Genomic DNA, 121896 nt, shown 5'->3' on the forward strand with positions numbered 1-121896 from the left:
ATTCCACTGCCCTCATACCCAGGATGTGAGGTATGGAGGAGTAGAGAGCCTCAACATCAATTGAGGCCAGAGATGTTCCTTCCTCCAAACTTATCCCCTCTAGGCGACCAAGAAGGTCACTGGTATCCCTCAGGTATGAGGGCAGTGTCCTGACAAAGGGCGCTAGAACATGATCCAAATAGATCCCCAGGTTTTGAGTCAAGCTATTAACACCTGAAACAATTGGTCTTCCCTTTACAGGGGTGCCACCCTTGTGAACTTTAGGTAAGCTATAAAAGGTGGCTATGGTGGGATGTTTTTTATACAGATATTCAAATTCCTCCCCTGAGATAAGATTTTCAATTTTAGCCTGTCGCAGTATTTCAATCAAATCCTTTTGATATAATGCTGTGGGATCATTATCCAGTCTCTCATAGGTGTCACTATCGTTGAGTAAGGTCTGACACATATTTTTATAGTCAGTAGTGTTCATCAAAACGATATTGCCCCCTTTGTCCGAGGGCTTAATCGTTAAATCTTTCTTTTTTTCCAGCTCCAGTAGTGCTTTATATTCGCTCTTACTGCAATTAAAGCCACTATGGTACGAAGTGAGACTGGATAGGTCCCTGCAGGTTTGATTAACAAAAACGTCAATACATGTAGGGTCCCCCATAGGTGGCATTTTGACACTCTTATTTTTGAGTGTAGTAAAGGGGCCCTTGCCCTCTTGTGGGACACTGTCACTCAAGCTGTATAACAAACGAACATCCTGGAGAATCTCAGGTGGGACACCCATCTCTTTGCTTTCTCGCTTCGTCAATAGCGCAAAGTGTTTTCGCCACCTTAACTTTCTGGCAAAGAGATGGATGTCCCTGACCCAATTAAAGAGGTTAAAGCTATATGTGGGAACAAATGAGAGGCCTTTACTAAGAAGGCACATTTCTGTGTCTTGAAGTTGCTGGTTAGAGAGGTTTATTATTTGGTTGCGTTGCCCGCCGGCCTGTTGGTCTGGGGTGGTGATTTCTGAGATCCTCGACTGCGTAGGGGGTAAGGTATATCTAAAAAATCTGACCCACCCCTCTCCTGTCTACCTCTTTGATAATTTCTCTCCCCTCTACCTCTAGAGTTTCGCGTTCTCCTTTGGCCCCTTCCTCTTCCTCTATAGATCTGGCCTGTTTCCCTTTCTATCTCTGAAGTCTCAGTGTCGCTAGATGAGATGTCCGTATCAGGGTGTTTTATCTGTAGTTTATTGCGATCCAATATGGTGTATACACGGTTATCCCGAAAATCCTGCAGGTCTCTATTAAATTGGCGATGTTTTCGCTCCTTCAGGTGAAACTGAAATTTGTCAATGGTATTTTTGAGTTGAAGCTCCTTATTGGCAAATTCTGTTTCTCCCCCAAATTTTTGTGTTAGTTCGATCTGATCTTTCAAATTACCTTCCAACTTCACCAGATTGACCTTTTCTTCTTCAAGCAATAAGTGCATGAATCTTAGTGAACTTTTGGTGGCCTCATCCTCCCACTTATTAATTAAAGAGGTAGATCTACATCTAGCTGCGGGAGCTAGAGTGATTCTTAACCCTCTAGGCACAATTTTATGCTTTAGATAGTTTTCTATGGATTGAATCTCCCACCAAGAGGATATTTGTTCCTTATATATTTTTGTAAGATCCTTAAAAGCAGTTTTGAATGAAGGTGCGTACTTGCTTTGTATCAAGGTTTTCTCTGAAAAAACCTCACTGGCTTCAGAGAGCAACTGTGTTTTGTCAACGCCAATGGTGAGAAATCCAGCCATACTCCAAATTACAAAATATAACGATAACAAAACCGATTCTAGTCGGTCAAACTAAGGTAACGTTTATAGTACTAAACCCCAAGGATCAAGAATAATTTAACAAATGACGGGTAGTTTGTTTAGATTAAAGCTTAACATTTAATAATGTAAAAATAAAATTATAGGCCCTATCGTATTGCACACTTGATTTTGTAACCATTGGTTACACTACTCTCCTAATAGATGGCGGAGAGGGGAGAGGACCATACATAGGGATAGCAAAGGAATAAAGAGACAGAATGAGTGGTACAAATTGTACCTAGGCAGACAGATACACTGCTGGGTCTAAACCCTATAGAGCCCTATCACTACCTCTCCTTAACCCCAGCTAAAGTATTCACCCTAATGTCACCCTCCCTAAGCATGGACTGCCCAGCTTTGCCCAAAAGACAGAAGTAGGTCCTGTTGATGATATAACAATTGGGTTAAAGCGGGACATAAAGACTGGTACATAAACACATGTGTAACAAGTGACATCCGGTGTAGGCGTCTAATTAAGAGACCACCCACAGTACGGCAGGTCAATCTTACACAAACAGAAAATCAAAATATATGTATTTCAATAGATGCCACCGGATGGTTAATCCTGGTGGTACAGATTAATATACATATAAGATGATCATACTGTCCCGACGCGTTTCCTCGATGGTGTCTGATTCATCAGGGGACAAAATTGTATCCCGGAGGTCCCTTATCGTTGGACAGTTTCTCCGGTAACAAGATTTTAAAGGGATATCTGCGTTTGAAATAGATATCTCTTAATCACACAGTTGGAGTCACAAGGCATATATTGATATATTCAAGCCAAATATCTCAATGGTACAGGTACAAAAATCAATCGATCCCTAAATCACACAACCAGTGGGTTGTTATTATGTGGGGTCAGGATGAACTAGACCTTAAAGAAAGCCCAAAAGTGTGTTTCAAGCAGCCTCCTAGTCGCAGGTCAAAGGATGATTCCTGGTAATTGATGTCTACTTAAGTAGAGAAATTCCAATGTAAAAAATAAATAAATGGCATTGGAGTTATTGTCCAGGTAAAAGTATCTGGTGACCTGAACAATTACCCAGGAATAACCCTGTACCTTAATGCCTATGTGGAGCTCCAATCCACATTAGTAGTGTTCAAACCTCAGATAAGGTCGCAAAACAAATCACAACGATTTACAAGTATCTACTTGCTATACATTGTAGCAGACCTCCCAATGGTGCTGATAACATTGTCGATAAAAGGAAGGTCTCTACAGTGTGTCAAACTTAATAGTAAGGAGGCATCTTAATGTCAAAGCTTCCCAGTACTATTGACTTATCTGTCCAGTCCCAGATGACAACTGTTTCCAGATAAAGGTGAATGGAGGGTGGTCCTCGGCGTCCCGCGTGTAGCAATGGCAATGAAGCAGTATTCGCGGGTCATTTAAATAGCCGTGTAGCCCCGCCCCCATCACACACCCCTTCTCGCTTTCATGCTGCGTCATCACCGCGTCATGTGTCAGCTGTCTGTTCCCTGATCACATGACCGATCTTCTTACCGAGACGCTTGTTGTAGAGGCAGATTTGATTATATCGGATCACCTTCGGTGTGTTTGATCTTTACAAAAACACCGCAATCAGAACAATTCAGGTCATCAGAAGATCAGCCGTTTTCACCTGGTGTGTGTTAGACGGCCAGCGTTCTCTACTGCGCATGCGTGAGCAGGATGCATAGCGGTATGGAGAACTGAATCAGTGGGCAAAACTGATCCTCTCCTACTACCACTAGTATTGGATTTTGAATCCCATGGTCTGCCAGATCATGCAAACTCAATGGGATGTCGAAGTTTATAAGGTGATTCCTTAGATAACAGAGGCGTTAATGCACAGTTAATCAAAAGCGCCTTTCAAAATGACACCAATTCTCTATAGATGTTCTGGTCAGGTTTGAAAAGTGGGACAGAGCATTGCTTCGCTCCGTGGGTGTGTAGAAGTCCAACAGAGACCTTGGGTGGCGACAGGGACCGGTCCCCCCTTCACATGGGTTAGAAGATGCATTAGGGTTCAATGTAGCAGTTGAATGACAACTGCTCATTGAGACCCATAGGAGACACAGTTTGAAGATGAAATATCCACCATGTCTCTCTTTGCAAAATCTTCCGGTCCCAGTCACCTCCCCTTCTTGGTCTTGTAACAACCTCAATTCCCATAAACCTCAAATCTGACCCATCTCCACCGTGTACCGAATTGACATGTTTTGCCAGGGGCGTGTCTCTGTCATTTCTAATGTCGCCCAGGTGCTCACCCACCCGTCGGCGTAGTTCACGGGTAGTTTTCCCTATATATTCAAGGCCGCATTTACAGTTGGCCCTGTAGATGACCCCCTTTGTGCGGCAATTGATGAACTGTCTAATATGATAGGTTTATACCCGTGACCGTGGCACAGAATGACCGTCCCTGTGTGATGTGTCGACAGGCCACACAACCACTACAGCGAAAACAACCGATCGGACGTTGAAGCCATGTCCCTTTTTGATCATGTGTCCCGCTGTAGTGGCTGTGTACTAGGCGGTCCTTTAGACTCAAACCCCTTCGATAGGTGACCTGGACTGTCTCGGACACCACCTCTTTGATGTCCGGATCAATGAGGAGAATATCCCAATGTTTTCTTAGGATCCGTTTGACTTCCTCCGAAGCATCATCAAAGGTGCCTATGAGGCGTATCTGACTGGTCTCAATTTTTTTAGGTTTGGGGAAGAGTAGATCATCCCTCTTAGTTTCACACGCCCTCTTAAAGGCCAGTCTCAGAACTGTATCCGGATAGCCCCTTTCCCGGAAGCGACTCCTCAAATCATCCGCCTGTTGTTTAAAGGTCTCCCAAGTGGAGCAGTTCCTCCTGATACGCAGGTACTGCCCCACTGGGATTCCCCTTTTAAGGGGAAAAGGATGATGGCTAGTCCAATGGAGGAGTGCATTCGTGGACGTGGGCTTCCTGAAGATATCCGTTTGTATCATATCATCCTTGCCTCTTGAGATCAGAACATCAAGAAAAGGCAGATCATTCATTTCAAAGACTGAGGTGAATTTCATATTGATGGAGTTGATGTTTAACTCTTTAACAAAGTCATGGAAGTCCCTTTCTCCCCCTTTCCAAACAACAAAGACATCGTCGATAAATCTCGCCCATGTTATAACACACGGGACATGTCTGCTAGGTACATCACTGAAGACCAGTGTCCTCTCCCACCAGCCCAGGAACAAATTAGCATACGATGGGGCACAAGAGCTCCCCATCGCAGTGCCCCTGAGCTGGTGGTAGAGGACCCCGTCAAACAAGAAATAATTTCTTGTGAGAACAAAATTAAGCAGTCGCAGGACAAAAACATTATGGGGGTTGAATTGTTGTCCTCTAGTCAAGAGGAACGATTCCACTGCCCTCATACCCAGGATATGAGGTATGGAGGAGTAGAGAGCCTCAACATCAATTGAGGCCAGAGATGTTCCTTCCTCCAAACTTATCCCCTCTAGGCGACCAAGAAGGTCACTGGTATCCCTCAGGTATGAGGGCAGTGTCCTGACAAAGGGCGCTAGAACATGATCCAAATAGATCCCCAGGTTTTGAGTCAAGCTATTAACACCTGAAACAATTGGTCTTCCCTTTACAGGGGTGCCACCCTTGTGAACTTTAGGTAAGCTATAAAAGGTGGCTATGGTGGGATATTTTTTATACAGATATTCAAATTCCTCCCCTGAGATAAGATTTTCAATTTTAGCCTGTCGCAGTATTTCAATCAAATCCTTTTGATATAATGCTGTGGGATCATTATCCAGTCTCTCATAGGTATCACTATCGTTGAGTAAGGTCTGACACATATTTTTATAGTCAGTAGTGTTCATCAAAACGATATTGCCCCCTTTGTCCGAGGGCTTGATCGTTAAATCTTTCTTTTTTTCCAGCTCCAATAGTGCTTTATATTCGCTCTTACTGCAATTAAAGCCACTATGGTACGAAGTGAGACTGGATAGGTCCCTGCAGGTTTGATTAACAAAAACGTCAATACATGTAGGGTCCCCCATAGGTGGCATTTTGACACTCTTATTTTTGAGTGTAGTAAAGGGGCCCTTGCCCTCTTGTGGGACACTGTCACTCAAGCTGTATAACAAACGAACATCCTGGAGAATCTCAGGTGGGACACCCATCTCTTTGCTTTCTCGCTTCGTCAACAGCGCAAAGTGTTTTCGCCACCTTAACTTTCTGGCAAAGAGATGGATGTCCCTGACCCAATTAAAGAGGTTAAAGCTATATGTGGGAACAAATGAGAGGCCTTTACTAAGAAGGCACATTTCTGTGTCTTGAAGTTGCTGGTTAGAGAGGTTTATTATTTGGTTGCGTTGCCCGCCGGCCTGTTGGTCTGGGGTGGTGATTTCTGAGATCCTCGACTGCGTAGGGGGTAAGGTATATCTAAAAAATCTGACCCACCCCTCTCCTGTCTACCTCTTTGATAATTTCTCTCCCCTCTACCTCTAGAGTTTCGCGTTCTCCTTTGGCCCCTTCCTCTTCCTCTATAGATCTGGCCTGTTTCCCTTTCTATCTCTGAAGTCTCAGTGTCGCTAGATGAGATGTCCGTATCAGGGTGTTTTATCTGTAGTTTATTGCGATCCAATATGGTGTATACACGGTTATCCCGAAAATCCTGCAGGTCTCTATTAAATTGGCGATGTTTTCGCTCCTTCAGGTGGAACTGAAATTTGTCAATGGTATTTTTGAGTTGAAGCTCCTTATTGGCAAATTCTGTTTCTCCCCCAAATTTTTGTGTTAGTTCGATCTGATCTTTCAAATTACCTTCCAACTTCACCAGATTGACCTTTTCTTCTTCAAGCAATAAGTGCATGAATCTTAGTGAACTTTTGGTGGCCTCATCCTCCCACTTATTAATTAAAGAGGTAGATCTACATCTAGCTGCGGGAGCTAGAGTGATTCTTAACCCTCTAGGCACAATTTTATGCTTTAGATAGTTTTCTATGGATTGAATCTCCCACCAAGAGGATATTTGTTCCTTATATATTTTTGTAAGATCCTTAAAAGCAGTTTTGAATGAAGGTGCGTACTTGCTTTGTATCAAGGTTTTCTCTGAAAAAACCTCACTGGCTTCAGAGAGCAACTGTGTTTTGTCAACGCCAATGGTGAGAAATCCAGCCATACTCCAAGTTACAAAATATAACGATAACAAAACCGATTCTAGTCGGTCAAACTAAGGTAACGTTTATAGTACTAAACCCTAAGGATCAAGAATAATTTAACAAATGACGGGTAGTTTGTTTAGATTAAAGCTTAACATTTAATAATGTAAAAATAAAATTATAGGCCCTATCGTATTGCACACTTGATTTTGTAACCATTGGTTACACTACTCTCCTAATAGATGGCGGAGAGGGGAGAGGACCATACATAGGGATAGCAAAGGGATAAAAAGACAGAATGAATGGTACAAATTGTACCTAGGCAGACAGATACACTGCTGGGTCTAAACCCTATAGAGCCCTATCACTACCTCTCCTTGACCCCAGCTAATGTATTCACCCTAATGTCACCCTCCCTAAGCATGGACTGCCCAGCTTTGCCCAAAAGACAGAAGTAGGTCCTGTTGATGATATAACAATTGGGTTAAAGCGGGACATAAAGACTGGTACATAAACACATGTGTAACAAGTGACATCCGGTGTAGGCGTCTAAATAAAGACCACCCACAGTACGGCAGGTCAATCTTACACAAAGAAAATCAAAATATATGTATTTCAATAGATGCCACCGGATGGTTAATCCTGGTGGTGCAGATTAACATACATATAAGATGATCATACTGTCCCGACGCGTTTCCTCGATGGTGTCTGATTCATCAGGGGACAAAATTGTATCCCGGAGGTCCCTTATCGTTGGACAGTTTCTCCGGTAACAAGATTTTAAAGGGATATCTGCGTTTGAAATAGATATCTCTTAATCACACAGTTGGAGTCACAAGGCATATATTGATATATTCAAGCCAAATATCTCAATGGTACAGGTACAAAAATCAATCGATCCCTAAATCACACAACCAGTGGGTTGTTATTATGTGGGGTCAGATGAACTAGACCTTAAAGAAAGCCCAAAAGTGTGTTTCAAGCAGCCTCCTAGTCGCAGGTCAAAGAATGATTCCTGGTAATTGATGTCTACTTAAGTAGAGAAATTCCAATGTAAAAAATAAATAAAATGGCATTGGAGTTATTGTCCAGGTAAAAGTATCTGGTGACCTGAACAATTACCCAGGAATAACCCTGTACCTAATGCCTATGTGGAGCTCCAATCCACATTAGTAGTGTTCAAACCTCAGATAAGGTCGCAAAACAAATCACAACGATTTACAAGTATCTACTTGCTATACATTGTAGCAGACCTCCCAATGGTGCTGATAACATTGTCGATAAAAGGAAGGTCTCTACAGTGTATCAAACTTAATAGTAAGGAGGCATCTTAATGTCAAAACTTCCCAGTACTATTGACTTATCTGTCCAGTCCCAGATGACAACTGTTTCCAGATAAAGGTGAATGGAGGGTGGTCCTCGGCGTCCCGCGTGTAGCAATGGCAATGAAGCAGTATTCGCGGGTCATTTAAATAGCCGTGTAGCCCCGCCCCCATCACACACCCCTTCTCGCTTTCATGCTGCGTCATCACCGCGTCATGTGTCAGCTGTCTGTTCCCTGATCACATGACCGATCTTCTTACCGAGACGCTTGTTGTAGAGGCTTTGATTATATCGGATCACCTTCGGTGTGTTTGATCTTTACAAAAACACCGCAATCAGAACAATTCAGGTCATCAGAAGGTCAGCCGTTTTCACCTGGTGTGTGTTAGACGGCCAGCGTTCTCTACTGCGCATGCGTGAGCAGGATGCATAGCGGTATGGAGAATGAATCAGTGGGCAAAACTGATCCTCTCCTACTACCACTAGTATTGGATTTTGAATCCCATGGTCTGCCAGATCATGCAAACTCAATGGGATGTCGAAGTTTATAAGGTGATTCCTTAGATAACAGAGGCGTTAATACACAGTTAATCAAAAGCGCCTTTCAAAATGACACCAATTCTCTATAGATGTTTTGGTCAGGTTTGAAAAGTGGGACAGAGCATTGCTTCGCTCCGTGGGTGTGTAGAAGTCCAACAGAGACCTTGGGTGGCGACAGGGACCGGTCCCCCCTTCACATGGGTTAGAAGATGCATTAGGGTTCAATGTAGCAGTTGAATGACAACTGCTCATTGAGACCCATAGGAGACACAGTTTGAAGATGAAATATCCACCATGTCTCTCTTTGCAAAATCTTCCGGTCCCAGTCACCTCCCCTTCTTGGTCTTGTAACAACCTCAATTCCCATAAACCTCAAATCTGACCCATCTCCACCGTGTACCGAATTGACATGTTTTGCCAGGGGCGTGTCTCTGTCATTTCTAATGTCGCCCAGGTGCTCACCCACCCGTCGGCGTAGTTCACGGGTAGTTTTCCCTATATATTCAAGGCCGCATTTACAGTTGGCCCTGTAGATGACCCCCTTTGTGCGGCAATTGATGAACTGTCTAATATGATAGGTTATACCCGTGACCGTGGCACAGAATGACCGTCCCTGTGTGATGTGTCGACAGGCCACACAGCCACTACAGCGAAAACAACCGATCGGACGTTGAAGCCATGTCCCTTTTTGATCATGTGTCCCGCTGTAGTGGCTGTGTACTAGGCGGTCCTTTAGACTCAAACCCCTTCGATAGGTGACCTGGACTGTCTCGGACACCACCTCTTTGATGTCCGGATCAATGAGGAGAATATCCCAATGTTTTCTTAGGATCCGTTTGACTTCCTCCGAAGCATCATCAAAGGTGCCTATGAGGCGTATCTGACTGGTCTCAATTTTTTTAGGTTTGGGGAAGAGTAGATCATCCCTCTTCGACACTTCGACATCCCATTGAGTTTGCATGATCTGGCAGACCATGGGATTCAAAATCCAATACTAGTGGTAGTAGGAGAGGATCAGTTTTGCCCACTGATTCATTCTCCATACCGCTATGCATCCTGCTCACGCATGCGCAGTAGAGAACGCTGGCCGTCTAACACACACCAGGTGAAAACGGCTGACCTTCTGATGACCTGAATTGTTCTGATTGCGGTGTTTTTGTAAAGATCAAACACACCGAAGGTGATCCGATATAATCAAAGCCTCTACAACAAGCGTCTCGGTAAGAAGATCGGTCATGTGATCAGGGAACAGACAGCTGACACATGACGCGGTGATGACGCAGCATGAAAGCGAGAAGGGGTGTGTGATGGGGGCGGGGCTACACGGCTATTTAAATGACCCGCGAATACTGCTTCATTGCCATTGCTACACGCGGGACGCCGAGGACCACCCTCCATTCACCTTTATCTGGAAACAGTTGTCATCTGGGACTGGACAGATAAGTCAATAGTACTGGGAAGTTTTGACATTAAGATGCCTCCTTACTATTAAGTTTGATACACTGTAGAGACCTTCCTTTTATCGACAATGTTATCAGCACCATTGGGAGGTCTGCTACAATGTATAGCAAGTAGATACTTGTAAATCGTTGTGATTTGTTTTGCGACCTTATCTGAGGTTTGAACACTACTAATGTGGATTGGAGCTCCACATAGGCATTAGGTACAGGGTTATTCCTGGGTAATTGTTCAGGTCACCAGATACTTTTACCTGGACAATAACTCCAATGCCATTTTATTTATTTTTTACATTGGAATTTCTCTACTTAAGTAGACATCAATTACCAGGAATCATTCTTTGACCTGCGACTAGGAGGCTGCTTGAAACACACTTTTGGGCTTTCTTTAAGGTCTAGTTCATCTGACCCCACATAATAACAACCCACTGGTTGTGTGATTTAGGGATCGATTGATTTTTGTACCTGTACCATTGAGATATTTGGCTTGAATATATCAATATATGCCTTGTGACTCCAACTGTGTGATTAAGAGATATCTATTTCAAACGCAGATATCCCTTTAAAATCTTGTTACCGGAGAAACTGTCCAACGATAAGGGACCTCCGGGATACAATTTTGTCCCCTGATGAATCAGACACCATCGAGGAAACGCGTCGGGACAGTATGATCATCTTATATGTTTGTTAATCTGCACCACCAGGATTAACCATCCGGTGGCATCTATTGAAATACATATATTTTGATTTTCTTTGTGTAAGATTGACCTGCCGTACTGTGGGTGGTCTTTTATTTAGACGCCTACACCGGATGTCACTTGTTACACATGTGTTTATGTACCAGTCTTTATGTCCCGCTTTAACCCAATTGTTATATCATCAACAGGACCTACTTCTGTCTTTTGGGCAAAGCTGGGCAGTCCATGCTTAGGGAGGGTGACATTAGGGTGAATACATTAGCTGGGGTCAAGGAGAGGTAGTGATAGGGCTCTATAGGGTTTAGACCCAGCAGTGTATCTGTCTGCCTAGGTACAATTTGTACCATTCATTCTGTCTTTTTATCCCTTTGCTATCCCTATGTATGGTCCTCTCCCCTCTCCGCCATCTATTAGGAGAGTAGTGTAACCAATGGTTACAAAATCAAGTGTGCAATACGATAGGGCCTATAATTTTATTTTTACATTATTAAATGTTAAGCTTTAATCTAAACAAACTACCCGTCATTTGTTAAATTATCATTTACAAACTATGGTACAAAAATGTGAATTTCCGCTTTTTGAAGCAGCTCTGACTTTCTTAGCACCTGTCATGTTTCCTGAGGTTCTACAATGCCCAGACAGTACAAACACCCCGCAAATGACCCCATTTCGGAAAGTAGACACCCTAAGGTATTCACTGATGGGCATAGTGAGTTCATAGAACTTTTTATTTTTTGTCACAAGTTAGCGGAAAATTATGATTTTTTTTTTTTTCTTACAAAGTCTCATATTCCACTAACTTGTGACAAAAAATAAAAACTTCCGTGAACTCACTATGCCCATCACAAAATACCTTGGGGTGTCTTCTTTCCAAAATGTGGACGTCTGAATGGAGCCTTACAGGGGGGTGATCAGGGAGTCTATATGGGTGATCACCCCCCTGTAAGGCTCCATTCAGACGTCCGTATGTGTTTTGCGGATCCGATCCATGTATTAGTGGATCCGTAAAAAATCATACGGACGTCTGAATGGAGCCTTACAGGGGGGTGATCAATGACAGGGGGGTGATCAGGGAGTCTAAATGGGGTGATCACCCCCCTGTCATTGATCACCCCCCTGTAAGGCTCCATTCAGACGTCTGTATGAATTTTACGGATCCACGGATACATGGATCGGATCCGCAAAACGCATATGGACGTCTGAATGGAGCCTTACAGGGGGGTGATCAATGACAGGGGGGTGATCAGGGAGTCTATATGGGTGATCACCCCCCTGTCATTGTTCACCCCCCTGTAAGGCTCCATTCAGACGTCTGTATGAAGTTTACGGATCCACGGATACATGGATCGGATCCGCAAAACGCATACGGACGTCTGAATGGAGCCTGACAGGGGGGTGATCACCCATATAGATTCCCTGATCACCCCCTGTCATTGATCACCCCCCTGTCATTGATCACCCCCCTGTAAGGCTCCATTCAGACGTCCGTATGATTTTTACGGATCCACGGATACATGGATCGGATCCGCAAAACACATACGGACGTCTGAATGGAGCCTTACAGGTGGGTGATCAATGACAAGGGGGTGATCACCCATAAAGACTTCCTGATCACCCCCCTGTCATTGATCACCCCCCTGTAAGGCTCCATTCAGACGTCCGTATGATTTTTTACGGATCCACGGATACATGGATCGGATCCGCAAAACACATACGGACGTCTGAATGGAGCCTTACAGGGGGGTGATCAATGACAGGGGGGTGATCACCCATATAGACTCCCTGATCACCCCCCCTGTCATTGATCATCCCCCTGTAAGGCTCCATTCAGACGTCCGTATGTGTTTTGCGGATCCGATCCATGTATCCGTGGATCCGTAAAAAATCATACGGACGTCTGAATGGAGCCTTACAGGGGGGTGATCAATGACAGGGGGGTGATCAGGAAGTCTATATGGGTGATCACCCCCTTGTCATTGATCACCCACCTGTAAGGCTCCATTCAGACGTCCGTATGTGTTTTGCGGATCCGATCCATGTATCCGTGGATCCGTAAAAATCATACGGACGTCTGAATGGAGCCTTACAGGGGAGTGATCAATGACAGGGGGGTGATCAGGGAATCTATATGGGTGATCACCCCCCTGTCATTGATCACCCCCCTGTAAGGCTCCATTTAGACGTCCGTATGTGTTTTGCGGATCCGATCCATGTATCCATGGATCCGTAAAAATCATACGGACGTCTGAATGGAGCCTTACAGGGGGGTGATCAATGACAGGGGGGTGATCAATGACAGGGAAGTGATCAGGAAGTCTATATGGGTGATCACCCCCCTGTCATTGATCACCCCCCTGTAAGGCTCCATTCAGACGTCCGTTTGTGTTTTGCGGATCCGATCCATGTATCCGTAAAAATCATACGGACGTCTGAATGGAGCCTTACAGGGGGGTGATCAATGACAGGGGGGTGATCAATGACAGGGAAGTGATCAGGGAGTCTATATGCGTGATCACCCCCTTGTCATTGATCACCCCCCTGTAAGGCTCCATTTAGACGTCCGTATGTGTTTTGCGGATCCGATCCATGTATCCGTAAAAATCATACGGACGTCTGAATGGAGCCTTACAGGGGGGTGATCAATGACGGGGGTGATCAGGGAGTCTATATGGGTGATCACCCCCTTGTCATTGATCACCCCCCTGTAAGGCTCTATTCAGACGTCCGCATGTGTTTTGCGGATCCGATCCATGTATCTGTAAAAATCATACCGACATCTGAATGGAGCCTTACAGGGGGGTGATCAATGACAGGGGGGTGATCAATGACAGGGGGGTGATCATGGGTTCATAAGGGGTTAATAGGTGACAGGGGGGGTGTAGTGTAGTGGTGTTTTCTGGTACTTTACACAGCTACCTGTGTCCTCTGGTGGTCGATCCAAACAAAAGGGACCACCAGAGGACCAGGTAGCAGGTATATTAGATGCTGTTATCAAAACAGCGTCTAATATACCTGTTAGGGGTTAAAAAAATCACATCTCCAGCCTGCCAGCGAGCGATCGTCGCTGGCAGGCTGGAGATCCACTCGCTTACCTTCTGTTCCTGTGAACGCGCGCGCCACAATGGACCTTTTACTTAGCATTCCGAATTAAAGAATGCTATTATTTTCTATTATAACCATGCTATAATGGAAAATAATAAAGTAAATGGGGTCAAGGGTAACTCATCCCTCGTCTCCTAGCAACCATGCATGAAAATCAAATCCCATCCGCATTTGCTTGCGGATGCTTGCTATTTTCACACATCCCCATTCATTTCTATAGGGCCTGCTTTGCGTGAAAAATGCAGAATATAGATAGAACATGCTACGTTTTCAAGCAACGCTCATCTGAACAGCCCCATTGACGTGAATGGGTTAGGATTCAGTGCGGGTGCAATGCGTTCACATCACGCATTGCACCCGCGCGGAATTCTCGCCTGTATGAAAGGGGCCTTACAATAACAGATTATCTGACAGATTTTCTGACCAGTCATTGGTCAGATGGCCAATTACACACACAGATCTTTTGTTATACACCTCAACTATTGGTCTGATTGAACAGATATTGGTTAGATAATTTGTTGGTGTAAGGCCTCTTGCACACAAACGTTTTCTTTTCCATTTACGTACGTTATTTTTGCGTTCCGTATATGGACCTTATACGGAACCATTTTTTTCAATGGATCCGCAAAAAAAACTCTGTATGCCTTCCATTTCCATATTTCCGTTCCATTCATAAATAGAACATGTCCAATTATTGTCCGCATAACAGACAAGGATAGTACTGTTCTATCAGGGGCCAGCTGTTCTGTTCCGCAAAATACAGAATGCACACGGACGTCATCCGTATTTTTTGCGGATCCGTTTTATGCGACCACAAATTACTAAAAAGCCATACGGTCGTGTGCAAGAGGCCTAATACAGGCCTTAGAGCCTACATAAATGCTTTACAGAGATCAAGCACCAGACAGATCTCAGAGAAGACTGCAAGAATCAGTCCTTTATGATATAATTGCCATGAAGAAGCCACTACTGAGGAACAAGAGAACTGCTTGGACCAAGAAACACAAGAAATGGACATCAGACCAGTGGAAATATGTACTTTGGTCTGATGAGTCAAAATTCCAACCGCCTTTATGAAAAGCAGAAAAAGTGAGAGGATGATTCCTACATGTGTGGTTTTCCCGTGACGCAGGGAGGATGAGGGGTGAAGGTTTGGCAGTAGTTTGCAGGTGACACTATTGATGATTTATTCAAAATTCAAGGCACTGATAACGACCATGGCTACCACAGCTTTCTGCAGCGACAGGTCATCCCACATCTAGCTTGTGCTTAGAGGGACCATCATTTATTTTCAAACAACACAATTTTCCCGTGGTATATATAAATAAATAATTAAATAAATGACAGAATATTTCTGACCAGACGTTTTGGTCAGCGATCATATTATCTGTAGAGTGGGTAGTGGTATTCCTGGGGCGCCCATGAAACGTCTGGTCAGAAATATTCTGTCATTTATTTATTTATATATACCACGGGCAAATGGATGATGCAGAAAGTATGAAATAAAACCATACTTGAATTGCAAAAACTTTCAACCTGAGTGCCTCAATATTTCATTACTTGGATAACGGCCTAACAGCCCTTGATTGGCAACGGTGACACCTTTTTGAACAGAGTGCGGTTCCTCATTTTACTACAGACAGCATTCAGTATGTTGTCCGCATCCGTGTTTCTGCATTTCTCGTCCGTAAAAATATGAAGCTTGTACTAGCATTGTCCGCACAGATCGGTCCGCAGCCCCATTCAAGTCAATAGATCCGTAAATTGCGGAACACATATTCCATATGTCATCTGTTTTTTTGCGGATCTGTTTCCGTGTAATTGAAGTCCCTGCTCTGATATTACTATTGCAAAATGCGGACACACGGAACAGATGCAGAAAAACAACAGAAACAAATTATGGACACACAGTTCCGTTATTTGCAGACCGCAAAATGGAAAAGGATTACACACGGTCGTGTGAATGTACTCTAATGGGTACTTTATACATTTAAATTCCTGCTCATTCTGGTCTTTGAAGTCCAGGAGACGTCCTATCAGTGACTGACAGCCCCCCCCTATGACTGTGTATACAGAGAGAGCTGTCAGTCACTGATAGGACGTCTCCTTGTCTTCAAAGCTGAGAATGAGCAGCAATGTAAATGAATGAAATACAAGTTATACTGAATCTTTCCCCATAAAACTATATATCAATCTGCTGAGCTCCTCCTGCTCTATAACATACTGCAGCTCAGACAACATGTTCACTATGACAGGTTCCCTTTAACCCCTTAAGGACCCATGACGTATATGTAAGTCATCTCTGGACATGACTTAAGGACCAGAGAAGTACATGTACGTCATGGTGATCGAGCGGGTGCAGGAGATGTGCCCACCCGATAAGCGGCAGGGGTCCGGCAGTCACTGATAGCCGGACCCCTGCTGTATGCGCCGGCATCAGTGAAATCACTGATGCTGGCGCATTAACCCCTGCACGGCCGCGGTCAGCGCTGACCGCGGCACGTGCGTGCTACAGACATGTGCGGGGTGGCTACCGGGTCCCCGTCACATCAGCGCGGGAACCCGATGGCAGGGAAGGCAGCCAGATGCCTTCCTTAGGCATTGTGGCTGCCTTCCGGGAGAGCCTGTGAGATCCAGCCCCCTGGATCTCACAGGAAATCAGGCCATAAGCGTATTACATTCAGTAATACACTTGTAGCCAATGCATTACAATACAGAAGTATTGTAATGCATTGTAAATGGGATAAGACCCCCAAAAGTTGAAGTCCCAGAGTGGGACAAAAAATAAAGTAAAAAAAAAAATGAAGTTAAAAAAATAAAGTTTTCCCCCAAAAAATTAAAAGATTTAATTAAAAAAAGAGTCCTTTTTCCAGAATAAAGTTAAAAAAATAGGGAAAAATAGGAAAAAATAAGAAAAGTAGACATATTAGGTATTGCCGCGTCCGTATAGACCGTATTTATAAGAATATCACATGATCTAACCCCTCAGGTTAACACCGTTAAAACAAAACTGTGTTAAATAAATTATAAAAGTGCAACACCAAGCGATCAAAAAGGCATATGAGGCCTGCGTTGCGTGAAAAACACAGAATATAGAACATGCTGTGATTTTCACTTAACGCAGAAGTGATGTGTGAAAAACAACGCTAATGTACACAGACCCATTGAAGTGAATGGCTCTCAGACTATGAAGACACTAAAACATGATTTTTTTGGTATTAAAAATGCTGTTATTGTGTAAAACTTAAATAAAAAAAGTATACATATTAGGCTACTTTCACACTTGCGTTTGGGGTTCCGCTTATGAGATTCATTTGAGGCTCTCACAAGCTGCCCCGAACGGATCAGTTTAGTCCCAATGCATTCTGAATGGATGTGGATCCATTCAGAATGCATCAGTTTGGCTCCGTTCCGCCTCCATTTCGCTTGCAGCGTTTTGGTGTCCGCCTGGCTGTGCGGAGCCGAACGGATCCGTCCTGACTTACAATGTAAGTCAATGGGGACGGATCCGTTTGAGGTTAACACAATATGCACCAATCGAACCATCATCTCATACCGAAAAGAATGAACCGCTATATAAGATAGTCGCACAAAAAAATATGGTTATGGAGACACTGAAAAATATTTTTTTTCTCACAAATGCTTTATTATGTCATATTTGGTATTGTCGCGTCCATAACAACCTGCTCTATAAAAATACCACATCATTTCTAACCTGTCAGATGAACATTGTAAATAACAAAAAATAAAAACGGTGCCAAAACAGCTATTTTTGTTTCCTTGCCTCACAAAAAGTGTAATATAGAGCAACCAAAAATCATATGTACCCTAAATAGTACCAACAAAACTGCCACCTTATCCCGTAGTTTCCAAAATGGGGTCACTTTTTTGAGTTTCTACTTTAGGGGGTCTTCAAATGTGACATGGCAGCTTAAAATTATCCCAGTGAAATCTGCCCTCCAAAAACCATATGGCGTTCCTTTCCTTCTGCGCTCTGCCGTCTGCCTGTACAGCAGTTTACGACCACATATAGGGTGTTTCTGTAAACTACAGAATCAGAGCAATAAATATAGAGTTTTGTTTGGCTGTTAACCCTTTCTTTGTTAGCAGAAAAAAATGGATTAAAATGGAAAATCTGCCCAAAAAGTGAAATTCTGAAATTTCATCTCCATTTTCCATTAATTCTTGTGGAACACCTAAAGGGTTAACAAAGTTTGTAAAATCAGTTTTGAATACGTTGAGGGGTGTAGTTTCTAAAATGGGGTCATTTTCGGTGGTTTCTATTATGTAAGCCCCACAAAGTGACTTCAGACCTGAACTGGTCCTTAAAAAGTAGGTTTTGAAAATTTCTGAAAAATTTCAAGATTTGCTTCTAAACTTCGAAGCCTTCTAACATCCCCAAAAAATAAAATGGCATTCACAAAATTATCCATACATGAAGTAGACATATAGGGAAAATAAAGTAATAACTATTTTTGGAGGTATCACTATCCATTATAAAAGTTGAGAAATAGAAATTTAGAAATTTACAAATTTTTCAAAATTTTGGGTAAAAGTTGGTATTTTTTTATAAATAATAATGACATTTTTTTACTCAGTTTTACTAATATCATGAAGTACAATATGTGACAAGAAAACAATCTCAGAATGGCCTGGATAAGTGAAATCGTTTTAAAGTTATTACCACATAAAGTGACACTGGTCAGATTTGCAAAAAATGGCCTGGTCCTTAAGGTGAAAAATGGCAGGGTCATTAAGGGGTTAGCTCTGTTCACATCATGTCTCGAGTCCTCAGTTGGAGGTATACATCAGGAGGATTCCCAACGTATACAGTGCACAAAAAAGTATTCATACCATTTGAATTTTTCTACTTAAATTAAATGTATTTTATTGGGATTTTATGTGATAAACAAACACAAAGTGGCAAGGATGTGTGAAGTGAAAAGAAAATGATATTGATACATTTTATATCTGAACAGTTATGTCACTGGAGCTTCTCTAACGCACCAAATGTGGACACTGTAGTAAGGAAATATGAATAAATAAGTTTTCATATTTCCCAGTACTGGCCACAAGAGGGCGCTAATACCAAAATGTGGTCAGGTCAAGCAACCTGTAAGGCTGGGTTCACATCATTAAACGGATGCCTCAGACAGATGCCATACAGTGGCATCTGTCACCATAGAGTTCCATCATACAAAAAAATGTAAAAAGTATACGTTAACACTTTTTTGCTGGACTCTGCACTAGTTATAACGATTTACAGTTAGGGTGCCTTCACACATGGCAGATTTTGTGGCAGAAAATGCTGCCAATAAAAATCAGTTCCATTCATTTAAATGGTGCAGCAAGCGCATGGATTTCTGAAAACCCCATTAAGGTGAATGTAACAGGTTTTCAGTCGCAGAATTCTGCCGCATGTGAAGGCGTGCCTACAAAGAGGCTCAGTGTGAGGAACGGCTCAGCTGCGGGTGCTAATCCCTGTATGACTGATATAATAGCAATATCTTTACACCAGTGCTCCAAGCCTTTCCTTCCATCTCCTCTACTCCTGCTAGGACCCTTTCACACGAGCGAGCTTTCCGTGCAGGTGCAATGCCTAGCACCCGCACTGAATCCTGACCCACTCACTTCAATGGGTCTATGCACATGAGCGTTGTTTTTCACGCATCAGTTCTGCGTTGCGTGAAAATCGCAGCGTGTTCTATATTCTGCGTTTTTAACGCAACGCAGGCCCCATAGAAGTGAATAGGGCTGCGTTAAAAACGCATTGCATCCGGATGCACTGCGTTGCATTTTAAACGCAAGTAACTTATTATCCATAGATACACAATATAACAAAACGTGTGTGGGATCATATCAGAAAACCTAAAAGCAATCCAAGCCTCACATAGATAAATACAAAAATAACATCTTTATTAATCAATACAACGAGTAAAAAATGCAGGGAGTGTTGGAAAAACAGGCAAACCCCAAAGCCGAGGTAATATGTGGTAATATTTCATAGGCTTGAGACATATTGTATCACCAGTTAATCCGACACAGAAAGTGCTGATCAATGAGGTAAAATGCAGTAGTGTGGGGATACCAGGTATTGATAGTAGGGGGACAATGAACATAAATCATCTACCCCATAAGTGGATCATCCCTTATCCCAGGAAAAATTTCCCTCTGCAGCTCAATATGAACAGCAAATTCACTGTGTGAAACACTGGGTATAGCAGGGTATATGTGGTGGCATGGCCGACACCCAAAGAGGCAAAATACCTGTAATGATAAATACCAACCAGTCTGGGGAGAGCCGAAAGCCCGACGTACGTTTCACAAAGTTGTATTGATTAATAAAGATGTTATTTTTGTATTTATTTGATTACTTTTAGGTTTTCTGACGCAAGTAACTTAGCAACAGTGAAGGGATTTAGGACAGGAGCTTCTGTTTCACAGCTGTGGCTCCAGCCAGTGCAGTGAGAACCTTGTATTTGAGTCTCCTGCCCTTGCGGAGCCAATTGAGCAATTGAAACATGTCCAAAGCTACACACTCATCAATGGATGTGGAGAGGCTGATAGTCCTCGTGCAGGAGAGGTCATGCATTTCGGACAGCAGGTCGGGGGACTATCACGACCGCTCAAAGAAGGTTGCTGCATGGGTGGAAGTAGCCCAATAGGTATTTTCGGCAATAACATAGTACAAAAGGCCGAAAAAAGACATTTGTCCATCCAGTTCGGCCTGTCATCCTGCAAGTTCATACAGAGGAAGGCAAAAAAAAAAAAATGTGAGGTAGAAGTCAATTTTTCCCACTTTAGGGGAATAAAAAATTCCTTCCCGACTCCAATCAGGCAATCAGAATAAATCCCTGGATCCACGACCCCTCTCTAGTAGCTATAGCCTGTAATATTATTACACCCCAGAAATACATCCAGGTCCCTCTTGAATTCCTTTAGTGAAGTCACCATCACCACCTCCTCAGGCAGAGAGTTCCATAGTCTCACTGCTCTTACCATAAAGAATCCTCTTCTATGTTTGTGTACAAACCTTCTTTCCTCCAGACGCAGAGGATGTCCCCTCGTCACAGTCACAGTCCTGGGGATAAATAGATGGGAGAGATCTCTGTACTGACCCCTGATATATTTATACATAGTAATTAGATCTCCCCTCAGTCATCTTTTTTCTAACGTGAATAACCCTAATTTTGATAATCTTTCAGGGTACTGTAGTTGCCCCATTCTAGTTATTACTTTAGTTGCTCTCCTCTGAACCCTCTCCAGCTCTGCTATGTCTGCCTTGTTTACAGGAGCCCAGAACTGTACACAGTACTCCATGTGTGGTCTGACTAGCGATTTGTAAAGTGGTAGGACTATGTTCTCATCACGGGCATCTATGCCCCTTTTGATGCAACCAAATATCTTATTGGCCTTGGCAGCAGCTGCCTGACACTGGTTTTCCTAGATCCTTTTCCATGTTAGTGTTACAGTGTTTTACCATTTAGTATGTACGGGTGACTTGCATTATTCCTTCACATGTGCATAAACTTACATTTGTCAGTGTTAAACCTCATCTGCCATTTATCTGCCCAAGCCTCCAATCTATCCAGATCCCTCTGTAGCAGTATACTGTCCTCTTCAGTGTTAATTACTTTACACAGTTTAGTGTCATCTGCAAAAATTGATACTTTACTATGCAAGCCTTCTACAAGATCATTAATAAATATACTGAAGAGAATAGGGCCCAATACTGACCCCTGGGGTATTCCACTAGTGACAGTGACCCAATCTGAGTGTGTACCGTTAATAACCACCCTCTGTTTTCTATCATTGAGGCTGTATGGGAGCTGTGAGACGCCAGAAGTTGGGTAAGTGGCCAATCTATACATGTCTGATCATAACTGTCCTCCCTAGCATAGCACATGTCATACGCTGTCCTCCCTAGCATAGCACATGTCATACTCTGTCCTCCCTAGTATAGCACATGGCATACGCTGTCCTCCCTAGCATAGCACATGTCATATGCTGTCCTCCCTAGTATAGCGCATGGCACACGCTGTCCTCCCTAGTATAGCACATGGCACACGCTGTCCTCCTGTCACGGATGGTGTTGCAGAAAACTAGAAGATACAAATAAAGATCCAACTGACTTGATCCCAAACTAAGGAACATAAGGGTGAGCCCTATAAAAGCCCTAGAGCTCTCCCTGACTGCTCAGCCCATGCAAAAATCTTTATGATAGATAATTGCATGCCCTCGTACCTACACTGTGTGACACCTGAAAACCCTATAATAGTGAGGGAACACGACCACCGGCTCCCTACACTTAATACGGAGGGAGTCAGGGTCACCTAGGATCAAGCCAACAGGAGAACACAAATAAAGGAACAGACTTAACTGAGGAACCAGCAGTTGTAGCATCTAGCAGTGAGCACAATCCAGGAAGTTGTATAAACCGCAAAGTGATGCAGTATGGGAGGGGATATAAGGGGATGAAATCAGTGCAACTAGATGACAGCTGAGAGAGGGAAACGAGATGACAAACTAAACCAAAACAAAAAAAGCTCAAGCAAGAGGTACTGAAGAATGTCTGTCAGAGCTTCTCAGAGATCTGGCGGTGACACCTCCCTAGTATAGCGCATGGCATACGCTGTCCTCCCTAGCATAGCACATGGCATACGCGGTCCTCCCTAGCATAGCACATGGCATACGCTGTCCTCCCTAGCATAGCACATCACATATGCTGTCCTCCCTAGCATAGCACATGGCATACGCTGTCCTCCCTAGCATAGCACATGGCATAGGCTGTCCTCCCTAGTATAGCACATGGCATACGCTGTCCTCCCTAGTATAGCACATGACATACGCTGTCCTCCCTAGTATAGCATCTGGCATACGCTGTCCTCCCTAGTATAGCACATGGCATACGCTGTCCTCCCTAGTATAGCACATGACATACGCTGTCCTCCCTAGTATAGCATCTGGCATACGCTGTCCTCCCTAGTATAGCACATGGCATACGCTGTCCTCCCTAGTATAGCACATGGCATACGCTGTCCTCCCTAGTATAGCACATGGCATACGCTGTCCTCCCTAGTATAGCACATGACATACGCTGTCCTCCCTAATATAGCACATGACATACGCTGTCCTCCCTAATATAGCACATGACATACGCTGTCCTCCCTAGTATAGCACATGGCATACTCTGTCCTCCCTAGTATAGCACATGATATGGTTCTGGATCTGACTCCAATATAGTCAGTGAAGATTGATGTATTGCTCCGAATGGTATAAAATGATTGGCATACGTACGCCTTGAAAGAGATCACACACAGACTGTCACAGAGAAGTCAGTCAATGCAAGATGCTGCGTTTATTGAGATTACATGATTTTTTTATAGCAAAAAAGAGGAACTTTATGACTCGGCTAATTTGATGATCTAATTGTCACATTACTAAGTCCCATGACAAGGTATCACATTATCACTCCATACTTTAGCAATGTCAGCACTATGTCAGCAATTTCAATATCATAAAGTGTTTAGTAAGAGATTATTAAGGGAGCTGGCTGCTACTTCAGGGGCCATTTTGTTTGTTAAGCAAACTGTTAGATATAATACAAGCAAGTATACATTTGATACTAGATATATAGATATATGATTCCACAACAGTCCCCCCTTGTAGACTTGATTGTAGACTTGATTGTAGACTTGATTGTAGACTTTCCCTAAACCTAGCGAATCCCCTGGCATACCATTCGTATCCTCTTCACCCACAGTGGCGACAACTTATCCCTTGTGAATAAGTTCCCGATTGAGCGGACTTCTGGTAATACCCTGGGATTCATTTGTCCCTAATTTTCATCATCTCTTGGATCTTCAGGCCTGGGTGGAGGAGCTTCATCCGCGGGAGTTGGAGAAGGCGGGGGTGTCGGGAATGTAGGGGGTGTCGGGAATGCAGGGACGACATCCACATCTATTGCGGTGCTAGCCATTTGTTCATAGAGAAGTAGTATGGCTTCCTCAGCAGGCTTCTTTCTGTTGGTGATACGGTTAATGCAGGAAACAACAAATTTGATAAATATGTAGATTACCATCAATATTAGGGCTATCTGTAATATTCCCTGAATTATTCCCATCGTCCATCCACTAATTCCCTTGAACCAGTTACTGGGATTAAGGAATGAGAAAGTGTCAGACCACCATGTTGACTTATCTGCACTGTGAGCCTCTAGCCATTCATCACGTATCTCACTCATCTTTTCCAAACCAGCTTTTACTTGTAGATTACCTTGTGGATCGATATAATGGCAGCATGCAGTACCTACTACCTGACACATACCTCCATCCTTTGCAGTCAAGTAGTCTAATACTAAAGTGTGTTGATTAGTGACTATGATGAGCTGATTCTGGACAACATTAGATGTATTCATCAGTTTCATAATTTCCCAAATCTGATCATCCAAGTAGTCGGTAGCCATTACTAGCTTGTCATATGTTTGTGTAAGCATAGGATAGATTAATAGAGTACTAAAGAACTTGTTGGCACCACTCATTTCCACAAGATGGGGTTTTCCATTTGGTCTAGGAATGTTATCTGCGGCTCTTTTATATAAGGTGTGTTTGGGGATAGCATTGACATTTAATTTTCCATGAGGCAGTGTAAAAGTGGCTGGTGTGAGCCTAGCAATTGTACATAAACCTTTGAAATCCGAAGGGAGCCATTTATATGCCCTGTGTCCACATACTAGGTATATATTTTTTGGGACCGAAACCACTGTACTATTGAACAAACGAGTGATTAAGTGGGCTAGTTTGATACCTTCTGCCAGTTTTTGACCCTTTCCTTGACCCTCTGTGGTGTTACTAGTTATCCCTATTGTCAAGTCCCTTACACTGCGCCGGGCGCAGGCCAGATCACCACTTGCTTCAGCATATATACCAATGCACTGTACTGGACTGTCTGGGTTGGAATCATTACAGCCTGATCTGTTATGGGAACTGAAAACCATACCATGGGTTTGTACCTGTAGGCAGTAACAGTGGGTCCAATTTGGGAAGCAGGATACATTGCTCCACATATAGTCATTCCAGGGCATATTGCTATTCTGAGCTGAGGGTCCTGTTCTGTTTATCATTAGCCATGGGGACCCATCCCATGCTACTACTATTAGGGAAGCTTTTCTGTTGCCATTTTTGGTATTAACCTCTTTTATGCTAGAAAGGAAAACAGCTGATCCTGCCAAATCTTTTATCTCTTGGAAGGTTAGGGGCACAGCTAAATAAGGCATAGCTCTAGCATTTACTGGGCCATGTGTACATATCCAACAATCTTTTAGTGAAGAGGTGGTGGTGTCAGAATCACCTTCCTTCAGACTTTTATACAACACTTGATGATGTTTGACAAACTTATTGTCCCACCCGTCATCATCCATTTCCGCCGGGGGAGGAATGTATGCACTGGTGAGTGTCACCAGTGCTAGCAGATAAAAGAAAATCATTTTGTTATTTCTGAATCTGGCGGGTTCTTTATCCTTTTGCAGTGAGAGGCGTGGATCCAGGTGGATCTCCCTTCGAGCTTTACAGAAGTTGGAGTGGTCAGTAGTACTTGGTAAGGCCCCTCGAAGCGTGGTTCTAGGGTACTTCTGACGTGTTTCTTGACCACTACCCACTCTCCTGGTTTCAGAGTGTGGCTGCCTTCTAGGGAGTCAGGATCTGGAATGGAAGAAAAGACTTGTACATGGATGTTAGACAACTGTTTGCTCAAAGCTATCACATACTTTGCAACAGATTCATAATGCATTTGCAACTGTTGAGGGAAGTACAGCCCCATCCGGGGTCCCGACCCAAACAATATCTCATGTGGAGTCAGCTTATGGGGAGGTTTGGGAGTGTGTCTGACTGCAAAGAGTGCTATTGGTAAACACTGAACCCAATTGAGCCCTGTCTCCCTAGTCATTTTCAGCATTTTTGACTTTAATACCCCATTCAGTCTCTCGACTTTGCCGCTACTTTGGGGTCTGTAAGGGGTGTGGAATGCCAGGTGTGACCCTACCATCTTCCAGACCTCTTGGGTTAGGTTAGCAGTGAATGCTGGGCCCTGATCACTCTCAATGACCTCAGGTACCCCGTACCTACAGACAGTTTCCTGTATCAATTTTTTAGCAGTAGTTGTTGCTGTCTGATTCCTGACGGGGTAGGCTTCTGGCCACCCAGAGAACATGTCTACCACTACTAACACGTATTGAAACCCTTGGCACATTGGCATCTGGATATGATCAATCTGGATCCTCTGGAAGGGGTATAAGGCTTTTGGGAGACATTTTTTTTGGCGTGGGCTCAGTCCTACCTGGATTGCATTGGGCACAGATTAAACATGACTGGACATATTTCACTAGTACAGGAGTGATTCCTGGGGCTACCCATATTTTATCGATGAGCTCTTTCATTATCGTCTTAGATTGATGAGTGGGCCCATGGGCCACAGAGGCTATTACAGGATAGAGTGCTCTAGGCAAGCACACTTTCTTCCCTTGTGTCCAAAGTCCGGATTCTTCTTCCAGGGCTGACTCCTTTAGCCAGGTTTCCTTTTCTGAGCGGGTGGCTTGCTTCTGCATCTGTTTCAGTAGATCCCATGATATTTCTTGTTGCTTGACATCCGGTTGTGCTAACATGATTTTATCTGGCTGTGCTCTTTCCTCTTCCATTGCTGCCTGTTTGGCTGCTTGGTCCGCCAATGCATTTCCTTTGGCTTCTGGTGTGTCAGCACGGGTATGTGCCTTTACTTTGATTACTGCTACTTTGGTGGGCAGGAGTACTGCAGTCATCAAAGCCTCCACTGCTAAAGCATGTTTAATTGGGGTTCCTGCTGCTGTAATGTAATCTCTGGCCTTCCATATTATTCCGAAATCATGAACTACTCCAAAAGCATATCTGGAGTCTGTGTAGATGTTAGCAGTGGAGTCTTTTGCTATGAGGCAGGCCTCAGTAAGAGCTATGAGTTCAGCCTCTTGTGCTGACTGGTCTGGGCGCAATTGCCTTGCACACAGTACTTCATACTCACTAGTAACTGCCATGCCTGTATGGAATTTCCCTTTGTCATCGGCATACCTTGAACCGTCTACAAAGAGTGTCCAGTGTGGGTTTTGCAAAGGAGTATCCTGTATTGATGGTGGAGTTCCTACTTCAGCTTCCATCATTGTAATGCAATCATGTTCTTGTTCTTTGTAAAGAGAGTCGGTTGAGGCCCATAGTTCTTCTTCCTGAAGATCTTCTTCAGCACGTAGATCAATAAAATCTGCAGAATCTCCATCTGCAGTACACTCCCCCCTTGGGAGAGGAAGGAGTGCAGCAGGATTGAGGATGTGGCATCTCTGGATGGTGACATTATCTGGCAGAAGCAGACTACACTGGAGCCTGAGGTGGCGTTGTGCAGTGAGGTGTTTAGGTTGTGTTTGTTGCAGGATAGCTGAGATGTCATGGGGAGCCATGATGGTGAGTGGGTGTCCCAGGACGATGTCAGCGGTAGCGTTCAGGAGAGAACTAGCAGCATGAACGGCCCTGACACAGGAAGGGGTGGCTCTGGCTACAGGGTCTAGACGTTTTGAGAAGTAGCCTAGAGGTCTACTACGACCTCCATGGCTCTGGGTGAGAACTCCAGTGGCATGGCCCTGACGTTCCATGACATAAAGGCGAAAGGGAAGCTGATAGTTAGGGATGCCAAGAGCTGGGGCAGTGACAATGATTTGTTTGAGGGATTGGAATGCTTTTATGGCTTCTGCAGTCATTTGGAAAGGGACAGTAGCAATACGGGGTATGCAATCAAATAGTGGCTGCATCAGAACGGATGCATCAGGGATCCATGGTCTACAGTATGAAATGAGTCCCAGAAAGGTTTGCAGTTGGTGAGGGGTATCTGGCAGTGGGATGTCTGAGACTGCTTTCTTTCTGGCATCCGTAAGATGCTTACTGCCTTGTGAGATGCAGTGACCTAGGAAAACAACTTTTGGAAGACACAACTGTAATTTAGAACGTGAGACTCTGCACCCAGCATCCGCCAGGTAGGCAAGAAGTGAGGCAGATGAGTTCAGGCAGACGGGGTGTGAGTCAGCACAGAGGAGTAAATCATCCACATATTGTAAGAGTTCCACCTCTGGGTGATCTGCTTGCCATGGTTGTAAGATGGATGCCATTGCTTTGCTAAAGCAGGAAGGACTATTATGAGCTCCTTGAGGCAACACCGTCCAGGTGTATTGTTTTCCATCATGTGTAAAAGCAAAGAGAAATTGGGAGTCTTCATGTAATGGGACAGAGAAAAAGGCATTTGCTAGATCAATGACAGTAAAGATAGCAGCCACAGGAGGAATGCTAGCAAGCAAAGTGTGGGGATTTGGTACAATGGGGGTTTCAAAGACTGTAGCCTCATTAACTGCTCTGAGGTCTTGTACCATGCGATATACAGGAGGCTGTCCCTTCACACTCTTCTTTTTAATTGGGTATAAGGGAGTGTTACATGGTGAGGTGGTAATTTTAATAGCTCCATTTGCAAGAAGAGCCTGTATCTGGAGGGTGATAGCATCTCTCTGGGAAATGGAGAGAGGGTATTGTGCTTTATAAGGCAGTAAGTTAGGATTCTTCAAGGTTACAGTGACTGGCGGGACTTTGAGACGCCCAATGTCTTGGGGACCTTTGGTCCAAAGGGTATCAGGGATGAGGTGCAAAATGCTTTGCAGCGAATCCCCTTGTTCATGTGATTCAAGTGACTGGGATTTTAATGCCATTAGGAGGCAGGTTTCTTCAGGACTCAATGCCGTACCTAAAACAACTGTACCATTTTCCTTGAACTGGATGTTGGCACGTATTTTCTGAAGAAAATCTGAGCCTAATAGGTTATAAGGACATGTCTGGCTTACAACAAATTGTGACATTACTCCAGTGGGCAGATGTAACTGTGGAGATTGGCTTTGGGATTTAGTAGAGGGAGTAATCAAGAGAGGCTTAGTAACAGGGTTGTGCTGGGTGACCCCTTCTAAACCAGAGCAGGGTAAATGCATATCTGTGAGCCAGGAAGGGAGTATGGCGTTCTCACATAACACACTGCGGGCTGCACCAGTGTCTACAAGGAATGAGAGTTCCTTCCCTGCCACATCGAGGGTGATTCGAGGGGCGGGGCCTGCAGGAGGGGCAGAGACTGCCATACACGGGGTGTCCCCTCCCAGCAACACTGGTTTGCCAACGTCCTAGTGGGATGGAGCTGGCCATGGAGGAGGAGTTCCTCTTTGGCTCTGATCTGCTGGCCACAGATGTTTGGAGCGACAGTTTCTCTTAATGTGCCCTGGTTTGCCGCACCCATAACAGACACGGGGGGGCGGGGGTCTTTCCTCTCTTTCTTCTCCCGTCATGACTGCCATGACTGATATGCGGGATTTCTTTGTACTACTCTCCAGCCCTTTTGCAACTTGTTCTAAAATTTCCAATGTTAATGATTTCCATTCTGGGCGACAGGTTACAAGAGCTTTGTTCAGATCTGGCCTAAGGCCATCTACAAATGACCGTGCTAGGAGTCTTAAGTGCACAGGTTCATTTGGACTGAATCCCATATCTTTATAGTTTTGTTTAACTCTTTGTACAAACTTTTCTACTGACTCTGCTTTATCCTGCACCATGTCTTGCAGGGTCGTGGACTGCTCTGCTAGTCTGTCTTTCGCCCACTTATATAATTGCTGAATGAAATCACGGCCAGATTCTGAATCACGAGTGTCATAATTTGCTCCAGGGAGTTCTGGTTGGCGTATGTGATCCATTATAAGTGAAGAAAATTCACCAGTTTTATTTTGCACAATACTTTGCAAGTCTGACCAAGTACACCCGTAGGTTTGATAAACTTGTGCCAATTTTCTATAAAAGGGCATAGGGTGTGTATCTGGGTCAGGCATGAGGTTCACTATGGTGAACAACTGCTGGGGGGTAAAGGACACATACTTAGGTGGCCCGACTGGGCGAGTGTTCAAGTATATTTCCCTTAAGGCTTCAAGATTTCCTTGTCCTATGTTATGGATCTCTCTTTGCAGCTCTGTAATTTGGTTTTGAAAAGACTCATTCATTGCTCTTGCTGCACCCTGCTGGCTACTTAGGGTAATATCAGAAAATTGTCCAAGGTGCGGTGGGGGGCTGCGATATCCCAGGGTTTGTGCTGCAGCACCTGGTGCATAGTCCACTGTCTGCTGTGAGTCTTCCCCTGCATCTTCCTTTTGTTTCTCCCCATCCTCATCTTCCTGATCTACAGCACCACTTCCTCCTACCATTATATGAGCTGGAGCTATGGGCTGACTGGGTAGCATGTAGGTGCCGTCAGGATTTACAAGTGGGTATATAGTAGTGACTTGTGGCATGACAGAAAGAGCAGGGTTTGGGGAGATTACAAGTCCAGCCTTGGGCGTTGGCGGAGGACAAGATGGCGTCATTGCTGGGACTGGTGAGACGTGCTGGGGGGCTAAAAGAGCATGATTATGTGGGCGTGGAGCACCACAGGCTAAGCACGTATCACGGGGGGCAGGGTTCTGCTGACCACAATGTGTACAAGTCCAACTTCCCCTTTTTCTTTCAGCTGCGCCATTGTTATAGGGCGGTGGCTGTTCCTGTACTAAGACTGGGCCAGGCCGATAGTAATGGAGTCCTGATTTTTCATCAAACATTGCTTCTCCTTTTGTCTGTTCAAATTCTTTGCTACAGTCCAGCCATACCCTGACTGTATCTATCAACTTATCATCATTCAATTTGCCTCTTTTCTCAGTCAACAATGTCTGCCACATAGCAGAACACAATACACCTCCTTTTGCAATACCATAATTCTTTTCTAACTTGCTTAATCCTTTAACATAACCTTTTCCTCTCCGGTCCGCCACGTACTGTTCAGGTGAACAATAGCCCTTCGGGACACTATTTCGGTTACCCATTTTTTTCAAAACAACACGTTCTGGAGCCTTCAACACGTTCTGGAGCCTTCACTTACTGACTGTCTCTGGCATACGCTGCCCTCCCTAGCATAGCACATGGCATACGCTGTCTTCGCTAGCATAGCACATGACATACACTGTCCTCCCTAGCATAGCACATGGCATACGCTGTCCTCTGTAGTATTGTATTGTTTGGCAAATGTTCCTTTCTTGGATTTTTATTACAAAGTTGATGAAGCTAAAAACCGGTGGGGGCGCTTCCAATTCAGGAAGGAGATGATTCATCAAGGCCGCAGTGGGTCCACTGCGCTTCCAAGAAAAGGCCCTATATGTTTAGGGAACAGCTCATGTTCCTGCGTCCGATCATCGACCTGCTTCCGTAAGTTATTACTAAACAATGACCACTACATGTTTATCTATACACGCTGTATGTTGACTATGGGGGTAATGTAACGTTTAACTATGTGAAATTAGAAATGTTATAATTGGCGAAAGCAACCAGGTCGAATTCTCCTTTATTTTGCAAAAGTACGTGAACAACCTTCCAAGGGGGTGGTGGGGGGGGGGGGGGCCTGCACACATAAACATGGTAGCAGTGATTGTATCTAATGAGCCTGTGCAGGTACCCCCCCCCCCCCAACCTGTTACCACCCCTCTCTACCCTTATTGAAGGCTAATAGCAAATCAATTATACCTTCTAGCAGGAATAATAAAGGAACGCCACTACATTGATTAATAAGAATAGATGCTCCTGAATTGTTATTAAATGGGGAATGCATGCAGCTATTCAGACAGGCCTGTCAGGAGAGGTGAGAGGTCCTCTTTAATGTAGTACATGTGGTGAATGTATTTGACCGATAATAGTAAGATGTGACGTGACAATTTTTTTTACTACATTGAGGTCATATATTAATGTTTTTATTTTTTTTAAAGAATGGAGGACAACCTTGAAGAGGAAGCTAATGAATCTCTACCACAGCACTCGACCACATGTGAGGAGGAGACTACCTCTGGCACACCTGCAGAGTGCAGAGACCCACCACATCAGCAGCCGCACGTCCCGCGTCCTCGAGACAGGATTCCCCCCCCACTTTGCCCATATCCAGCAGGCCAAGAAGATGGCCTATGCCTCCTGCCGAGACTCTAGTTAATAGCCAGGTCCTGGAGTACTTCGCTAGAGTCCAGCAGGAGGACCACATTGACCATTTTGGTCAAAGTCTGACGCATCATTTGGCAAGTGTGCCGCCAGAACGATTGCTGAGAATTCAAGCAGCTCTCGGCATCTTTCTGGAGGCAGCCACTCCTCCTTATGATCTGTCAGAAATATTTTTGGCCCTGGAAAATTGGTGCACCAATAGGCACATGTCTGGCCCCCTGCCAATTTCCCAGGTTCCACAGGGGCTGGCCCCAAACCCTACAATTAGGGAACATTATGGGCCACAAAGTAGGCCATACAGCCCAACCGTATGGCGAGCCTGTATATGGCCAGCCTGGCCCCTTCTCCTCCTCCCAGGCTGCCCCATCCCAGCACTGTCCCTCCTTCCCAAAGCACCTACCATGGGTCACATTTTCAGCCCCCGCCAGGCTCGAACAGACGTTTTTTGAATGTTTAATTTTTTATTTCTATTTATTGTTTATTTTTTTACAACTAAAATCCGTTGAGTACTCTGTGCCAAAATAAACGGTTTTGTTTTCATTGATTTGATTGTTTGCGGTCTTTATTCTACACAATAAATAATATTTATGTAGAACAAACACATAGAACACATTAATAATTGTACACGTTTCCTATAAATTAATAGAACCTAAATACACGTAACTATGTAAACATGATTTATGATTCATTTACACACATACATATTAATTTAGTTAAAAACAATATTAACCAATTGAATGACTTTAGTCAAAATTTGGGATTTTTTTTTACACATATCTTCAAAACATATTAATGTACATTATGCTCAAGATAGTCTAGACCAGGGGTCAGCAACCTTTGGCACTCCAGGTGTTGTGAAACTACATCTCCCATCATGCACACTTGCTTGGCTGCTCTCTAAACTCCCACACAAGTGGAAAGAGCATGCTGAGAGTTGTAGTTTCACAACAGCTGGAGTGCCGAAGTTTGCTGATCCCTGGTCTAGACAATACAGATGGAGTTTAGTGACATGACACATGTAATGATAGTTGTTAGTAATTGATAATGAGGTCAACTACAACATTATTAATTATGATGGTGATACTGGCATACATTTAAAATAGTGCTAACATTTAATCTTTAGAGTATTAGGTATTAGTACATATTTCACATACCGTGTTAAAATAAAAATGTATTCTTATAAAATAAAAACCTAATTACCCAACACACAAACCAGTCACACAACAAAAACTACCACAGAAAATGGAGCTTTCCACATATATAATGTACAAGCAGAAGGACACAGCTTCGCTTGGGTATATTTAACCCCTTCAACCCCGGGCCTGTTTTCACCTTCCTGCCCAGGCCATTTTTTGCAAATCTGACATTAAAACGCTTTTACTTATACATGCCATTCTGAGAATGTTTTCTCGTCACATATTGTACTTCATGACACTGGTAAAAATAAGTTTAAAAAAAATCATTTTTATTCATAAAACAAATACCAAATTTACCAAAATTTTAGAAAAATTAGCAAATTTCAATTTCTCTACTTTTATAATAGATAGTAATACCTTCAAAAATAGTAATTACTTTACATTCCCCATATGTCTACTTCATGTTTGGATCATTTTGAAAATGAAATTTTATTTTTTGGGGCCGTTAGAAGGCTTGGAAGTATGGAAGCAAATCTTGAAATTTTTCAGAAAATTTCCAAAACCCACTTTTTAAGGACCGGGTTAGGTCTGAAGTCACTTTGTGAGGCTTACATAATAGAAACCACCCAAAAATGACCCCATTTTAGAAACAACACCCCTAAAGGTATACAAAACTGATTTTACAAACTTTATTAACCCTTTAGGTGTTCCACAAGAATTGATGGAAAATGGAGATGAAATTTCACTTTTTTGGCAGATTTTACATTTTAGTCCATTTTTTCCAGTAGCAAAGCAAGGGTTAACAGCCAAGTAAAACTCAATATTTATTACCCTGATTCTGCGGTTTACAGAAACACCCCACATGTGATCGTAAACTGCTGTACGGGCACACGGCAGGGCGCAGAAGGAAAGGAAAGCCATATGGTTTTTGGAAGGCAAATTTAGCTGAACTAGTTTTTAGATGCCATGTCCCATTTGAAGCCCCCCTGATGCACCCCTACAGTAGAAACTCCAAAAAGTGACCACATTTTGGAAACTATGGGATTTTTATTTTTTTTTAAATATAAATTTTTATTGGTCATTCAAAATCAGTAGTACATATTCAAGCAATGAGTTCAAGTACATACTTAATACTGCCATAGATGATACTCAGTTTCAATGACTCACAGATATAATAGCATGATACACTTACAACTGAGATTTATAGGGTATCTTGATTTTTCATCTTTTACCCCCTCCCCCCGAACAAAACAGTAGGGTGTCCCACCTTCATCACAGATAATATCATCAATCTAATCGACCAATAGCCTCCCCAAGGTGCCAGTTTTATTGGTACTATTTTGGGGTACATATGATTTTTTATTGCTCTATATTAAGTTTTTTGTGAGGCAAGGTAACAAAAAAATTGATGTTTTGGCACGGTTTTTATTTTTTATTTTTACAGCGTTTAACTGAGGGATTAGATCATGTGACTTTTTATAGAGCAGATCGTTACGCACGTGGCAATACCTAATATGTATACTTTTTTTTATTTTTTTCACTTTAGCACAAAAAGAGCTGTCTTGAAGCAAAAAATAATCATATTTTTGTGTCTCATAGTCTGAGAGCCATAGCTTTTTTTAAATTTTTGACCGATTCTCTCAGGTAGGGTCTCATTTTTTCGGGATGAGGTGACGGTCTGACTGGTACTGTTTTGGGGGGCATACACCTTTTTGATCACTTGCTGTTGCAATTTTTGTGATGTAATGTACCAAAAATGCCTTTTTTTCCTTTTTTTTTTTTTACGGTGTTCCCCTGAGTACCTGAGTGGTTAGGTCATGTGATATTTTTATAGAGTTGTTTGTTACGGACATGGCGATACTTAATATGTATACTTTTTTTTTTTTTTTCACTTTAGCACAATAATAGCAGTTTTGACACAAAAAAATGATGTTTTAATGTCTCCATGTTCTGAGAGCTAGAGTTTTTTTAATTTTTGGGGCGATTGTCTTAGGTAGGGGCTCATTTTTTGCAGGAGGAGGTGACTGTTTTATTGATACCATTTTAGGGGGCATACGCCTTTTTGATCACTTGGTGTTGCACTTTTTGTGATGTAAGGTGACAAAAATGGCTTTTTTTTTGCACTGTTTTTTTTTTTTTACATTTTTATGGCGTTTATCAGACAGGGTGGATCATGTGATATATTTATAGAGCCGGTCATTACGGACGCGTCAATACCTAATATGTGTGGGTTTTGCTTTTTTTATTTTTTATTATAAAATAAGGGGAAGGGGCTTTTTTTCTTTTTTACTTTATTAATTTTATTACTTTATTAATTTTATTAAAAACACTTTTTTTAAAAACTTTTTTTACTTTACTCTATTTATGACATTCACTTTTGTGGGTCTGATCCCCTCTGCAATGCATTACAATCCATCTGTATTGTAATGCATTGCCTGTTAGTGTATGACACTGAGTCATACACTAACAGGTTGTCTAGGAGATGGGCCTGAGGCTGGATCTCCTCGGCTCCCGTAGAAGGCAGTCCCCGATGCCGTGCAAGGCATTAAGCAGCCTCTGCACGGCATCGGGCTGCCTTGTGTCGCATCGGGTCCCCGCCACAGCAGCGTGGGGACTCGATGCTCTCCCTCACCCGACACAAACCTCTTCTATGTCGCGGTCAGTGCGGACCGCGGCATAGAAGGGGTTAATCCGCCGGCATCGGACTGCCGGGCCCCTGCAGTGATCACGCGTGCACCGCTCCGGTGCCCGCGCGATCGCTATGACGTACTATTACGTCAAATTGCAGGAACTCAGTGGTTCCCATGACGTAACAGTACGTCAAAGGTCGGGAGGGGTTAATCTATTTAATTTAATGTTTGTATGTGTCGTTAAAAGATATCAACACTATCCACTATAACAGTGACATCTACAGCACCCTACCCCCAAAACAGTGACCTCCACAGCCCCCTACTCCTTAACACTGACCCCCCACAGAGCCCCGTCCCTTAAAATTGGACCTCCACAGCAGCCCTCCCCTTCACTTTGACCTTTACATCAGCCTTCCCCTTTAACAGTGACTTTCACAGCATACCACCCCCTTGACAGTGACCTCCACAGGGGCCCGCCCCTTAACAGTGGCCTTTACTGGATCGGGGGTGTGTCCTTTTGAACAGCTCACTCTAAGACAGCAGCACTGTACTGTCTAAGTGTGATCTGCAGGGAGAAAGTCACCCTCCCTCCCACATCTGTAGCTGACAGAAGTTGATTTTTACCTTCATTTTTAAAATCCCTGTCGGCTAAGGAGCGGAGGGGGCGTGGACTAACCGGATATGGGCGTGGCTTAGCTGGACCTAGAAGTTGATTTTTAACTTCATTTTTTCAATCTCAGTCAGCTGAGGAGTGGGGGGCATGGCCTAACGGGATTGGGGGCGTGTCCTTTTGAAAAGCTCACTCTAAGGGTCCCTTCACATGTCCGTAGAATGGGTCCGCATCCATTACGCAATTACGCGGAACAGGTGTGGACCCATTCATTCTCTATGGGTCCGGAAGAGATTTCTAAGGGGGTGCCGGATCAGGGGCGTGGCTTAGTGGGACCTGAGGGCGGGGTTTTAAGTCTTTTGAGGGTGGACACATTGTGGCAGGGGACGTGTCTGGGCTCCTTCCTGGAAAAGTGACGCCCATCTGGGCACCATACTGGCTCATTTGCATACCAAATAAACTAGATTTTCAGAGGATAAAAACATCTATTGCTGGAACAAAGGCACATCTTTAAATAAGGTACTAAGTGCTATTAGGCCATGGCTTTTCTTCAATAGCGATTATCCTGGAGATAGATTTCCTTTAAAACGCATCTACAGCAGTAAAAATAAATGGCTGGGTTGTTATGGAAACCTGAGGTAAAACTATTTATGTGGAGGCTGGAGGACCTGCGAGCTTCTATTGGCTGATAAGGGTCATGTGACCAAGCTTCTGTTGGCTAATGCATTTTTGGGAATATCTCATGAACGGTACGTCCTAGAGAGCTGAGACCTTCTCTAAAACCTTCCCGGACACCTGATGTACCTGTGTCAAATTTCGTGATTGTAAATTCGACGGTGCGGATTCCTTTAGCGGATATACACACACACATACACTCAGCTTTATATATTAGATGCTAGGGGTTTTGATATATGTTGGCATTAAAGGTGAGTCTAGAGAATTTAGAGGGTTTTTTTCAAGCTTGTTAAAAACGCATGCAATCCGCATGTCACACGTGTGGAAAAACGCAATAACGCAAAGCAATCGCAAGCACAATCGCACGATTTTCCCTGAACGCATCCGGACCTAATCCGTGACGCTTGTGTGAAAGAGGCCTTAGGGCACTTTCACACTAGCGTTATTCTTTTCCGGCATTTTGAGTTCCGTCCTAGGATCTCAATACCGGTAAAGAACTGATCAGGCATATCCCCATGTATTCTGAATGGAGAGCAATCCGTTCAGGATGCATCAGGATGTCTTCAGTTCTGTCTTTTTGACCTTTCAGGACGGAGATAATACCGCAGCATGCTGCGGTTTTCTCTACGGCCGAAATTCCGGAACACTTGCCGGAATGCAAGATTCAGCATTTTTTTCCATTGAAAAGCATTAAAGGGAACCTGTCACCCAAAAATCGCCTATTAAGCTGTTTACAGTACCTTATAGTGCTGTATAGTCGTTTCCTGATGCACTTTTTGTTAGTTTTGCAGCATGTATGCTCAGTCAGAAATCGATGTTATATTCAGCTGCTGCCCCGTGCTTCAAGTCAGGCTTGAAGTCACGGGGGCAGCGGCCTCGGCGTCTTACATGGCCCTCTCCCCGCCCCCTGCCTCTGTGACTGACAGCCGAAATCCGATTCCGGGACCGCGCTCAACGGCCGCATGCGCAGTAAAGGGCGGCAGGAGCGCGGTCCCGGCTGCCGCGCGTACTACGCGCCGTCTTACTTTCGCCGCACTGCGCATGCGCCCGACATCCTGTATCAAACGCGCCCGCGCCCAGATGCCGGGCGCGGGCGCGTTTGATACAGGATGTCGGGCGCCTGCGCAGTGCGGCGAAAGTAAGACGGCGCGTAGTACGCGCGGCAGCCGGGACCGCGCTCCTGCCGCCCTTTACTGCGCATGCGGCCGTTGAGCGCGGTCCCGGAATCGGATTTCGGCTGTCAGTCACAGAGGCAGGGGGCGGAGAGAGGGCCATGTAAGACGCCGAGGCCGCTGCCCCCGTGACTTCAAGCCTGACTTGAAGCACGGGGCAGCAGCTGAATATAACATCGATTTCTGACTGAGCATACATGCTGCAAAACTAACAAAAAGTGCATCAGGAAACGACTATACAGCACTATAAGGTACTGTAAACAGCTTAATAGGCGATTTTTGGGTGACAGGTTCCCTTTAATGCCGGGCCGGCCCCGAGTGTTCCGGCAAAACGGATCCGGCACAGACCGCAAAAAATTTGAAAAAAAAGAAATGCTGGATCCGTCTTTCCGGATGACACCAGAGAGACGGATCCGCATTTCAATAAATTTGTCAGACGCATCAGGATCCTGATCCGTCTGACAAATGCCATCAGTTTGCATACGTTTTGTCGGATCCTGACGGAATCCTCTGCCGCAAGTGTGAAAGTACCCTTAGACTTCTTTCACACATCCATGCAGGGGTTATGATCATGACAAGACGGTCAGTGTTTAATCCATGAAGATGTCCGTGAAGCATCCATGTTAGCATCATGAACCAAAGTAATGCACGTCTTCATTGTTTGTCCACAGATGTGTGAAAGCATTAGTCAATGGATCCGTGTGCTGTCCGTGAAGGATACATACATGTCCTTGATTTATCAACATGTGAAAGAGACCTAAGGGCTTATGCACATGGCCACTGCCCATCTGTGCCCGCAAACAGTGGGTCCGCAATATCCGGGCACCGGCCATGTGCACCCTGCATCACGAATGCGGATTCGTTCACTTGAATGGGTCCGCAATCCGGAGTGCTTACATGGGTTTTATCTCCGTGCCTCCGCACCGCCAAAAAATAGTGCATGCATTACTTTTTTGCATTGCAGACGGATCACGGACCCATTCAAGTTGGATCCATCTGCAGAATCCACACAGATGTTGCCCAAACCCGCCCTTATGCAGAGCTCAAGCGCACCTCCTCCTCGCTCAGATATAAAGCCCCTGCTGCCCTGTGTCTGCCCACCCCGCCACTCATAATTAGACCACAACCCCACCCGCCACCTCCAGGATCAGCGCATGACCAGTTCCATTGTTGAGGCAGATGCCCTCAGTGGGAGATGAAGAGTGCAGGCGGAGGCAGTGTTCGCCACTGCATATGCACAGAAGCGAAGATGCAAGGAGATGGTGGGTGGTCTGATTGTGATGGGCGGACACGGTGCAGCAGGGGTGTCATTCCTCCACTATGGCTGCTACTGTTATGATCTGGGTCAAGTGGGTGAGCACGTACTGTATATGGTTAAAGATAATGGGGAGACATAGTCTCCATATCTTCTGTTATGGCGGAATAGTAGTTTTCAAGAATTATTTTTCCTAACAAGATTTTTAATTTTGGCCTCAGAGGGGCTTGCGTTACCTTACTCAACTTTGTTTGCTTTTTAGGTCCTTCAATAGTCTGAAGCAGGAATTTAATTTGCCCCAGCACTGTCTATAGATATTTTATAGTTATATTTTACTTTATAGATACATGCCTGCAATGCTGAATTCAGTGAGGGTCCGTTGATGCTGGAATGTGTTCCTGTCGAGTCGGTGGTGAGGAGGGTTCGGCTATCTTCAATCTTGTATGCGACACTAATGGCTGAACAGGACTCCCCTTTTGACAAATCTCTTGGCAGGATGATATAGATACTTTGCAGGTCGCCCATATGAATGAACTAAGTTACACTTGGAGATCCACAGTTATTAGTGCCAGAGATCAACTTATACAGCTCAAGTGTATATTATACCCCTGGTAGATTGTTTAACCTCTTCAGGACACATGACATACCAGTACGTCATGTATAGTTCCGATCACTGCCGCCCGGTGATCGGAACCCGGTGCCTGCTCAAATCATTAAGCAGGCACCTTGGCTAAATGCGCGGGGGGGGGGGGGGGTCCCATGATCCCCCCTTGTCAGCAATCGCCGCAAACCACAGGTCAATTCAGACCTGCGGTTTGCGGCTGTTACCTGTGGTTGCGGCGGCTGGCGGCGGTACCATCGGGTCCCGCATTGCGCTGCCTTCCGGTGACGAACCTGTGAGATCCAGCCCCCTGGATCTCACAGGCCGGAAGCTGTATGAGTAATACTCACTGTATTACTCATAAAGCCAATGCATTCCAATACAGAAGTATTGGAATGCATTGTAAAGGATTAGACCCCCAAAAGTTGAAGTCCCAAAGTGGGACAAAAAATAAAGTTTTCCCCCCAAAAATTAAAAGTTTCAAGTAAAAATAAACAAAAACGTCATTTTCTCCAAATAAAGTAAAAAATTGGTAAAAAATAGGAGGAAAAAAAAGTAAACATATTAGGTATCGCCGCGTCCGTATCGACCGGCTCTATAAACATATCACATGACCTAACCCTTCAGATGAACACCGTAAAAAAATGATTTTTTTTTTACTTCATTTTACCAGTGTCATGAAGTACAATATGTGACGAAAAAACCATCTCAGAATAGCCGGGATAAGTCAAAACGTTTTAAAGTTATCAGCACTTAAAGTGACACTGGTCAGATTTGCAAAAAATGGCCTGGTGCTTAAGGTGAAATAAGGCTGTGTCCTTAAAGGGGTTCTGCACTTTCATTTAACTGATGATCTATCCTCTGGACACCCGGGACCCCCGCCGATCAGCTGTTTGAGAAGGCAGCGGCGCTCCAGCAACACCGCGACTTTCTCACTGTTTACCACCGGCCCACTGACGTCACGACTAGTATAAACCTGCGTGAGCAGGGCTATGCTCCATTTTAGTGAACAGAGCTTAGCCCCACTCACGCTAGTGCTGGAGTGCCGCTGCCTTGTGCCGTCCGCTTAAAAATCATCTTCTGAGCGGAAACATAACGGACCCCATTATAGTCTATGGGGTCCTAAGAGCCCCGTTTGACGTCAGTTATGTGCTTATCCGTCCTCCTGCCCCTAAACGGAGCAGGAGAACAGAAAGGCTGAACGGTGATGTGAATGAAGCCTTAAATGAAAGTGCAGAACCTCTTTAAGGAGTTAAAATGCATAAATTACCTAACACTCATTGTACGCGTTGCGGGCATGATGGTGGTTATTTCTTTCATATGAAGTGGCAGTGCCCGGTCATTCAAACCTTCTGGACGGAGGTTCATATAAATGCTAAAATTGGTTTTCCAGATGTATGCACACCTATGATGAGTCTTTTGGGTCTTGTTAATGATGTCCTCCCCACTAAGTATACAGACTACTTATGTACTATGCAAGTAAAACTATCCTTCTGAACTGGAAGACCCCCAAAATTCCCAGTATGCAGCATTGGATACAACTGTTAACTCTAAGCTAAAAATATATAATTTAGTGTATGAACATAGGGAGATCAGTGACCGATTCCTAAAAGGGAGTCTTTCACCTAAAATCACCATTATCGAACACTAACTTCAGGATCTCCATCACATTCCCCATTAGAACGCTACCTTCCATATTGCTGTCCATCGCCGATTTTCTCAGAAAAACACTTTGATTCAATATGTTAATTAGCTTCTATAGGTGCCCAGGGGCGGCGTTCATGCGGCTGGTGCCCATGCCCCTCGGCGCTTTTCATACCAAACCCCTCCCCTCTCACCCCTCTGGCCCGCCCTAGGTTCTTCTGATTACCTCCTCCCTTCAGTGATAAATCCCGCGCCTGCGCCGTTCAACAGAATCTCTGCGCCTGCGCACAGCATTACCCAGAGAGTTTAATGCGCCAGCCTGTACATCCCGATCTAGCCGGCCTTGTGCCTCTGCCCATAATGGGGAATGAAGTGCGCAGCCATGACGAATCTGTTGAACGGCGCTGGATTTCTCACTAAGAGGAGGACGTAATCAGAAGATCCTAGGGCGGGCCAGAGGGGTGAAAGGGGAGGGTTTCGTATGAAAAGCGATGAGGGGCATGGGAACCAGCCACAGGAACGCCGCCCCTGGGCACCTTCAGAAGCTATTTAACATATTGAATAAAAGTGTTTTTCTGAGAAAATTGGCGATATGGAAGGTAGCGTTCTAATATGGGGAATGTGATGGAGATCCTAATGTTAGTGTTCTATAATGGTGATTTGAGGTGGAAGACTCCCTTTAAGATATGGGATCCTTGGATCATGCCCAAATGGTGATACCTTGAATGCATAGGTCTTTCCTTCCGGGCCTGTGGAGCAGTGAGTGCATGGTGTGTGGGGGTTGGGTACATATTGTGTATTTTTCCTTCAGTACCAGTGTTATTTTTTGCTGTTGTGGTATTTGCAGTCATAATGCACTGCTGTCCCAATACTTTGTCTGTATCGTGTAACTAGTTGCACCTAGTGTGATCTTCTGTGTCCTGGGTAATTGTAACCACCAAGCCTTGTGTGCCACTGTTTAAACCAACATGGGCTGAACCCTCTTATCCACAGATCCATGTACTTTATTGATCCATTTACAACAATGTCTCTTCTGGCAGTTGTGTCAAAATCACACAATACAGCACAACATAGTGATAACTAGATTTTCACCTGCAGACCCGGATGTGCTTCTACAGAACTCCTGCCGCTGGGGCAGCTACTCCAGTAATGGGATTGTTACTTCAGCAACTCCCTCACATTCACACCTGCGTTTCATTCCTCCTCAGAGACAATACAATGCTTCCATGCTGTATGTTTTAATAACTGAGCGGTGTGGTGAAAAATAACGACACCTTCCTTCATTCCCCTTGCAGGAAAAGCTTAGTTGTGCCCACAGTAAAGATGGCGTCCGTCGTTTTTCCTACGTCTTCCACAAGATGGCTGCTCTTACACTGCTTCCCACCCACCACCTGTCAATATGGCTTCTCTGCTTCCAATGTAATATTTCTAAACCGAACATCTAGAAAAAGTCCAACAGCTCCCAAACAACACCTACCTCAGACTCACATGACCTCGTCATGTGACCTAAACCTCTCAGGCGCCCGTACATTCTAGGCTTTACCCTAACATTACAACCAACTGTGTCTGAACTGAAGTGTGTTGTCGCAGCAAACCTGGCTACTGTGATGTCACCGTCCATTGGCCCGCGTCTTGAAAAGTCCCGCCCTCTCAGACCGTTGATTGGTTAGCAGTTTCCTGAAGGAGATACAGGAGAGCCAGGATTGGCTAAGACGCTTCTGAACTGTGAATCTGCGCGGAAGCGTGTGACAGCCGGTGGATTGTGGCGGCTTGTCGGGAAGGACCGCATCACGTGAGTGACTGCAGGGAATGGCGCCTGTGCCCAGTGTAAATAGATGCTGGCGCTGCTGCTGGGCTTTTCTAGGTTATTCTGTGGTCATTATATAATACAGTTCTTTATTATACTCCATTGATGCTGAAGGGGCCAGAACTCAAATAAATAGTAAAATAAATTGGGCTCCACTGCTAGAGCACAGTATGTCCATAGCAGGGAGGTAATGTGACCGGTACAAAATGTCTATATTTATATCCTGCCTCTTAAAATATTGGTCACCCCCAACGTAACATGCCAAGCACAGTGCCCCGCAATACATGAGTGACAGGACCTTATCAGGGGTGACAGCGGGCATCGGCGTCAGTCCCTGCGGCTTGCACAGTGGCAGGTGTGTACCTGCGCATGCACACAAGACCTGACACCATAGACACCTGTGCAATTTTATGTCTGGGGACCCCCATTGCACTGCACTCTAAGCTTCACATCCATCACATTGCTGGTCACTTTTGCTTCTTTGAATACCGCCTGTGCAGACGATCCAGCTGCACACGTGGTATGTCAGCGCCAAGCATTTACTTGGTGGTAAAGTCCGCCTTTGTACATTGCACCGCTGGGCAGGGACAGACGCCTGTCCCCACTACTGTCATTGAACCTGGTAGGATAGCCAACTCCTCTAGGAGTCCTGGTGGACTACCCCTTTTTTTGGTAATTTAAAGTGACCCTGGAAAAAAACTAAATGTGGGTCCAGATTGACAGAAAGGCAACACAAGTACTCAGGGCCAATGTAGGTAGGTGGTGTCAGCAGTACCATAGTGCAGAACCAAATACACAGTGCAGCACATAATACCTCTGTGGTGGCCATCAATAGCTGCCACGTTGTGTCCTCCTCCTCATTTGTCACTAATTCAGACATAAAGCAGAGATGTGGGCCACAGCGCCAAGCCAACACTACGTTCAGCATGATGTCTGGACTTCCCAAAGTAATGACTCCTATTCTCCTAACCCCCTGTCGCTGTCTCCAGTGCCAACCACAGGTCTTTGGCAGTCTGAGACGCCTGTGTCCCTGCGCCATTTCAGCACTGCCTGATTATAGTGTCTTGCAAGGGTGAACAGCAGGTAACCATGGGCTGCCATGCCCCACCACAGTAGGTCTCTTGCTCACCACCGTATTTTCGGTCCGCATCTTTTGTGGATGAGATATGGACCCATTCATTTCAGTGGAGCTGCAAAAGATGTGGACAGCACACCATGTGCTATCTGCATCCATATGTCTATTCCGCGGTCCCGGAAAAAAAAAATAGACCCACCCTTTTTGAAAAAAAAAAAAAAAAGCCCCTTTGGCTACTCTTTTAAATAATATCTCTATAAAATTTACACTGCTTAAAATATCTCAAGACCATCAAGAGTAATGCTTCTTGTATGTTTTAATCTGTTTGACCTGCTTTTTTGGACTCTGCAGTGCTTAAAAAGGACCTTTCACCACAAAATTGAACGCAATCAGAAAGCACCATGTTATAGAGCAGGAGAAGCAGAGCAGATTAATATATATATTTTTTTTTTTTTTGTGAAAAGCTTCAGTAAAACCTGTAATTTTTACATTTATAACTTTGCATTTTCCACCTCCTGTGAACACCTATTGGTACAGGGAGGAGGGGTTATCAGTGACTGATCAATCACTGATAACTCCTCCCTCCTGTACCAATAGCTGTTTACAGGAGGTGGAAAAGTGCTAAGATATAAATGTAAAAATTATATGAATCTGTTCGGCTTCTCCTGCTCTATAACATGGTGCTTTCAGATTGCGTTCAATTTTGTGGTGACAGGTCCTTTTTAATGTTAGTATCTGAGGGATTTGTCCTCAAAGTGTTATTGGGTGATGAACACCATTTCAAATAAAACCACATGCTATGCGGAGGAGGGGAATGTCCTTATAATTGGCTTGAAATTGCCTCCTCTGACTATTTGAGGTGTGCCTCTCTTTTATTATTAGCCACTTACCTCTGATGTTTCTTTGCAGTGACTTTTTCATGGACCTCTTTGGAAGAATCTTCAATACTGTGAGTGCTGTGAGCAACCTCTTTACCAATCCTTATCGTGTGCGGGAGGTGCCACTTTTGGACTATGCTGGCTGCCAAAGACTTAAGGAAGATGGGCGAATCTTACTTTACAAGAGCAAGACATCAAAAGTGTGGGACTGTCTCCTAGTAAACCCAATGACGCCACAAAATGCCTTTCGGTTAGTATCTGCTTGACCTTCTTCAGAGCAGGTCACTAAACTGTTAAGTTAAGGGCGGTTGTCTGGGATACAGATAGTGATGACCCGTCTGAGGATTGTTCTTCAATATCATATCGATGTGGGTCCAACACTCAACCGTTTCGGATAGCGGAAACTATGCAGTGTACGGGGCTGGGAGCAGACGGCACCATACAGTGTGTAGTGGCCGTGCTGTGATACTGCAGCTCAGCTCCTATTCGGTTCAAAGGGAGCGAGCTGCAGTATTCTAGCGTCAGAAACTACACATTGTACAGAGCCTTCTGCTTCTGCTCCGTAAACGCTATAGTTTCTGGTGTCACGGCTGCTTGAAGCAGCTGATCATGGGGGCGCTGGTGTCGGACCCTCATCAATCTGATATAGCTTGATTACAGTTGTATCCAGTCTAGGTAATCCTCTATTAGCTGTATTAATCAGCTGGCGCATAAATCTCTCCTATCCTGCTAGTTCACTATACTAATAATAATCTAAAATATATATGAATTAAAGAGGACCTTTCATCGGTCCAAACATTGTGAACTAAGTATCATGACATCTACAGCGGCGCCCAGGGATCTCACTGCACTTACTATTCTCCCTGGGCGCCACTCCGTTCTCCCGTTATGTCCTCCGGTATGTTCGGGGACTTGGTTATCGTAGGAGGAGACTGCCCTTGTTCTGATGGGCGTCTCCTTCTCCTAGGCTGTAGTGCCGGCCAATTGCAGCGCAGAGTTCACAGCCTGGGAGAAAAAACCTATTATGGCACCGGACGGGGTTAAAAGCAGAGTGTGCTTGGCGTGCATGCTGTACCTGCGCTCCCTGGACTTTGTGTGGCTGTCATGGCCCATAACAGGTAGGAACTAGTGTTAGGGACCACTCCATAGAGGAGACCTTGACGTGGTGAGTGGCTTATTACGCTTTGGCCAAAATGTACACCAATGCCTTATTCAACATCCAGCATAGAGGCAGGGCAGGGTGCTGGTTGCAGAGTGCGATTGCATTTGTGTTTTTGCATTTATATGCATTGTTATACTTCTGTTTATACATTGGCCTGATGCAAGGTACCAGTGTAGATACAAGATCAGCCTAGAGTTAATCGCATAGGATTGCTTAAAGAGACCTCCTGGGACTAAAATATTGATAGACTATCCGTATTGTAATGCTGCCGGCAGATTACACTGCATTTGAGGGTGGCAGGTTATCTTTACCTATTACTTTACTCTATTAGATCTTGGAAACAAAATAATTTTTTTAAAATGGTCATTGAAAATAATGCCTCTGGGTCTAGATATTACTGTTAGATAGTTATTAGGGTTGTTGCGGGTATCGAAATTTCGATACCCAATCGATACTTTTGTTCTGGTATCGTATCGGATTTCAGTTTTTTCGATACTGGGTTGCGCTTCTGCGCAGCCTAGTATCTCTGAACATGAGCGTGCTGCTGTCGGCGCGCTCATGTTCTCTCAGCAGCACGGGGAGAAGGAAGCTGTCCTCCCTCCCCCCCCTGTGCTGCTGCCGCCAATAAGGAGAGAGGGGCGGAGGAGGGGCGGGCGCACTGCGCCACCAATGATAGGACTATTCCCACACAGAACGGCGCCCAGCGATGTCTCAGCACTCGCCATTAGTCCTGGGCGCCGCTCCGTTCGCCCGCAGTGCCCCATTACTGTCTCCTCTCCTGCTCCACATGCTGCTGATTACTATTGGAGCGATGGGAGGAGACATCAGCTTTACTAGTGGGCGTTCCTTCTCCCTGCGCTGCGATTGGCAAATATAATGAAAGGGACGTTTAAAAGGGAGCAAAATAACAAATATTTTATTGTGCTCATGTAGGAAGGAGTGAAACCTTTATAAATCAAATCGGACTAAAACCATCTATCCCAGTATAACAAGCATCGTATAGGGAAGGTATCAATAACCACTAGGAGGGCTTGTTATCAATATTATAGGGGGGATAGACAGACTAATAATCTAAAATCCACCGCACTAAATACACGGATAAAGTGCTCCGTAGGCAATTGTAGCCTGATATGTTAAAGTGCATGCGGAGATAGATGCGGTGTGCGCTGACCCTGTGAGGATTAACAATGTGTATGTTGATTCAACACAGGAATCACAGTAAGTCACAGGGAACTACACATCTACACATAGAGACTATCCATCTCTTTCTTTACCATCCATTTCCTTCTTTACTATCAATGGCGGCATAGAGTTAGTTTTACTAAATGCCGAGCGCAGCGAAGCGAGCTCGCGAGGGTACAAATGTAGATTAATGGAGATGACTGTCACTTTAAGAAATCTATACCCTTAAGTGTGCGCACGCGCGGTGTGCGAACTACTGCAGTGGAGGCTGCAGGAATGCTTCGCTGAAGTACGCTTGTGCGCTTGCGCAGCGCACCACGTCACTTCCGCTATAGACTTTCGGCAAGCTATAGAGATTTGGCAGAACACCGGAACAGAAAAAAATAAATAAAAACTGCGCGATTCGCCATTTTTAAAAATGCGTAATGCACGTGGCTTTTTTGGTTTATTTTTTTTCGCGTGGTATAGAGTATCGCAATACTTTTTCATGGTATCGAAACCGAATCAAAAATTTGGTATCGCAACAACTCTAGTTCTTATGGTGCCCCGGTGTTCTTTTGATGCCTCTCATAATATCCATCCTGGTGGTCACATATGCTCAGTATTTTAATACCACTGGCCAGCTCTTTTCTGTAGTGTTGTTCAAACGATAAGAATCTGCGCGCTAGAAGCAGCGACCTTCCGCCGGCACTGGACGTAGAAGTGACAATTTATCATAGCAATCATGTGCCATCACTTGTAACAGTGAGAATACCCCTTTAGGAGTGGCTCCCTCTCTTGCAGACCCAGTGCATCGATATGTTTATATGGATAACTGTTAATTTGAATAGCCAATATGTAATAAATAGTCTCTGCATCAGCTTCCTCCACGGATAAGGGTAATCACAGGGGTTTGAAAAAGACCTGTCCTCGTTTTAAAGGGAATCTGTCTGCAGATTAGTTGGTTGTCATTATTTTATATATATTTTTTTTTTTCTGATTTTCTCCTTTCAGTCTATTTCAGTTGGATTCAGAAACAGAAGCATTGCATCAGTTCCAAGAATATGCAACCAAAATGCGTCCATTCTATGAGAGCTCCAGACAGGGCCTCCAGCTGAACACTGTCCAGCTACTTACAGACTGTCTGCGTGGGCACCCCAACTGGTCTTTGGCGCACGTGGCAGTAGAGATGGGTCTTCGGGACAGTTTTAAACACAACGGTATTCTGAGGTGGGCAGAAGACAATGCACAGTGTGCTCAGTGACTGTGTTCACAAATAAGTCATTTTTTGTATTGCTTATTAGTAAGTGTGTACAGAGATGGCATGAGACCATAGAGCTTTCTACATTGTGTGCTTATTTCTTTCTAATTAAAGAGAATCTGCGAGCTCCGAAGCACCTCGCAAACTAGAGAAAGTGATGCATAGCCTAAGTGACGCAGGTCTGGGTATGTCATTTTTATCCTGATACATTTTGATGCTGTGTCCCTCAAACCAAGAGAAAAATGCATTAAAGGGGGTTATCTGACCCCTAAAATTCCCCCCCCCCCCCCATATGAGCGTGCCTCTCACACACAATATACTTGCCTAACTCCCCAGCACCCACGACGCTCCTGGTCCCTGCACGGCTGCAGCTGCTTCTACCCGTGCGCGGATGAAAACCTCCAGTGTTGGCGGGGGCAGGCAGTGACGGGGACGTAACGGCCCCCCCCCCCCCCCCCCCCCCCCGGCCATCCGTGATTCTGGGGAGGCTCGTCCTCGTCACCGCCTTCCATTGGCTGCCTTACTCCACCCTACTCAGGATGATTTCATCTGCACACTGGGAGAAGCGGCGGCACCAGGAGCGACACGGGTGCCAGGGAGCCAGGTAAGTACATTGTGTGTGAGGGGCTCAGGCATTTCAGGGGGTCTGATAACCGCTTTAAGAGGACTCCTGTGCTAATGCACATAATGTAGAGGACTCAGAGGAGTCTTCGCAATGCATTTTTCTGTTGGTTTGTTGGAGCACAGTGTTAGAATGCAAGTAAGTATGAAGATAAAAATTACATAATTGGACTCTGCACCACGTACACTATACACTGCTTATTCTAGTTTTGGAGCTGACAGATCTCCTCCTTCAAAGGGATATGTGAGTAGCATAATAGATAACTATTAGACCGGTGGGGATTAAGAGACCACTAATGATCACGAGAACAAGGGCCTCGTACCCCACAGGACCCAAGAAATGAATAGAATGGCAGGTCCAGCATGTGCACTGCCTCATTTATCTTTGTTCAACCGCTCCACTGTTTCCACCATTTCCTTAAAGTTGAATGGAGTGACAGTACTCATGCGCGACCTGCCACTCCATTCATTTCAGAGGTCACTACATGGCTCCCGGTTTCCTGATTGGTGGGGGTCCCAGCAGTCGTACCCCCACCAGTCTAATAGTTTTCCCCTATCCTGGCGGTGCTTCACATTAAAGAGGTATCCTCTAACATGGAGTATGGAAAAAGCATTTGTCAAATCTTCATCACATTTATTTCATATACTATATAGGCCATAACTAGATGATTGCTTGCATTCGCTTGACTCCATCTCTTCCTTTACCTCTAAAGAGGGACAGCTCTCCAGCTGAGACATCCTCCTTCTTCAAGTGGCAATTAAATGACTGCAAGATCTTTAAAGCTGTGAGGAATTGATACAGAGAGTTGGAAAACTAATTTTAACCCTTTTATGTTTTATGACCATTTTAGTTTTTTTTCCTTCTTGCCGTACAAGAGCCATAACTTTTTTATTTTTTTTTGTTTAATTTTTGGTCGAGATAGCCGTATGAGGGCTTTGCTCCTTGCGAGACTAGTTGTATTTTTTAAATGTTTGTTTTAAAGACCTCCAGAGCCTTGAATGTGATGATACTCACCTGGTCCCTTGTGACCCCCGGACTGGCACTCACTACCTTCTGCGCCCATATGAACTTCCGATGACGGGTGGAAACATGACTGCGTCAGCCACTCACAAGCTGCAGCCATGACCTGTCCCCATTGGATCTCGTGTGACATTACACGTGCCATTGTGTTTTCTGTTTAGTTTTTGAAAGATTCAGTTTTACATAGGAGACATGATGTTGGAGGCAGCAGGTAGACAACCACCGTGAGGTAGAGCAGCAGGGACAGTGATGTCAGACTGGGGAAAGTCCTTGTGGCAGGTAAAGAAGTTGAAGTTAGCAGTAAAAGAAGGTGGACCAGGGTTAGGAGAGAGATCCTGTGCAGCCAATATCAGGAGAGTAGAGAGATTACAGATGGACAACCGGTTTATGAGCCTGACTTTTGTGTTGCACCGTGGGAGGTGATAGTAGTTGAGATCTAGACTTCATGTAATCATACCTGTCTGTTGCCTCATCTAAAAGTCCTTTTACACTGACCAAAGATTGAACAAATGTTTGTTCAACCGATCATCCAGAGCAAACACCTTTTATACAGCTGTAACACTCATTCATTCCCCACACAATTTGCATTAGCCAGGGTAAAATTAAATGGGTTTTCCGGTATATTTATATTGAAGACCTATCCTGGGGATGAGCCACCAATATCGTATGGGGGTCCGCCGGTAGAGACAGGTGTTCCACTAGATATCCCTACCTCGTGAGATTTCCTTACCCTTGTCACTTTTGGCCGCAACGGACATGACGTGAGGAGGTAGGGAAATTTCACAGCAGAGTTAGCTGGACACTGGCCGGCACTGTGCATGCGCCGGGAGCCTCACCAGCGGTTAGGGTAAGGAAAAATTACGGGCCAGTGTGCAGGCGCGGTGATCGGATGGATGTTCTCAGCTGGACACTGGCCGACACTGAGCATGCTCTGGGGGCCTGTAATTTTTCCCTACCCTAACCGCTGGTGAGGCTCCCGGCGCATGCGCAGTGTCAGCCGGTGTCCAGCTAACTGTGCTGTGAAATTTTCCTACCCCATTGTTGTGCACCTGCGCGGCGCGGCACACCTCCTCACGTCATGTCCGGTGCGGCCGGAAATAACGAGGGTAGGGAAATCTAATGGAACACTGGTGCTCCATGAGCACTGTGGCAACTACCAGGCCATGTGACGTCACTGTACATCGGTCACGTGGCCTATGTGCAGCTCAGCCCCATTCAAATCCATGGGGGTGAGATGTAATATCAAGGATGGCCCCTTCAAACAATCAATTTTTTATGTCGTTGATTGAAACTCATTATTGTCCTTCATCAGGCTGGGTAAAAGGACCCTGCCATGTGTAACTGTGGTTACACTTCTTCCATACAACACTTAAAGGGTTTGTTAGAAAATTTAATATTGATGGCCTGTCCTCTGGATATGTCATCAATATCTGGTCGGTGGGGGTCCAACTCCCTGCACCCCCATTGATCAGCTGTTTGAAGAGTTTCACAGCTCACCAAGCACACCGCCGTGCATTGTATAGCAGCTATGTTTGGTATCACAGTCCAGCCACATTCACTTAAATGGGACTGAGCTGCGCTTAGGTCATGTGACATCACTGGCCTAGAAAGAGGCTGCAGTGCTTACTGGAGCTTCTGTTTCTATCTAATCGGTGCGGGTGCCAGGAGTCGGACCCCTACCGATCAGATATTGATGACCTTTCCTGAAGATAAGCCATCAATTTCAAATTGTTTAAAAGCTTCTTCAAACAAGTTGACTTCTGCCTTTGTGCCACCTGTGACATGAGTCACTATACACTTAAAGGGGTATTCCCATCTCAGACAATGGGGTCATATTGCTAGGATATGCCCCCATTGTCTGATAGGTGCGGGTCCCACCTCTGGAACCAACACCTACACCGAGAATGGAGTGGGGAAGATGGTGGCCGGAGGACTCTGGGTTTTCCGGGGTCCGGCCACCGCCAAGCGCTCTTTCCATAGAAGTTAATGGGAGCGCACCGCGTTGGCACGGCCTCTGCTCTCATTCATTTCTATGGGGCCGACAGAAATAGCCAAGCCAGTGCTTGGCTATTTTCGGCGACCCCATAGAAATGTATAGAGGGTGGCTGCGCGTGCGTAGTGCGCCCTCCACAACCTTTAGGGATCCGTTCCAGCGATATGCCCCCATTGCCTGAGATGGGAATACCCCTTCAGGGCTGAACTCTGATATAAACTCCCCTTCACTCCTTTACCATGTACAAGTGATACCTGCCTCTAAAACCGCCCAGAACACTGCCCATTTGTGCCGGTGATGGCACTGGGCTCCCTGCTAGGTGGAAGTCTCCGCCTAACATAGAGATGTGAAGCCCGGTACGTCACTGGTTCACAACAAACAGACCTTGCGTGGTGCAGCACATGGCAAGCGGAGCATCTGAGCAAGGAAATGGTCTGATGCTGCACTCGTACATGGTAAAGGAGTGAAGGGGAACTTGTATTCGCATTCAGCCCTGATCACGGACAACCCCTTTAATGGGCTTTTTTTGCTGAAGCCATAGGACTCCTTTAATAATTTACATTATAAACGGACAGTAGGTACACAGAAAATGTTGCCTTTCCAAGATTTTAAGTCAAAGGGATTTGTTGGAAGCTCACTTATATGTAATACAAATATTTTTATGTGTTTTCTAGAAGTGTGAATAGTACAGAATGTGACGTGGGCTGTACCCCACTGCACCTGGCCTGCAAGAAAGGGGACATCGAATGCATTCAGGAGTTGGTAGAAGACTGCCAGGCTCGGGCGGATATTTCTGACTTCAATGGAGAGACCGTGTACCACTATGCTGCCCGTCAAAACAACCCTCGTGTTATTGAGGTTATTACTCTTGCACTGTATTGTCTTTCCCTTAGCACATCATTAGTACATAAATGTGGCTACAGCAAACCTTTGTAGGGTTCCTCATCATTAAGTTTTGCTCACACAGTGCAGATTTGGTGCGTTATGATAAAGTTTAAAGAAAATGATCAAATTACCCAATAATGGCTTTGGCTGAATCTGCACTATGTGAACAAGGTTTTACACCTGTAAATGTACTGCAATTTACAAAAGAATGTGGGTCCTGAGCCCCCAATTCCTTCTTCTTGCATGGCCGCAATGAGGGAAATGAAGCGGGGGACTTGGGACTAGCGGTTGGGCCCTCAGCTCCCATGTCAGTTATTAGAAAACTAGTTTGTGTATGTATCAGCCTCTGTGTACATCCATGTATCATCATGTCTTACAGATGTTCTGGTTTATGTATTTTTACGTGTCTAGATCCTGTGTTCTGTACCTTCTATTGGTATTAACCACCTGAGCAACTCTGGAGAGACTCCATTGCATGTGGCTTGTCGCATGGGCAAAACCGATGCAGTTCTAGCCTTTTTGCGCTGTCATGCGCACTGTGATATCCTTGGAAGGGATGGATACCCCATTCACACGTCTATGAAATACTCAATGAAAGGGTGAGGCAGTCACAATTTTCTTCATATCAGTATAGAGGGTTGATTGTCCACAGTATCACAAGCCCCAGTCTGTTACATATAAACTATTCACTGTTTTCATTGGTAAACCGGTCACTGCAAATTTAATGGCCATTTGGTTGCAAGCTTCTCGCAATATATAGTTGTATAAACCCCAAATTGTCTGTTATTACTATTTTGAGTCCTTTCTGAGTTATCTTGGATGCTGGATTTCTAAAAGTGACAACCACTGTTGAAGCTTGTAGACCACATTAGTCTTCATCCAGATAATCATACAGTATGGTATATAAAATTGTTTTACAAATTTGAAACTGTAAAAATATATTTATCATAGAGCTTTTAAGAGCAGTCATAGCTTTACTGACATCAGACTGCAAATAAAAAAATAAACAATTTACTTGTTTTTTGCCTAGATGTGCTGAAGCAATACTGGATGTTTCTGCAAACCAGGTACATGTTGAAGATCCTAAATATCAGGCAATCCCTTTGCATTGGGCAAAGACCGCTGAGGTATGACATTATTGAACATTAAGAAATTAAAAAGGTTTTATATTATTTATCACTTTAGACATATCAGGCTGAGCGAAGATTGCATAATTATAGGAAGGGTGTGGAAATAGCTGTCTGCTGACAGCTATGTTGTGTGTATGGCTAGCTTAAAGGAGTTGTCCACTCCTTTTTAATATTGATGGCTTAGGGGGCATGGCCTAAGCCAGGGACGGGGCCGGACGTATGGTGGCAGAGCTCCTGGAGTAGAAGTTATATCCGCTGCCACAGAGCCATTATAACGGCCCCTTTCATCAATTTTAAGAGTCCTCAGCCCAAGAGGATCGCCCAGAGGGGTGAATATAGAATTTTGGCCCCGATTTAGTATTTGCGGCCTACTCGCCAACCGGAGCACCGGCCTTTCCTGCTACACGAGGCTGACTGGAAGTGCAAGCGGAGCGCACAAGACCACCTGTGCTCATTGCAGGACATTAGAGGTACCCTCCTCTCCCCTCCTGCCTTCCTATATTTATACCCCAAACTGAGGTCGAACACTTTGGGGACTGCCTGTGGACACTGTACTATATGGGGCATCGCTCTAACATCTCCCCACCAGCGCCCATCCACAGGTACCTGTACACTGTCATATATTTCAGCCTGGGCGAGCCCCTATATGCTCCTGAGGATTGCTGCCACCCTATGTATGTACCTTTTGTTTCCTATAGCAACCACCCATTAACTAGGTAACTACTATTGAGACTACTCCTCCACCCCAGAGGCTCATGTGCTTGTAATTGGTAGATGTGCTCCCGTTACGCCTCGCTCCAACAGTGACATGTGACAAACGGAATCCTATCCGCAAAGCAATTTACAGTAATCTTCAGCACTCTGCTCCTCTCTAAATATGTCAAAATACCGAAAGCATCCTAAGTCGAATACTTCAACCACATTGTCGCAGTCCCTTCCCGCACATGGCTGGCACAAATTGCCAGCCCTCATCCCTGCCTTACTTGCGGGGGACACGAGCAATACAACAGCCCCAGAAATCCACACCGCCCAGGGGTTTAACTCTACTGAACTGTATGAAAACATAAAACAATTGTTCAGACAAGAACTCCAAGATGTATCAGAAACCTCCAAACAAATGCATGATCTTGGTCAAAGGGTGGATGAGATGGAGACCAAAATAGATGAAATAATAGGTACTCTTGATGCTGATAAAACACGTCTGGATGATCATGAGATGAAACTAGCACAACTAGAACTGAAATTGGAAGACCTAGAAAATCGCTCAAGACCGGCCAATCTCTGTATTAGAGGCCTCCCAGAGAGACACAGCTCTAAACTTGTTTCAACCCCTATTATCACAAACTGACCCTCAGAATTTCCATATAGATTGCATACATAGAGCGCTGACTACGGCAAGAAATTGCCTCATGACGTCATTCTCGAACTGCACTACCCTGAGGCTAGGGACATGCTCCTTGCGGCATCGCGGAATATCTCGCCTTTACCGGGAATTAACTGTAGTGTTCAATTGTTTGCCGACCTTGCACCCTCCACGCTAGAGCGCAGGCGACAACTACGACCACGTTAGGCTACTTTCACACTAGCGGCAGGATGGATCCGACAGGCAGTTCACCCTGTCGGATCCGTCCTGCTGCTATTTCACCAGACTGTAGCTCAGTCCCCATTGACTATAATGGGGACGGGGGCGGAGCTCCGGCGCAGCACAGTGAGACGCCGCCGGGCTAAAAAGTCAGACATGAAGTACTTTTAGTCCGGCGGCCTCTCGCCGTGCGGCGCCGGAGCTCTGTCCCCGTCCCCATTATAGTCAATAGGGACGGAGCGGCAGTCCGGCGGCAGGATGGATCCGACAGGGTGAACAGCCTGTTGGATCCGTCCTGCCGCTAGTGTGAAAGTACCCTTAGTCTTTCAGAAGGCACAGATCCAGTATCAATGGGGCTCCCTATTCAGCTGTCATTCCAAGTTGAAGGCAAAGACCACAGTATTCTCTCCTTGGAAGAGGGACAAGAAGCACTGTGGCTAGCAAACATACTGATGGACTCTCATCCACAGTCCAGCTGGCAGCTCCACTTCCTCAACGCCCTGCAAGACTCTGGGAGAACAACCGACAACCACAGCGCCCAGCTTTTACCAGACCAATGTTGGGGCAATTACGCCTTTCTCTTTGATTGTCAGGGTCCAAATCCAGTGAGGTTTTTCATGCACATGAGAAAATCCAGATGTTTCTACATTGCATTCACTGTATACAATCATGAAATATTGTGTGGCATGAGAAGTGCACATTGGAGTCTGAGTTGTCTAGCCATAGAAATATGTTTTGGTTGCACCTGTGTGAGAATGTGCAAACCCACCCATGACATACAGGGCAATCACCGGGTAGTCCAACACTATCTCTGAGGCTTTTTCAATCATTGCCTGCACTGCCGCGACTGCTCTAACTCAGGAGGTGGTGCCTAGAGCGACAGGATCCAGTCTGGCTGAAAAGTATACCACTGGGCGTTGACGATCTCCATGTTTCTGAGTAAGCACAGCAGTACTGTGATCCTGCATTTTAGAACAGAACAAGTTAAATTCATCATCACACTTTGGAATGCCTAATGCAGGGGCTGACAGGATACAGAGTTTGAGTGTATGAAAATTGTTCTTCTGTAAGATGGAATGGTTCAGATGACAAGCAATCATACAAAGGTTGAACAGATAGGGCAATCTGTCACAAAGACCGTGATCGCTGAAAAGTGTGCTGTCTTCCTGGCGCTAGAGTTCGACACATCACGGTAGTAGTTTCTAACACTACATCGCGGTAGAATTTTCCGAAATACTGGCTGTACCAAGGGCCACACAAGAAAGGCAGTGGGAGATTAGGGCGATTAATATGTGGCTCAAGAACTGGTGTAGGAAGGAGGGGTTTGGGTTCCTGGAGAACTGGGCCGACTTCTCTATCGGCTACAGGCTCTATCGTAGGGATGGGCTGCACCTGAATGGGGAAGGGGCAGCTGTGTTGGGGAGAAAGATGGCTAGAAGGTTAGAGGAGTGTTTAAACTAGGGACCTGGGGGGGAGCTAAATTACATTATAGGAGGGGAAGATAGTGCAGATAGAGACCGGGGGCAAGGTAGTGGGACTGGGGGAGGAATGAAAGGAGGGACTAGAACAGTTCAGAAGGAAAGATGTAGGGTAAAAAATATACATAAACCTCTCAATTGTATGTATACTAATGCCAGAGGCCTGACTAATAAAACTGGTGAACTGGAATTTGTGATGTGTGAGGAGGACTATGACCTAGTCAGAATAACGGAAACATGGCTGGATGATAGCTATGACTGGGCAGTTAATGTACAAGGTTACAGTCTGTTTAGAAAGGATCGCCAAAACCGGAGAGGGGGGAGTGTTTGCCTTTATGTAAAGTCTTGTCTAAAGCCCACACTCCGTTAAGATATAAATGAGGGACATGAACATGTGGAGTCACTGTGGGTAGAGATACAGTCCTGATCAAAAGTTTAAGTCCACTTGAAAAATTGCAAAAAATCCTATTTAGCATGGCTAGAACTTAACAAGGTTCCAAGTAGAGCTTCAACATGCAACAACAAGAAATGGGAGTGAGACAAAACATTTTTTGAGCATTCAATTTAATGAAAACAACGAATAAACTGAAACAGGCTGTTTTTCAGCTGATCAAAAGTTTAGGACCACACCTCCAAAAAATATAAAAAATAACCCCCCTCCCCCCCCCCCCCCAAAAACAGAAATCCAACTTCCAAACATGAACTCAGTAATGAGTAGCTCCGCCATTATTGTTTCACGTCCAAAATTTGTTTTGGCATGCTTGATGCAAGCGTTTCCATGAGGTGAGTGGGAACATTTCTCCAAGTGGTGAAGACGGCCACACGAAGGCCATCTACTGTCTGGAACTGTCCATTTTTGTAAACTTCCCTTGCCATCCATCCCCCAAAGGTTCTCAATTGGATTTAGATCAGGGGAACAAGCAGGATGGGCTAAAAGAGTGATGTTATTCTCCTGGAAGAAGTCCCTTGTCCTGCGGGCATTGTGTACTGTAGCGTTGTCCTGTTGAAAAACCCAGTTGTTACCACACAGACGAGGGCCCTCCGTCATGAGGAATGCTCTCTGCAACATCTGGACATAGCCAGCGGCCGTTTGACGCCCCTGCACTTCCTGAAGCTCCATTGTTCCGCTGAAGAAAAAAACACCCCAGACCATTATGGCACCCCCTCCACTGTGGCGCGTAGAAAACATCTCGGGTGGGATCTGCTTGTCATGCCAGTAATGTTGGAAACAATCAGGCCTATCAAGGTTAAAAAAAAATTCTCATGAGCGAATAAAACTTTCTTCCACCTTTTGAATGTCCCATGTTTGGTGCTCTCTTGCAAAGTCCAAACGAGCAGTTCTGTGGCGTTCAAGGAGATGAGGTCTTTGAAGATGTTTTTTTGTTTTTTGAAGTTCTTCAGTGTTAGATGCTGTCCTGATTGTTATGGGGCTGCAGTCAGGGCCTTAATTTGGGTCGAGGATTGTCCAGTGTCTTGACAGACAGCCAATTGGATCCTCCGGCTCAGTGCTTATTACATTTTTTTGGGTCTTTCACGTGACTTTTTTGTTCCTTAACCCTCAGGATCATTTAAGAAATTCCAAATGACTGTCTTACTGCGTCCCACCTCAGCAGCGATGGCGTGCTGTGAGAGACCCTGCTTATGCAGTTTTTTTGCCTTTGCCATCACAACGTGTGACTGACTACCTGACAGAAAATGACAATGAATCCAGATCTTTGCACAGATTTGGCCTTTTAAAGGCATGTGGTCCTAAAATTTGGATCAGCTGAAAAACAGCCTGTTTCAGTTTAATTGTTATTTTCAATTAATTGAATGCTCAAAAAAATGTTTTGTCTCACTCTCATTTCTCCTTGTTGCATGTTGAAGCTCTACATGGAACCTTGTCAAGATCCAACAATGTAAAATATATTTATTTTTTTGCCATTTTTCAAGTGGTCTTAAACTTTTGATCAGGACTGTACATGGAGCTAAAAACAATAATAAATTACTAATAGGAGTTTACTATAACCCACCTAATATACCAGAGTCAACAGAAAATCTAGTACTAAACGAGATAGACAAGGCGGCAAATCATAATGAGGTGGTTATTATGGGGGGCTTCAAATACCCATAAATAGACTGGGAAACTGAAACTTGTATATCTCATAAAGGAAACGGGTTCTTGGCAAAAACCAAAGACAATTACCTCTCCCAAGTGGTTCAGGACCCGACTAGAGGGACGTCCATACTGGACTTAGTATTAACCAATAGGCCTGACAGAACAACAGACGTGCAGGTTGGGGGACACCTGGGAAATAGTGACCATAAAGTAATAACCTTCCAATTATCATTCAAGAGCGTTTCCACAGGGAGGAACAAAAATACCAAACTTCAAAAAAGCTAAATTTAGCCAACTAAGAGAGGCCATAGGCTTAACTAACTGGGACAAAGTCCTCAAAAATAAAAAATACAGCCACAAAATGTGATATCTTTAAAAGCATCCTAAAATCTCATTGTGAGAGCTACATACCGTATGGGAATAAAAGGTTAAGGAACAAAAATAAACCAATGTGGATAAATAGAACTGTAAAGAAAGCAATAAATCACTAAAACAGGAGGGTAGCACGGAAGCACTGAAAAACTATAAGGAAAAAAATAGAACATGTAAAAAACTAATAAAAGCGGCCAAACTAGAGACAAGAGATTAATTGCCAAAGAGTAGAATTAACCCTAAAATGTTCTTCAATTATATAAATGTTAAAAAGTATAAATCTGACGGTGTCAGCCCTTTAAAGAGTAATGAGGGGGGAGTCGCAGAGAGCGATGAGAAGAAAGCAAAGCTGTTAAATATTTTTTTTTCTCCAATGTTTTCACTGAGGAAAATAAACTGTCAGATGAAATGCTGAATGTAAAAATTCCCCATTCAAAGTGCCCTGTCTGACCCAGGAAGTACAACAGGGACTTAATTAACAAGATTAAAATGGACAAATCGCCAGGACCAGATGGCATACACCTCCGTATCCTAAGGGAATTAAGTAATGTCATAGCCAGACTTATTTCTGATATTTGCGGACTCTATACTGACAGGGAATGTCCCACAGGATTGGCGCATGGCAAATGTGGTGCCAATATTCAAAAAGGGTTGAAAAACAGAGCCTGGAAACTGTAGGCCGGGAAGTTTAACATCTGTTGTGGGTAAACTGAAGGTTTTCTAAGAGATGATATCTTGGAGCATCTCAACGGAAATAAGCAAATAACGCCATATCAGCATGGCTTCGTGAGGGATTGTAAAAAAGGAGAGAGACAGGAGGCAGCGCCTCGTGTGTAGAACCGTATGATAGTATTAAAAACAAACAATGCACTGATTGTGCTTACCGTATTAGGTTGTGATGGGTCACAACTCCTATGAATCGCTTGTGCTGGCAAAAAGCCCGTCCAGCTTGCGGGGGTGACTGCTGCTGCTGCCCAGGTTCTTACCCGTTTTCGTGGAGCACGATATACGGGGTATGGAGAATAGTGGATAGGTTTAAAAAAGTGAACCTTATGAAAAACGGCGCTGCTGCAGAAAACAGGACTCAAGTAGATAAAATAAAGTGGGTCTTTATTTATATTGGTCTTTTTGTGGATGAGAAAGTTGTATTTCTATGTGTAATAATATTGCAACAGAGGCATCGTCTTTTGCCACATTTATAACTGCCTATTTTGTTCTGTATTGTGCCCTTTTTCTCTCCCATGTTTTGTTTTGGTTTGTTTGGGGCCACAGTGCTCTTGATTGTGTAACGGAGAATCCCTTCCCTAACATAATAAAAAAACTAACCACCCTTATAAAAAGTGCCCACGATAATCAATACATAAACAAAAAAGAAAAGAATTTTCTCATTCCGAATTTTCTCATTCCGAAATCACCCAATTAGCTTGGATTGGTCATGCCAAGCTAATTTAATTAGTTTCTATGAGGAGGTAAGTTCTAGACTTGACAGCAGCGAATCAATGGATGTCGTATATCTGGACTTCTTCAAACCATTTGACACTGTACCACATAAAAGGTTAGTATATAAAATGAGAATGCTCGGACTGGGAGAAAACGTCTAAGTGGGTAAGTAACTGGCTCAATGATAGAAAACAGAGGGTGGTTATTAATGGTACATACTCAGATTGGGTCACTGTCACTAGTGGGGTACCTTAGGGGTCAGTATTGGGCCCTATTCTCTTCAGTATATTTATTAATGATCTTGTAGAAGGCTTGCATAGTAAAATATCAATTTTCGCAGATGACACTAAACTGTGTAAAGTAATTAACACTGAAGAGGACAGTATACTACTACAGAGTGATCTGGATAGATTGGAGGCTTGGGCAGATGAGTGGCAGATGAGGTTTAACACTGACTAATGTAAAGTTATGCACATGGGAAGGAGTAATGCAAGTCACCCGTACATACCAAATGGTAAAACACTTGGTAACGCCGACATGGAAAAGGATCTAGGGATTTTAATAAATGGCAAACTAAGCTGCAAAGACCAGTGTCAGGCAGCTGCTGCCAAGTCCAATAAGATAATGGGTTGCATCAAAAGGGGCATAGATGCCCGTGATAAGAACATAGTCCTACCACTTTACAAATCGCTAGTCAGACCACACATGGAGTACTGTGTACAGTTCTGGGCTCCTATGAACAAGGCAGACATAGCAGAGCTGGAGAGGGTCCAGAGGAGGGCAACTAAAGTAATAACTGGAATGGGGCAACTACAGTATCCTGAAAGATTATCAAAATTAGGGTTATTCACTTTAGAGAAAAGACGACTGAGAGGAGATCTAATTACTATGTATAAATATATCAGGGGCCAGTACAGAGATCTATCCCATCATCTATTTATCCCCAGGACTGTGACGAGGGGACATCCTCTGCGTCTGGAGGAAAGAAGGTTTGTACACAAACAGAAGAGGATTATTTACGGTAAGATCAGTGAGACTATGGAACTCTCTGCCTAAGGAGGTGGTGATGGTGAGTTCACTAAAAGATCAAGAGGGTGTATTTCTGGAGTGTAATAATATTACAGGCTATAGCTGCTAGAGAGGGTTCAGTTGATCCATGGAATTATTCTGATTGCCTGATTGGAGTCGGGAAGGAATTTTTATTTATTTTTTCATTCCCATAAAGTGGGGAAAATTGGCTTCGACCTCCTTTTTTTTTTTTTTTTTTTTTTTTTTGCCTTCCTCTGGATCAACTTGCAGGATGACAGGCGGAACTGGATGGACAAATGTCTTTTTTCGGCCTTATGTACTATGTTATTAACAGAGGCATATCTGATCCATGGGCGACAATATGACACAAGACCCAAAAAGACTTGCAAAGACTGTGCTCCCTTGGGTACCTGTATTTTTTTCTACTGCCTCCTTTCTGGTGTTAAACGCCGGGCACCATGGGAGAGGCAGTGCCCTAAAAAGACAACCTTGTCCTTGCAAAATTGTAGTTTGTCTTTTAAGGCTTTGCAACCATTCTGATAAAGGAAAATCAACAGTGACAGTGAAGCCACCTTACAGATATTTAGATTCTCCGCACATAAAAGCAGATCATCTACATACTGAAGGAGTACTACCGATCCAGGAGGTGTCCAGTTAGTGAGAACAGATTGCAAAGCCTGTGTATACATAATAGGTGAATTCTGTGCACCTTGGGGTAAAGCAGTCCAGGTATATTGGTTGCCTTCTAATGTGAATGCGAACAAATACGGGCAGTCAGGATGTAAAGGAACACTGAAGAAGGCATTTGCAAAATCAACAACAGTAAAACGGGTAGCAGTGGAAAGGACCTGTGACAGCAAAGTGTGTGGATTTGGGACTACAGGTCTCTGCAAGACTGTTACCTTGTTCACCTCTGGGAAGTCATGAACCATTCTGTAGCTAACAGGTTGTCTCTTTACTGACTTCTTAACTGGGAATAGGGGACTGTTGGCTGGAGACGCAGTTTTACTTAACCCATCCTGCCTAAAGAAATGCATTTATCTGACTAGCCACTGCCATCTCTTGTGCATAACTAAGAGGCTATTGTTTAACCCGGGGAGGCTGGCAACCAGGCTTAAGATGAACTGCTACAGGGGTCACTGTCATCCTCCCTATATCTGTTTTAGAAGTTGCCCACAGCTCCTGAGAGACTGCTTTGAGTGCCTCTACGTCTGGAGCATCATGCTCGGGAATCTGAGAGTCCTGTAGGAACACAGAAGCTATCAATGGACATAGGATCTCTTCAGGAGTGTCCAAAATCTACCCGAGTAGTACCATCAGTGTAGAAATGTATGTGGGCCCCCAAGGCTTGAAGGACATCAGTCCCCAGGAGAGGTTCGGGCAAATCCTATTTCACCAGGAGTTACGTAACCACTGTACTATGTTTAATTTTTAGTTTTACAGGTTCAGATTAACAAATGTATATGGTTTCCCTGGTGAATCCCACTGCAGGTACATGCCAGCGGGACAATTGGTGAGGTTGAAGGAAAGATTGGTCCATCACTGTCTTGGCTGCCCCCATGTTGACCAAAAAGGGTACTGCTTTCTTCTCATTCAAGATTTTATTAAGTTTTCCAAGGTAAATGGGACAAGAGCAAAAAAGCGTATCTGAACATACAGCATGTGGTAATCAATCAGAAACAGTGAATATCAGTTTCCAAAGTAGAAAACATCAGGGGAACCCACCCTGTATCAAGAACATGTACAGTAAAGAAAAGGTATTGGAGAAAGGGGCATACAATGGAGACAACAGGGGGGACACACAAGGGAAAAAGGGGAAGGTGAGGAAGAGACAAGAGCGCTGGTTACAAGTGTGCAGCCCGGTACTCACTGGAGGTGCGAAACGTCTCCCAAGGGCTCCACGTCTTCACAAAACGGGCGACGGCCAGCGGAGAAACGCAGATGAGGTCCGCCATCCTTTTGGTGGAGAGCAATTTCCTCAAACCACTCCATTAGTTGGGGGGGGGGGGGGGTGACTTCCAGTGGCGAGGAATGACCGTTTTGGCAGCTTGGAGCATATATTTCAAGAGGGAGGCCTTATAGGCTGGGATGGTGAAGTCAAAGGCGAAGAGCAAGAGGGATTCGGGGGTATTGGGAATAGGAATCCCTGTCACTTTTCTCACAATAGAATGCACCGAGTCCCAGAAAGGGCGTAGGGCAGAGCATTGCCACCATATATGAATCATGGTGCCCTCCTCTGATAAACATCTCCAGCATCTGTCCGACACAGATGGAAACCACTTGTGGAGAAGAGTGGGCACTCTATACCACCTGGAGAGGACCTTGTAGTTTGTTTCCTGCGCTTTCGTGGAGATCAGCGCCTTGTGAGTCAGAAGGAAGGCTCTCTGCCATTGGGAGGGGGTGAGTTGGACACCTAAATCATGCTCCCACGCGGAACAAAATGGAGGGGGACTGGAGGAGTGCTGCTGAATGAGCAAATTATATATAGTGGAAATGTCCCTGAATACTGCCGATGGAGCCAGGCACATTTGCTCAAACTTAGTGAGGGTTCTGGATAGGTCATGAGTTTTGCGCAAGGTCGAATTTTTTTTTTTGACGTTGGAGGTGTTCAAAGGTATGCCTGGGGCAGATGGCGGAGGGTTCTAACATCTGATCGAGGGGTTTCAGCAAAGACCCGCGTAAAACATGGTAAAATTGGAGAGGGTGCGTGCTAGTACTTGACAAGAAGGTACGCGAGCGCCCCGGTGGAAAGTCAGGATGGTCCGTAATTGGGGTCAGGGGACCTTTAGTATCGATGAGCGAGTGATGATTATGTGTGGAGCCGAGTATTGCGAGGGTGTGGTTAACTGTAAAAGAGGGGGTTGGGGCGGGGGCGCTGGACGATCCTATCAACCAAGGGAGCGTCGAGGGTGGGATAGATGAGGAGTCCCTAGCCATATGGACCCACGCCTTGGTGGAGTCTACTCTCAACAGGTCCAGTAGCCTGGCATACGCCGCGGAGAAGTAATACAATTTACAGTCCGGCAGACCCACCCCGCCCGTCTCCTTTGATCTGGTCAGTAGTTCATACCTTATCCGCGGTCTGCCCGGAGCCCATACAAATCGAGTGAAGGAGCGCTTCAGTTGCAACCAATAGGCCGCCGGTATTCGGATAGGGACGGTCTGCAGGAGGTAGAGCAATTTCGGCAACAGGTTCATCTTAAGGATATTGACCCTGCCGAACCAGGAAAAGTCGCGGCGATGCCAAGACTCGAGATCCGCCTAGAACCGCCGGAGAAGCGGGGAGAAATTCAGCTGGAAGAGTTGAGAGAGATCCGCCGAAACTTTCATGCCTAGATATTTTATACCTGAAGGCGGCCAGGCGAACGGGAACGAAGTATGGAGGGAGGGGAGGAGCTCTCTGGGCAAGGAGACGTTTAGTGCTTCTGATTTTGACATATTTACTTTAAAGTTCGTCCAATTGCCGAAACGCGCGAGTTCGCGGAGTAGGGACGGGAGTGCGATACGCGGGTTAGTTATGGACAATAGAAGATCATCCGCAAAGGCGGCGCACTTGTGTTCCGTCTTACCTATCCTGACTCCGGAGATATCCGGGTTCCTACGGATAGAAGCGAGAAGGTGCTCCATCACTATAACATATAGGAGAGGGGATAGCGGGCAGCCCTGGCGCGTGCCATTGCGGATGAGGAAGGGGTGGGAAAGCGTGCCGTTTATCTTAACGCGGGCTGATGGGTGCTGATACAAACTAAAGATTTTCCCCAGAAAATCCGGGCCAATCCCCAATCCCGAAAGGGTCGATCGTATCGCTTGCCAAGAGACACGGTCGAAATCTTTTTCAGCGTCGAGGGATAAGATCATGAGGGGGGTATTGGCCATTTTTGCGTGGTGGATTATATCTAGAGTCCTGAGGGTATTGTTGCGGGCTTCCCTCCCAGGGGTAAAACCCACCTGGTCGGGGTGTATTAAGTGAGTTAAAAACGCATTCAGACGGTTAGCGAGAAGCTTGGCAAATAACTTAAGGTCCACGTTCAACAGGGAAATGGGCCGATAACTGGGGCAGAGATGTGGATCTTTGTCAGGCTTAGGAATAACCGTGATATGGGCCATGGTCGTTTGCGCCGGGAAGGGGCACCCAGAGGACACATTGTTGTAAACCTTCGACAGAAAAGGAGTGAGGGAGGCCGAAAGAGATTTGTAAAAACTGGCCGTGAATCCATCGGGACCTGGGCTCTTGCCACTCGGCATGGACTTAATCGCCTCCTGCAGCTCCATCTCTGTGAAAGGGGTTTCCAAGCTGGCAGGGTACTGCTTTCTTATTCCCTACAGACACAGGCACATGTAGTTGAATCCCTACCTCTTTGGTATGCAGTACCGGCACGGGGTTGCCTATCTCCTAGCGGGTATCACCTGGCATGGTCAGTGTCTGTTTCTCCAGGATTGATATTTTGTTGCCTTCTGGTGGCACAGCAATTTCTATTTACATGTCCAGGTTTACCACAATAATAGCACTTAAATTCCTTTTTATTCGGTCTGTAACTGGGCTCCTGGCCAACACATTTTACAGGGATTTTCTTCATGTCCAGCTTCAGACCCTTTGCAGCAGCAATTAACTAAGGTAATGGTGTGACCCTCCATTAAGGCTTGTATGTTTTTAGCTTAGCCTGGAGGGCGGGTTGCAGACTTTCCATGAAGGCAGATGTCAACAGTTTCTCCCCCATGGGACCCGCTTGGTCCCAGCCCATATCGGTCCAAATGGTTCTCAGGCTGGCAGCATATGTCTCTACTGTTTCCTGTGGAACCAGAACCACATCCTTCAAACTTCTTGCACTCTCATTCTCTTTATTTTGAGCCCAGTCTGTGAACTGATGGCAATATTCCAATCCAGACTGATGGGTCTTCTCCCAGTCATCTACTGCTAGACCATCTACTGTCATACCACCAAGCCTTCACATACCAGCGCCATATCCTTCAGTGTGGTCAGTCGGCTGTTCTGTGAGTCACATCAGTTTTGTCAGTCCTTTTTGTTTCTGCATATACAACAATCTTCCCTTAACAACTTCTCCTCTCCATTCCTCAGTCTCTGCTTCACATGCAACTTTAATCCAAATATCAACTACTTCTTCACATCCATGATCCTTAATCCAACCACTGTTAAATTTATTAAATAAACTAATATGGTAAATCCAACCACTGTCTTAAATTTCTTCCAGATTCAAGTTACCATGTTTCATACCTGCCTTTTCCAACACCTTAACATTCTTCAATCCATCTTTCCCTCCCCTTTCTTTAAGTCTTTACTGTCTTCTAACTTTCTGGGACACTAAGGTTGTTCCCCATTGTTACTTTATGTCAAAATAATATCAACAACAATGCCAGAAAATTAGTTCAGACGTCTATTTTCCCTTCAGTTTCCCTAGAGTTTCCTCACTATATCTACCTAGTGTACTCTAGACTGAAATTAATATTATAATCAAAATTCGACACCCTAACATGGGGTTCCAAGGTTCTTGGCATTGACAGTAATTCTCCATAAGACATAAAGAACGAAACAGACATATATCAGTACTCCAAGAGTTAAACCAACAACATTCCAATCGTCATGGACGTCCATTATGTCCTTACCCTATATATATATATATATATATATATATATATATATATATATATATATATATATAAACCCCTGTTAAAATGTCAGGTTTCTGTGATGTAATTTTTTTTTTTTGACAAAGATAAATCATTTTCCACCTTTTAATGTGACCTATAAACTGTACAACTCAATTGAAAAACAAACTGAAATCTTTTAGGTGGAGGGAAGAAAACAAAAAAAATCTAAAATAATGTGGTTGCAAAAGTGTGCACACCCTCTTATAACTGTGGATGTAGCTGTGTTCAGAATTAAGCAATCACATTCAATATCATGTTAAAGTATAACTGTCATATATATATTTTTTTGGGAGTATTTGATTATTTCACTGTGTACTCAATTACCCTTAATTCCACAGTTTTGCTCCCTGTACTGCCTACTTTTACCTATGCTTAAAATCAGGTTGCTCTGCAGGGTCCGTCTATGTGTTGGAGGACGCAAAAGCACGCAGCGTGTAAGGTCACATTACTGACAGCCAGGGACTGTAAGTAAATGATTAAAGCCAGGTCCTCCCCAGAAGCTGACAACAGTGCCTGAGCTGTGTGCACTTCTCCCTGTCCCTGCGCTTGGCAGACGCTCCCTCACTCAGCAGAGCTGGAGAATGCAGAGCTGAAGCAGCGCAGACCAGGGAAGGGAGATCTGCCGTCTGCTCAGTGTATAAATAAAAGCAACATGTGGTAAGAGGATCCCTTTGTGCTGCAGGAGATCAACCCTTTAGGGGGAGGGCTGTAGTTACTGACCCTTTTGGGGTGCTATTGTTACTGGCTAGTGAGGGCAGGCGGGATTAACCTCAGGGTGAGGGCAGTGGCGGCCATCTTAACTGAATAGTGAAATTGCAGTTTTATGCAGACTGGTTGCTAAGGACTGAATCTTATTAAATATGGGGTAAGTCAGTCTAATAGTAACTGATTCTGGAATATCATGTTATTAGTAACTACATATATGAAAATTGAAATTAGGGTCTAAGTGTGACAGTTATCCTTTAAATAGGAGACGGCATACACCTGCCATCATTTAAAGTGCCTCTGATTAACCCCAAATAAAGTTCAGCTGCTAGTTGGTCTTTCCTGAAATTTTCTTCGTCGCATCCCACAGCAAAAGCCATGGTCCACATTAGATATACCATGGAACACAGTGAAGACAGTCATCATCAAGTGGAGAAAATATGGCACAACCGTGACATTACCAAGAACTGGACGTCCCTCCAAAATTGATGAAAAGACGAGAAGAAAACTGGTCTGGGAGGCGACCAAGAGGCCTACAGCAACAGTAAAGGAGCTGCAGGAATATCTGGCAAGTACTGGCTGTGTGGTACACCTGACAACAATCTCCCGTATTCTTCATATGTCTGGGCTATGGGGTAGAGTGGCAAGACGAAAGCCTTTTCTTACGAAGAAATACATCCAAGCCAGGCTACATTTTGCTAAACCACATCTAAAGTCTCCAAAACGCATGTGGGAAAAGGTGTTCTGGTCTGATGAAACCAGGGTTGAACTTTTTGGCCATAATTCCAAAAGATATGTTTGGCGCAAAAACAACACTGCACATCACCAAAAGAACACCATGCCCACAGTGAAGCATGGTGGTGGCAGCATCATGCTTTGGGGCAGTTTTTCTTCAGTTGGAATTGGGGCCTTAGTTAAAGGGGTTGTCCAGGTTCAGAGCTGAACCTGGACATCCCTCCATTTTCACCCCGGCAGCCCCCCTGACATGAGCATCGGAGCAGTTCATGCTCCGATGCTCTCCTTTGCCCTGCGCTAAATCGCGCAGGGCAAAGGCATTTTTCTGAGTTCCGGTGACATACCGGGCTCTCTATGGGGCTGACAGGCAGCCCGGTGACGTCACCGGCACTGATGGGCGGGATTTGGCTCTGCCCTAGCCAGTAAAACGGCTAGGGCAGAGCTAAAGCCCGCCCCTCAGAGCCGGTGACGTCACCGAACACACTGCTGGGCGGAAGTTACCGCCCGGCAGTGTGTTATTGAAAACACAAGAGCCTGTGCCCTGCGCGATCTAGCGCAGGGCACGGGAGCGCATCGGAGCATGAGATGCTCCGATGCCAGGCTCAGGAGGGTTGCCGGGGTGAAAATAAGGGTATGTCCGGGTTCAGCTCTGAACCCGGACAACCCCTTTAAGCTATAGGGAATTATGAACAGTTCCAAATGCCAGTCAATATTGGCACAAAACCTTCAGGCTTCTGCTGGAAACCTGAACATGAAGAGAAACTTCATCTTTCAGCATGACAACGACCCAAAGCATACATCCAAATCGACAAAGGAATGGCTTCACCAGAAGAAGATTAAAGTTTTGGAATGGCCCAGGCAGAGCCCAGACCTGAATCCTATTGAAAATCTGTGGGCTGAGGGCTGTGCACAGGAGATGCCATGGCAATCTGACAGATTTGGAGTGTTTTTGCAAAGAAGAGTGGGCAAATCTTGCCTAGTCAAAATGTGCCATGCTGATAGACTTGTACCCAAAAATACTTGAGTGCTGTAATAAAATAAAAAGGTGCTTCAACAAAGTATTAGTTTAAGGGTGTGCACACTTATGCAACCATATTTTTTTTTATTTTTTTATTCCCTTTACCTAAAAGATTTCAGTTTGTTTATCAATTGAGTGGTACAGTTTATAGGTGGAAGAAGTTCTGTACAGTTATTATCTTTTTCACATTTTTTACATCACAGAAACTGACATTTTAACAGGGGTGTGTAGACTTTTTGTATCCACTGTGTGTGTGTGTGTGTGTGTGTGTGTGTGTAAGGCACAGAGTGGAAGTAAGATAAATTTACCTTGCAGCGCTGTCTTTGAAAGTCTGTACGTCCTCTTAGTGTTTGTCCGGGTTTATCGTGACATCGATGAAGAGTCCATTAGTCGAGCCCCACGTTGGGTGCCAAATTTTGTTGGGGCAATTATCCCTTCCTCTGTGATTATCGGGGTCCAAATCCAGTGAGGTTTTATGTGCGCACAGAGACAACTGACAGACAAAATGGCTGAATCAAGTAGTCCGTTTATTGTTTCAAAACACACACTTCTTAAAGCTTGCGTACGTTGCCAGCAAAACCAAACTCTGGAAAAGTTATTATACAAGGTCATGAAACTGAAACAAAATGTTATTTTAAGGGAACAGGACACAGATAGTGGGAGCATGTGAGTGTCATGTCAGCATTCTGTATTTTTCCACCAAGACCCTTTTTACTCAGAGACAAAATGGATTCCCATCTCTCACACCAACTACCTGAAATCACTGGTCTGATAAGTATAATTTGCACTAAATGTTCACTAGGGCTGTTTATAGCTAATTTTTACTTACAGCTATCAAGAAAGGCTGCCTAGTGTAGTCGACGTGGGCAAATAATGTGTGATTTCCACTCTTCCTTTTCAGAATGTTCTGTCTGCTGACATTCGTCTACACTTACTGTTTTATAATGTTAGAAATTCTGCTAGTTTTGCATAGTTGGTGGACTCTGTTCAGCTTCTTTTCTGTGGGGTGACAGGAGGAGGGGGGAGCAAGGTCACTAGTAGGTAGACAGGAGGAGGGGGGAGCAGGGTCACTAGTGGGGTGGGGGGGATTCTATTAGATTTTGTGTCTCCCCTTCTTGTATTTCTGTAAGTCATGTCCTCATCGTAAGGCCTCTTTCCCACGACCGTATGCCCTCCGAGATATACAGGCCGTGAGCGTGCCATATGTTCCGGAGAGGCATTGATCATGCACACGGAAGTCTGGGACAATAGTCCCGCGGGTGGCTCGATGTCCACAGCATCATTGTAATCTATAACTCTATAAAACTATGTGTGCTCCCATGCGCACGATCAATGCCTCTCCGGGAAATATGGCCCACTCACGGACCGTATATCTCGGAGAGGGCATATGGTCGTGGGCAAGAGGCCTTACTATTCTGCACACCTAGCACCTAGAGACTACACTCCTCATTATCATGCAGCTGGAGGGGGGTGGTAGTTATTGGGTGATAGCAAGGTGGACAGAATAACAACTCTCCCACCCCCCCAGCCCGCTCTACACGGTGGCCAGAGGGAACACATGCCTGGGGGAAGCTCTTCTCTCAGACTGGGGACCAGTCGCATGAGTCCGCAGCTTCTTACCTCTCCAGCGGCCCTATCATGTTTCCCGGGGTCCTCGGGAAGCGAGCCCCGCTCTCCTTACAACAGCCACCCCCGGAGCCAACCCCTCCTCCTTCCAGCTCCCACCGGCTTCCCTTGCTGCAGGACCTGTATAGCTCCAGCGCACGCCTAAACCAACCAATAACAAAGCTCCTTGCTATAAGGAGCTTTGCTATTGGTTATTTCAAGCACAGGCAACATCGCTGCGCTGCCCACGGCGTTCACAGTGCTCATTGCATTGATGAATGTGGGGGAAAAGTCTAAGGCATATTGGTACGCCTTAGACTTTTTTGAGGGAGTAAAATGGCCTGAACAGACGTCAATGACGCTAGTACGGGCCATTATTGCGACCTCTGTTAGCATATGTTTTGTTTTTATTTTTTACAATGGAACTCTATGGTGATGGATGCCACAGTATCACAGTATGGCATCTGTCTGAGGCATCCGTTAACATACAGTGTTTTTTTTTTTTTTTTTTTTTTTTTTGCATACGCTGAACATATGACAAAAATCCAACACTTCAAGTATTTTCATTGTTCTGCTCATCTAACTGAGTCCAATATGGCGGATCTTCCCTGTACATTATCACTTGGCTATAATAGCCTGCTGTGCATTTACCACACACTGCAACACATACATCACACACCCTGCAGTACATACATCAGTGTGTGATATATCGCACACTGCACTACATACATTACACATATCGATACATTGCTGCACTGTCACTTTGTGGTGCAGGTCAGACTGGGTGTCCGGGCTCCCCTGCAGTTGTCCAGCACTCCATTCCTCTTCAGCTCCACCCCATGTTTGCCGGCGCAGCGCTACCACTGCTCTCCTCATACATCGAGACTCGCCCCTCCTCCTTTTAACTCCCGTCTGCTTCCCCTGCTGCAGGGCGCTGTATCGCTTTGGCGACTGCCCAAACTAACCAATAGCAAAGCTCCTTACTGTATGGAGCTTTGCTATTGGTTATTTCGGGCACAGGCAGCATCGCTGCGATGCCTGTGCTGTTCACAGCGCTGCTGAATGTAGGGGAGAAGTCTAAGGCGTATTGGTGCGCCTTAAGACTTTTGTCAGAGAGTGTCTATGACACTTCTACAGGCATTATTGCGACCTCTATTGGTCATAATGCTTGACTATCTATTATCTACAGGTCAGTTATGTTCTATTACTATCACAGTTATATTGTTACCTTTTTTTTTGTTATCTCCTTGGGAAAAATAAACACTCTTATTATTCTACATATTATGTAGACACTAACACCTATGCTAAATGTTCCTATTTCTCAACCCTAGCATTTACCATCCTGATATTATGTGTAAGATTATAAGCTACAACGTTAGGGGGTTTAATTCGCTATCTAAAAGGAGGAAAGCCTCCATGGACTACAAGAAACATAAACTATTTGTCTCCAAGATGCCCATTTTACTGATGCTTCTCTCCCAAAATTCTTTAACCCAAGATATAGGGTGAATTACCACTCAATGTTTCAAACTAAAAGCAGGGGAGTCTCCATATTTATCCGAAATTCCCTCTCATTTCAGGTTACTAAAACTATTACCGACACTCAGGGCCGCTATCTAATCCTACTGGGCGAACTATACAATTACAAGTTCTGTATTGTCAATATGTATGCTCCCAATGTCAACCCAATAGAGTTTTTCTTAACCGTATGCGATAAATTACTCTCATTAGAATACACGCGACTAATCTAATGTGCTGATTTCAATTTTGCATTGAACCCTTATATTGATTCGACATCCACCCCTTCCCAGACTAGATCTGAAAGGCAGAAGAAAGACCTCTTGGAGGCATTTCAAACCCTCACACTCTCCGATACATGGAGAGAATTTAAGCCTTTAGCGAAGGGTTATACTGATAATTTTTTTTTTTTGTGTGGTCTGATCATTATATGGTTTTATCCGAGCTTACCGTGGGTCCCAACACTAAAATTCCTTATACATAGAGACTTAAAGGGGTTTTCCCATCTCAAACAATGGGGGAATATCGCTAGGATATGCTCTCATTGTCTAATAGGTGCAGGTCCCACCGCTGGGATGCCCACCTACAATGAGAACGGAGCGGGGAAATGAACGGAGGGCGCACTGCGCATGCGCAGCCGCCCTCCATTCACTTCTATGGGGCTGCCAAAAATAGCCGTGTGCGGTGCGCTCCCATTTACTTTTATGGGAGCAGCACTCGGTGGTGGACGGACCCCGGGAAATCCACGGTCCTCCAGCCATAGCTCTCCCCGCTCCATTCTCGTTGTAGGTGTGGGTCCCCCCGCTGGAACCCACACCTATTGGACAATGGGAGCATATCCTAGCGATATGCCCTCATTGTCTGAGATAGGAATACCCCTTTAATGAAGCATTACTGACGAATCCTGAGATAACCGCTAAAGCTCAAGAAAATGTCTCCTCTCCCGTTACCCAGGATAACTATTGGCTCGCTCATAAATCGGTCATTGGGGGTTCTCATCTCGCAGGCCTCCAGGCTGAAGAAAGAGGTCCAAAGCACAAGATAATTTAGAATACAAGATATCGAAACTCGAATTGGCATACACGAGACACCCCCTCCAGATACCAGGGCTGTGGAGTCGGTAGATAAATGCTCCGACTCCGACTCCTCAGTTTTTTGTACTTCCGACTCCGACTCCCCGACTCCAATATGCAAATGTATTTTATGCATTCCTTGAAGGAAAGAAAGAAGTTCTTCTAAGCTCTTCTAGCACAGAGAGGTAGTTGGGCAGAAGCTGCTGCCTTCTCCTTTGTGTGCTGATCTTCTGCTGAAGACAGGGCAGTGGGAGGATCCAAGAAGGGACATTTATTTTAAAACATGATTTCCCTAGAAGAATCCCATAGTCATGTTTAAAGTTTAAGATAACATTCTGAGTTTACACGTTTTATAGCCTTAGCTGAATGACAGCAGTTTTTCCAATGGTTTACAGCAGGGATGTCAAACTCGTGGCCCTCCAGCTGTTGCAAAACTACAACTCCCATCATGCCTGGGCATACTACAGCTATCAGGGAATGATGGGAGTTGTAGTTTTGCAACATCTGGAGGGCCATGAGTTTGACATCCATGGTTTACAGCTTCAGTCTTGAACTATTGACCCTCCATTCCCTTCACTTATACAAGTGTCTCTAGTCCTGCAAAACACATATTTACTTAATCCCTTATCAGTGAGAGGCGAGGTAAACCATGGGCATTGCGTTCCCTGTAACATCAGAACACAACACAATGGAAAGTATAAGTATTGCCACTCCTAATTGTGCATTGCGTGCCATATAGTGAAGCATATGAAAAGCATGCTTCTTCACATCACTGAACGCGTTTGTTTTGCGGTTACGTGAGGCACTGCATGCATTGGCCTTTATTCTTACAGTAGAAAAGTCATTAATTATAGCTCTTTATGAATTCGGACATTTAAACTTGCTTTTTTATTCCAATTTAAATTTAGTAGGAGTCGGAGTCGGTTCATTTTTTGCCGACTCCGACTCCAGGTACCCAAAATTGACTCCGACTCCGACTCCACAGCCCTGCCAGATACTTACAGAAAACTATTAAAATCACCAGGCTTGAACTTGATGTTTTATTGACGCACAAAACCGGACGAGCCATCACGTGGACGCAAGCCACATATTTTCAACTAGCCAACAAACCTGACAAACTATTAGCACGTAGACAAACATTAAATACAGTCCACAAAATACAGATCCGACCAGGACACCCCTCCTCCAATCCTGATAAAAATATATTCCTCCTTCCTCAAATATTATCAAAATTTGTATAAAACCCAAGCAATGCACCTAGACTCCATCTCCCAGTCTTTCTTGGAAAACCTTCACCTACCAACCATATCAAGAGACGCGTACAGTCAATTAAATGCTGAAATTACACGGGATGAGAGAGAATGGGCGATTAAACGGATCAAACAGGGCAAAGCTTCAGGACCAGACGGGTTGGCTGCCAAGTATTACAAGAAATTTGCGCACACTCTTCCCCTGCTCGCCCCATCTTCTCAAACTATACAAATACATTATGCAGGGGCATAGGGTCAAACCTGACTTCCTTACAGCCTTAGGCCCCTTGCAGACGAGCGTGTCCGGATAGGGTCCGGATGTGTTGCGGCAAACCCGCGCGAGTAGGTACCCAATTGCAGTCAGTTTTGACTGCAATTGCATTCTGTTGTTCAGTTTTTATCGCGTAGGTGCAATGCGTTTTGCACGCGCGTGATAAAAAACTAATGTGGTACCCAGACCTGAACGTCATCTACGGATCCCCCATAACAGTACGTCATCTACGGATCCCCCATAACAGTACGTCATCTACGGATCCCCCATAACAGTATGTCATCTACGGATCCCCCATAACAGTACGTCATCTACGGATCCCCCATAACAGTACGTCATCTACGGATCCCCCATAACAGTGCGTCATCGACGGATCCCCCATAACAGTGCGTCATCGACGGATCCCCCATAACAGTGCGTCATCGACGGATCCCCCATAACAGTGCGTCATCGACGGATCCCCCATAACAGTGCGTCATCGACGGATCCCCCATAACAGTGCGTCATCGACGGATCCCCCATAAAAAATTTTTCTTATTTTCCTCCTCAAAAACCTAGGTGCGTCTTATCATCAGGTGCGTCTTATAAAGCTAAAAATACGGTATATTTTTTTTAAATGCTTTATTATGTAAAACTGAAACAAAGAAAGTAGACATATTTGATATCATTGCGTCCGTAACAACTATAAAAATAGCACATGATCTACCCTGTCAGATGAATGTTGTAAAAAAAATGGCGCCAAAACTGCCATTTTTTATTACCTTGCCTCACAAAAATTTTTATATAGCGCAATTAAAAATCATATGTAACCCATAATAGTACCAATAAAACTGGCACCTTATCTCCTAGTTTCAAAAATAGTCACTTTTTGGGAGTTTCTACTGTGATGGTGCATCAGGGGGACTTCAAATGGGACATGGCATCTAAAAACCAGTCGAGCAAAATCTGCCTTCCAAAAACCATATGGCTCTCCTTTCCTTTTGCGCCCTGCCGTGTGCCCTTACATGAGTTTACGACCACATGTGGGGTGTTTCTGTAAACCGCAGAATCAGGGTGATAAATATTGAGTTTTGTTTGGCTGTTAACCCTCGATGTGTTAAAGAAAAAAAATGGATTAAAATGGAAAATCTGCCAAAAAAGTGAAATTTTTAAATTTCATCTCTATTTTCCTTTAATTCTTGTGGAAAACCTAAAGGGTTAACTAAGTTTGTAAAATCAGTTTTAAATCACTTGAGGGGTGTAGTTTCTACAGTGGGGTCATTTATGGGGGGTTTTTACTATGTAAGCCCCAAAAAGTGACTTCAGACCTGAACTGGTCCTTCATAAAGTGGGTTTTGGAAATTTTAAAGTATTGTAAGTATTGCTTCTAAAATTCTAAGCCTTTTAACGTCCTAAAAAAATGACATTTACAAAATGATGCCAACATAAAGTACACATATGGGGAATGTTAAGTAATACAAATTTTATGAGGTATCACTTTCTGTTTTAAAAGCAGAGAAATAGAATTTTAGAAAATTGCGATATTTATTTTTTTTTTATTTATTTTTTTTCCAACTTTTTGGTAAATTTGGGATTTTTTCATAAAAAAAAAAGGTTAAATATATTGACTCAAATTTATGACTAGCATGAAGTACAATCTCAGAATGGCTTGTATAAATAAAAGTATTCCAAAGTTATTACCACATAAAGGGACACATGTCGGATTTGCAAAAAATTGTCTGGGCAGGAAGGTGAAAACTGGCCCGGGGTAGAAGGGGTTAAAATTACTAAGAACATAGATAACCTATACAAAACTAACTATGATCCCATATTTGGGCAACTACACTGACCTGCATAAGTGGGATTGGCCATTCCTATCCTGGATTGGCAGAATACATGTGGTAAAGATGGTGTTGTTGCCTAAAATCCTTTATTCATTTAGAACCCTCCCAATACTGGTCCCACAACAAACGATCCAAACCCTGCAGAAACAAACCTTCTTCTTTTTTTTTTTTTTTTCTATATTTGGTCTCATAAGCTTTCACACATACGGTAGCTAACGAGATTATGTCCCTACATAAAAAAGTTGGAGGAATGTCTGTACCTAATATAGTAGCTTGAGGTGAGACTTGCCCAACTGGCACCAACATTAGCAGGCCCTAATGCACCCCTATGGGTCTACCTTGAGACTTCACTATTCCCAGCGGCTTCCTGGCCAACCCTCTTTTGGACTGAAGTTTTTCTCCCTGCCCACATGAAACAAATTGCTCCTCTTACCTTCTATTCAATACTCCTATGGCGTCGGGTCAGATTCAGATATAAACTACAGTCAAAACCCTCTATGCTGACCCCTATATTCTCCAATCCAGCATTCCCCGTGGGAGATACCACCTCTACATTTACATGGTGGTACTTGCAGAAACTCTCTACATCACATAATTTAATCCTTCATCCATCCAAATTGATATCAGTCTCTTATTTTAATACCCTAAACAAACCCCCACCCGAAGAGTGGTGGAGAAAACAACAAATATTTCACTTTCTATTGTCCTTGATGAGCCCTTTCCCCTAAGCTAGAATAGTTATGGGATCCATATGCAAATTCCACTCCACTTTCCCGGGTACCCTCTCTCGATTATATGGAGAGATCAATGGATCCCAATATCGAGATAAATTGCCATTTATGCTACAGTGGGAGGCCGTTATGAATATTACCATGTCTATAGAACGTTGCCACCACTGCTGTACTCTTCTGAGCAAATATAGCTGGCAAGTTTCATTAACTGAAACGTTACTTAAAGTTTTGCATAGAGCAGGTATGCTCAACCTGCGGCCCTCCAGCTGTTGCAAAACTACAATTCCCAGCATGCCCTAATAGCTGTAGGCTGTCCAAGCATACTGGGAGTTGTAGTTTTTATAATAGGTGGAGGGCCACAGGTTGGGCATCTCTGGCATAGAGCATATATGGTCCCCGCCAGACTAAACACAATTTACCCGGATGTTCCGGATCAGTGTTTTAGGGGCTGTTTGGAAAGAGGCTCACATCTACAGTAGTGGCCAAAAGTTTTGAGAATGACACAAATATTAGTTTTAACAAAGTTTGCTGCTAAACTGCTTTTAGATCTTTGTTTCAGTTGTTTCTGTGATGTAGTGAAATATAATTACACGCACTTCATACGTTTCAAAGGCTTTTATCGACAATTACATGACATTTATGCAAAGAGTCATGACTGATAGCAACCCATTCTTTCATAATCACTTCTTGGAGTTTCTCAGAATTAGTGGGTTTTTGTTTGTCCACCCGCCTCTTGAGGATTGACCACAAGTTCTCAATGGGATTAAGATCTGGGGAGTTTCCAGGCCATGGACCCAAAATGTCAACGTTTTGGTCCCCGAACCACTTAGTTATGACTTTTGCCCTATGGCACGGTGCTCCATCATGCTGGAAAATGCATTGTACTTCACCAAACTGTTGTTGGATTGTTGGAAGAAGTGGCTGTTAGAGGGTGTTTTGGTACCATTCTTTATTCTTGTCTGTGTTTTGGGGCAAAATTGTGAGTGAGCCCACTCCCTTGGATGAGAAGCAACCCCACACATGAATAGTCTCAGGATGCTTTACTGTTGGCATGACACAGGACTGATGGTAGTGCTCACCTTTTCTTCTGCGGACAAGCCTTTTTCCTGATGCCCCAAACAATCCGAAAGAGGCTTCATCTGAGAATATGACTTTGCCCCAGTCCTCAGCAGTCCATTCACCATATTTTCTGCAGAAGATTATTCTGTCCCTGATGGTTTTTTTGGGAGAGAAGTGGCTTCTTTGCTGCCCTTCTTGACACCAGGCCATCTTCCAAAAGTCTTCACCTCCCTGTGCGTGCGTGCGTGCGCTCACACCTGCCTGATGCCATTCCTGAGCAAGCTCTGCACTGGTGGCACACGGATCCCGCAGCTGAATCCTCTTTAGGAGACAATCCTGGCGCTTGCTGGACTTTCTTGGACGCCCTGAAGCCTTCTTAACAATAATCGAACCTCTTTCCTTGAAGTTCTTGATGATCCTATAAATTGTTCATTGAGGTGCAATCTTAGTAGCCACAATATCCTTGCCTGTGAAGCCATCTTTATGCAACACAATAATGGCTGCACGTGTTTCTTTGCAGGTCACCATGGTTAACAATGGAAGAACAATGGTTTCAAGCATCACCCTCCTTTTAACAGGTCAAGTCTGCCATTTTAACCCAATCAGCCTGACATAAGGATCTCCAGCCTTGTGCTCGTCAACATTCTCACCTGAGTTAACAAGACGATTACTGAAATGATTTCAGCAGGTCCTTTTTATGACCGCAATGAAATGCAGTAGAAAGTTTTTTTGGGGATTAAGTAAATTTTCATGGCCAAGAAGGACTATGCAATTCATCTGATCACTCTTCATAACATTCTGGAGTATATGCAAATTGCTATTATAAAAACTTAAGCAGCAACTTTTCCAATTTCCAATATTTATGTAATTCTCAAAACTTTTGGCCACGACTGTACATATTTGGTGGTCCTGCCTGTTAGTAAACAGATTTTGGAATAGGATCCGACCAACCTCTACATTCACTTATTGCTGCCCCGACTAACTTAACCTTATCTGTATTGCTACTAGGGGACAAACCCCCAAAACTCAATAATGCTTCTTTTTTGAACTTCTACAACACATCCTCATGGCAGCCTGTATTCATATAGCACAACAGTGGAGAAAATCAACCCTCTGCTTCGAAGCGGTCATTAGGCGGATCAATAAAATAATGCTCTATGAAAAACTTACAGCCATTCGTATGGATAGGGTAATGCAGTTTGAAAAAATATGGTCTCCCTGGATATCGTACTGTGCAGATCCAGATTTCCATTATTATGTAATCATACAAAGTCATTGAAATGTCTTCTTTGTCTGACTATAATGCAGTCTGTATATTTGACTAGATATTAAATAATCGGTACTGATCTTTATTGTTTGTTTTATCCTGTTTCCATCTTTTGTGTATATCCCCCCCCCCCCCCCCCTGTGTGGGGTGCATTGGAAGTATGTTGGCGACATTCATGGTTTTAAAATCCAATAAATACATTTTGAAACCTACAAACCGGATTCCAAAAAAGTTGGGACACTATACAAATCGTGAATAAATACTGAATGCAATAATGTGGAGGTGCCAACTTCTAATATTTTATTCAGAATAGAACATAAATCATGGAACAAAAGTTTAAACTGAGAAAATGTACCATTTTAAGGGAAAAATATGTTGAATCAAAATTTCATGGTGTCAACAAATCCCCAAAAAGTTGGGACAAGGCCATTTTCACCACTGTGTGGCATCTCCCCTTCTTCTTACAACACTCAACAGACGTATGGGGACCGAGGAGACCAGTTTCTCAAGTTTAGAAATAGGAATGCTCTCCCATTCTTGTCTAATACAGGCCTCTAACTGTTCAATCGTCTTGGGCCTTCTTTGTTGCACCTTCCTCTTTATGATGCGCCAAATGTTCTCTATAGGTGAAAGATCTGGACTGCAGACTGGCCATTTCAGTACCCGGATCCTTCTCCTACGCAGCCATGATGTTGTGATTGATGCAGAATGTGGTCTGGCATTATCTTGTTGAAAAATGCAGGGTCTTCCCTGAAAGAGATGACGTCTGGATGGGAGCATATGTTGTTCTAGAACCTGAATATATTTTTCTGCATTGATGGTGCCTTTCCAGACATGCAAGCTGCCCATGCCACACGCACTCATGCAACCCCATACCATCAGAGATGCAGGCTTCTGAACTGAGCGTTGATAACAACTTGGGTTGTCCTTGTCCTCTTTGGTCCGGATGACATGGCGTCCCAGATTTCCAAAAATAACTTTGAATCGTGACTCGTCTGACCACAGAACAGTCTTCCATTTTGCCACACTCCATTTTAAATGATCCCTGGCCCAGTGAAAACACCTGAGCTTGTGGATCTTGCTTAGAAATGGCTTCTTCTTTGCACTGTAGAGTTTCAGCTGGCAACGGCGGATGGCACGGTGGATTGTGTTCACTGACAATGGTTTCTGGAAGTATTCCTGAGCCCATTCTGTGATTTCCTTTACAGTAGCATTCCTGTTTGTGGTGCAGTGTCGTTTAAGGGCCCAGAGATCATGGGCATCCAGTATGGTTTTACGGCCTTGACCCTTACGCACAGAGATTTGTTCCAGATTCTCTGAATCTTCGGATGATGTTATGCACAGTGGATGATGATAGATGCAAAGTCTTTGCAATTTTTCGCTGGGTAACACCTTTCTGATATTGCTCCACTATCTTTCTGCGCAACATTGTGGGAATTGGTGATCCTCTACCCATCTTGGCTTCTGAGAGACACTGCCACTCTGAGAAGCTCTTTTTATACCCAATCATGTTGCCAATTGACCTAATTAGTGTTAATTGGTCTTCCAGCTCTTCGTTATGCTCAAATTTACTTTTTCCAGCCTCTTATTGCTACTTGTCCCAACTTTTTGGGGATTTGTTGACACCATGAAGTTTTGAATCAATGTATTTTTCCTTTAAAATGATACAGTTACTCGGATTAAACGTTTGATCTGTCATCTACGTTCTATTACAAATAAAATATTGCCATTTGCCATCTCCACATCATTGCATTCAGTTTTTATTCATGATTTGTATAGTGTCCCAACTTTTTTGAAATCCGGTTTGAAATTTTGATGGCCTAACCTCAGGATAGACCATGAATATGGTGGGAGTCCGACACCCCACACCCGCTGCTGATCAGTTGTTTTGGGGTAGCTCCTGCTCTAGAACTATACAGCTCGGTCCATTGTGTAGTAAACGGAGCTTGTAACTCTAGTGCTGCAGTAATCGGCTCCATCCACTACACAATGGACAAAGCTTTGTAGTTCTAGTGCCAACTTCAGGCACCAGAGCTCTGGTGTGTGCAGTCGTCTCCCAGCAGCTTTCCAAAGACAGCGCCATACATTGTGCAGCAGCTTGGTTTTGCAGCTCATCCACATTCACTTCAGTAAGGCTGAGGCTGCAACTTGGCCATATGACCGATTTTACAGTGACACATGGCCTAGGAAGAGGCCTCTTCCAACAGCTGTTTGGCCGGGAGTTCCGGGTATCAGACCCCTGCCAATCTGATATTGATGGCCTATTTGGAGGATGACACCCTGGACGTGTAACAAATGACCCCTGGTTTAGTGTGTACATGAGCTTATAAAGCTGCCTTATAAACATTAATGTACTGCAATAGAGAAGTATTTCAGTATATCATAAACATGATTGCACAGAAATTTCTGCAATGTGCATATATCATAAAGAGATGATGTCACCAGTGACCTCCCTATCAAACTGGTTGCATTGGCACATAGCTGTGGTTCACCTGATTAAAATGATGTTTTTATTTGGTTGATCTGAGGCCCAGTTCCTGAGTTATGATCCTTTTTTCGTAATATGCAAATTAGGCATTTGGTGCAATGAGGGTGTCAACATTGCTTTTGTTGAACGCAAGCTCAACTCCTTTCTGTGGACAGATTCCCCTTAAGGGTGCATTCACACGTCCGTAAGTGTTTTGCGGTCCGTCGGTGTGCGTTCCACATTTTGCAGACTGCACATGGCCGGCGCTATGATAAAAATGCCTGTTCATATCAGCGATTGCGGACAAGAATAGGGCATGCTCTATATTTTTTGAGGGGCCGTGGAACGGAACTACGGATGCAGACAGCACGTGGTGTGCTGTCCGCATCTTTTGTGGGCCCCATTGAAATGAATGGGTCCGCACCCGTTCTGAAAAATTACAGCACGGATGCAGACTGAGAAATACGGTTGTGTGAATGAGCCTTAAGGGTGCCTGTACCACTTACAATAGTGTGCAGCAAAGAAAAAAACACAGTAAAACTGCACATGGTTGTACAGGGGTAGTTGTGATAATGCAGCTCACCGCCACCAGGTGTACGGGAAGAAAGAAGTATGACAATAATACATTATCCTTAGGTCCTCCCTTGTATGTACAGTGATTGGTACAGGCTTATAGATTTCTATACTGTTATTAGCAAGCCCAATGATTTATTTTGTATCTGTTTTTTTGTCTTTAGATGTCTATACTTTTGCTGGAGCGCGGTAGTAAAGTGAATGCTTTAAGTAGGACAGCAGAAACTCCTTTACACATTATGGTTAAGAAGGACAGATTTGACTGTGTCATGGTGCTCTTGACCCATGGAGCAAACCCAAACACAAAGGGTGAACATGGAAATTCAGCTTTGCACCTGGCTATGAAGGTAAAAATATTCTGGACACTGTCTTTCAACAAACTTTGCTTAAAGGGCATCTGTCGGCAGATCTGACCTATGAAACTGTCTGACCTGCTAAATGTGCGCTTGGCAGCTGAAGGCATCTGTGTTGGTCCCATGTTCATAGGTGCCTGCATTGCTGAGAAAAATGATGTTTTAATATATGCAAATGAGCTTCTAAGAGCAATGGGGTTGTTGCCATTACACCTAAAGGCTCAGCTCTCTCTGCAACGGGCATGATTGACCGGGCCAGGCAGTGAAAACATGATCACCCCTGGCCCTGTCAATCAAAGTGCAGAGGGCGCAGCAGTTGCAGAAAGAGCAGAGCCTCTAGGTGTAATGACAACGCCATTGTTGCTCCTAGAGGCTCATTTGCATATATTAAAACTTCATTTTTCTCAGCAATGCGGTCACATATGAACAATGGACCAACACAGATGCCTTCAGTTGCCAAATGCACATCCAACAGGTCAGCTAATTTCATAGGTACAAATCTGCTGACGGATGCCCTTTGAATCAATACTACAAGCAAATATAAGATATGTTGTAATATACAATATTTTAGTAGAGAAAAATGTCTTTCCACGCTTTTCGGCTATTTCTTTTGCTCTGCTCTCCCCTCCATCCAACGGTAATTAATCTCTCTCCATTCATTGGTGAAATCTGTCTTGAAAAAGGCAGAGAGTATTTCTTTTCTGCTTCTCTGAGTGATTAGGTTACAGCTGCTGCCCATGCAAGTCTATGGGGAGGAGGAAGTTGTTGAAGTGACTTCTTTCTTTCTTTCTTTCTTTCTTTCTTTCTTTCTTTCTTTCTTATTCGTTCGATTTCTTTCTTCTTCTTTTTTTTTTTTTTTTTGTGTCATCATATTATGGGTTGATAGCTACTCTGCTTACTTTCTGTATAACATCCTCCATGCTGCTTCTGTGTATGTGAAAGATAGAGATGGGCAAGCAGGAGACATCATGTGTGTGCTGTGCATTGGAGACATCATAACAGCCACCTTCCTGGCCCTGAGCTCAGGAAAAACTGACAATTCGAGATGGAGCCTGCAAAGTGGAAAACTGGTGATAAATCCAGGTTACAAGTCATATAATGGTCAGATAAATTGTTATTCTTCATGTACATGACGGCTTATTCTGAAAAGGTATTATGAGACATTTAGTAAGACTGGCATTCCCATACACCAGTCTTGATCCCTCTGCATCGGATTAAGATATTCCTAATTTATTAAGAGGCAGAGTCCTCCTAATAAATTATAGTCACATCTCTGGCAGTCCGTGCACCAGAAAACTTAAGTCTAGACTTCAGCTATAAGTTACTCCAGTTTCTGACGTATGGTAAAGTAAATCCAGAAGACCATGCTAAGCAGCGCCCCCAGGTACGCCCCTTCCTCTTTACTGCTACTTCAAAAAAGTGTTGAGAAGCTTGAAAAGTTGCAAAATATGTGCAAATATGCTCTAATGATTCACTTTAGGCTAAAGTTAAATATGTCATTTTGTGCATTCGTTACGGAACTTGGAGGACAACTACCTGAAACCCTCTTCCTTTGAAACTGCCTGTTTTGTCATTGTTTCTTGAGTGGAAACAAGTTACAAGTCTCTGAGATATTATTTGGTCCCAGTGAGGCATCATTAGATGTATCCTCAGTGTTCCCCTAAGTGTTTTAGGGCATGTGATTGTATGGTGGGAGCACGAGAAAGAGATGAGCAGGCTCTGCATTACAATGTGTAACGTTATTAATTCTTTAAAGGGGTTATCCGGGATTTTAAAGGGAACCTGTCACCTCCTAAAAACATCCCAAGCCGGCAGCAGTACCTTAGAGTAGCCAGCAAGTAGTTAAACTTTCCAAATTTCAATTTCTCTGCTTTTAAAACAGATAGTGATACCTCCTAAAATAGTTATTACTTTACATTCCCCATAGGTCTACTTCATGTTTGGATCATTTTGTGAATGCCATTAAATTATTCTGGCAATGCATCCCCCGCCGTACATGCACGACATTCTGCGTTAAGGGGTTAATCCCCTGCCCGACGCACTTTTCTAGTCAGGCTTGAAGTCACAATGGCAGCGGCCTCCTTGCTTCAAGTCACGGTAACCATGCCCCCTTCCCTGCCCCTTCGCTGTGACTGACAGCACTTATGCAACACAGTTCGGCTGGCTTTGCTGAACTGCCGGCTGTCAGTCACAGCGAAGGGGCAGGGAAGGGGGCATGGTTACCGTGACTTGACGCAAAGAGGCCGCTGCCATTGTGACTTCAAGCCTGACTAGAAAAGCGCGCCGGGCAGGGGATTAAAGAAAGGTGTTTTACAGCTTCTGCTTAACTACCTGCAGGAAGAAAAGGATCGTTACAACCATGCTGCTGGCTACTCTAAGGTACTGCTGCCGGCTTGGGATGGTTTTTAGGAGGTGACAGGTTCCCTTTTTAACATTGATGACCTATCCTCGGGTCATCAATATCAGATCGACGGGGTCTGACATCCAGCACCCCACCAATCAGCTGGTTGAAGAGAAGGCCATGCTCTGTGCGAGCGCAGCCTTCTCTTCATTGTTTACCTGCTTGCCATCGACCTCACAGTGACGAGCAGGTGTAATTGCAAGCCGTCCCATTCACTTCTATGGGACGGCTTCTTCCTAAACACTTGAATAGGAAGTAGCACTCCCATAGAAGTGAATAGGACGGCTTGTAATTACACCTGCTCGTCACTGTGATGTCGATGGCAAGCAGGTAAACAATGAAGAGAAGGCTGCGCTCGCACGGAGCATGGCCTCTTCAACCAGTGGGGATGCTGGATGTTGGACACCCGCTGATGTTATATTGATGACCTATCCTGAGGACAGGTCATCAATATCAAAATCCCAGAAAACCCCTTTTTACATCTGCAAATCTTAAGAAGGCCCCAGAGCAGATTATTGCATGTTTTTGACTTTAAGGCCCCTTTCACACAAGCGAGTTTTCCGGCGCGGGAGCAATGCGTGACGTGAATGCATAGCACCCGCACTGAATCCTGACCCATTAACTTCAATGGGTCTGTGTACATGATTGTTGTTTTTCACGCATCAGTTTTGCGTTGCCTGAAAGACGCAGCATGTTCTATTCTCTGCGTTTTTCGCGCAGCCCTGGCCCCAAAGAAGTGAATGGGGCTTCAGTGAAAAACGCATTGTATCCGCAAACAAGTGAAGAAGTCCGGGTTTGGGTCTGGGTACCAAACATGCCGATTTTTCTCACGCGCGTGCAAAACGCATTAAAACGCTTTGCACTTGCGGGGAAAAATCGTGCATGTTCCTGCAACACACCCGCATCTTTTTCCGCAATGCACCCACAACGCCCGTGTGAACCCAGCCTAAGGCTTCCATGGGTGTTAAGTAGGGATAAGTGAACTTGTAATTTTAAGTTCTGCGTACAAGGTTTGGGTTATCTAAGAATTCCGTTATGGATTCCGCTACCACGTGGTAACGGAATCCATAACTGAATTCTTAGATAACCCAAACCTTGTACGCAGAACTTAAAATTACAAGTTCACTTAATACTAGTAATAAGCAATTTATGTTTTAGCAGCAAATAAAATAATTGCTAGATCCTGAAAGAGTCCTACTCTAAGTTTTGATTTATCAAAGGTGAAACTGTCTTGGATTATGATTAACAATATAAGATTTCCAGTGTTCTTGGTTACAAACAAATTATATATTCTTGGCAGTTTAGGATCCTTTGATTTAATTTTCTCAATGTCCATGATACATTTGTGATTTATAAGGCCCCTTTCACACGGGCGAGTTTTCCACGCGGGTGCAATGCGTGAGGTGAACGCATTGCACCCGCACTGAATCCGGACCAATTCACTTCTATGGGGCTGTGCACATGATTGGTGATTTTCACGCATCACTCGTGAAAATCGCAGCATGCTCTATATTGTGCGTTTTCCACGCAACGCAGGCCCCATGGAAGTGAATGGGGCTGCATGAAAATCCCAGGCCTCCGCAAGCAAGTGCGGAGGCGGTGCGATTTTCACACATGTTTGCTAAGATGACAGTCTATTCACTGTATTATTTTCCCTTATAACATGGTTATAAGGGAAAATAATAGCATTTTTAATACAGAATGCTTAGTAGAAGGTCAATTGAGGGTTAAAAAAAAAAAAAATTAACTCACCTTCTCTTCTTGATCACGTAGCAGCCATTCTCTTCTTACTTTTTTAATCATGAGCTGCCGGCTAAAGGACCTGTGGTGACGTCACATCACATGGTCCAGTCACATGGTCCATTCTTCAGTGAAGAAGTTCGAGTCTGGATACCACATTCAGTTTTTTATCACGCGCGTGCAAAACGCATTGCACCTGCGCGATAAAAACTGAACAACGGAACGCAATCGCAGTCAAAACTGACTGCAACTGCGTACCTACTCGCGCGGGTTTGCCGCAATGCACTGGGACGCATCCGGACCTAATCTGTACACGCTCGTCTGCAAGGGGCCTAAGTGGTTGGTTGCAGCTGATATTCATTTTTTTTTTATTTCCTCTTTTTTATGTTTGCTCCTATCTACCACTCTATATTTTTGTGTAATATGGCTTTTTTAGAATAGATTAGTTGCTGGGATCTGTTGATTGTAAATCATCATATTATACCACATATATGATACAGGGTTGTTTTTGATTTATTGGATTTCCAGGAGAGACATCGTGCTATATGCCACCAATAACTGGGCAATCCTTGTATTTATTTGTTTGATATATGACTTTGTATGTATTTTTTTTTTATTTCATTGAAAAGCTTCTACAATTAAAATCAATTGAAAATAAACAGGTATACAAAGGGTGTTATTAGGAAGGAAGGGACTTAACACACACACATACAGCCTGGGATCTGATGTACATTTTCACACAAATAACTTTACAAAAAAATCTGATAATGAATCTCCCCTATAGCTGACTGCACTGAATAGGAACACAGTTGCCACAGAGAACAGGATTCAGATTTTCTATGACGTATCAGGAAAATTAGTCTTTAAATGGTTGTCCGACTCCAAAACCAGTTCTAGTTATGGCCAGGAAAGTGTTTAGCATAAAGGAAAACAAGGCAGTTGTCTATTCAGCGACACTCTATTCCAGTGCTGTCTCCCATCCCCGCTGGTGTCTGGTGTACTGGAAAAGTGACGTTCTGTCTATGCTCTTGTGCCTTAAAGGAGACGTCCCTGGTGGCACATTTATTATACTAGTCTTAGTTATTTTGGTGCATGGTATGCCATCGTATTTTTTTTTTTTTTTTTTTTTTTAAGAGAATTGGCACATTTGGCACATTTTTGGGAGGTTTGTGCGCCTAAGACTGAAATGCATACCATACCTCCTGCTACCTCTGTCAGCTCCACTCTCTCCTTGATTGACAAGTCCAAGTGAGATACCATGCAGGAACCTATAACATTCAGCTGAGCTAGTCCTACAAGGCATTACCCCTGGTTTAAAGGGACTCTGTCACCAGTTTCTAACCCCCCCCTTTTAAAACTATTGTTCTCTCCATGGTGCCCTTGTCATTACAAAGCTGTTGTTATAAGATAAATCCGCCGTCTAGTTTTAGAGTAAATAATTTTTATTGGCATTTTAGTAAAGCATAGATATCAAGCCGTATATCCAGAAATTCCTGATCAAAATAGCATGTGTAAACGCTTATACAATAGGCTTGTTACTAAAGCATAATACGTAGGTGGTTTGCAAAGTGAGAACAAAGTACAGTAAGGTCTGCAACAAAAGGACCATAACAATCAAGGGGAATGAGGGGAAGGGAAAAAAGGGGGGAAGGGAAGGAAGGGCCTTCAGGTAATGTGTGGTATTGTCCAACAGCAGTGAATAGTACATATTTATCCAAAATTTAGGGTGAGTAATTAGGATTTTGGAGCCAAGGACCCCAGGTAAGTTGCTTGGATTTAGAAGAGATAGTCGTGCAAGGTATGGAATGTTCATACCTACAAGACGTGTTAATCTCTTGTATGACCTCAGCTAAGGTCGGCGAGGTTGGTTGCTTCCAGTGACGTGTGATAATTAGCTTAGCACTAAGCAAAACATGTCCTGTGATATTCCTATGTACTGGAGGGATAGCGTGTATACCCAGAAACAAAAGAGCCAGCTCCGGGATAGGATCAATATTCTGGGCTGCCAACCCTGATATCAAGTCAAAAACACTGTGCCAATAAGGGGTAAGTATTGGGCAGTCCCATAGAATGTGAAGTAGAGAGCCTTTAGCGCCACAACCTCGCCAACAATGTGGAGAGGATGAGGGGTAGATTATGTTTAGCCTCTGTGGAGTAAGGTACCAATGTAATAGGGTCTTAAGCCCTGCCTCGTAGTGTGTGACACATTTAAAATTAGAAGTCAAAAACCTAATAGCCAAAATCCAATCTTCATCTAGGAAAGTCTTCCCCAACTCTCGTTCCCATTTTTTTATGGGTAAGGTCTTGGTGAATGTGGCTTTGTCTCCTAATACGTCATATACGTATCGTGTGGTATGTTTTCTGAAGAGGGACGGGAATTGAAACAGTCTTAGTATGCAAGAGTTTATTGAGGGTGGAGATTGTTTAATATTTGCGATAAAATGTCGTATTCGCAAATAATTATAGAATTCTGTATGCGGCAATGCGAATAAGCTGTGAAGTGAATCAAATGGGAGGAGGTGGCCATCCGGCATTATTTGGGATATGGAAACAATCCCCTTTCCCCGCCAGTTTGTCAGGTTAATGTCAGTAATGTTGAGTTCCAGTGCGCTTATGTCAGCTTGAGGTAGCAGGGTGGATTTGGAGTCCGCCTGCGCTCTGTGAACTGTGGACCACAGGTTGCCGATATGCCGTACTGTCAGCAATTCATTGTGCGATTGGGAGGGGTTCCATAACGAATGGATCAGGTAGTCTTTCAAACTAGCATTTTTGATTGTGTGGGACTCAATCTGAATCCAGGCTTTTGTATTGTCAGGGATCCACCATTCCCGAGCAAATGAGAGTGATACGGCTCGGAAGTAGTCTTTAATGTCAGGGAGGCCTAACCCTCCAGCGTGTTTTTTCTTAGTCAATAATGCTCGAGCTACTCTGGGCTTGGTCGGACCCCAGACATACTTGCCCAAAATCGACTGTGCCTTTTTGAAGAATGTTGCAGGGACCGGGATTGGTAGGGCACGGAATATATATATGAGCTTGGGGAGGGTCATCATCTGGAAAGAAGCTACTCTACCCACCCAGGACAATGCCTTCATGGCGAAGCTAGTCAAGTCACGCGATAGAGTGGCTAGAAGGGGGAGATAGTTCCTATCATAAAGAAGGGAGCAAGGTGAAGTAATCTTCACTCCTAGATAGGGGATTTCTGACGTTTGCCAGTCTAGTTCATGAAAAGATTGTAGGGTGGCCTTCTCCTTCGTGGGTATGTTAATGGGTAATGCTTGAGATTTAGTGTTGTTAATCTTATAGTAGGAGAGGGATCCATAGTGTGAGATCAATCCAAGGGCAGTTCCTAACGAGTTGATGGGGTCGGTTAGAGTGAGAATGATGTCGTCCGCATAAAGTGTAATTTTATGGGATCTTCCCCCTATCTCCATCCCCGCTACTGAAGGCGAGTTTCTTATAGTCTGTGCTAGGGGCTCTAATGCTAAGATAAATAATAGGGGTGATAGAGGGCACCCCTGTCTAGATCCGTTGGTGATTCCAAACGAATCCGATAGTACTCCATTGACCCATACTTTCGCGGAGGGAGAGGAATATAGGCATTGGATGGCCTGTAGTATCTGTCCTGAGAAGCCCATGTGGCGGAGTGTCGAAAATGCGTAGTCCCAGTGCAGGCGATCAAACGCCTTTTCCGCATCTAATGTGACCGCAAGCATTGGGAGACCACGCACCTCAGCATAATTGAATAAGTCCACGATTCGCCTGGTATTGTCAGAAGCTTGTCGGCCTGGCACAAACCCGGTTTGATCCGGGTGGATCAGTGATGGGAGGAGTGGAGCTAATCTGTTAGCAATGACTTTGGCAAAAATTTTAACGTCAGAGTTAAGCAGTGAGATAGGTCGGAAATTCTGGGGTACATCAGGTGTTTTGCCGGGTTTTGGGATGGTGACAATTAGTGCCTCTAGCATTTCTGGGGGGAAAGAGTGTCCCTCCTGTATGGCATTAAACATTTCCAACATGTAAGGAGTCAAGATATGCTGAAAGTGGCGAAAGTACTCATTAGATAGTCCGTCAGGGCCAGGGGATTTGCCCAATGGGAGTGACGTGATCACTGTCTTGATTTCTGTGGTTGAAAATGGAGCATTTAGTGACTGTAGTTGTGACTGGGAAAGAGTAGGGAGGGACGCTTGCAGGAGGAACTCCTCTACTAAGGCCGAGTAGTTTTCAGGTAGTGGAGTATCATCTCTTAGATTGTATAGTGCTTGATAGTATGCTTTGAATTGGTTGGCAATGTCTCTGGGATGAATTAATTTCATCTTAGTGGTGGGATGTACCAGATGGGAGATTTTCGACTTCGACTGTTGAGCCTTCAACTGTTGGGCCAAAAGTCTGCCCGCTTTGTTTCCTTGGGAGTAAAATTTGGATTGGAGCCTCAAAAGGGATTTGTGGTAGTTTTGGAGTAGTAGGCCGCTAAGTTTATTCCGTGCAAGTCTAAGTTCATTAGAGGTCTGTGAGGTGGGGGAGGGTTTATTTATGGCTTCCAGGTCAGCAATGTGTTCTAAGGTTTGTGTAATATCTCGCTCTCTGAGTTTCTTTACTGTGGAGTTTAGCTTAATCATAGATCCCCGTATAAACGCTTTGTGGGCTTGCCACAAGATAAACTGGTTTGAAACTGATCCGCTGTTAAAATGAAAGTATTCATTCAGGTGTGTGGAAAGTTCCAAAACATGCTTCGGGTTATTATAGAGAAATGCATTATTCCTCCAAATAGGGGCTCTTGAGGATTGAAACCGTTCCTCAAGGGTGATAGCGATCGGGGCATGGTCCGACCATTTGATAAGGCCGATCTCAGTAGATAGTGTGTGGAGTAGGGAAGGATGATCCACCATAAACATATCTATCCTTGAGTATGTCATATGTACCGGGGAGAAGAAGGTATAGTCCCTCTCCAGGCTATGTTGGGCTCTCCATATGTCCGTTAGGCCTTCAGAACACAGGAAGGAAGCGACCCCTCTATCAAGTCTCCTTGCAGGAGATGTGGAGTCAATGTCAGGCTGTAAAGCGGTATTAAAATCTCCACAGAGGATTACTTTCCCCTGTTTGAGCTTATTCACATTGCGCATCAGTTTGTGTAGGAAGGCCAGTTGTCGGGAGTTGGGGGCATATAAGTTAACCAGTGTATATGTAATGTTATTGATGGAGCAAACTAGAATAATATAGCGACCGTTCGGGTCAAGTCTGGATTTGATGGGGGTATAGGCAACAGTGTTTTTGACAGCGATCAGGGTACCTCTTTTCTTCCTGTCACAGTGGGAGTGCAGAATATTAGGAAACAGGCGGTGGCGTACTCTATCGGCGTCTGCTGGCAGTAGGTGAGTCTCCTGGATACATAAAACATCAACATTAGCTGACAAAGCTTCTTTCCACATGTAAGATCTTTTCTGAGGACAATTAAGGCCTTTAACATTAAGGGACATAATCTTGAGACCCATGATGTTAAAAGAGTATAGTTATCCTAGCTCCTGCTAAGAAGAAGAAGACACAGTAAAAGTATGCAATATCAATACGTTAGAGTACGATTACTAAGGCACTATTGAGGGTAAGAGAGGGAGGAAAGAGGGAGGGTGGGAGAGACAACAAACAAAACAGATAAGACGGAGGTCGCCGTCCAAATCTCAGTAGGCAATAAACGAGACGGTGGTAACCGTCTAAGTATAGGTAAGGCGAGAGTTCGGTGCTAGAATCAAAATGAACTAAGCAAAAAGAAAAACGAGGTATCCGAGGGCCTGCACCATAACAACTGGATGCTATAAAAATGCCCAAATAGGATGTCACAGAGAAGCCAAGGGGGAAGAGTAAACAAAGCTTCGCCCCCGTGGCAGTCCTGATATAGGAGATGTCATCTGATATGAGGGTGTCTAGGGCATCAGCCCTCCGCTGCAAGGGTGGCACTGGAGGTCATGGAGGTAGGGTCAGTATCCGCCTTGCTGGAAGGCAGCGGGATTTGCCACAGCTGAAGCAGATGTTTCCCTTCTTCCAGGGTCTTGATGGCATGGGTCTGTCCATTTTTCCGGACAAGAATCTTCAGGGGGTAACCCCATTTGTAGGGGAAATCATTGTCCCGGAGGGCCGTCGTAATAGGCAGTAGCGTTCTGCGCCGACGAAGGGTGACCATAGAGAGGTCCGTGAAAAGTTTGATTTTCTGATACGGAGCAGGTAGTGGGTTCTTGTTTCGCGCTGCAGCCATAAGTGCCTCTTTAGTGTGAAAGAAATGAATTCGCGCCAAAGTGTCACGCGGGACATTCGGACCCAAGTGTGGGGGTTTAGGAAGCCTGTGGGCTCTGTCAATAATCATGTCTGGTGTTGGAATCTGCGGTAGAAGCGCTTTTATTAATCCCTTTAAATAGGTTTGCAGCTCTTGAGGGGCAACTTCTTCAGGAATACCCCTGAACTTTACATTGTTGCGTCTTGAGCGGTCTTCTAAGTCTGCCATTTTAAATTTGATAGCTTCTAGCTCATCAGCTAAGGTGTTGTGGGCATCGATAACAGTATTCTGGGACAAGGCAAAATCGCCCATCTTTGTTTCCACATGATGGATTTTCTCCTCTGCAGTCTGCAATCTAGCAGAGAGAGGGTTAATCAGCCCTGCAATGTCCGTCTGCAAAGAGGACTTCAAAGCTAGCAGCATATTCTTCAGGGAATCCTCGGTGACAGGCTTGTCAGAGGTGGGGAGCAGTTGGAAGGGATCTGGGGTGGCACTAGCATATGAGGTGTACTCACTCAGCTGGGTTCCGCTCCCAGTGTGTCCCGCAATCAATTGGGGGTGAGGAAATCCAGGCAGCTGGTCCCGTCGGGCAGGAGGACGGGCGCCATCTTGGAATCTATGGTGAGTTTGTCCTGCGGCCCTGGCCTCCTCTGGTGTCGGTGGAAGAGACGGAGGTGAAGTATGCACAAGGACTTGGCTGTCGGAGATGTCCGGTGGGGAGGGCGATCGAACAGCAGGTGCTGGAGACATTGCACTCACAGGCGATCTTAGTGCTCCTCTGTCTGTATCGTCGGCGCCATCTTTAAACTTTCCCCAGTCAAAGTAGCTCTCCAGGTTACCGTCCTGTAGCCTCTGCAGATGCTTTTTTGTTTTCCCCATAATGTCACCGGGGGTATTGTTCATCTGTGGGAGCAGTTAGGTAGCTCTGTAGCGTGATCAAAGACAGGCATGCAGGATTATAGTCGCTGAGGTGCAGGAGCTCTGTACTCAGGCAGCCATCCCGTTCAGCAGCCTAGCCACGCCCCCCGCCGTCTAGTTTTGATAAAAATCGCTTTTATCTAGCCTGTCAATCTTCTGGATAAGGTGCCCAGGGCGTTTCTGAAGGTCTGAATCTGCCGCTCTCCGCCGCCGCCGTTGGTGCCCAGCTCCTCCCATGATCCTTTCAGCGCCACCTGGATGTAATGAAATCCGCCTCCGGCTCTCCTCAGTGCCCCCTCCTCCTTTTCAAAGATCCCGCGCGTGCGCACAGGCCTGTGCCTGATGCGCCCGTGCGGACTTTTAGATTCTGCCTCGTTGAGCGAAGAGTGTTCGCGGGCGCGCATGCGCACTTCGCTCAACGAGGCAGAATCTAAAAGTCCGCACCGGCGCATCAGGCACAGGCCTGTGCGCACGCGCGGGATCTTTGAAAAGGAGGAGGGGGCACTGAGGAGAGCCGGAGGCGGATTTCATTACATCCAGGTGGCGCTGAAAGGATCATGGGAGGAGCTGGGCACCAACGGCGGCGGCGGAGAGCGGCAGATTCAGACCTTCAGAAACGCCCTGGGCACCTTATCTAGAAGATTGACAGGTTAGATAAAAGCGATTTTTATCAAAACTAGACGGCAGATTTATCTTATAACAACAGCTTTGTAATGACAAGGGCACCATGGAGAGAACAATAGTTTTAAAAGGGGGGGGTTAGAAACTGGTGACAGAGTCCCTTTAACATAGCATTTTCTGGTGACAGATTAAGCTTTTGTAGTAGTTACCACAGGTTGTCCACTAGGTGGCATTGCTCTTTTACTTTTCTCCTTTAGTTGCTCTTATAACGGTAGTAGATCATTGCTAGGATGATGACCACAGATCTGAGATGAGCAAATGATGGCCATGGCCGGCAACCTAGCTAATAGTCTGATGACTTTTGAATGTAATTTTTGGGTTTGATTCAATATTCAAGGTCAAACACTGTGCAAAGAATGATCATCCATTTGGTTTTTCAACAGAAAGATCACCTGGAGCTTATTAAAGCCCTTATGGTTTTTGGGGCTGATGTGGAGCAGGCTAATGATTTTGGTGAAACGCCAGGACTCCTTGCAGCCAGATCAAGCAAAGGTAATACATTATATTACTTTAGCTGTAAGGTAAAAGTGAAAGGTATGCAGTATTTGATCTCTAATACATGTTGTCTTCTGACCTAGTGGGCCCTAGCTCTTATTTAAAGGGCTTTTCCAAGATCTTTTTACTGGTGACCTATCCTCTGGATAAGTCATCAGTATCTGATCGGTGGGGGTCCGACACCTGGGACCCCCGCTGATCAGCTGTTTGAGAAGGCACCGGTGTTCGCAGTAGTGCCACAGGCTTCTCTCTGTATTTCCTAGGCCATGTGACATCACGTTCATCGTTCACGTGGCCTAGGCGCAGCTCAGCCCTATAGAAGTGAATGGGGCTGAGCTGCAATACAAAGCGCAGGCGGTGCTGTGCTTGGTGAGCGGAGAGAAGGCTGCGGTGCTACTGTGAGCACGGGTGCCTTCTCAAACAGCTGATCACCAGGTTGTCCCACTTGTCAGACCCCCACCGATCAGATACTGGTGACCTATTCTGGGGATAGGTTATCAATAAAAAGTTTTCTGAAAACCCTTTTTAACGTAACTTTTCAATGATAAAAATAGGTTCTTCAGTTTCTTCTATTCCTGGCAAAGCTGAGTAGCAGTCCATATGGCTGACATTACATCTTCTGTAGGGTTTGTAATACAGATTTTCCAGACTCCTGGATGCCGAAGCTGCCGAGCTATATAGTGATACACAGAAAAATGGCAGTGGAATGTATATGTAAGTACATTTGCCATTGAAAGCTCACTGACAGCTACACGATAACATTCTCTCTTACGGTTTGTTACCTAGCTTTTGCAGAAACTGATTTTGCTAATAAACTGAATAGGAATTTAATGTGACAGCAGAGGATAACTCTGATACCTCAAACTGGGAGCTTCCTCCGTGCATTTCCTTTAGTACATCCCCTTACGCATTTCATACATGTGCATATACACTTGAGCTTTAGTGCTAATAGCTTTCTCTTTCTTTAGACCGGCTGTTCAGTTTCATTCAGTGCATTACTGTATTATTCATGTTTTATAACATATTTCTTTCTTTCCTTTCCACAATCCGCTCAGTTTCGTCTGTGACCGATTGTGTTTTCCGTTACCATTTCAAAAGTTGGATCCACCCATATGATGTTTTTCTTCCCCTCCCCCTTTTAAAGGGTCCAATCGCAAGGTGCTACTCGACATGCTTTGTAACATAGGAGCAGAGCGCTGTTTTCCCCCTGACACCCAGTTTCCACCAGCTGCATCCTCCCCCGCCACAGCACCCCCCGCGGACAGAACTAGCAGCATAGGTAACCTGCCTGTCTCCTGCACAGACCTTCCTTTCCTCAACCACACCAGTCCTGGCAACTCAGAACTTGCTTCTTCTATTCTTAATTTATGGTATTAACGTGAATCAAAATGTTGAATCGTTCCTGTGCTTCTGAGTTCCCAGTAATGGTGGTTACGTGACCCTGGCCGGGTGTATCTTCGCCTATTCTGTTTCCTTCCTTTAAACCTCTGCTGCTCTTTCCATTTTCCAGGTGCTCGTTCTGTGTTTTTCACCCAGTGATGTTGGAATCCCTTCTCTTTTTTTGCGTTATTATTGTTTCTTCTTTGTAAGCTCCTTTTCAAGATCTGTAAATAACAAGTACAATCTCAGTATATGTGTTTTACACAAAAACCTTATTCTTTCCAATATATAATGTCCCCTGCTGTCTTGTGCACTCCGCTAAATAAATATTTCTGAAGCCATCATAGAATAGATGATTTTCAGTTTTTGTTTTTTACCACTTTTCTATCTGCTCTTTCTAATGTTTTCTTATTTGTTTGCTTATTTGATTTCATTTCTGTGGGGTATCCTTCCAGTGTCTAGATTTTCTTAATTTATTTATTTTATTATTATTATTATTTGAATTATAGCCCTAATTGTACTTGTTACCTAGGCTTCCAGGACTTGGTGTATGTCTCCACTGCTTTAGGCAGTATGCTGGCCTCACATGACTGTGTGGATTTTACAAGAAATGACCTAAGAACGTGAGTGACATTTCAGATGACGCACAGAACTCTCTTCCATTGCTTGGATGAGCACCGCATGCCTCTGTTTCCCTGCTGTCATGTTTATCCTGTGGATAAATTCATAAACTACAGAGGGGTAACCTTAAAACCTAACCTTTAATAAATACTTATTAAGAGAGGCCTGTTAAATAATCATCACATAATAAAAACATGCATGCGTAAAGTGACCACGCATAGACAGAATGGTGCAAAGTACAGAAAAATATCCAGATATAATAAGAGGGGAAATTTGAGAGAAGTTGGGAGTACAGTTTCAGAGGGAGTCAGATACTCTCTTCCCCTGAGTATCCTTGTATCTAACTCCAAATTCCAACCCTCTCTGAGTAACCCTAGTTGTCCCTCTTATAGTGGCGATGACTGCCCAGCTTTGTCAGGGGGGACACAATACAAGGGTACACTCATATCATTTAAAATGCTTGTCCTGACGTGTTGCAATGGTGATTAGCCAAATCATCAGGGGACAGATGTATCTAAAAACAATAGTAGCCAAATACTTAATTACCCTGGTCACCTTTAGGCTTAGAAATCAATAAATAGGAGGTAATGAATTAGTGGTGATCAGACGCTGGGTACATAATACTTAGTATTATGTACCAAGCATCTGATGACCGCTAATTCATTACCTCCTATTTATTGATTTCTAAGCCCAAAGGTGACCAAGGTTATTGAGTATTTGAGTATTCATTAATAAATTGGAGCAAATCTAGTTTTTTGTTTTCTATTGCATTACACACCCTTTCATTTAAAGGGGTTGTCCAGGTTCAGAGCTGAACCTGGACAGCCCTCCATTTTCACCCAGGCAGCCCCCCTGACATGAGCATCGGAGCATTTCATGCTCTGATGCTCTCCTTTGCCCTGCGCTAAATTGCACAGGGCAAAGGCATTTTTCTGAGTTCCGGTGACGTACCGGGGCTCTCCATGGGGCTGACAGGCAGCCCGGTGACATCACCGGCACTGATGGGCGGGATTTGGCTCTGCCCTAGCCAGTAAAACGGCTAGGGCAGAGCTAAAGCCCGCCCCTCAGAGCCGGTGACGTCACCGAACACACTGCTGGGCGGAAGTTACCGCCCGGCAGTGTGTTATTGAAAACACAAGAGCCTGTGCCCTGCGCGATCTAGCGCAGGGCACTGGAGCGCATCGGAGCATGAGATGCTCCGATGCTAGGCTCAGGGGGGCTGCCGGGGTGAAAATAAGGGTATGTCCGGGTTCAGCTCTGAACCCGGACAACCCCTTTAATTTGTCTAAAAATAAGAACAGGTCATCTCAGAATGTAAACTGAATGAGGCCATGCCATTTCCAGATGTAAGCAAAAAAGCAGCTCCGTCATCGGGATCAACTCTATTAAACCAGACATACTGCCAGATAGGGCTCATCCTGCTGATTAAAACAATACCTTTCTTTTGTCTGTATGCTAAACAGCTGCAGAGATATCTGCGTTATTTTATTCATATACAAATGAGCAAATGGAGCACCAGGAGGCGGGGCTGAATATTCTGAGCGCTGCTATGTAACACCCCTGTGCGCCACACACTCCCCCTTCCCCTCAATTGACAGCATCACCACATTAAGATCTGCTCAGAAAGCTAATATACACATTAAGTCTTTATATACAGGCACAATGTATGATTATAACGACATCAGTAATATATGTAAGCTTATATAAGCATAGAAAAGGCATGCTTCTCTATGTGGTAATCCTATACCTTAGTGATGCGTGGTCTGTCTTGTATGTAGAAATCTTAAAATCAAGTCCCAGGAGAGACTAACCTTTTTTAACTTTACTTTTTTTTTCTCCTTTTTTATTTTTTCTCTCTCTCATTTAACTAATAGAATAGGCTATACTATAATATATAATCATATAACAATAAAAGGCCTTACTATATTGAGAATAGTGTTTTCTTGTTTTTGTTTTTTTTGCTTAGAAATGTGAAACTTTTATTACTGGTTTATTCACAGGCACAATAAATAATTATAAACTAACCAGCATTATTTATTAACGTTTATTAAGCCTGAAAACATTATTCTCAATATGATAAGCATAAAGGGAGTCCTTTACTAATCTAAAATACTCCTAAATTAGGCGTATTTCAGGAGCAGAAGGTGACGCAATGGGTAGTTGTGCCGCTAACTGTGACTTTTCCCCGCTAATGCCAGAGTCTAAAAAAGTGGGCGTGGAAGGGGACAGTCCGGCAGTCCCGTCTCATTTACCATTTTCTACTCCTGTTTTAGGTGTAGAAAATGGTCTAAATGTAAGGCCTCGTTCACACTTCAGTGTTTGGTCAGTGAGTTCCATCAGTGATTTGTGAGCCAAAACCAGAAGTGAAACCTCCACAGACATGAGGTAGAAGGGAAAGATCTGCTCCTGTTCTGTGTTTAGAGTCGCACCTTGTTTTGGCTCACAAATCACTGATGGAAATCACTGACCAAACACTGAAGTGTGAACGAGGCCTAAGACAGCAAGGGAGCTGCCTTACATTTAGAACTGCAACTGGCTGCCCCAAATTTATGTAGAGTCCGGCTCCTCTTCATAACTTCGGCGGAACCACCACCAGTTTAGGGGTTTATTAAGACTGGCGTCTAAAACGCCCCGTGGACTTTTAAATGTGGAAGAAAAAAATATCTGAAATATAAAACCTGGAAGCCTCTCTCAGGATTCAAACCTGGGATCTCCACATGTACCTACCACCAAGCTATAGCACTACCACATAGAGATGCATGTTTTTCTATGCTTATAAGCGAACGCGTATTAGGCTCCATTCACACGTCCGCAATTATCCTTCCGCATCTGTTCCGCAATTTTGCGGAACGGGTGCGGATCCATTCATTTCAATGGGGGAGTAATTGCTGTCCGCATCAGCACTTCCGTGATGCGGTTTCGCAAAAAAAAAAATAAGCATGTCCTACTTTTGGCTGCAAATTGCGGTCCACGGCCCCATTGTACTCAATGGGTCTGCAAAAAAGCGGATGACATGCGGAAAGACACCAAATGTCTTCTACATATCATCCGTATTATGGTATGGTACCCTAGCAGCATGTATTCCTCCTTCCTTTTTTATTTCTGCGGAAACACGGAACGGATGTGGATGCACTTTTGTAAAAAAAAAACGGAAGGTTTTTACGGAAACACGGATCCGCAAAAAAAGGACCCTAAGGATAATTGCGGACGTGTGAATGGAGCCTTACTGGTGTCTTTATAATCATATGTTGTTCTTGTGAATAAAGCAGTAATGTGTATATTAGCTTTCTGAGCAGATCTCAGTGTGGTGACGCTATAGTACACAGAGTATATGATATGTCGATGCCAGCAGACAGCTCTGCCCTCAGTATGTCTACCTCTGTCAGTTTAGGGGGGATATGCAGAGCACAGGGGTGTTACAAAGCAGTGCTCAAAGCATTCAGCCCTGCCTCCTGCTGCTCCAATTGCTTATTTGTATATGAATAAAAATGCAGATATCTCTGCAGTTGTTTAGTTATTGTTTTAATCAGCGTGATGAGCCCTACCAGCCAGTGTGTCTGGTTTAATGGGGTTGAAACTGGTGGCAGAGCCACTTTATGCCATCCATACACATTAGATAATTGTTGCCTGAACCCACCAAATTTTGCAGGACTAGTTGACAGTCTAGTGTGGATGGGATCCTCCCTGCTCTTCCCCAACAGCAGATGTTGGGTGACATGAAAATTGGGGCGTTTGATTTCAACTGCCCGCTCCTTTTATTTCTTGGGAAGGAAGACCAGTGCCAGGGGTGCCTGGCAGCAGCTTTCTCACTGTTTAGGACACATGCATGCTTGGCAGAGCTGAACATGAATGTATATGGGGGAGTTGGGACCTCCAAAGCCTCAGCCTAGCTCTTCCCATAGCCACAGACAGGCGATTAAAGGTCAGTGATACCCCCAGGTATTTGTGTCTGTGATAATGAAAACATTAGATATTTTACACAGATAGGAGGTTAAAATACATTTGTACCTGCAGGCAGGATCGCCTTCTCTGCTTGGATGGTGGTGGAATTCGTGGACTGGTTCTTATTCAGCTGCTTATTGCCATAGAGAAAATTGCGGGCCGTCCAATAAAAGAGCTCTTTGACTGGGTTTCTGGCACCAGTACTGGTGGTATTTTAGCATTAGCCGTAGTACACGGTAAGGTGATACTCATTTTGCCTTTCGTTTTGCAATAAAATAGTATTTTGTGTTTGCTAGATTGGAAATTTTAGACTTGTTCTATGTCAATGGACTAGATTACTGTGGAGAGATAGATTGTCAGCATCCTTGTGCAGTAATGTTCTGTGATATTTCTTTAAAGAGGTATTCCCATTTCAGACAATGGGGGCATATTGCTAGGATATGCCCCCCAGTGTCTGATAGGTGCAGGTCCTACCTAGGATTGATTAGGAGCACGATGCGCTTGCACGGCCACCACTCATCTATTTTCGGTGGCCCCATAGAAATAGAGTGCTGCGCATGCCTCTGGGACCAGCACTTATTAGACAATAGGGGCATATCCTAGCGATATACCCCCATGGTCTGAGATGGGAATACCGCTTTAAGGGTACTTTCACACTTGCGGCAAAGGATTCCGGCAGGCAGTTCCATTCCGGACGCAAACTGATGGCATTTGTCAGACAGATCTGGATGCGGATCCGTCTGACAAAAGCATTGCAATACCGGATCCATCTCTCCGGTGTCGTCTGGAAAAATAGATCCAGTATTATTTTTTTTCCGCATTTTTAAAGGTCTGAGCATGCGCAGACCAAAAAGCTGGATCCGTTTTGCTGAAACACCTAATGCCGCATCGGACACTAATACACTTCAATGTAAATTAATGCCGGCAAGTGTTCAGTACTTTTGGCCAGAGATAAAACTGCAGCATGCTGCGGTATTTTCTCCGTCCAAAAAACGTATAAGGGACTGAACTGATGCATCCTGAATGGAATGCTCTCCATTCAGAATGACTTAGGATAAAACGGATCAGTTTTTTTCCCTGTATTGAGCTCCTGTGACAGAACTCAATACCGGAAAACAAAAACGCTAGTGTGAAAGTACCCTTAGTCAAAATGCTGACAAAAATGACTCCTAGGATCCCTGATGTTCTAATGTCCTGTAGGGGGCAGCGCAAGCCTATTAAATCGAGCTATGAAGCCATTCCAGATGCTCATCCTGCTTATTACTTTGCATTTACATGTACATTTTTTAAACTCTGAAGTCGTATGATAAGTCCGAATTTGGAATTATTTTTAAGATATGTCAAACTGTTAGGAACCCTGGTCCAGTTTTTGTGATTTTACTGTTTCTTATTTATTTCTTCATAGAAATATCAATCCTTGTGTTAATTTTCTTCCGTATACTCCTCAGAAAGTACAGATTTGAGAAGTTGTGTCTTTATCCATTTTACTTGGCTCTATCATTTTGTGGAATTTGTATTTAACTTTTTAAAAGCAGTATTTTCCCAGCATAGTAAATTATGGCATATTGCTACAATATGGCAGCATAGTCTGATTGGTGAGATCCTGGGACCTTTCCTATGCTTAGAACAAAGAGGCCACAGCCGCATAGGATTTTTCTCCGTGCATTGTCACTTCCCAGCCATGTGCTGGGCAGAGAACAGCAACCCGGTTGTAAGTGGCGCCTTTGATATAAAAAAAAAATCCAAAAAGGCAGCTGCTCTTTACCTCGCTGTGTGAGCCCTTTATTTCAGGAATTGGGCTGAAAAAGTTATCTGAACGCCCGTTCATGCGTCCAGGATTTGATGAAGATCTTTGCACAGATTCACGCTGAAATAGACATGGAATCCAATATTCGACATCCAGTTCATAGAAATGATTTTTTTGTAACTGGAAAACTTCCTGGCATATTTTTGTTCGTATAAGCTAAAATAGTTTATGGGGGGCTCTCACAGAGATGTACTGGGTAATGGAGGGTGCACTATCTAATGGGTCACACAATTCCAGTAAATAAGGAAGTAAACGATAGTGAATATATATGATGGGCACTCCTCTTTCTGAATTATATGTTTAGCCCAATTTAGTCCAACTATATACAAATTATCTAAAAAAAAAAGAATTATGGGTATTTTTTGTTTTATTTTCTAATTTAATTATATGTAGCATGATTCAATTAAAAACATTACATAGTATTGGGGCCCCAAATCTATATTGTAGTATTTGATATTTTGCCTCTGCAGTAATATGTTACCTCTTTCTAGCATAAATTGGTAGAGAGATCTCCTTATTCACCTGGAGTCAAACCAGCGACTATATTATAAGTAAATATAAGATAATATGTATATATTTTGTTATACTAATAAATATTTGGACTTTAGCTACTTACTTGCAGCAGAGTGATCTGGCAAAACATATGCCAACTGATGGCATTAGAAACTCTGATCAGGATCCTGATCAGTTAGAAAAATGCATTGAAATGCCGGATCCGTCTGTCTGGTGTCATCCGGAAAAAAGCATCCGGTATTTATTTTTTTACACCTTTTTTTCGGTCTGCACATGCACAGACCAAAAGGGCAGCTCCGGCATTCCAGTATTTTGAATGCTGGATCCGGCACTAATACATTCCTATGGAAAAAGATGCTGGATCGGCATTCGGGCAATTCTTTATTTTTTTGGGCCGGAGACAAAACCGTAGCATGCTGCGGTTTTATCTTTGTTCTGATCAGTCAAAAAGACTGAACTGAAGGCATCCTGAGCGGATTGCTCTCCATTCAGAATGCATGGGGATAAACCTGATCAGTTATTTTCCGGTATGGAGCCTCTAGGATGGAACTCTATGCCGGAAAAGAAAACCGCTATTGTGAAAGTACCCTAAATTGGGCTGAACATACAATTTAAAGCACGCTGTTGACAGGGTATACTATTAAAACATAACTTTTACTGAGAATATTAAAATATTATTAATAAAAAAGCGCACTCCCAGTTCATTATAACTTGTGGTGAGACTTGTGTGGATAGGGGACATATCCCCACACCCGGCACAGACCATTGTCGCTAATCGTGCCCACTTCCTCTACGCTACAAGGAATCGTTGTTGACTTTATAATCATATTTCCCTTTACTTCATAAAAGTCCCCTGATGAGTCCCATTGCTGGGACGAAATGTGGCATGTAGAGAATCCAAGTGAGGTGATCTGTAGGGAATAGGCCCCAAGTAGGGAAAGGTTCCCTATGGGGTCGCCCCTATCTGGGTGGCTTATTAGAGGCTAATTAGTTCCTTGACCCTCCGGTAGTCAGAGCTTTACATTCAGAGCTAATTAGGAGACGGATTGCTCACTGCCATTGACACTATGAGCCCCGGTCAACCGTGTACTTTTGCCACCGAACATTAGGATATTTGCGTTCACTCACTGCAAATGTTAGTTTTTTATTAATAATATTTTAATATACTCAGTAAAAGCTATGTTTTAATAGTATACCCTGTCCACAGCATGCTTTGATATATATTGGGGTGAGACAGTATACCTCAATATACCTCTAGAATATACCTCAGAACAATGAGCATGTTCATTTTTCTTGCGGATGCTGCATGTAAAAAAGCTGAATGGGCATAATCCTTTTTCGGATCCACAGCACATCAACTGCACATCTGTATCGGAGTGTGAGCCTCGGATTTTTACCATGGATCCTGTTGTACATACTTGTCACATTTACCACAGGCAAATCAGGACATGTGTGAACAAAGCCTTTGTCTATGGCCAGCTTTAGACTCGCATGAGAGAATGATCACAACCTTATGTATTTTGCGATCCGCAAAATACAGATACCGTCTGTGTTGCATCTGCATTTTTTTGCAGACTCATAGATAGACTTCAATGGGTCAGTGGTCCACATTATGCGACCAAGTATAGGTTGTGTCCTATCTTTTTGTGGAACAGACATACAAACGCTGAAAGCACATTCATCAGGGGGGCTCCATTGACATACTGTACAGTGGGGTCTGTTTTGGGTGCTGTAGAGTTTTTCTTGGCAAATATAGTACTGTATTCTTGCCACCAAAAGTGTATAGAGCTACAGAACAGCTCATCCACAGGGGTACGGGGTGTTGGACCCCTGACGATTGGCTAGTGATGTCCTATCATGAGGATAGACAACAAAAAATGGTGCTAGTGTACAGTCGTGGCCAAAAGTTTTGAGAATTACATAAATATTGGAAATTGGAAAAGTTGCTGCTTAAGTTTTTATAATAGCAATTTACATATACTCCAGAATGTTTTGAAGAGTGATCAGATGAATTGCATAGTCCCTCTTTGCCATGAAAATTAACTTAATCCCCAAAAAATCCTTTCCACTGCATTTCATTGTTGTCTTTAAAGGACCTGCTGAGATCATTCAGTAATCGTCTTGTTAACTCAGGTGAGAATGTTGACGAGCACAAGGCTGGAGATCATTATCTCAGGCTGATTGGGTTAAAATGGCAGACTTGACCTGTTAAAAGGAGGGTGATGCTTGAAATAATTGTTCTTCCATTGTTAACCATGGTGACCTGCAAAGAAACACGTGCAGCCATTATTGCGTTGCATAAAGATGGCTTCACAGGCAAGAATATTGTGGCTACTAAGATTGCACCTCAATCAACAATTTATAGGATCATCAAGAACTTCAAGGAAAGAGGTTCAATTCTTGTTAAGAAGGCTTCAGGGCGTCCAAGAAAGTCCAGCAAGCGCCAGTATCGTCTCCTAAAGAGGATTTTTTGGAAGATGGCCTGATGTCAAGAAGGGCAGCAAAGAAGCTACTTCTCTCAAAAAAAAAACATCAGGGACAGAATGATCTTCTGCAGAAAATATGGTGAATAGACTGCTGAGGACTGGGGCAAAGTCATATTCTCCGATGAAGCCTCTTTTCGATTGTTTGGGGCATCAGGAAAAAGGCTTGTCTGGAGAAGAAAAGGTGAGCGCTACCATCAGTCCTGTGTCATGCCAACAGTAAAGCACCCTGAGACCATTCATGTGTGGGGTTGCTTCTCATCCAAGGGAGTGGGCTCACTCACAATTTTTCCCAAAAACACAGCCATGAATAAAGAATGTTACCAAAACACCCTCCAACAGCAACTTCTTGCAACAATCCAACAACAGTTTGGTGAAGAACAATGCATTTTCCAGCACAATGGAGCACCGTGCCATGAGGTGAAAGTGATAACTAAGTTGCTCGGGGACCAAAACGTTGACATTTTGGGTCCATGGCCTGGAAACTCCCCAGATCTTAATCCCATTGAGAACTTGTGGTCAATCCTCAAGAGGCAGGTGGACAAACAAAAACCCACTAATTCTGACAAACTCCAAGAAGTGATTATGAAAGAATGGGTTGCTATCAGTCAGGAATTGGCCCAGAAGTTGATTGAGAGCATGCCCAGTCGAATTGCAGAGGTCCTGAAAAAGAGGGGCCAACACTGCAAATACTGACTCTTCACATAAATGTCATGTAATTGTCCATAAAAGCCTTTGAAACGTATGAAGTGCGTGTAATTATATTTCACTACATCACAGAAACAACTGAAACAAAGATCTAAAAGCAGTTTAGCAGCAAATTTTGTGAAAACTAATATTTGTGTCATTCTCAAAACTTTTGGCCACGACTGTACAGGGCAGCAGCACTAGGAGTATGAGTGCCAAACTCTTAGGCCCCTTTCACACGGACGAGTTTTCCACGCGGGTGCAATGCGTGAGTTGAACGCATTGCACCCGCCCTGAATCCGGACCCATTAATTTCTATGGGGCTGTGCACATGAGCGGTGATTTTCACGCATCACTTGTTTTTGTGCGTTTTTCATGCAACGCAGGCCCCATAGAAGTGATTAGGGCTGCGTGAAAATTGCAAGCATCCACAAGCAAGTGTGTATGCGGTGTGAATTTTCACACACGGTTGCTGGGAGACTATCGGGATGGGGACCCGATCTTTATTATGCATAGAATGCATAGTACAATAGGGCTTGAGGGGTTAAAAAAAAATGTTAAAAAAATGTAACTCCTTAATCCACTTGTTCGCGCAGCCCGGCTTCTCTTCTGTCTTGTTCGGTGAGGAATAGGACCTTTAATGGCGTCACTACGTTCATCACATGGTCCATCACATGATCCATCACCATGGTAAAAGATCATGTGACGGACCATGTGATGAGCGTAGTGCCATCATCAAAGGTCCTATTCCTCACAGAACAAGACAGAAGAGATGCCAGCTGTGCGAACAAGTGGATTAAGGCGAGTTAAATTATTCTTTTTTTTAACCCCTCCAGCCCTATTGTACTATGCATTCTGTATTCAGAATGCCATTATTTCCCCTTATAACCATTTATAAGGGAAAATAATACAATCTACACAACCTTGGACCCAAACCTGAACTTCAGTGAAGAAGTTCAGGTCTGGGTACCACATTCAGTTTTTTATCACGTGTGTGCAAAAACACATTGCACCCGCGCAACAAAAACTGAACAACGGAACGCAATCGCAGTCGGACATGCTCGTGTGAAAGAGGCCTTAGGGCTGCTTCCTTGTACACTAGTGCCACATACTGGGGCTGTTGCCCCCCTATCTAATCTTAGGGCGTCTGCCCTACTTATGCGTGTCTTGCATCCTGTATCTGATGAAGGTCTAGTAGGCTGTAAATGTGTATAATTGTAATGCAGTCCTTGTAATAAAGAGATCACTTGCATCATCTGCTGAGTGCAGGAGTCGTCTTGTCTGATTTTGGCTTGAAGCCAATCTCCTGCACCACACTTTAAAGGCATAGTGCCATCGAACTTACCTTTTATTCTATCCAGAGGATAGACCATCACTTAAAATACTCAGACAAGCCCTTTTAAGGGTCTTGGTGCATATATGAAGAGAGCCTTAGAAGATGAACTCCTTTATGGAGTATATAAAAAAAAAAAGAGCAACATGTATATGAATTGTATATATTCTGTTCCAAAACACATTTGCATTATATTATGCTTTGGTTAGTTTACAGTAGGTCACTTTCACACAGTCAGTATTTTACATCTGTTTTATCTTCACTTTTTTTCCTCACAAACACTAATGTAAAATACTGATAAAAAAAAAGTGGCTGTACTGTCTGAGTCCAGTACTGGCCTAGCCTAAGGCGGCATTTGTGAGAGATAAATTAAAACTTGAGGACTTTGTTCAAGGAGCCCAAGGGCTGAAGAAATTGATTATTAACTACAGTATATATGACTTTACGTTGAATGTAGTTACAGTTTAAGCATGTCCTCTGAGAGATGATGTTTATCATTACATGGTAGTCATTATGAACGTCATACAAGTGATCCCTCAAGATACAATGGCCTCAGGATACAATATTTTCAACATACAGTGGTCTTTTCTGACCCATCGTAACTTGAAAACAGACTCGACATACAATGTCTCAGCCTCAGATCCACCCTGTATTAGTTGTTAGTTATCTGCTATTCCTGACTGTTATATGTAAGGACGTGTTTTGTCTGTCTTAGTTATCTGCTTATTTTTCTTACTTTTTCATTTTCTCTTGTCTTGGATGACATTTTTGGGCGTTTTGAACCAATTACTCGACTAAACAATGGTTTCAACATACAATGGTCGTCCTGTAACCAATTAACATTGTTACTTGAGGGAGCACTGTACTGTGTTCTGATATGTCAGCTCTTGTCTACTAGAGGGAAATAGGTTAGGTCAGTTAGCCGACATCTGTCTAAAGTGCATGCACACCTCTGTGTTCTTGCTTTCCTTCAGATTCAGAAGCTGACTAATGATACTTGAATAAGTGGGTCTTTTATCTAGAAACACTGACTATTTTCAGTGGATTGACAGGTTGAGACTAATTGTGAACCTGTTAGGAGAAGATCATGTGTGCAAACTTCCCCTCACCCAACAGGACCTGTCGAGGAAGGCATACTTACTCCTTTATGTTAGGTTCTAGCTTTATGGTCCACTGCTGTCTTCACTGCGCGTCAATCCTGCATGCAAACGTCTGGCATGGACTGTATCGCGTGCTGCACTGCAGCAGTGACATGTCCCCAAGCAGCATGTGACGTGCCACTTGGGGACACACTGCTACGGTCAGTCATTTGCTGCAATGCAGCACGTGACACCGTCCATGCAGGATGTTTGCCTGCAGGACTGAAGCGTGGTGAAGATAGCGGTGGACCTACAGAGTTGGACCCGAACTTCAACTAGCAGGTAAGAATGCTTCCCTCGACAGGTCCTGTTGAGTGAGGGACTGTTTGAAAAATATATGAAGTTTGAAGACCCTTTTAAGATGTTTATAAACTTCAGACACCAAGCGGCCTAATGCTAGTATTCTTTCTGATCCCCCCCATACACATGGATATTTAGCTTGGAGTTTGTTTTTTCTATGGGGAGAGGGGAATAAACCTCTGACAACAGCTTATCTTCTCCTGGAAAAATAGGTTGGCATGTTGAAATCAAACGCTACACCAAAACATCTGCCATTGAGGGAGAGGCGAGATACCCCAATGCACATGAAGTAGTAAACCGGTTCAGCCAACGTTCATCAGATGTCTATATCACCTATAGTCCACCTTCATACATTGCGGAATACTTGTGTTTATTCTGCAAGTGTTCTCATGCAGAAAAAAAACACAGAGTAGTACACTAGCAGTAAAGTGCATGAAATTACACAAATCTCATGTACAGTTTGCAGATTGTTTCTTCACAGAAATTGCCCTACAGTGCGGATTTTCAAATCTGCCACATGTCAATAATATTTCTGGTTTTAGCTGCATATTTCACCTTTTTCCAGTGAGAGTGAGATCTGCAGCAAAACCCTATCTAATCCACACCAAAACAAAAAATTTGTGCGGCTATGTTGCAGAAACGCACATAAATCTGCATTGAAGTTCGTGTGGACCTTATGTGCGATCACCTGCATCGTGGGCTTCCACAGGACAGGGGTTTTATACTTTTAACCTTTTTATATGTAATTTCATCTACTGACAAATATTAAACTGTTAAAAATACTGTCTGGAGTTTTTTTTTTATTAAGATCAGGTTTTTTTGGGTTGGTGGAGCTGATTACTTTTGCAAAGCTCTGTGTATGTATACATGTTTATGGAATTTATTATGGCAGGAAAGTCCATGGAATACCTCCGCTGTTTGTACTTCCGCATGAAGAATGAGGTTTTTCGCGGCTCACGGCCATATGAGTCTGGGCCATTGGAGGATTTTTTAAAAAGGGAATTTGGGGAACAAACAAAGATGACAGATGTAAAGCACCCCAAGTGAGTTGAAGCCAAATGAAATGTCATAGTTTTGTTTTTACTTCTCTTCTTGCTGTCTCACTCTGCCGTCAGTTATGCCAGTTTGTTTCTCATCAGCCTTGTGTGTTGTAGTGTTTTTTTTCTCATCCAGTTCTTAGTTTTACTTCTCTTTTTTTTATTGTATTTTTTTTTCTTTTTTCTTTCTTTTTTTTAAACCGATTTCTCTGTTTTTCACCCATTGACACCAAATTTATGTTAATGAAAAACAAAGTAATTCCCTTTAATTTAAAAAAAAGTTATCTGTCACCAGTTTAATGCTGGCTTATCTGACCAGAACCCTGGGTCACTTGAATTGGTGAAATCTGAATTGAGGAGCTCCAGTTCAAGCCAAGCACTAAAGTCCCCCTTTTAGCAGCCCTCTGAGCATTGCTAAGGACGATCCATCTTCAGCCTTCTACTGAAGGCTGAAGACGGTGGGTAACATAACTGTAAGACCAGAGACAGGCTCTGGTCCCTAAATGTGTAACAAGGCTTACCAAGACTCTGTCACTCTGCAGTTTATCTGCTTTCAGTGCTAATCACTGGCAGAAGGGTCCCCCTCTATCTTCCCACACGTCTCTGGTCAGTGCTGGGAAGATGGGGAAAAGAGCGGGGCTGCAACATTCATAAGGATAGGTCACCAATATTAGATCTGGGAGGGGGTCCGAGACCACCACAGGTCAACTGTCCAACACTGCACCTGGTCAACATCAAACAGCTGATCGGCAGGGCTGCCGTGAGTCAGATCCCCACAATATGATATTGATCTAGCCTGATGATAGGCCATCAATATCAAATATCAGCTGAGATTATATTTCTATATCTATTCTTGTGTCCCAATTATTTCTAGAGTAATGGTGACTAGTGCAATGTCAGATAGGCACCCGGCAGAACTTCATCTGTTCCGAAACTATGAACCCCCAAATGAAGGCCGAGAACCAACATTCAAGAGGCTTGCTTCATTCCGGCCAGTAACAAAACCAGAAGGTAAATTAAGAATGCAAATGTATTTGGGGGGAAGGGTGGTACAATATAATGCATTTTAGGTCTGTTGATATACTGTTGTTGAATGACAATAGTATTTAATGGAGTAGTAGGATAGTGACATTGTTTGTAAGTCTTTGGGGAGGTGGAAATTTATCATGCCCCTTACATCTCAGAATTGTGGCTTATGAAAGTTGCAAAATAAGACTTTTGCAACTTTTTGGGCTTATTTGCACAAAAATTGTGACTACTGCAAGTAGCTAGGAAAGTGTTTGTGGTTAGCTATGTTAATTAGTTTTGCTCCAGATTTATCACTGGGATTTTTTTTTTAAAGTTGCAATCTAACACTATTGGGGGGGGTTGGGTTGTATGAAAAAACTGTAGTAGAATTTCTAGACAAAGGGTTGGTTAAGTGTTATACAATAATCTAACATTAATTCTGCAACATCCTGTATCCTTATAATAACATGTATCTGTCTTTCTATTCTGTACTACGATGCTTTCATGTTATTATGGCGACAGCCTCATTATGCTGGAAAGACTAATGTATGGACTGGCGAGATATATTTGTTGTTGTATACAAAATTTTTATTTTGTTAATACCTTTATTGAAAATCAATAAAAACGATTTTAAGAAAAAAAAAATTCTGTTAGGTTTACAGATTCATAAAATTTAACAAACGACTTGTGACATTTGATACATTTTTTGTGCAAAAACACCACCCTAAACTGATTTCAAATATTGCCCTCATGATAAATTTCCACCCATCTCACTTTCATTAAAGGGGATGTCTGGAAATTAATATTGATGACCTGTCCCCGGGATAGATCATTAATATCAGATTGTCTGACACCTTGGAACCCCTGCTTATCAGCTCCTTGAGCTCCGCGCTATGTGACTTTCACTGTATCAGTCACATAGTCTACTTGCAGCTCAGCCCCATTCAAGTCAATGGGGCTGTGCTGCAATACCAAGCACTGCCACTATAAGATGCACTGTAAAAGCTCCGGTGAGCGCCGCAGCTACCCAAAACAGCTCATCGGTGGGGGTGCCGTGACTCGAACCCTTTCTGATGTGATATTGATGACCTATCCTGAGGATGGCTCATCAATGTTATTTCTCGGATAACACATTAAAAGAAGAGATGAATTGCTGACTGTAAAGAAAGTATTTTGGTTGTCTAGCCGTGGTACCATCTCTTGGGGACCAAAATATTACACAGTCCATAAACTGGTAGTCCATACAGTACCCTGTTCAGTCTGCTTTACTTGTGTGTGACCCTAATAACTCTGTTAATAAGATTGATTGTTACTTTAGCCGTATGTTCTATATCTCTGCTTGCTTACCACTTGTAGGTGAAGAGGGAGAAAGTTTAGAGCTGTCGTGGGAAGGTATGAGCAGGTGTCTGCCAGCTACTCTCAGCTATTTGCCCCACTCGGACACGCTCTAGCTGTAGTCTGTGAGCAGTAGTATCACGATAGATCTAGGTCATTAAAATGCTTCATTATCTGTAATTTAATACCCACATGTTAGTTCCTAAAATGTCCTTACAGTATGCTGAAGATCTTATGGGATTCCTGTCTGGTTTTGTTTATTTCTCCTTTTGTGCTTTTGCTGTTTTCTGCTCTCCTGAACACAGATCAGTTGGTGTGGCGTGCCGCCCGCTCCAGTGGTGCTGCCCCCACCTACTTTCGCCCCATGGGCCGTTTCCTGGATGGCGGGCTGCTATCAAATAATCCCACCCTAGATGCCATGACTGAAATACATGATTTCAACACCTGTATGAAACGTGAGGTGAGGAAAATTTTCTCCTAGAAAGGTATTAGTCAGACATGTACTATATTTAAAACATGCAGAAGATTAGGCTGCGGCATTGCACTGGTATCAGCTGAACCCGATGACTTGGTGCCTCACCTTAAATCAAATACACTGCATAGAAAATGCTGATTCATTGAGTTGGAGTTTTCAACACCTTTTGAAGTTTTCACACTATGGATTTTGACAACAAATCTGCCTACAAAATTCAGCATGGAATCCGTCCATTTTTTTTTGCACATCTTTTTGTGGTTTTTCTATGAATTTTTTCTTCTTAACCAGTGGGTGTTTTATTGCAATACAAAACCTTATTTTCAGGTTGTGGTTTTTGCTACAGATTCTCACACAAAAACTGCACAGAAAATGTGCAATGGGAAATTCAGCGCAGATTCTGTGCCAAGATAGGGCATGCTGCTGCTTTTTTGCATGTGAAAAAGGGCAGGGGCGGACACCGACAACAAGAAGTACAAAGAATGTGTCTGGAGTGCCCCTTTTCCTCAGTGCTTTGTGGCGAGGGACAGGGGTGTCTCCCACCAGAAGAAAGCGTCAGGCATGTCCAATATGCCTGATCCTTCTTTCGGCTGACATCTGCAGTTGAGGAGAGCTGGGACTCCCCCATACACAGTACATGGTCGATTTATCTACTGTGTGGGAGCACCTTATGTGTTAGTTCCTCACAATTCTACCTGTTTATTTTTATTTTTTGGGGAAGTTTTATAGAAAGTTGCATGGCTACCTGCACATGGGTGCACGGTTTCAACCAGAATTTCGAGTCTGATTTCTCTATGTTTCAGACCAAATCCACACCAAAATCTACATCGGTTACTTGCGGATTTTGATCCAGATTTGGCCCAATCTCATCCTTTGCATTGCATCCACAAAAAAAATTTGAAATGCAGAATCTTTATAGCAGGTGAATCTCCGCATGGAAAAAATATGTAGTCTGTACATGTGATTTGTCATAACTCATTCACTTTGCTGTCATGCCACGACTTTTCCACACGAAAGCCCACTCTGGAAACCACACGTAAGCCGAAATGTCTGCAAGTAGCCTAAATCATACAATGAATATGCTCATTGGCATAAAACTGAAAAACCCCTTGAGTAATATTTTTATGTCTTTATCTTTTCTTTTCAGGGTAAAGGTGGGCAGGTAAAGAAATTAGGTGTGGTAGTATCACTTGGCACCGGGAAGCCTCCACAAATTCAAGTGAGCTCCGTTGATGTGTTTAGGCCATCTAACCCATGGGAGATGATGAAGACTGTGGTTGGAGCAAGAGAACTGGGCAAGATGGTTATAGACTGTGTATGTGTAGATCATCCAGGAGCGTACTACTGTCCAGTTTTTGTATTATTTTCAGTTTGTGTACACAGGTTTACTCTTGTAAGTTGTGTCTTTTCAGTGCACAGATTCAGATGGTCCAGCTGTAAATAGGGCCCAGGCATGGTGTGAAATGATAGATGTTCCATATTTCAGGTGAGCTATGTCCTATGTCACGTTCGGTCTGTAGTCTGACCGGGGCCAGGGACTTGGTGGTATTCATAACTTCCATTTATCTTGCACAGCATTTGCAATTCTCCATTGAGGATCACTACTGGTACTGGTGTATTCTCTGATGGACATGTCATGGAAGATAATTTTGAGACAACTCTATTAAACGGGTTCTCCATCTGTGCATAGAATAGGTAGTCATTATCAGATCGGCAGGGGTCAGGACTAGTTCTGGAAGTGAATGGTAGCAGTGCTGCAGTAAGGAGCTCTGTCCACTGCACATGTATCGTTTTGGCGCCTATTTCCAGCACAAGGGCTACTTGTGCACAGCTGATTGGCGGGCTAGCACCTCTGATTTGATATTGATCTATCCTTGGGATAGTTTAGTCCAAAAACGATTCAACTATTCTTGTGTCTATATATGCTTTCCTTTAATCTTTCTGAAATATCACTTGGTTCTGATTGACATGTGGTCTACAATTTGGCTTGTGTTGTCACTTTATTTCTGGTGGTGATTGGCTTTGCCGTTATTTCCCTTCTTTGATATCTTAACTGTAGGTTAAGCCCACAGCTGCAAACAGATGTCATGCTGGATGAAGTTAGTGACGCAGTGTTGATTAATATGCTTTGGGACACCCAGATCTACATCTACCAGCAGAAGGAGGAACTGCAAAGATTGGCAAGGCTTCTCTTGACACTATGAAGACTGAATTCTAACAGTAAGTTCTGCGTCCTGTTCTCTACGCCCTGACACCACACTGTATTATGTGACTGGATTCAGGCTTTTATCATATTAGCTGGAAAATGGCCAGCTGCCCATATCCTTCTTTAGAGCTGTAAGCTGTATCCTAGCTGTGCATGTGCATTAAAGGGGTTACCCAACCCCCAAAATGCCTGGGCACCTTATACAGGTTACATTCACCCTGCTCCCTGGCACCCGCGTCGCTCCTGATGCCCACATGGCCGCCACTGCATCTCCCCATTGCGTGGATTAAAATATCTCTTAACGAGGGGGGTGGTCAGTCAATAGCAGGCCACGACTGGGAAGAGTCTCCGTAGCATCACGTCGCAATGTTGGGGAGGCTCATCCCTATCGCAGCCTGCTTTTGGCTAACATCCCCATGGCTGGATGTTTTGATCTGCACGACAGGGAGATGCAGCGGCGGCCTTGCGGGCATCAGGAGTGACGTGGGTGTCGGGGAGCAGGGTAAGTATTACCTGTACGAGGTGTCCGGGCATTTTGGGCATTATATGTGTTGGATAACCCCTTTTAAATTTTTCTGTCGTCATAGACGTATAAACCCTATTCTGTGGAGAACTATATCTGCATTGAATTCTTCTCTAATTAATTTGTCAACTCTGTTTTAATAATCTATCCTAATAATACATACATTTAAGTTGAATGCCCTATAAAATGTTTTTTGTTTTCTTGTCAGGTACAGAAGGTCTGCAGTGAAACGATTGAGGACTTGTATGGAAGCACAAGACATTGAAGAAACATCTCAACTCTAACAGCTTTCATCTAGCTTTACTGCCTGTGGTTAATATTCTGTGTGGTTATTCACTATATGTTCACCTACAACGTAATGAACATTGTCTTCCCGATATATCGTTTTGCTAAATAGAACTATACAGTTCATGTGGCACCCTGCCTGTAGCATGGACACTTCAGAGGCCTCTGTCCTGGAGGTTAGGATTGCCGCTGCACCTCCTAGCTGCTAACATAAGGCCTTTATCTTTACAACCTTTATTGACCATTTCTTGCTTGGTGTTTGAAAAGTTGCAGATCTATAATATCTGGTTATCCTCATTAAATAGCACAATTAAAGAGGCTTTCCTATGACAGATATTGATTACCTAGTAATAGGATATGCATCCGTATCAGTATCAGTAGAAATCTGACTGCTGGGACCTCTGCCAGTACCTAGATCAGCAAACTTTGGCACTCTGGCTGCTGTGAACCTACAACTCCCAGCATGCAAACTTTCTTGGATGTTCTTGTAACTGCCATAGAAGTAAAAGAAAGATTCTGGGAGTTTTAGTTTCAGAGTATCGGAGGTTGCTGATCCCTGACCTAGAATTTAGAGGTTGCAGCACTAGGTAATGTGTCCTCTCCATTAGCTTCCACCTTGGATGGATATGGTAGATTTATTATGACCAATGACCAACAGCAATTAGCTAGCATTAGTATTGGAAATGCAGATAAGGCTTTATTTACATGTCAGGGATTTTCATCTGTTTTATATAAGGTCAGAGGGAAAGATCTGTATCTGTTCTGAGTTTAGACCCGCACCTGGTTTTGGCTCATAATCACTGACCGAAAACGGTGTGAATAAGGCCTTATTCAGATGTCTGTAATGTGTAATGCTTAGCATCTGTGTTACCGGCACAACCTTAGGCCTCTTTCACACGGGCGTGATTTTTTTTGCCCGGATAAGAGCCGGGCGCGTTGCGGGAAAATGCGCGATTTTCCCGCACGAGTGCAAAACATTGTCATGCGTTGCACTCGCGTGAGAAAAATCGCGCATGTTTGGTACCCAAACCCGAACTTCTTCACAGAAGTTCGGGCTTGGGATTGATGTTCTGAAGATTGTATTATTTTCCCTTATAACATGGTTATAAGGGAAAATAATAGCATTCTGAATACAGAATGCTTAGTATAATAGTGCTGGAAGGGTTAAAAATAATAAAAAAGTTAACTCACCTTCTCCTCTTGTTAGCGTAGATCCCGGTCTGTTCTTTAGCTGTGGACTGAATGACCTTTGATGACGTCAGATCACATGCTCCAATCACATGGTCCATCACCGTGGTGATGGAGCATGTGATCTGACGTCATCAAAGGTCCTTCAGCCCACAGCTAAAGAACAGACCGGCCTCTACGCGAACAAGAGGAGAAGGTGAGTTAACTTTTTTATTATTTTTAACCCTTCCAGCACTATTATACTAAGCATTCTGTATTCAGAATGCTATTATTTTCCCTTATAACCATGTTATAAGGGAAAATAATACAGTGAATAGACTGTCACCTAGAACCCATGCGTGAAAATCGCACCGCATCCGCACTTGCTTGCGGATGCATGCGATTTTCACGCAACCCCATTCATTTCTATAGGGCCTGCGTTACGTGAAAAACGCACAAAGAGGAGCATGCTGCGATTTTCACGCAACGCACAAGTGATGCGTGAAAATCACCGCTCGTGTGCACAGTCCCATAGAAATGAATGGGTCAGGATTCAGTGCGGGTGCAATGCGTTCACCGCACGCATCGCACCCGCACGGAAAACTCGCCCGTGTGAAAGGGGCCTTAGATTGGGAGCCCCATTGGGGACAGCGTGATGTTAATGTCTGTAAAGCGCTGCAGAATATAACAGCGCTACATAAGTAAGTATAATAAATAAATAAATAAAATGGGCATTGGTCTAATGACCTGAATAAACTGTATTTTGGGGGCTATGATGCTGTTAGTTCTGGTCATCAGACCCAGGGTTAGAACTGGATCTGCAGCCTAAGGCCCCTTTCACACAAGCGAGTTTTCCGCGCAGGAGCAATGCGTGACGTTCGAGCATAGCACCTGCACTGAATCCTGACCCATTCATTTCAATAGGTCTGTGTACATAGGCGTTTTTTTTCACGCATCACTTCTGCATTGCGCGAAAAACGCAGCATGTTCTATAGGCCTCATGCACACGACCGTTGTTTTGGTCCGCATCCGAGCCGCAAATTTTGCGGCTCTGATGTGGACCTATTCACTTCAATGGGGCCACAAAAGATGCGGACAGCACTCGGTGTGCTGTCCTCATCCGTTGCTCTGTTCCATGGCCCCGCAAGAAAAAAATATAACATGTCCTATTCTTGCCTGTTTTGCGGACAAGAATAGGCATTTCTACAATGGGCCTTCCGTTCCGTAAATTGCGGAAGGCACACAGGCGGCTTCCGTTTTTTGCGGATCCGTGGTTTGCGGACTGCAAAAAAACGGAATGGTCATGTGCATGAGGCCATATTCTGCATTTTTCACACAGCCCTGTACCCATAGAAGTGAATGGGGCTTCAGTGAAAAAAGCATTGCATATGGAAGAAAGTCCTGATGCCGGATGCAATGCGTTTTTCACTGATTGTTGCTAAGAGATGAAATTCATAGATAATACTTTATAATCTTCACGGATCCGGCAGGCTGTTCCCCCGTCGGAGAAGGCCGCCGCTAGTGTGAAAGTACTGTATTCTAATACAGGATTATTGCTGCTCTTTTTTTTCAACGTGCACTGAAACATATTCAATGGTTTTGTTTTTTGTCTTATGCAATTGTGTACCAGAGTAAAAGTGTATATCAGAAATACACGGACTGCTGTCTTCTGTTCCCATTTTTCATCCCCGAGTGGGAAAGTGATTATTTCCAACTTATATAAGAGTATATTGAAAAAAACTTTCTTTTGCTAAAGCTAAAGGGGTTTTCCAAGATTTTCAAGAGGCTCTGTCAGCATCACACTTTGTGATTTATTTTTATTCCAGGTGGTAAGTCCCTTTCCCTTTTCTTAGGAAAGGATCACTACCTCACTACTTTAGAATAGGTTTTATGGGGGAGATTTATCTAACTGGTGTAAAGTACGGTGTTTTTGCAGTGATCATAAAAAAAAATCTGTCACTGCGGTGGGGAGGACTGAACGCAAGTGTGCGCACAAGATCAGGCCTGATCGGGCGAACACTGCGTTTTTTGTAGAGCCTATAGAACATGTCCAATTGCGGACAAGAAAAGGCATTTTCTATATAGTTCTGGCAATGTGCGGATCCGCAAAATACAGAAAGCACATTGCCGGTGTCTGTGTTTTGCGGATC

The 121896-nt window shown here is 44.0% G+C and overlaps 1 protein-coding gene across 4 annotated transcripts; it reads left to right on the plus strand.

The window, feature by feature from the left end:
• Window positions 1–43566: 43566 nt before the first annotated feature.
• On the plus strand, window positions 43567–118909 carry PLA2G6 (phospholipase A2 group VI). 4 transcript variants are annotated; one of them, XM_044300668.1, is made up of 19 exons: window positions 43567–43695; window positions 45695–45913; window positions 49001–49216; window positions 53557–53740; window positions 54179–54366; window positions 54798–54894; window positions 84823–85005; window positions 97397–97505; window positions 98653–98787; window positions 99421–99511; window positions 103524–103687; window positions 112606–112756; window positions 113625–113761; window positions 115115–115150; window positions 115399–115553; window positions 116713–116880; window positions 116978–117051; window positions 117625–117785; window positions 118503–118909. In XM_044300668.1, exons 2-18 carry the CDS (start codon window positions 45705–45707, stop codon window positions 117767–117769), a joined length of 2442 nt encoding a protein of 813 aa, XP_044156603.1. In that variant the 5' UTR covers window positions 43567–43695; window positions 45695–45704; the 3' UTR covers window positions 117770–117785; window positions 118503–118909. The 4 variants fall into 4 exon arrangements, with proteins under 4 accessions (XP_044156603.1, XP_044156604.1, XP_044156605.1 ...); XM_044300669.1 differs by lacking the exon at window positions 115115–115150 and having other exon boundaries at window positions 43568–43695; XM_044300670.1 differs by lacking the exon at window positions 98653–98787 and having other exon boundaries at window positions 43568–43695.
• Window positions 118910–121896: the final 2987 nt, after the last annotated feature.

This window comes from Bufo gargarizans, chromosome 7 (assembly GCF_014858855.1).
Source record: "Bufo gargarizans isolate SCDJY-AF-19 chromosome 7, ASM1485885v1, whole genome shotgun sequence".
In the NCBI taxonomy this organism is placed as follows: domain Eukaryota; kingdom Metazoa; phylum Chordata; class Amphibia; order Anura; family Bufonidae; genus Bufo; species Bufo gargarizans.

Bases quoted from the DNA above. Each gene is read 5' to 3' on its own strand.
- PLA2G6 (XM_044300668.1), top strand. From the start codon at position 45,705: ATGGACCTCTTTGGAAGAATCTTCAATACTGTGAGTGCTGTGAGCAAC. The intron at 53,741-54,178 runs GTTATTACTCTT...TTACGTGTCTAG, and splicing joins ACAACCCTCGTGTTATTGAG to ATCCTGTGTTCTGTACCTTC. The intron at 54,367-54,797 runs GTGAGGCAGTCA...TTTTTTGCCTAG, and splicing joins ATGAAATACTCAATGAAAGG to ATGTGCTGAAGCAATACTGG.